The 144,179-nt window shown below is 34.2% G+C and overlaps 4 protein-coding genes across 4 annotated transcripts; 3 read left to right on the top strand and 1 right to left on the bottom strand.

Moving 5' to 3' along the window:
- The first annotated feature begins 37,020 nt into the window (after nt 1-37,020).
- Nucleotides 37,021-38,223, top strand: LOC129235212 (uncharacterized). Its single transcript, XM_054868917.1, has one exon. The coding sequence runs from the start codon at nt 37,021-37,023 to the stop codon at nt 38,221-38,223; it is 1,203 nt and encodes a 400-aa protein (XP_054724892.1).
- A 26,050-nt stretch (nt 38,224-64,273) lies between these two features.
- On the bottom strand, nt 64,274-109,652 carry LOC129216964 (thimet oligopeptidase-like). Its single transcript, XM_054851187.1, has 16 exons — nt 109,393-109,652; nt 109,128-109,267; nt 100,542-100,654; nt 98,866-99,038; nt 96,949-97,061; nt 91,831-91,885; nt 89,132-89,296; nt 83,667-83,828; nt 82,929-82,994; nt 81,804-81,908; nt 78,741-78,848; nt 78,563-78,636; nt 74,574-74,799; nt 70,256-70,387; nt 65,390-65,506; nt 64,274-64,619 (listed from the first exon to the last, which is right to left on the bottom strand). The coding sequence occupies exons 1-16, from the start codon at nt 109,546-109,548 to the stop codon at nt 64,524-64,526; spliced, it is 2,001 nt and encodes a 666-aa protein (XP_054707162.1). The 5' UTR covers nt 109,549-109,652; the 3' UTR covers nt 64,274-64,523.
- Nucleotides 109,653-109,892: 240 nt separating this feature from the next.
- Nucleotides 109,893-130,688, top strand: LOC129216963 (kxDL motif-containing protein CG10681-like). Its single transcript, XM_054851186.1, has 4 exons — nt 109,893-110,149; nt 122,264-122,416; nt 125,906-125,952; nt 130,321-130,688. Exons 1-4 carry the CDS (start codon nt 110,007-110,009, stop codon nt 130,494-130,496), a joined length of 519 nt encoding a protein of 172 aa, XP_054707161.1. The 5' UTR covers nt 109,893-110,006; the 3' UTR covers nt 130,497-130,688.
- LOC129216962 (probable proline--tRNA ligase, mitochondrial) lies at nt 125,961-127,649 on the top strand. The gene has a single exon (XM_054851185.1). It carries the CDS (start codon nt 126,213-126,215, stop codon nt 127,551-127,553), a length of 1,341 nt encoding a protein of 446 aa, XP_054707160.1. The 5' UTR covers nt 125,961-126,212; the 3' UTR covers nt 127,554-127,649.
- Nucleotides 130,689-144,179: the final 13,491 nt, after the last annotated feature.

Raw genomic sequence — 144,179 nt, 5'->3', positions numbered from 1 at the left:
TGAAAGCCTATTTGTGGTTTGCACGCGTTTTCTCTCCTCAATTAAAAAATGTCTTCTCACATGAATGGAAGCAGAGATCTACGTCAGTGGTTTAAGAGGTATTCCAACTCACATCACCATCACACACTTCTAGGGTGCCTTCTGCCGGTAAAACTACTGCAAAAGGGTGTCGTTAGGGCCCGATAAAGCCAAAGTGATAACCAAGTTCTGGTAAAATTTGGTAACCCTGTCACAGCGCTCATCTTCAAAATTATAGTTTCCAAAAAATGAAAGAAATTTACCCTATTTTGGTGTCCCTAAAATTGTGGTGCTCAGGTCCATGACCTGCAGGACCATGCGATAATCCAGGGGTGCCCCCCCCCCTAAATATCGCGAAGCCCCTCCCCCAAAACAAGAGCACGAGCCCCCAAAAAAGTAAAAAATACCCCTTAAAACACCCCTCCCTAAAAATTTCATTGGCGCAGTCTGCGCAATGCCCCCCCCCCCAGGTGGGCACCCCTGGATAATCAGACACTGGGCGTCGTACTTCGTTTATTTGAGAATCAGCACTTGAAGAATCATAAATTACAGAATATTCTGAAAATAGATTCCAGTCCCTAGAAGTTCAAGAAATTGGCCTTGGCGAAAGTTTCGGGAAATCCAAATCTTTCTAAATGGAGCATATTAAAAGTCTTGCGGCTATCCGAAGTTCTCTCCCGCCATTCTTTGCGCTACATGTCACTGCATATTCTCTCTCTCTCCTCCTCCCCCGATTTTCTTTCTTCGTGTTTTGTTTTAACAATAATTATTTTAAGATAACGAACTAGTTTCTAGCAACGCAAAGCTAGTGTAGAAAGGAAAAGAAAAGAGCTTTTAAATGAAACCAATTTACTCTGTTCTTTTTTAAGTGGTTAAAAAACATACGAAAACATTTCGTAAGTTCAGTTGTTTTGGCTTTTTATCTTTTCTGGTAAACTGGTTTTCAAAGAACGCTTGAGTTGAAATCTTTTCAAATGGATGGAAATGACTTTTAATCGACGTAAATGAAGTCTATTTCAGCATTTTTATCTTTGAGCAGTACAAATCTGCAATTAGAGTTGAAATGTAACTCGGTTTACTTTGAAGGAGAAGATATTTAGCACTCCACTTAACATTGAGTAGATAGGATTGTCCTTCAGGTTGACGACTTATTTGTGAAAGGGACTGTGAATGTCCATAAAATATGGCAATTTTTTTTTCAACAAATTTACCCTCTACCCCCTTTTATTACAAAGTGTCGCACTCTCGCACTTCACCTTTCCCCCTCCCCTCCTTTTGTCACATTCCACACTGTTTCTCATAAGCATGAGCTATGTTTTTTAGAAGTGTGATGTCACATTTCTTGTTATCTCCTCCCCCAGGGGCAGATACCATTTTAGGGGGGGTCATGCTGAAGAATCCCCCCTCCCGAAAGAATCTACGGTTTTGGGTATGAAAAATTTCTTTAAATGCTTGGGTGTCAACAAAAAGCACGAAATTGGCATGAATAGGACTCCTAATCACGGGCGGATAAAGAAAACCATCATTTTAGGGGGGGATTATGCTAGAGAATGACCCCTCCCCCTCCATAAACGAACCTACGGTTTTGAATACAAAAATTTTTGAAACTGCTTGAGGGTCAAGAAAAAGCACCAAATCGACCAGGAATAAGGCACCTAATAGGGATGAAAGTTGCAAATTAATTTCATAAGCAGTTAAACGAAGTTGTAGTTCAAATATTTACTTGAAAAATAATGAATTGAAAATATACTGTAGTTGTTTACATTTTATGCATAAAGTGTTTGAACACTGTGTGTTCAGATACTGTTGTCGACGGTTTAGTTGGTTTAATGATCCCCAGTGGCGTACCAAGACAGATGGGGGCCTGGGGCGCTACTCGAAATGGCGGCCTACCTGGTATTAAAACTGAAGTTTCTCAAACTATGTGTACGTACCATACATTACAGTAATTATTTTAAGTGGTACATTTTTACATATTTCAGTAGTGTTGGTTTGATTTCGGACATTATTGTAAATACCACAGTAAAACACATGGTTTTAAGTAAAATTAAGTAAATACTATATTTTTAATAAAATTGTGCTTTGTCAGAAAATATCAAAAACAGAAAAAAGTCCTAAAATTATATTGTATCTTAAAAATTTATTGCATCTGAACATCCAAGTACAGTGAACAGAAACGTTTAGGCATTCCAGATTTAATTAATTTTAGGATAAAAATTGGCTTTTACAGAAAAAAAAAACCCCTTTACTATTCCTTTGAGCAAGACACACCTGGGAACTATTTACCTGATAACATCACCTAATCTCAGAGAAAAATATTTTTAAAACATGCTTACCTAAATAAGGATGAAATCCACACGTTCACAGTCTAAATAAAACTTTTCTGCTAGGTCTCACTCACAAAAAAAAACCTCTCTTTATGTTCTTCAGACAAAAAAACTCTAGTGTGTGACCCTATACTTGCCTGGCGCGTTCGATTGAAGTGGAGAAAACGCTCCGCGCGGCTTCGCTGGTAGAATTGAAAATATTTAATGTTCGACAGAAATTAAGAAAAAAAAATTTGCGTATGCGTGGGTTTAACTAACTAATCCGATTTCTAAAGCTAAGAGCGTAATTTCCCCCGATTATCGGACAAAGGGCTAGGAACTATTTCTTTTGCTTCGACGCAGCTCATTTTAGTACAGTAAAAATAGGGGTCGGACCCAAACATCCAAAAAAAAAAAAAGCTAAACCTGGTGCAAATTGTTTATTACCCTCCCAATAAGAACAGGTAAAAAGTCCCACCCCATTGTGCGTCGGGTTTTGGAATGGGGTGCATCTAAAAATTGCTGTTTTGGGTATTTTTCCAGAATTTTTAGAGTGAATTTAAAGTGAGAATATTATGTTATACTAAATTTAAAAGCATGAAATTAAAGGTGTTTGACCCCCAAGAGGGATGACATAACCCACCAATGCTACAGAGCCCCCCCCTATCCCCGTAAAACGAAGCAGTACCCCCGAACCCCCCCTCCATACATTTCATATGGAAACATTATTTTATGCTAAGTTAAAGTTAGAAATCGAGTGTGTCCATCCTCCAAGATCGATGGTGCACCTCCTCTCAAAGCTACAGGTCCCGCCCCCCACCACCAAATAAAATAAATCCTCACTCCCCCCCTTTATTTCAAGTAGAAGTATTATTTCATGCAAATCTAAAATGCATTAAATCAGGACTGTCCACCCCATAAGAACAGTAGCTCACCTCCCAAAACGAAATTAGGTACTAAAATATTATCCTTCCCCCCACCCCCTCTGATGGTGCACATTTGATTAAATGGCCAGAAAAATTACGCTGAACTGTTTTTGCTTTCAAATGATTTCTCCTAAGCTTGTAACAAAAAGTCTTCGTTATCAAGATGTTTTTTGGAATCTATATCCTCAGCAAAATCGTTATTGTTGCAGCTATGTCTAACACAGTTTGAGCATATAACTGAGCACTTCAGTCCACTTTCAGACTTTTCAAACATTCACTATATCAATGAACCCCTCAGAGCAAGCACAAGATTTGAGACGCAGAAAGTCATCTAGAGCAGAAGGCTTGGCTGTTGTAATAGGACGCAGATTATATTTCTGTTGTGCTTTCTTTGCACCCATCAAAAATGACACTAGCTTTAACATACTTACAAGTTACCTATATACTGCATTGCTGGCATATTTCCTTGAAGCTTACAGATCATTACCAAAAATATGATCAAGCAGGTATCTTCCATCTATTGCATATGAGGCAGTGAGAAGCAAAGGGATGTAAGTGGGAAAATTAAAAATTTGGAGATAACCAGTACAAATGGTTGGTGAACCTCTCCTCTATCTTGAGCCAAGAGATGGTACTAGTAGACCTGGTAGTTGCTTCTATACAGCATGATTTAGAAAAGAAAATCAGTGAAAGCCTACCTAGGATCTTATCTTTAAACGCGTTTTATTCAAAATTTGAAAATGTCCACTTACATCCCTTTGCTTCTCACTGCCTCATATATGACACCAACTGTTCGTTTTGTGATGGTGGATGAACCTTTTGCTTCAAATAATAGCACTTTAATGATACAAGATTTCTTTCCTTCTGAAACCAGATTAATCGAATACTGATGGAGGATCAGCGCATAACTCGTACCAGAAGTTTTTAACAATTTGTTATTCCATCTTTACTGTTCATACCATTCGGTGTAAAATATGGTTTGGGCTTACACATCTTTACAGATAGTAACTACTCTCGTAACAGAAGCTAAAGACGTAACTGTTTACCTCCTTTGCAAAGAAATGCCACAAAATTGTTTGCCTTCAATATCCTTTGATGTTACTACGCGAACGTTAAAGGTCTCATCGCAACTCATCTTATCATCAGCGAGCAATACCACTACCAATTTGAGAGGGAAGAAACTTCTGGGGGCTTTAGAAACGGATTGTGATTTGCAAAGTGAGAGGCAAAAAGGTGTAAATATTTAGCATTCTATTGTTGTATTGCTCGTTGCTCTCATCAAGACTTGTTCTATCGTTGAATCACTACAGGTTCTAGACCACCAGAATTTGTCACTGCGTTAGATCGTTGGATAGCTGATGTTTTAGCTGATGTTTGATGTGATCAAATTTTTTTTATCGCATAATGTACTCAAAAGTTTGAGATAGTGTTGCAAGAATATGTCTGCACATTTAGCATAATTTACATAACCAGCTGTGTAAGAGAGAGGTAGCTCGGTGTTTGCCAATGAGAACCCCACCGACTTGGAGGGTGCAGAATTGAAGCATTGCCCGTCTCACTATTGGCAATTTCGGTTTGTCCCCCCTTACGGTGATGGCAAAAGATTGTAGAAAAGTTGTGAGTAAGTTAAGCCAGAAGAAGTAGGGAAACTTTGGTCAATTTGGACCTTTTTTTATGCTGTACAGGAATTTTGTTTTCCAGCGCTTTAAACAGTTTAATAACTCTAATCACAAATAATTTGGTTACTGAGCTCGCTTAGATCTTTTAGAATTATCATTCTGACATTACCATATCATTGTGTGGCATTTTGTACTTCAGAAAAGTTTAAATCAGGGAAATTTTTTCGTGAACTTCACTGCAATAGTTGATTTTAGAATGTAAATTCAGGGTCCCCCCCCCCCAAGCGATGGCGCATCCCTTAAGTGTGACGGAGTATCCATCCAGAATAAAAGCCCTCAAAGAAGAAATACCCCTTGAAAAAAACTGCCTTAAAAATTTCGATGACGCAAAGCTACTCCATGAACCCCTCCCCCCATTCCCCCCCACCTGTGCACCCCTGTTAATTAGAATTTTTTCTGTGAGAGTTTATTATTTTACTATTATAGAGTGGTTTCTGCGAGGTTTGAGAATTTTTTTTAAATAATAGAAATTATTTTTATTTAAATAGAGGATTATTTCGTCGCCCCCCCCCCTTCCCCCCAAAACCCGACGCGCAAAGTGCTGGGACTTTTTACCCCTTCTTGCTGGAAGGGTAAGAAGTAATTTGCAACAGGTTTCACCTTTTTTTTTTTGGATGTTTGGGTTTGACCATTTTTTGGCCTAATTTTGCTGTACAATTTCTCCATAGTCAAGTAAACTTGCAATCGAGTATAGAATGGATGGGAGAAGGTATTATGGAGTCAAGGTCAAAAGTCCCGAAGGATTGACCAATTAAACAGTTTTACGCTGTCGAAAGGGGCGTAGCAAAAAGGAAGTCCCCTTTGCTTGAGTCAAAAGGGGTCCGATTTGTTCTTAGAAGTTACACAGCTTCGGACAGGAGACGAAACTTAAAACCACAGAAGTGCAGCTGGTAAAAAGAAAAATTTATCTGACTGATTTTTTCAACGCCACAAAGGATAGACAACTTCTCATTTAGGAATGGATTTTCTTGGTTATATGTTTGAATTTGGTTTCAAAAATAATGTATGACTTAAGACTAGACCATCGTAGTCTTAATACACAAAACAAAACATAAAACAGATATTTTAGCTGTATACTGTAATGATCAAAAATTATAAACGTGCATCTGTTATGCATTAGTTTTTTTTTTATATAAATTGTTTGAAAAAAAAAATGCATAAAACTTTGCTGAAAGCACTTAACAAAATAAAAGCAAATGATTTTTATAGGTTTAGTTAATTTAAAAATTTGGGGCCCCCATTAAATTCGTGGCCCAAGCGCTCATGTGCCTTTGTACACTAGGACGGGTCACTATGAAAAAAAGTCATATTTAACAAAATTTATGATATACACTCGCATATATAGGTAACTGATTAATATTTCTAATCATGATGTATATGACAGATCTACTGGAAAAAATAAGATACATTTTCGGGGCTTATGTCAAAGCGGGGCCTGTGAGACATAATTTGCCCTCTCTTTGTTTAGGCAAGAGTCACTGAGAAAATATTCATTCAACATAAAAAGTCAACTTTTTATTTATCTAAACCATGACATAAGGCACATCTGGCGAAAAAGAAAACGAATTAAAATTTTGGGGCCTATGTCAAAGCGGGGCCTGGGTATCATAAATTCTCCATTGATCCCGAAGAGGTATTGATTGTATCTCTGAACAAATATTTGGTCTTTAAAAAAATTATGATTTATTAAGCCAACTTGTTTAAGCATTCAAACTAAGATATGCGACAATATTGGTGAAAACCAAAAATTGAAATTTGGGGGCCTATGTCAAAGCGGGGCCCGGGGCGGACCGCCCCCCCCCCTTCGGTACGCCACTGATGATCCCCATGACTAGGCTTGCCAGACGTCCCGGGTTGACCGGGACAATCCCGGTTTTCAGACAAAATCCTGGTGTCCCGACCGGTTTACTTCATGTCCCGGAAAAAGATAAATTTGATCACAGATGGCCAAACCAATCTAATAACTGGGAAGGATTATCTAGGATGATTACTTAGTCTTTTGTAACATTGACTTGAAAAATTAATATCGGATTACTTTGTGAGGTTTTTTACAACAAGATTAAAACCAAAAAAAAAAGACTTTGTAAGAAGAGTCCTTGCCAATAAAAAGTTAAGGTTAAATAATGTTCAATTTTTTACTCCTCATTCAAGGCGTTTCTTCTTACTAGAATAATTTGTAAATATTAACATGCAATGCAAGAAGTAAAATTTTTAAATTTATCAGCTTGTTACCCTCGTTTTAGGTTCCCATTTACTCGTAGCATTAAGAACGAACGGCCCTATAAAGTATTCTAAAAACCAGCCAGGGGTGTGTATCCTTTCCTTTTGATACTCACGACACTTGGGGAGGAGGGCGTCCCGGTAGAACATTTCAGAAATCTGGCAAGCCTACCCATGATCCTCCCTTTGTATCCGCCACTGCTCCTAATAGGCATAAACGTTGCAAATTAATTTCATAAGAAATGACAGAAGAAATTTGAAAATTATAATTTCAAAACTAATTAACGAATTGAAAATACAACTCAAATCGTTTACATTTTATTCATAGTGTTTGAACACAACGTGGATGAATACTATTGTCGACGGTTTGGGGGGGGGGGGGTTCATGACCCCCATGGCTCTCCCCTTGTATTCACCACTGCCCTCTCCTCCTCTTGCCAAATGCCACGCTGTTTTTCATAAGCGTACTAATTACGTACCGTATTAATTACGTAAGGGTCCCGAGGAGGAAGGGGGTTGGAAAAATCTCTACATACCTTTACTTGGGGGGAGGGGAGGGATCAGACCCATTCTTACGTAATATTTTCCAAGTCGATATTTTATATTAGAAATAGCGCGGCCAAGTGGCTTAGTAGGGATCATATTTCATTTGCTTCTGGAAGGTAAAAAACGTATTAGGATGAGCTGTTTCTTACTTGTTTTTTAAGGGATGAATTGTGTATAATATAATAAAAGAATCGCACTGTGTATGGCGCGTCTTATTTTTAAAAAGTATCGCATTATTTTCAAAAAGTATTTGTCATTCAGTCTAGATTCCTTTTGGTAAATATTTCTTTACACCAAACAGGTTTTTAAGAAATACTATATTAAAAAAAGTGAATTTAATAACGATTCTCGTGATATAAGAATCGTTATTTATTAATTTGAAAAACGAAATGGAGTCTTACGTAAGATAAGAGGTTGAGGGGGTAAAAATCTTACGTACACTTACATGGGGGGAGGGGTGTCAAGAATGGCCAAAATTACCCTTACGTAATTAATGAATGGCCCCTTACCCTTCCCACTTGTCCCAAACTCCGTACGTCAAATTCCCCTACACCTTCTCCTTTCCTACTTGAAACAGTTAGTCAAAATTTTCGTTCTTTGTATGGCTTAATAAACACTCTACTAAACCATGTTTTCAAATCATTTTGCTTCTATCTCGCCTCTTGTCGACAAATGAAAGTTTTTGAAGGCATTTCACGACACATTCTTAACACATAAAGTCAACCTTCATGACAGACAAATATTCGCAGAAAAAATAAAAATATTTTTAAATAACTCTTGAAATGGCAAAGGATAGTTAAACAGTAACGTCACTACGGGAGGGGGTCCTTCCCGGGAGACACCCATTTGGAGGTGAAACTCAAAAGTGGATTTGCGATTTTATAAAAAATACTAGTGGTACCCGCACGGCTTTGCCCGTAATAGAAAATTAAAAGGTCTTTTGATCGCCTGTATATTTACAAATAATGTATGGTGAATTTTCTCGCCAATTGGTTGTGCCCATGTTACGGTTCAACGTTATGATAATTTCGTAATTTACTCGTCCATCTATGATAATTTTGTTCTTAAAATTGGAATAGAAAAAGAACCACATCGAATTTTCGAAAAATCGCATCGAGGTGCACACCATGCTACAAACTATGTGCGAAATTTCATGAAAACCGGCCGAACGGTCTGGGCGCTATGCGCGTCACAGAGATTTTGACAGACAGAGATCCGGACAGAGAGACTTTCAGCTTTATTATTAGTAAAGATAAACACTTTAATTCTAAAAATTTCCCTCAATGCTCCTTAAATTATATTTAATTATCCCATTGCAACAAAAATAGAGTACAGTAGTTTTCAGGAAGGAGACGTTGGCATACAGTGGCGGATACAAGAGGAGAATCATGGTTGTCATGACCCCTCCACCCCTCAAACCTATCCATCCAAATTGTGTTTAAATATTTTATGAGTCAAATATAAACGATTACAGTAATCGTTTTAATTCATAAATCATTTTTACTTCCTATTACAAAAAAGGAAGTATTGTATTCGCGAAAAAATTTTCACTCAAAAATCGGCCTTATTTCCATTTTTCTCACTCCCGAATGAATGTTGAGCTTTTTTTTTTTTTTTTTTCGACCCGACCACACGTGGATATATGCCTAGGAACCTACAGATACCCGAAATATCCATTTTGACAACCCCCGAGTTAATTACAACGAAATTTCTCGTGACGTCCGTATGTACGTATGTATGTGCGTATGTGTGTATGTATCTCGCATAACTCAAAACCGGTATGCCCTAGAAAGTTGAAATTTGGTACGTAGAATCCTAGTGGGACCTAGTTGTGCACCTTCTCCTTTGGTTGCATTCGGATGTTCCTAAGGGGGTCTTTTGCCCCTTTTTGGGGGGAAATCATTGTTAATTTCGATGTAAACTCAAGTGGTGTTATAATTTGTCGGACAATTGGCGATATATCGCCTTTCTTTTTGGGCGCCAAGATTTGTCGCCAACTTGGCAACAAATTTGGCGATTTTTTTTTTTTTAATTTGGTTTTAATTTGCCTACTGTTGGTGAAATTTAGAGAATAAACAATTGAATCACATTAAAATTGCCAATAATGCTTAAATGACATTAAATTGGAGCAAAAGGAAGTCATATGATGCACACATCAGCTCGTTTAAAGTTATTATTCGAAATATTATTTACTCATGATATAAATCAGTAACGTTTATGCCTTACTAACTGCCTCATTCCTGGCTGTTTTGTAGCTTCTTATTGACCCCTAGGTAGTTTCAGAAAAACTCGTTCGTGATACCCTATCTTCTTCATCATGACCTCACCCGCCCCCCTACAATGGTAGTCTGTATTCACCCCTGGTTGCATGTGCATTTGGACAGTATCCTAACAAGTTCCAGGTTCCATACTTGGGACAGTACTCTAACTTGGGACATTTTGCCAAATTTAGTTTTGAGGGCTGGTACACCTGTCGGTATTTCCCCAATAAGAAATAAATCGTGTTACAGAATAAATGAGTAGTTAGTTATCTTATGAGGCTGTGTGAGTTGAACTTTGACGTATCAGTTTTATGGGTTAATTTTCATGATTTTGAAAGTTTCGAAAAAATGTGCGATTTTTAAGCATGGAAATAATTTTGGTTGGCTACGCTAACTGAGCAGCAACAGTTTGAATTTGTTTCATAAGTCATCTCAGCTATGTACTTGTAACTTATTTGAGAAAATTCATTTCCACCCAAATAATTTAGTTGAACTTATTTATTTATAAATTAAAAAATTGCAAATACGCTCCAAACTTGGGACACTATTCTAAGTTATGATACTAAGGCATAAAAAGTGTCAATAAGGAAAATTGAGGAAATAATGTGTATAATTTTATTAAGAAAAACATATAGATACAAAATTTTATAAATTGAGGGCATATTCTGATGACAATAAATGTGTCATACCATAACAGGACAGACACTTGTCATTATTAAAAAAATTGAATCTATTGATGAGCAAAAGACGTTCTGCTAAAATATTACATATATTAGATCCATAAATGAAAATGGGTCTTAAAGTGTAGATAAGGTTAATTTATTCGCAATGAATTTCACGCATTATGAAGGGATGAAAATGAATAAGAAAAGATGTGAAATAAGGAACATGGAGAGCTAAAAAATTAGCTGACTGCTGCGTTAATAATTATTTGGGTTCACCAATTGCATTTATGCTTCAAAATATAGAAGAGAAAACCGAAATATTACATTCAAAAGATTTAAAAAGGCTGCGGAGACATTCAATGTTTTCAGGGGCAAATGTACATTCTGAAATCATTGAAAGATTTCAAGATTATTTTATTTCTTTGTAATGCAATTTCTTTCTTAATTGGTTTGTAAAATAAACTTGTTTAAAATGATAGTTGGTGTCCTTAACTATTGCGGAATACATGAAAGAAAGATCAAAACAATAACTGTCCCACGTTGGGGGGAGGGGGGGGACAATGAACGTTTATATGTTTTATTTTTTAAAGAGACAAATCTACATATCAATTCTATACGTCTTGAGGTGAAGTACTAAGGCACATCCAAAAAAATAGAATATTCGTTCGAGTGGAAAACATATTGTTACAAATTCTGTAAATAGTAATTATTGTAGGAACGTAACCTGTAAATAGTTTCCCGTAATGAATATACAACCCCTTTTTCATTCGGCTAAAGTATACGACCCCTATTTTCTTTCTTAACGGTCTACGCATTTCGCGAAGAGGTAAGAATGTTGTGGAAAATTCTTTTCGGTGTATAAAAGCCGTTAGCGATGGATAAACAGTGAGTTTCGATTCAGATTTCGAACTGAGTGCATTTTTGCTCTGTTTATGGCGAGGCATTTCGCTGTGTTGTTTTCGTATTTGGAAGTAAATACGTGTGTAAACGTTGAGTTTACGGTGTTGTGTGATAATTGCTTAATTGCTGATGAATAATTTAGCAGTTGGTGAAGATCTTTCCTGTACATAGTGTAAATAAATTTCCTGTGTTTTATCAAGAACTGTGTCTTCATTTCAAGAAAGTGGAAGTCGCACCGAATCCGTAATATGCTACTAAAGGTAAAAGTTCATAACTGTCCAAGTATGAGCACTGTACTGTACAATATATTCGTTGATTTAAACGCCTTTACCGTCAAAAATAACGAGCTGATGTGTGCATCGCATGACTTCCTTTTACTCCAATTTAATGTCATTTTCTCATTATTGGCAGTTTTGATATGATTCAACTGTTTACTCCCTTAATATCACCAAGAAAGACCAAATTAAAACCAGATTTTTTAAAAAAAATCGCCAAATTTGTCGCGAAGTTTCGCGACTGGCGATATATCGCCAAATGTCCGCCAAATTATAACACCACTTGAGTTTACATCGAAATTAACAATGATTTCCCCACAAAAAGGGGTAAAAGACCCCCTTTTAGCATACGAATGCAACCAAAAAGGAAGGTGCACAACTAGACCCCATTAGGAGTCTATGTAGCAAATTTCAACTTTCTAGGACATTCCGTTCTTGAGTTATGCGACATACATATACACATACGCACATACATACGTACATACAGACGTCACGAGAAAACTCGTAGTAATTAACTCGGGGATCGTCAAAATGGATATTTTGGGTGTCTGTACGTTCCTAGGCACACATATCCACGTATGGTCGGGTTGAAAAAAAAACGCAACACTCATTTCGGGGTGAGCAAAATGGAGATTAAGGCTGATTTTTGGGTGACATTTTTTTCGTGAATACAATACTTCCTTTTTTGTAAAAGGAAGTAAAAATGAGTAGTCTTTAAACATTGAAACAAACTTCATACTTTCGTGCTTACACGGGACATTAAAAAAAGATTTTGCGCTTGTGCAGTAAACAATAGATGAAGAAAATTAAAAGAAAATGAAAATTTTGCAGTGACCCCTTTACCTGCAGGTAACGACGGCAGTATAGTTTCATGCATGAATTTTAATAATGACGGTTATTTTAAATTAGAAATTGAACTCTTTTGTTGTTGAAATCACAAGTATTTGCTGGTGTTTCACAAAATTTCACAAAAAATTTCATTTTCAGCCATTTTTTTTATAAACTGTCTCATAAAACTTTACATGTAGTGCATAAATTAATGTAATTATACCTGATGATTGAAAAACAAGTGGAAAATCAAAGTTAACGATTGTGCCGCATTGAGCAATTTGAAATTCGTGGATTTTTGCTTGAATTATTTAAAATTTTAAAGTTCTAAAAAGTATTCTTTTTTTTTTTTTTTTTGCATTATTATTTTTTTTATTCTTTCAGATGTAATAAATATACAAGCACACAAAGGTTTAGGCAAAAGCCAATTTAAAGCATTTTTAAAATCTGGAATTCCAAATAAATTAGCTAAATACAGCTGAGATTCCATTTTCGCCCCATTCGACTGATTTCTTCTACTCTCCTCAAGGTCAACGACCGAGGAGGAGAGCAGAACAAGTCAGAATTGCGAAATCCCCGCCTGGGCAGCTGATATCTATTTTTAGAAACAGTCCGAGAGAAACTGGTCGCTGCATTATCTGAAAATTTTTCTTGCAGTCATCACATTTTTGCTATTAATTTTACTTTGTTTTTTTTTTTGTTTTTTTTCCCCCCACAAAAGTTTTTTTTTTTTTTTTTTGTTATTGCTATTAGTATTGATCTATTACAAAAAAAAAAAAAAAAAATAACTTCTTTCAAAAGGCCCATCATTTAAACTTTCTTCGGGGAGGAGGGGAAAGGGCAAAGGGTCAAATTATACCAAAAAAACAGCAAAACCACGCCACGGACCAGGGCCTGATTATAGCACAGGCCAACTAGGCCTGAGCTTGGGGCCCCATCTTCCTAAGGGGCCTCAAATTTCCTAAAGAATTATGCATAATAATGAAAAAATAATAACTTATTAATCACCAAAACCTTCCTTAAAGGAGAATTTTTATTCATTCTGCTATTAGCAAATTTACCATGTCACAACTATGAGGGGCCCTGAAGGGATTCATAAATGCCAGTGGCGCACACAAGGGAGGGGTCCAGGGGGCCCGGACCCTTCCCATAGGTTTTGCTTTTTTTCCCCAATTTATTGCAATTCTATGTGTTTTGTACGTGCAATAATTTCAAACAAAGGTAAAACAATTTCAGTTTGTTAAAAGGTTTTTTAAAATATTGTGCAATTTTCCTATAAGAAGCAAAATGGTGATTACAAATGAATACACTGTAATAACCATGTTTTTAGCTTTGTAATTATAGATTAAAATGAGATTCTAGGAACTTGAATCCATTTATTAATTATTAGAAAAGTAAAAGCGTAAATTATTTTACTTTCTGGTTATTTATTTAAGTATATTCATTAAATAATGCAAAATATTTATTCAATAGTTTATTTTTTACTGTTTTTCGCTCTCGGGAATCAATAAATCAAGTCAATGTTATTTGACGGCGTTTTGAAGTATGTTATGAAGATGAAACTTTCGACCTTGGACCCTCCCCTTGCAAAATTCCTGTGTGCGCCACTGATAAATGCACATGGTTAATGATTTACGTGCTTCTGAGATAGACAAAGAGGCCACAAAAATGAATTCCGACGAGGACCAAACCTGTAACCACCGTATCCCGCTATAGAGTCTTCAGGGGGCCTCCAAATTATTGTGGGCCTAGGGCCTCACTTTGAGTTAGTTGGGTCCAGCCACGGATCACGGACATGAAAAATATATTAATTTTCAAAAACCCTGGGGACAATTCGTCCCTCTTAAATGACGGGCCCGGAGGGAACGATTGAGAATTTTTTCAACACATGGTAAAGATGCAAAATCGTAAAGTAAACGTCGAGAAAATCGAGTGAGAAAAATCCACTCGCTACACAACTGATATGGACTGCAAAAATATTTTTCGAACAATTTGTTCATTCGGCAAAAAAAAAAAAAAAAAAAAAAAAGCCGTAAAATTTGGAAATGGAGTTAGGTCATAATGGTTAGGTCATTTTTCTTGACATAGTTACATATTAAATTTTACGACTTTAAATGTTGGGACCAAAGACTTATGATTTAGTGATTCATTATTCATAGATTAATTATTATTAAAACAATCTAACGAGAAAAGCATCACATGACATGTTAATGTGTTCAAAACACTACTTTAGTTTCAAAAATCAATTAACAAAGTTTTGAAAACAATTACCTATAATTTTTCTTTGTAGTATTGTGAGAATTTAAGCGGTCTATTATTTCACAAAAAGCATTTCTATATCAGTGGAAAGCTTTTTATTCATTGTAAAGCTTGACCACGGAGAGATGGCGGATGACCTTGAAGCAGAAACATCATTTGTAACATTTGTAACAGGTTATTTGTTGTTATTTCGTAATAGATAGGACCAGTGAGAACGCCTCTTATTACTATAGGCGCTTTCTTACTGATTATACCTATTACAAATGATACAAAACGACGCTACAAGATCATCCGCCATCTCTTCGTGGTCAAGTTTAAATGCTCTTTCATGGAAGCAAAAATTTTCATGTGTGCAAAATGAGTTGAATTTTTGTATCTTCTTTCAGTGACGTGTGTACCATGTCGCAATTGCGAGGGGTTCGCACGACCCTATGAACTCCGAAGGGGATTCAAAAATGAATCGATTATTTCAGAAAGGGCATTAGTCAAACTAATGCAACTTTTCAGGAATCAATAAAAAGTGATCATTCCATTCAGAAATGAACGAAATATTACGAAATGTTTTATGACTAAACTAGCCACAAGTAGGATCATTGTCTCACCTTAAATTACGTTTCATTTCGTCACTGAAATTATTTGTAAAAAATTTTTTAATTTGAACTTATGCCCTTTCTGCACTAAATATCCTGAAAGACTAGTTTAGAGTGATGGAAATGTAAATCAAGTGAAACAGATTTGTTTCAAACTGATTTATGACAATAAAAAATAATAATAGCAAAATGAGAAAAATATTTAGTGAAGTCCATATTCATAAATTCATTATCTTAAGAAAATACATCGTGTATTTTCCTCTTTTTCTCGTCTTGTTTAAGTGAAATAATCAAGTCTGGTGTAAAAAAAATCAGAGAGAAAAAAAAAAAAAAAAAAAAAAACTAACAAACTGAGATAAAAAGTAAAAGTTATACGTGTGTATAAAACTATATTCATATTCATCAAATATATCCTCCATGGAAATCTTTTTTTCTATCCTTCTCTTGTATAGTTTTGTGTACGAAGTTCGATGTACATATTAGTATGACTGTGTTCAAAATTGCACTGAATAACCAGCTTGATATTTGTTATTTCTTCCAACAATATGAATTTTTTTCCTTTTTACTCAATATTGGCAAAAGTAGCTCAGACTACAAGCGTTTCTTTGCCATATTCTCTTGAAAACCGTCTATGAAATGCTTGCTTGAAGCCCTTCCTTTGATGTTCTATCGAATATTTAAACATTATGAATGTTGGTAATTGAAAACATTTGTCGCCCAATAGAATAATTCTCCAAAATCTCAATTTGAGAGATAAGTCCTCTTAAAAAATGAAAGGCACCTGTTTTAGCAGTTACAAATTTCATTGTTTTCAACAGATTTGACGGTGAATATTGATGTAATTTCAGGATTTCGCTTATAAGAGATTGGCTTTCACATGGTTATAATCTGTCATATCTGTTTAACATTCTTTTTACTGTGCCAAAATCCAGGTCGCAAAGGACAAACAAATGTCCTCTCAGAGGAAAGTCATCAGCAATCTTGTTAAATTTCTTCAGTGTTATTTCTACAAAAAGTCTCCTGCAGTTTGTTCTTATTTTGACCAACGTATATCTCACTGAAAGCGTACAGTTTTTTCGCTGTTAATAGAGTGATGTTAATAAAGCCTCTCAGAAATTAGCGAATTTAATTTCGATTTCGCGTGACTTTGAATCTCCCCCTAGCCCCCCGAACTGACAAACCTACCATTATCGAAATTATGCTAGATTAAACCAGCTGACTTCGTGGTAGCTGTTCATAACCTTCCACCACTACCTTCAGGGCCGGATTTGGAAGTGTGGAGGCCCCGGGGCAACGAAGGAGTGGAGGTCCCTAATCAGAGTTTGAAAAGATCATCATATTTTCGAAAATATTCGATAATTTGATATATATCCGAATATTTTGATATATATGTATGTATCCGATATTTTCGACCTGTGAAAGTTAGGATATTTTGTAAAATTTTATTGCGGGGGCCCCTTTGTTGTGGAGGCCCCGGGGCAGTTGCCCCGCCTGCCCTCCCCTAAATCCGGCCCTGACTACCTTATAAATAAAAACGGGATCATAAAATTCACTCTAAGAACACTAGATGATTGAACCATATTCAGGGCCGCATTTAGACTTAACGGGGTCCTAAGGTGCTTCAAGAATGGGGCCCCCTTTCGTAGTTTGAACCAGGGGCGGATACACGATTTCCTTTTAGGAGGGGGGGGGGGTCATGCTCAAGAACGTAGTTTTACGTACAAAAAATTTTCTTCTACGAACAACAACACCCCACGGCCGTATGCAAAGGGAGGGTTCTAAGGGTTCAAACCCCCCTCCGAAACTTTTCAAAAGCATCCCAAAAAATGTTTTTCATCACACTTTTTTTACTGAAAAAATTATAATTACCACTTCATTTTTTTTCAATTGCTTTTGAAAAATGAAATTTTTATTGAGAAGTTGTACAACTCTTAATGTTCCATCACAGCATTTTTAAAAAATTTCTTTACACTATTTTATTTGTAGTTATTGCAAACATCATTTCTTACAAAAAAAAAAAAAAAAAAAAAAAAAAAAAAAAAATCGAACTTTGTTAAATATGAGAGGTTCATGTTCTGTATCTAACCTATTTAATTAATGTGCAAACATATTTGAGAACCATTGCTTTGAATGTGCTTATACAGTAGGCGCCGTTTAATGTGATCACGGTTAATGTTTTCATTCGCTTAATGTTATCAGAATCACGGAACACTTGTATATTAACACACGTTAAAAAGTCGGATATTGTAATCATAGTCTTCGTTTATTGTTATCACTTTTTCATAAACGTTCTATTTTTTCCCCGTTTTTGTTCCTCAATTAACAGAAATGCATAGGAAAACCCTGATGAGAGTAACTTTCTGTGTAGCATTTTGTGGTTTTCAATAGCAGTTCAAAATTTTTCTAGGAATGAAGCTACAGTAAGTTCGCTCCCAGTGACCACAGATTCCCCCTAAGAAAACAGGGGTACAAAAGAGTTATGTACTGCACATATTAGATTTTTTTTCATCATTAAATAAATACATCATCTTTTTCATTTACTTAAAATTGCAAAAACCATATACAATAAAATCAGATTTAATTGATTACAATTGATATATAGATTTTACGAAAAATATGTTAGGTAAAAACCCTCTCCGAAACAAAAGTCTGGTTGCGGCCCTGCAACTCCCCCCCCCCCCTAAAAACTCTTCAAATATACAAACAAAAATTATTGAAATCATAAAAGCTCTTCAAATATGCTTACAAAAATCATCGAAATCATTAAAAAAGTTTTCTTGGAAATAATTTTTCAGTTTTAGAATGTAAGCCGAAAAGTTTCGGAAATGACAACTCAGTTTTCGGAAATTTCGGATCACAAAACACCTGGCTGATTCAATATTTGCGTAATACTCGACACATATCCATCTTAGATTATAAATTTGCATGATACTCGACACATCCGTCTTGTATGCAGAAAAATAACATCATTTAAAATAATATTAAAAAAAGAAAATAATTTGAATTCTGAAATTTTGAATTCAAATTATGTTTTTCGCAATCACGAATTGAGACAGGACCCTACTCATTGGAGTTATTGTTTCTAGAAACAGCTCCTGTCCCCCCCCCCCCAAGCCTGCTTCTCCTCCTGGGCGGTTACGTGTGCATAGTTGCGTGTGTAAGTGTGTAGGCTTGTGTGTGTGCGTAGACCTGTGCGTATGCACGTAGGCGTGTGTGTGTGTGTAGGACATGGACGCTTCCGACAAGGAGAAGCGGATAGCTCAGGACCGGAGCAGCCGCGCCGCGCCGCCTGCAGAGGACGGAGGGTGGTGGTGCTGCAAAGGCTTCTGGTCCAAGCTGAAAAGGGACGGATCTCAAAACGTTCAAATGAGAACAATAAACAATCGTGATTGCTCAAAAATGCGGCGAAAATCTAATTAAAAATTAAATGTTCCATAAATATAATGCGTACTTGATAAATTACTCAGCGAGTGATTAATTCCAATTGTAGAAAATTGGAAATTGACGAAGGCGTCACAGTCCCAGAGTTCTGATACAAGAACTACAGATATGTTTCCATCGGTTTTGGGTTCATCAATTTTTTCAACAGTCCAAAAAAAAAAAAAAGAGTTCACACTGCTTTGTCGCCCGAACGCTTCATTGTTTTTCTTATAGGTCAGGGGTTCCCAAAGTTTGAGCTGCAGCACCCTGGGCAAGGACGGATACAAGGGAGGGGCGATGGGGGCGATCGCCCCCTCCTTGGGCCGAGATGCAGGAACTTTTTTGAGGTATATTTTCGATATTAAAGTTCTGAAAACGCAATTTTACATAATATTCGGCGGTGTTAGAAGAAAGGGAGCTCTTCCCGGAATTTTCCAGAATTGAAGTCTTGAAAACGAAATCGTAGCCCTTCTCTTATTACTTTGGAGATAGGTACAAGAACATTCTATATGATTTTTTGTTCCAAAATCTCGATTTCAGACGATCTTAGATGATATTAGAGACAGGTTCAAAGGATCACTCTGAATATTTTTCGAAAAAAAACAAAAAAAAAAAAAAAAAAACACAGCTGTAGAACACTTTTGAATGCATTAGGGTAAGCGATGGAGTTCAGTACACTCCTTCGAAAGTTTTTAGAAATTGAAGTTCCACGGAGTAAAAAACAACCGCCCCCTCCTTGAACATTTTCTGGATCCACCCTTGACCCTGGGTTGCTGCAAGGAGGGGCGAAGGGTGCCGCGAGTTGTCCATATTTTCAATATGCGTGTATAATTGGGGTACCGTGAAAAAATTGTAATTCGTCAAGGGTGCCGTGAGTCGGAAAAAATTGGGAACCCCTGTTATATGCAGTTCTTTTCTAACAAACGCGGCTTTTTTGAACAAGGTTTCCATCTAATATGGTGGGCTAGTTTAAAACAATGATATAAATTAATAAACTATTTACAGCACATTTAAAAATAAACTCAGCACGACTTAAAACGAAACTATCTACAAATTACAATAGAAAGAAATTATAATCCACACAAACTTTACATAAAGAAAACATATTTACACACTGAAATGTTTTATCGATTGAAGCAATGCCTGTAGCTTTGGATAATGTTTTATAATAGCTCTCTGGTCCTGACGATTTTCCCCCGGAATCCGGTGGCGTGCATGTCCTATAGACACACGCACGCTCATACACTCTCACGCACACGCGCGCGCCTTTACCCACATACACTCACGCCTTTGAGCATTCACGCAGATTTACGCACAAACACAAGCCTGGCCTACACATTCACGCACGCACACCTACAGACAGACACAAGCCTAGTCTATACATGCACACATGCACGCCTACACACACACAACTATACATACGCAACCACCCAAGAGGAGGGGCAGGCTTGACAGGACAGAAGCCGGTTCTAGAAACAATAACTCCAATGAGTAGGGTCCTTCCAAAACTCGTGATTGCGAAAAACATAATTTGAATTAAAAATTTCAGAATTCAAATTAGTTTTTTTTTTTTTTTTAGGTTACGTCAGGAGCGTTACTCGATCATTCGCTATCATATATATGAGGGTACGTAAATAAATACACAAAATCAAACAAAAACAAATTTGTACTAATATTTTTAAAATATGGGAGAAAATAAAAGTTGTGAAATACCAATTGCAAAGATTAATATTTTTTTACAATAAATAAAAAAATATAATAATAAAAAACTTACGTTTAATGTGTTCAAATCAGTGTAAAAATAAAGACAGGGATGCAGAACTTCATCGAAGCTTGACTGAACAATGAACTTAACTGAATAACCGAATAAAAGATTTGAGTTTTTGTCATTTATTCTTTTTTTATTTTAGAGTGCACGTTGCACCAGCGGGATTGATCCAAGAATTTTTTTTAAATTGTATCCCCCCCCCCCCCCCATGGACATCAATTATAGAAGCCAAGAAATGAATCTGTTGAATTGAACTGCAGAAGAAAAGGTTTTAAAAAAAAGTGAAATATTTTTTTTCTTTCAAGGTTTCCGAAGGATGCCCAGACGTTCTATCTTGTAAAAAGATCTTGATTGCGAAAGAGCAATGAATTACACCTGTCAAGTAAGTCCTAAATTAACAAGCGAAGAAGAAATATATATAATTTTAGAAATAACATTTCTTGTGGATCCCAGGATTGTTTTCTAAAATCGGTGTTTTAAATAAGTATTAAATGAAGTGACCTTCGAACGTTTTCGCATGAGCAAGAAAAACAAAATACATGAGATAAAAATCTAGCATATTAATGTGAAAAAAAAAAAAAAAAAATCTTCGAATGAATTAGCGAGGGTAAATTTCATGAAAGGCGAGTTGTTTTGTCCGTAATTGGACTAAAAGGTGGAAAAAAGAAAGAAAAGAAAATGGTTAGGGTTAAAAAAAAGCAATTTTCTGTCAAAAATTTGGAGGTTGTGTTTCTTTTGGAAATGATTTCCCTCTTTAATCGTATTTTCTGTTTCCTAATGTTGATTAGTGGTGGTGGTGGGTGCCTGGCACCCGCTTTTTTTTTGGGGGGGGGGGGGGAGGGGGGTGCTCGAGAACCGCAGAAACCCCCGAGTTGGCTCCCCTGTTTATATACACTGTTCAAAAAAACTAGATGAAACAAAATTGTCCAATTTGATCGCTTTCAAGTTCAATAGCATAAGTTAGAATTATTTAAAATGTTTTAAGAATTTATTAGTATGCGTGAGAAAAAAAATTAAAAATAAGAATGATAGAAAACCACGGATAGTTCGGTTTTTGTAGGACTTGCTACTATCGGTGACTTTCAAGTGATATTGTTTGTTTACTTAAAAAAAAAAGAAAATACACATTTTACGCCCGGTCACACAGCGTCCCCACCCTAATAACTTTTGAGTGGACAGTCCAGTTTGAGCAAAAGTTTTTGTTATTTTTGGCTACGGGAAAATAAAAGGAAATTTGAAGTGATCTATTTTTAAACAAAAAAAAAGAAAGAAAAAAGAAATTAATTTGAATTTTGACATCATGAATTCAAATTATGTTTTTCGCAATCACAAGTGTGTGTATGTGTGTATAGGCGTGTGTGTTTGTGTCTGTGTGCAGGCATGGTGTGTGTGGGTATGTATGTCTGTGTGAGTGTGTGTGTGTGTGTAGGCATGCGTATGTGTATGTATACGTGTGTGTGTAGGGTATGGATGCAACCTTGAGACGGTTTTCGCTAGGGAAGCAGCATCGGGAGGGGCCGGTCGACGGCGGTGCTGCTGAGGACGGCGGGATGAAAATAGCATCATAAGACATCAAAACCGTCAAATGAGAACAATAAGCAATGTGATTGCTCAAAAAATGATAACAACAACTAAGCCAACTTTGATAAAACGAGATTTCGGTTATAAGAATTTCGGACAAACGAGGTTCTACTGTAATTAAACTGTTAGGACTGTATTTCATTTCAAAGTTTAACATGTTAGCTCTCCGCACTCCAAGGTCCCTGGTTCCTACACTGTTAAAAAAATTCCTGAAAATTTACGGTAAAAGTTACTGGCATCCATGTTGCCAGTAACTATTACCGTAAAATCCTATTTTACTGTAAAATTTTACGGTAGAATAAACGAGAGTTAAAAATTCTAAATTCGAACTGCAGGTTCGATCTCGGGACCTTCGAATGGCAGGTGGCTTTGCTGCCCACCATAGGAGTTGGGACGCATCAAGTAAGGGAAATACGGTGTTATATGCTTTGCACTGTAAGTCACGTGGTGTATCAGTTGGCGCTGCAATCGTTTATTTTCTTCGGTACAACTTGCTGTACATTTTTTCTGTACTGTAAACACCACATTTTACAGTAATATTTACCATAACAGTTTCCTGAATTTTTAACAGTGAACCACATTTGAGGCAGTGATCGGCAAAGGGATGCAAGTGGCAAAATTAAGAATTTGGAGATGACCAGTACACATGGTGGGTGAACCTCTCCTCTGTCTTGGGGTAAGAGATGGTACTAGTAGTCCTGGTAGTTGCTGCTATACAGCATGATTCAGAAAAAAAATTCAGTTAAAGCCTACCTGGGATGTTACATCCCTTTGCTTCACACTGCCTCAAATGTGGTTTTACCGGTACCCTTGGAAAAGTGAAGCTGCAGCACTCTCTCCAAATTTCTAGCCTGGCTGGCACACGACAACAAGAACCGGTTGGATGGGGATGGGGCCTGAAAACAGCTTTTTTGAGCAATCACGATTGCTTTTTGCTTTCATTTGACTGTTTTTGATGTCCTATCATTTTATTTTCTCACCGCCACCCTCTGCACTATCACCGTGGACAGGCGGGCTCCTCACGATGCTGCACCTATAGCGAAAGCCGTCTCCAGGTTGCATCCATGTCCTACACACACAAACACATACACACACAAACACACACACACACACGCACATACACACACACAAACACATGCACCTACACACACAAACACATACACACACAAACACATACACACACAAACACATACACACAAACACATACACACACAAACACATACACACACAAACACACACGCATACATACACACACATACACACAACTACCCACGCATTCATGCCTGCACACAGACACAAACACATATGCCGACATACACATACGCATACATACACACACATACACACAACTACCCACACATTCCTGCCTGCACACAGACACAAACACATATGCCTACACACACATACACATACCCCCCCCCCCACACACATACACATATCCCCCCACACTTATGTCAGCACACAGACACAAACACACATACCCCGTACACACAAACACCCCCCCCCCACACACAAACACACATGCCTACATACACACACTCGTGATTGCGAAAAACATGATTTGAATTCAAGACGTCAAAATTCAGATTAATTTTTCTTTTTCTTTTTATTATTATTATTTTTTTTTTTTTTAAATCTAGACTAGAAGTCGAGCAATCCCTGATTCAGCAACCCCACAGGTATTGAAAAAAACCTTGGAGGACATTGCGAACAGGACATATTTAACGCGCCCCAGTCACCATTAACGAACACGGAGAATCTTCGACCGGCTGGCTTCGAATCCGGGACCCTTCGGTTTCGAGTCCAAATCCTTCCCGATCAGGCCACACACCTGCAATACAACCATAAAATCGAAAATCAAAACTTTGCACTCATGGAAGTTCGAAACTGGATGCACGAATTGGTATTTTAACCAGCAATGGCTAGTGACCAGGGTTGCCATTGGGTTTTTTTTAAACCCAAGATTGAGCTCATAAAACTTCCAAAATCAGAAAAGAAAATCAAAGATATTGCAAATAAAAAATCTTATTCCGTTTTTTGTAATAGCTACTCTTGTAGTTAGTAAATTATATCCCACCAAAAACATTCTGTAAAAAACTAGCCAAGTCTCGATGGAGCTGCTTGTTTATCTCTAAAAAGTAATGAAATCTAGACAAAGTCATGACAAGTCGAAGGTTCCTTACTGCGATTTCTTTATTGTTATAGTTAATGTTGTGTGACTTGGCCGTTAAACATTCTTTATACGTTCGTGGGTACAAGTCAATTTTGTTTACACGTTTTCCAAGTGGCAATTTTCCATCGTCAATGGGTAGCGGTTCTGGCGACAGATTGGTGCAATCGTGTCATGAAGCACCTGGTTTTGTACCCTTGTGTACCCTTTAACGGCCAAGTCACACAACATTAACTATAACAATAAAGAAATCGCAATAAGGAACCTTCGACTTGTCATGACTGTCTAGATTTCATTACTTTTTAGAGATAAACAAGCAGCTCCATCGAGACTTGGCTAGTTTTTTACAGAATGTTTTTGGAGGGATTTCACTTCTTTTTGTAGAAACATTTAATTTGTGTAATATTCGAGTAGACTAAAGTTAGGCTAAATTAAATTAGAAGATGTGTCCCACTAGGCTGAACTTTTGCAATGACAGTCGATTTTTTATGTACCAATAGTAGAAGGGGGCATTACCATATCTCTAATACAGCTGAGACCAGCTGAGGGTTCTTCATTAGATACTTCAGACTTTTGATTTTTGACATCAAATGAAGCGGCCCACCAAGTTGAATATTTTTTGTAAAGGCGGTAGGTCGATCTCTAATAGTTTGGTTGGGCTCTTGTGTTTTCTAATCAGGGTCACTCCAGATTTTCGATTAGCCTAGTTTTTATAGTTTTCCCTTTATGTGGCCAATAAACCCTAACTCTGTACCAAACTTCACCTCTCTGAGTTTATGGGAAGTACTAGTTCTATTTTGATGATCATGAGTGAGTGAGTGAGTGAGTGAGTGAGTGTCATAAATGCGAAACTTTGCTTTCGCTTAACTTCGGAACTAAATGACCTACAGACTTGAAATTTCGGATTTTAAGTATGTGATTATAGCTTACTGGATGACGAAAATTTCTGCGTTCTGGTCTCATCAGAAGGTTCTCAAATAGGGGCCTGAAAATGCGGCGAAATGGTTCCAGTAAAGGATGGTACGGCAGTGTTTGCTTCGCGCTCGACTTGGCGGGGGCACTGCCGTGCCCCCCGATTAATCTTAAAAATGATAAAGTGACAATTTGTGATTATAAATACAATAATTAATCTTTCAATAATTATTTCTTCGGAACAGCTGCTTAAAAAACAGTGTAAAAAACGTCTCCTGCAAAAGAAAAGAAAAGTTTTGCTTATGTCTTCCCTTAATACAATTATACAGATAGTACAAGGTAGGCAGGAAAGCAAAAACATCACCCTCATAAAAAAGAATAGCTAATGATCGAGTAACGCACCTGACGTCATCAACAACGAAACTCGCGCCACGGCATGATAATTTGATAATATGTTTTGGTAATGTTTGACATGCAGGGAAAGACTTTATCATGACAAGGCTGAACTGGATCCGATAACTTAACTGTTTTACTGGTAAGACTGTGTCATTTCAGGGGAATGAACAAACGAAAAAAATGGTCAACAATGAACGCTACCTACTGGAGTTAAGGGTTAATCTACTGGAGTTACGGTTAAAATTTCAACTATCAAAATATCACCGAACAGGCAATGGCTTCGTTCAAATGTAGAAGCAATTTTCACCCGTCATATCTCGACGGGCGATTTTCTAGTAAAGAGAGAAACATTCATCCAGCAAGGATGCGCATATAGGGGGGCAAGGGGGGCTAAAGCCCTTCCCCCTTTGAAATGAGAACTTCCTTGCTTTTAGTGCATTTTTCATTGCAAAAATGTATAAAAATCTCTTTTCCACCCATTAATGAATAAGTTATTAAAAATATCAAATTTTAATATCTCTAATCTGTACTGAAATCCGTTTCCATGGGGAAAATATTCTGCTAAACCATGGGGAAAATTTTTGAGCCCCACCCCCCTTAAAATTTTGCTTATGGGCGCCCTTGTCATCCAGGCTGGAGCGGAAAAGTTTTTTTTTTTGTACCTACGCAACCCTTAAAAAAATAATAATAATAAATAAATAAATAAATAAATAAAATAAAAAATTAAAAAGTAATTTGAATTTTGACATCTGGAATTCAAATTAGGTTTTTCGCAATCATGACTGTGTGCGTGTATGTAGGCGTGTGTGTTTGTGTCTGTGTGCAGGCATGACCGTGTGTATTTGTGTGTGTGTAGGTGTGTATGTAGGAGTGTGTGTATGTGTGTGTAGGTATGCATGTGTGTGTAGGTATGTGTGTGTGTAGGTATGCGTGTGTGTATGTGTGTGTGCGCATGATGTGTGTATGTAGGAGTGTGTGTGTATGTATGTATGTGTGTGTGTAGGTGTGTGAATGTATGCGTGTGTGTGTGTAGGATATGGATGCAACCTGGAGACTGTTTTCGCTAGAGGAGCAGTATCGTGAGGCCTGTCGACGGTGGTGCTGCAGAGGGAGGCGGAAGGAAAATAAAATCAGCGTAACATCAAGGACAGTCAAATAAGAACAATACGCAATCATGATTGCTCAAAAAAATAAACCTGTGCGTTCTAAATTGCTTAGTCAAAAAACTATATTTTAATGAAAATATTACTTTTTCGGTAAAATATTTAATGAATAACATTTTCACGAATAAAATCAAAACCCAAGAATTTCAAACAAAATCCCAAGAACTCGAATTCTCTGTTGAAAACTCAAAACCTGGAGGGAGAACCGAAGCTTTAGCAGCCATGCTTCTAACCCTCTTTTCTCCACTGAACTCAGAAAAAATCTCATTTAATTCGCAGAAAGTGTATGAGTGCCGCTGTATAATTTAACATTTCTAGGAAAAGAAGCAGAGAGGAGAATTGAATTCGTGATGAGAGCGTACCCACCCTATCATTTGAACAAGAAAATAAGAGAATCGTTTTTCTGGCAGAAGAAGCTGAAGTCAAATGTAAACTGTTATTAAATATGATTGATTACCAAAATTTTTGCAACCGATGCCGAGACGTAATGCACAGAGCAGAGTGGAGCCAGTTTGGTTTTGTTGGGGCTCATCAGCATGAGCACATCAAGATGAAGGGGGAGGGGGGGGGGCTCATTAGTATTGTTCAGGTACCAACAGTTGGCCTAGAACTCCTTTCTTTGCAATTCCTCGAAATTCCAAATGCCGAAATTACATATGAGGTAACATCCGCTACCCGCCCCCTGGATCCGGCTTTGCTATGTAAAGGTGTCCTTGTGCATATCTCTGTCATTTACTATGCCGCATTGCGATTATTGCTTTTATATTTAAACTTTTTTTGGGGGGGAATTAAAGGAAGGAAAGAGATTCAGGGCAAATTAGTATGCAGAAAAACCCTATCGTCCAACGTCTGGTAATTATATATAATCTTTAAAGGAAATAAGAACGCAGCGCAGGAGCGTTTCGCAAATCTGGCGCCACGGAAATATTTCTCTAATTTGAGTGTAATAGATAAAGAAAATTGAAGTTTTTGTGGGGCCTTTGCGCAGTTTTTCTTCTTCTTCTTCTTTCGGTGCTTAATTGCACAGGTTTATTTTGATGAGGACTACAATCTGAGTGCATTGCCCTTTGCGCAGTTTAACGAAAGAACAGAGCCACTGTAATTTAAACAGCCTATTCTTCCTTCAGCACAACAAGCATTTCATTTCGTGGAAAAAAATATTTTTATGGCTTCAAAATTAATCCATATAAACGTGCTGTAAAAAGCATAAATAAACTTTTTAAATGTACTAGCTGCGTCGCCCGGCTTTGCACGGTCTACCTCAAAAATAAAAGCTATATCAAGTGCCACGTGTTCAACAATCAGGCTTGAACAAAAAAAAAAAAAAAAAAAAAAAAAAATCAGAAAAATTTTGCGGCAGATTGCGGAAAAATAAAAAATAACCAAAAAGGAGAAATTTTAAACCCTCCGATTATAGGAAAAGCCTCAAAACAAAAGCCAGAATTTGTTTATATTCGAGGGGAAAAAATGTTAATAGATATTTCTTCTCAATGATTTTCTTCACGCTACCAGTGGCGGCTCGTGGGAGGGGCCAGAGGAGGCCCAGACCCCCCCACTTTTTTCAGAAGGCAATTATTTGAAACTTTTTATTTATTTTCCTTTTTTTGTGTGTTTGAAATTTTAAAAAAATGGATTGTACCGTAATATCCTGCTTATAATCCACAGATTTATTAATGAGGTGCGGAATATGCGTTGTCGCGGATTATCTGTGCGCGGTGTGTGTGTTTTCCCCCTCAGTACTAACGCATTGAACGATTGAACCTCAATATTTATAGCAGGATTCGCAGAGACCATTACCCCACCTGTGTGCTGTTTCTTTTACAGTCGAGTCCCGACTTACGCGAGGGATGCGTTCCGTCAAGACACCTCGCGTAAGTCGGAATTTCGCGTTGTGGAATAAGGTATGTTTAGTAATTTTTTATAAGCATACCCAATTGTTTCAGACGTTTGTAAACACCTCTCATATTGTTTCAAACCATTTATTAACTACATATTGCAGTATCTTTTACAAAGAACCGACTTTTTCTGTATTTTAGAAAAAGCGTTATTATTTGACATAAAATTCTGTAATTCAGCACAAAATCAATTATTACTGGGGGAGAGAAACTTAAAATAAAGCAGTATGGGGTACTTACAGTATGTACACTACAGCATTATTATAGCACTTAACAGTATAGATATAGTTAATATATTTATAATTTAAAAAAATGAAGAAGGTTTATGCAGCGCGATCAGAATGTTATCAGAATGTATTTTATCAACGTTCATATGTAAAATGAAAAAAAAAAAAAAAAAGTTAAGAATCGGAGCGGTTATTTGTATAAACTAAAGCAAAGCGTTAGACTAATACAGTGGGTGAACTTCCGCTTTCAGTGATGCTAAAGGGATGAAAGTCCATTCACAAAACCAATATTTAGTGTCAACGAAGCCCATTCTAACTCTCCGCCGTTCTTTTCCGAAAAATTTCATCTTTCAGGCAAGTAATTTGTGTCCGCACTAAAAAGTTCATTACTCATGAAAAACTCGCGTTATAGCCATTTCGCGTAAGTCGGATCGCGTTGTAGCGGGAACCGATTGTACATAGCTTGAATGTTCTTACGTGATTCAGGCTATGGAAAATAAAAAAAAAAACATACAGTAAAGGAAGAAGCCTTCATTTGCACCATATTAGACCATTTGCTCCTTTCTTGACTCTTTGTCTACAGGTAATTAGCGTACTATAACGACGATTTTGAGAAGCAACGATTATTTTATAGATTATTTTTATATAGTTTTGAATATACTTTAAAAGTTATTACCATGGGTGCAAGTTTGGTGATGTGTTCAACACGGAAAACATTTTGAGCCCCCCCCCCTCCCCCCACATGCGTGCTTAAGAAAAAATTTATGAGCATAAATGCTGTAGATTTTGACTATGGCAGTTTTCGAATCTGTGTTTACTTTGAATTTTTCGCTTTTGACTTTTCTAACAACATATATGGACCTAGTTTAAATTGTAATATATAAGCGTTTTGATATCGTAGTTGCAAAAACCTAAAAACCACCTATAACGGGGGGTCTGGCGGCTCTCCCCAGAATGTTTTATAAAATTGAAGTCCAAAAAACGCAATGATAGGCCATTTTGGTAAAGTTCAGGGAAAAGAGGGTGTTAGCGAGAATCTTGAAGAGAACGAGGGTCTTTAAGGGGAAAGAGGGCGTGGCTACAGGCCAGCTGCTTAATCATCTAACTTTTATATAGTTCTGTGTTCGTCCGTGTCTGTATGTAGTTGTAGTGAATAAAACGATGTGAAAGGCAGTGGAGTTGTGTTCTTTGTGCTCTTGTATTAATATGGTATCAACGAATTTAGCGGATTCATTTTTTTGTGAACATTTTTGGTGTCAGGAGTGGGGTGGGATGCCATAGAGTATTTGTTGTTGAGTTGAGAATGGTGTTGAGTGTAGTATGGTATTGAATTGTGCAAGAGGTGTCGATTCCCATCTTTGTTAAGAGGTTTGGTGATTTTAGATTTTTGTGGAAGGTTATATTGCAATACTAGTTAGTAATTTAGAAAAGGTTAAATTTGAATAATGATGCTTTAATTGTGTTACTTATGTGATTTACTGTTATTTTTATAAGTTATTATTGTGTGTAGCTTATTAAGGCTATTTTATTGTTATTATTCATAATGAGTATTAGAACATTAAAAAAGAGCGAGCTATTACTCGTTGCTGAGGAATTAGATTTAAAGATCCCCCCTAATGCAAAAGTAATTCAGTTGAAAGAATTAATTGAAAATTCGGAAATTTTTAAGAGTTATATAGAATTCGTGCAAAGTGTTGTTCATAATATTTTAGAGGAGAATAAGCTCGCATTGGAAAGAGAACTGTCAGATAGTGAAGCTAAATTAGAGTTAGAGAGAATAAAACTATCGCAGTTAGAAAGAGAATTAGAATTAGCAAGCATCAAAAAGGATTTACCACAAGTTCCAAATTCTAAATTAGAAACAGGGGCGTAGCTAAGGGGGGGGGGGGTTTGGGGACAACCCCCCCCCCCCGAAAAGCTAGTCTCAAAAAAAAGAGAAAAAGAAGAGAGAAGTGAAAGAAAAAAAAAAGAAAAGGAAAAAATTCCAAGCGATTATATATATATATATATATATATATATATATATATATATATATATATTATATCCTTATATATTATTTCAGTTGCCTGTTTTTGGTTTCTACGCCAGATTTTCCTCAATTCTTGATCGATTTCTTTGATTTACGCCTCATTTTAAAGCTTATGGTGCTGGCTACTGACGAAAAATAGACCCACGGTCTAAAAATTGTTTTTTTCAGCCGAAAAACCTCTTTTAAAGAACCAGAATGAGGTTTTCGGTTAAACTTATAACTTTAATTTGCGCTATGACCGACAGAGCTGAATAGCTTGATCGGCAGAGCGTTCTCTTCGTAACCAGGAGAATGCGTGTTCGGGCCTACGTCCGGACAATCTGCAACAAAAAATTAGAGAAATATTGCGCATTACATGAACACTTAATTCAGTGAATAACAACTATAAAGGAATAGAATAAATGAGGAGGAAACGATCCTTGCTGATAAGAAAACTTGTGCTAAATTACTTTAGAACTGTACGTGTTTTTTTTTTTTTTTTTTTTAAGCTTTGGCTCTGGTAAGAAAATTAGAGCATAATATAAGCGAAAATATAAGTAACAGGTTTAAGATTTCAGACTACAATAGAATTGTTTTTTGTTCAGAAAAAAATAATAAATCCTATATTAAAATACATATTCTTCTAATGAGTTTTTGACTCTTTGTACAAATAAAAAAAATACTACCTCAATTTGAAGGGTAAAATATATATTTTTTCTTCTTTTTGCAAAAAAACAAATAGTTTATCACATTTTTATTACATTCGAAAAGCTACGCTTAAAAAAGAGCATAGTTCAATTTATTTTGTATTTTAACCGTGCTGCTAACTGATGAACACGTGCTGCCATCTATGTCATAACGGTTCAAGCAGCCTGCGGTAACAAATTGTAAAAATTTTCAAGAATAAAAAAATGTTTCTTCAATATCCTTATATATTATTTCTTTAGCCTGTTTTTTGTTTCTACGCGAGACCTTCCTCAATTCTCGATCGATTTCTTTGATTTACCCCTCATTTTAAAGCTTATCGAACTGTCTAATGACAAAAATCAGACCTACGGTCGAAAAATCAATTTTTTCGGAAACGCCCCTTGCTCTTGCATAACCTTGATGTGGCCTGTAGTTCTTATGCAGATTTTCTTTTCTTTTTTCTTTTCAAAATTCTAATAAAATTTCCAATTTTTTGCACCGCCTTCGGCAAAAAAAAAAAAAAAAAAAAAAAAAAAAAAAAAAAAATCATAATTAAACCTTTTTTTTTTTTTTAACAAAGCTTAAAAGCACTGGGCTTAGTTGTTCGGTTTCATTGATGAATTTCTTTTTTTCTTTTTTTTGGTAGAGCGTTCGGCTATAAATTAGCTGAACTTCGGGTCCGCCATAGCTAATTTAGATTAGTATTACGCATTACAGATTAAAATTACGCATTATATGTAGAGTGCAGCTCTGGTTAGTTGAGCTGTCACCTTGACTATGTTGACCTGTTTTAGGGGAGTTTAGTGAAAAATAGACGTGTTATTGGCTCGGATTTTAGTTAGAATATTTTTGAAAACTACTAAGAAAGTTTCTCAACTCAATTTAGCACCAATTACCGCTCCCTATTTAGCGAAACAGAGGTAAACATTGTCAGAGTCGGAGCTCAACTTTTCAGAGCCTCACAAAACTCATTACAAGAGATATCACACTTAGGGCAATAACATAAATGCGACGGGAATGCTCCTTGGCATTTAAACTCTTTTATGCAGGCTACAGTTATTATTCAGATGAATTGACTATTAATCAAATGGTGTTCTTTCTTTTTTTTTAAAGCTTTAACTCCGTTCAGATTACTGAATATAATGTAAGCATAAAAAAATATTAGATTAAAAAATTCAGACCTCAAGGGAATCCTTTTTGCGCAGAAAAACTCTTCATTGTATGCTGAAATGTAGTTTTTGCTCTTAGCAGTGTTCGACCTTTTGTATAAATAAAACACTACTATACCAAATTGAAATTACAAGTCTCACCCAGTAAACCTTTAACTATTTATTCGAATACGATGAAAAAACATTAAATTTGTTATCAACTTCAAAAATAAGAAATCCTTTTCTTATCCTCTGCTTTCGGCGGGAAAAAAAATTGCAATTTTTCTACGTTCGAAAAATTACACATAAAAAACGCATTCAGTTAAACTGGTTTCGGTTTTGAATTTTAAGTGTTCGATTACAAGAAAAACATTTGCTGGCCTTCAAGCCGTAGCGGTTAAAGCAGCCTGTTTTACAAATAATTTTAAAGCGTATCAGCTGGCTAATGACAAAACATAGACGCACGGTCTTTTTTTTTTGGCAAAAAGCTTTTTGGCTGTTTTTTATTACACATTGCTTCAATGAATAGCACTCGAAAACGAAAACGAAATTGCTCGGTTGGTTGGAGTGTCATGCTGACAATCAGAATGGCGCCAGTTCGAACCCGTGCCAATACATATATCTTTTATGCCTCTTTTTTTCCGTTACAGGCTCACATAGGCAGGATTGTATTTGCCACAACCCGTTTTCTCACATGCACAGCTACTGATTTTCACGAGTCATTCAGTCACACTTTTAATGATATTTATGTTTGTATTGAAAATACGTACAACCAAAAAGTGAGCGATCATTACATCATCACATCGTTGTATTTAACGAGGTTTTGTCGCTGATGTCTTTAAATTACATTCCTTCTTTTGTGCCTTTATTTTTTTCCGTTTACTTAAATCCGTGTACTTTTTTCAATTCTTCTTCATAATGTTCTTCTTTGAAATTTTTAAAGAGAGAAATGCCGCATGAAACAATTCGAAGCAGAGTGCGGAGTTCCGCACGGGTCGTCTAGTATATATATTATATATATATATATATATATATATATATATATATATATATATATATATATATATATATATATATATATATATATATATATATATATATATAAAAGAAGTAACCCCCCCCCCCGAAAGTCGGGTCTAGCTACGCCACTGATTAGAAATATCTAATTGTAGTACTGAAAGTTTAATTAAAAGCGTTAAAACATTGACAATTTCAGTACCTACTAGGTCAGAATCGTTTAATCTCTTTTTTCAGTCTATTGAAAAAGCATTCAAAACAAAAAATGTGCCGGAACAATTGAAAGCGGAAATTCTATTAAATATTCTAGGAGAAAAATTAGCAAATTTAATGGTTCACATGAGTGAGGAAGATGTAAATGATTATGATAAACTCAAAGCAACGATTTTAAAAGAATTTCAGCCAACGCCTCAAGTGTGCTTAAATCAATTTCGATATGCTCAAAAATTACCTAACGAAAATTACGTGCAATTCGCGTCCAGATTAAGTGCTAATTTTGAATATTATTGTCGGCTAAGAGATGTGAGTGATTTTAAATCATTGTGTGAATTAATGGTTTCAGATAAACTCTTTAGTGAAATCGATCGGGATTTGAAAACTCATATAGCTATAAAACAGGGTGAGAAATGGTTTAAACCGCAAGAATTAGGCCGAGAGGTAAACCAAAATCCGAGTCGTTTCCTCCTAATTCCTTTTCAGGAAGTGAAAATAAGAAGAGCGAAGGAAATAATTCGCGCAGATATTCTTCCAATACTGAGGGAAATAATTATCGTAAACGGGGTTCATATGAAATTCACCATGTAAATAAATTCCGCAGTAATAATTCTAGAGATGTTTCAAATGTATATTTATCAGGAGCGAAAAATATTCATTGTATTTCGTGTAAAACAAGCGAAACTCATGCGATAAGCGAATGTCCAAAATTTAAAGAAACTTCGGTAAGCGAGAAAATGGATATAGTAAAAAGGAATAATTTGTGCTTCAAATGTCTCTCTTCTGAGTGCAGTGCAAAATTCTGTAAGGCAAGAAACTGTTTCTGTGGAAAACCGCATCATCAAATGATTCATTTTCCGAAAGAGGCCAGGGAGGGCAAAAATCCCCCTGAAGAGGAGAGCGCAGTTTCAACAAGTAATAATTCCTCCGTCTCTCGGTCAAGAGTGTCTAACGTTTTACTTCTAACTTGCAGCGCATATGCTAGCAATTCTAAGGATGGGAGAGGAATAAACAAATTTACGCGGATTTTATGCGATAACGGATCAGACCGGAGTTGGATTCGAAGATCCTTAGCAGATTGTTTAAAACTAAATTCCATCAGAAAGGAAAGACTGTCGGTTTTTTCTTTTGGTTCTGTGAGGCCCGTTGAGAAAATTTATGATGTAGCCGAGATAAAGTTAACAAATAGATATGATCCTAATAACATCGTTCAATTTGAAGTTTTAATTACAGATACGATAACTGCAGCCCCTAACTCTGTTCCAAATGCAGATATTTTGAACATTATGCGTTCGCGAGGATTGATTTTGGCCGATTGTTTTGAGAGCGATATACAAATAGAAGTATTAATTGGCGCAGATGTATTTTGGCAGGTTGTTGATTCTACGAGATTTGAGAAAATAAACAAAACAATTACTTGTATTCCAACGGTATTCGGTTTCGCGCTACAGGGAACTCAGTTAAGGGGGTCCGGGACACAAAAATCCTCAAATTTTGCAATTTTTTTTTATAATTTGAAAAATTGCTCCGTTTTTTTCTGCTTAAGAGGATGTTTGAATCTTGTTTCTACCTTAAATAGAACGAAAGTTATAGTTATTTTTGTTGCATGCATCTAACGAATGTGTACATAATTTTGAAACTTTAAACGCGTTTTTCTCCATGATGCAATTTTTCCCGATTTCTTGCATTCAAACTCGTATAAGTCAGGAACCGATAAAGATAAAGTAATGAAACTTGGAGCATATCTTTTTCAAGCAATTTACTTTAATTTTTATTCGGCGAATTTGAAAAAAAACGTTTACTGCAAAAATTATGATTTTTTTAAATAAAAGGTATTTTCGAATTTTTCGAAATTTTTCTTCAAATATTTTTTATTTTTTATTGAATCAATATTTTTAAAATCGCCGAATAAAAATTAAAGCTTAGATATTTGTGCGTAATTCATTGAAAAAAAATTGAAAATTGTTTAAGAATATTTAGAGTTATAGCAATTTAAAGCAACCCCATGTTTTTGAAAAGAACTAATTAAATTTAAATAAAAAAATAATTTTTTTTCATATTTATGTTATGATTTTGCTTATTAAATAAATGATGAATCAGTTCAAAGAATTTCAAAACTCTAAAGTACATAATAAAAAAATTTTCAAAATGTGTCCCGGACCCCCTTAAGTGATTCACAGTGCTTAAAAAATGAAGTGTCGTCAAATCTCTGTGTTGCGGCTACAGACGTTCAAATTTTGTCGGAACTGAAGCATTGGGAATAAAAGAAAAGGAGGAATTAAATTCGGTGGATAAGGCTTTCGTTGAAGAATTTGAGAAAGGATTAAAATTCGTAGATGGGAGATACGAAACAAATCTAATGTGGAAAACAGATTCTAATGAGTTAGCGAACAATTTTACGTTAGCTAAAAAGCGGTTTGAAGAGTTAAAAAGGGTTTTAAATGAAAATGAATGGGTTGCAAATGAATATAAGGAAATTGTGAATGAGCAAATTAAAATGGGAATTATTGAAGAGTGTGATAGGGATAATAAGGAATATTTTATGCCCCATAGAGCTGTCGCCAGGGCAGATAAAGAGACAACCAAAGTTCGTATTGTGTACAATTGTAGTTCTAAATCAAAGGGTAATTTATCTCTTAATGATTGTTTAGAAACTGGCCCGAATTTAAATCCAAATATACTTGATATCATTTGAAATTTTCGTAAATTCAAGATAGCCTTAAATGCAGACATTGAGAAAGCATTTTTAATGATAGGTATTTCCGAAAGAGATAGAAAGTTTTTAAAATTTCTTTGGTATTCAGATAGTCCTAGTGAGGAATTTAAATACATGCAAATGAAAAGAGTAACATTCGGTTGCAAACCGTCTCCTTTTATTCTAAGTGCTACAATTAAACATCACATTCAGAAGTTTGAGAATACACACTTTAAATCAGTTGAGATGTTAAAATCTTCGCTGTATGTTGATGACTTGTATTTTGGTGGAAATAGTGTGAACGAAGTTTTAAATTTGTCATCTGATGCTGTAACTATTCTGAAGGAAGGAGGTTTTAACTTGAGGAAATTGAGGTCTAACAATAAAGAGTTAGAAGAACTATGGGTGCAGACGGGACTAAAGGAACGGGAGTCGGTTGATGTTAGCCAAGTGAAAGTGTTGGGGTTGAACTGGAATCAAGAGCAAGATGAGTTGTCGTTGGATCTAAAAGGGATATTTAAAGGATTGAAATCATTGAAGAACAGTAAGAGGTGCGTTTTACAGACTGCAGCTAGTATTTTTGATCCGGTTGGGTTGATTGCTCCGTTTGTTGTACGTATTAAGTTATTGTTTCAGGAAATTTGGGAGAGAGCAATTGATTGGGATGAAGAGTTGCCAGAAGACTTGGGAGAAAAATGGGTGAAGTGGTGTGGAGAAACTGACAAAATGAGTGAAATAAAAATCCCTAGGCATTGTTTAGAAAGCTGTGTTGGTGAGAAGGCTGAAGTACACGTGTTTTGTGATGCGTCATTGAGGGCGTATGGAGCTGTTGTATATTTCAAGTTTCGTAATAAATATGGGAAGTATAAGGTGCCTTTTGTGTTGTCAAAGAGTAGAGTAGCACCGCTAAAGAAATTAACGTTACCTCGCTTAGAGTTGATGGCCCTTGTGATAGGTTCTAGATTGGGAAGTTATCTCAAGACAGTTTTCGTAGACATGATTCAAAATATTATGTATTGGACTGACTCTTTGATTGTGTTGTACTGGGTAAAGGGTTGTGCCAAGCGTTGGAAAATGTTTGTAGCAAATCGTGTTTTGGAGATTCAGGAGAAGTCGAATCCCAGCGACTGGAAATTTTGCCCCTCGGAAAAAAATCCAGCAGATTTACTAACTAGAGGAATTTCAATGGAAGATCTGTTGTTGAATAAATTGTGGAGGTTAGGACCAGATTGGCTTCAGGAGAGTTGTGAAGGATGGCCGGAGCAGGTGTTCAAATCTGCGAGTGGTGACAATGTAGAGGTTTTACGGGAGAAAAGAAGTGAAGTAACTAATGTTATGGTTGTTCAGGTGGAACTGGTCGAAATTTGTACAATAGAATTTTGGTTTGGAGTAAATTGCAAAGAATTGTTGCATGGTGTCTTAGATTTATTGGAAATGCTCGAGGAATGAAAGTTAATTCTTCATTTCTTCAAGTTGATGAGTTGCGAGAGGCGCATGACCAAGTAATTAAAGCAGTACAGAGAACTGTGTTTAGTACTGAGATTGCAACTTTAGAGAAAGTGAAAGTTTTGAAGTCTGGAAATTCGTCACAGTTAAATCCCTTCATTGACAGTGAAGGCCTACTTAGAGTTGGCGGACGTTTGAAAAATGCAAATTTGGCAGAGAGTGTAAAGCATCCTCTTATACTGCCAAAGAAACATCCTGTGACTGAAATGATCATAAGATACTACCATATAACGTACTTACATGCAGGTATACAATTACTTAGTGCATCAATTCGACAGAAGTATTGGATCGTGTGTGCAAGATCTGCAATTCGTAAAGTAGTGAGAAACTGTGTAACTTGTTGTAGATTTCGTTCGGAATTTTCGCAACAAATAATGGCAAATTTACCGTCAGCTAGAGTGAATCCTGGAAGAGCCTTTTTGAAATGTGGTACAGATTTCGCTGGACCGTTTCTTGTTACCCCTCGTCGTGGAAGAGGAGTTAAAGCGTTAAAAATGTACGTGTGCATAATTGTGTGTTTTATTGTTAAGGCCGTGCATCTTGAAATAGTAAGCGACCTGAAGCGTGTATGTCAACTTTGAAGAGATTCATCGCTCGCAGAGGAAAACCTCTGGAAATATACAGTGACTGTGAAACCAACTACATCGGTGCGAAAAATTATTGGAAAGCGTGTTCAAGAGATCTTGGTCAATATCTAGCCGATAAAGGTGTGTCGTGGAAGCAGAACATTCCATCAGCTCCCCCCCTTACGAAAATGGTTGATAGAGCTTAATAGAATTCTATAGAAAATTATATAGAAGTCTATAAGAAAGTTCCTATAGAAATTATTTCTATATAATTCTATAGATATCCATATAGAACTTGAGAATGAAGTTTCTATAGAGAATTTCTTCTATAAAGTTCTATAGAAACTGCTATAGAATTTGAGCATAAGGTTTCTATACATAATAAATTCTATAAAATTCTATAGAATTTGTTCAGAAAACTTCCCTTACTGTAGAATTTTGTAAAAAGTTGAGAATTCGTTCATTTTGTTTACAATTATAGTTTTTATTAGTGTTTATATAATACTTCTAGTTTAGGAAGCCTAAAAAGCCCTAATTAATTAGGAAGTTTAATCCCTAAAATGAAATGGTTTAATTCCTAATTAATCTATTTAATTTTAAGAATAATTGTTTTAACAATTAATTATTTGTTAAGGTCATATTTTTTATTACAAGGGCGGATTGTAGTATGGTCTTTAATAATAATACTGTTGCATTTTGTCATAGTTCGATGAAAAAAATCAAACTTAATTAAATAAAAAAAATATACTCATAAAAGATTAAAAATTATTTATTATTTACAATGTTTAAGTTATTTTATAGTAATAATAAAACTTCTAAACAATGAAATTAATTCTAAAAATGTGAGAATTCGTAAAAATTCTTGTCAAGGTTTAGTAAATAAAATAATCAAAGTTCCAAGATGCAACTCCGTATTTTGTCGCGAGAGTTTGCCAGAAGTATTTCTCTCAATCTCTTTGCGCATGCGCCAGTCTGTTTTCCCTTTTCTGCCCCGAACGGCGCCGGCGATAGCGTCCATCTTGCACGTGCTATCCTCTAAGCGTTTTGCGATGAAAATGGCTGAACCTTGCCGAATTCGTTAAAAGTATGTATTATTTTTGTGTTGTTTTGTTATATTTGTATTTTTATTGTTATATTAAACAAATTGGGAATGAAAAAACTTATAAATAGTAGTTATAAAACAAGACTTGAATTTTAAATCCAGAATGAACTTCATTATGCATCGGAAATAGCATTTGATTTTACTAAATAAAGGAGTAATGACATTAATTTATTAGTGATTTTTGCGTTATAAATTTATATGTAAGTAACAATAACCGAAAGTTTGGACGTGTTAACATTGTTTTTTTTTTTTTTATAGTGATAGGGGTTTTAATATTTAATTAGCACTCCCAAATAGTACCACTGTCCAGTGTTATGAAGTGTCTTTATCTAACAATAATGTGTAATCGTTGTAATAAATTGCTGCACCTCATATTTTTAGGCATAATTTAGTTTTGTCAAACGTATATTAAATATGTAAAGCATTGTCATTGTGTTTTATGAGACTCTTAATAGGATCTAGAGGCTGTATAGGAAGATCTATATAGGCTCTATAAGAAGATCTACAGATACTCTATAAGAAATACCTGTATAGAGTTTTATAGAATTATGGCCCAATTTTCTATAGGGCAGCTCTATAGAATTCTATAAAAATAACTCTATAGAATTCTATAAGAAGTATGTAGAATTCTATAGAACTAATTTTATAGAAACCTATAGAATTTTTCTCTATAGAATTCTATAGAAAACGGCCTATAGAAAATTGGGCCATAATTCTATAAGACTCTATATAGGTATTTCTAAAGAATTTTTTTATAGAATTCTATAGACCATTTTCATAAGGGCCATTATGGTGACCTCTGGGAAGTCGCAGTAAAAGCGATGAAATTTCACTTGCGAAGAGTAATGAAATCACAGATATTAACTGTTGAGGAGTTTTCTACTGTCTTAGCTGAAGTGGAAGCAGCGCTGAATTCCAGACCACTTGTTTCCGCATCAGATTGTGCTGTTGACTATTGTGTTCTGACAACTGGTTATTTTCTCATTGGCTCGGAGTTAAAGAGAGTACCTGAGCCTGATGTTACCAATGAGAAAATTAGCATTGGTGAAAGATGCTAACATCACAAATTTCACAATCCTTCTGGAAAGCATGGTCGAAGCGGTCTAGGAAGATTGGGCGCCGGGAACTTTGGGCGCCGAGCATTTTGGGCGCCGGGAACTTTGGGCGCCGAGCATTTTGGGCGACAGGAACTTTGGGCGCCGAGCAGTTTGGGCGCCGGGAACTTTGGGCGTCGAGCATTTTGGGCGCCGGGAACTTTGGGCGCCAAGCATATTGTGCCCAGTATTCACGGGGCCTAAAATGCTCGGCGCCCAATGTTCCCGGCGGCGAATTTTGAAACGCTCTCAATGCTTACGTTACGGTAGCTACCGGTTAGTTAACCACGTGACAGCTAATGATCACGTGCTCCAATCAACTGCTTAGAATAGTAACCGGTTGATCATAGAACGCTGGGGTTAGTAACCGGTTGACCGGTGAGGTTCGTCGAACGCAAGGAATGCTTGCGTTCGCTGAGCTCAACTGGTAGCTACCGGTTAATCGATCACGTGACACCTAATGATCACGTGCTTCTTATTAATACGGTAACCGGTTGATGATAGAACGCAGCGGTTAGCAACCGGTTACTTAGTGGTCGACCGGTTAGGATCGCCGAACAAAACCAATTACAGTACATTGGCGAAATGAGAAATAAAAACGAGCGCGTTCTATTAAACAGCATGGTAACCTGGATACATTAAACCAACCCCGAGTAAAATGTAAACAGAGCCGACCCTTTAAATTGTGAGGTAGAAATTGCAATGCGAAATATTGCTGTTTAAAGTTTTAGTTCGTTTTAATTTCACGATTTACTGTTTTTTGTGTTGTGAAATATTTCCGTTTTCGTAGGGTTTCTTCTGAATCTTAATTTACGTCTGTATTGTTGTTATGTCTGGAAAATTCTGCTTGCTGTAAACATTCGCAATAAATTCACATTGAAAGAGACGCAGAACAGATTTTAACATGGTAGATAATACATGCTGTTTCAAAATGAGTTTCTTTGATTGTTGATTTTTTTTTATATTCTTGAGAATAGTAACTGAAATACAATCTGAGTGCGCTTCTCTTATGTTGTTGATGTTTTAATTTATTGGTTTTCTCTGAACAATATGTTGAAGATTTTGGTTATTTCATAAAGTTTTTTAACAATAAAAATGTCGTGAGAAAATCTGTAAAAAATACTACCATTTAATGATCTAAGAAATACATTTTATCTCAGGAAATAATATAATCCTTTTCATTTAATTTAATTTCACCTTCATCTGTCTCAGTTTTTAGTTTTATAAAAAAAAAATAAAAAGGGGGAAAGGATGGGTGGGAAGATGTTGAGTAACTGCTCCTATGCTCTGTGGGGCTCGTGAGAATTTGAGCGACCAGTGTCAGCCTTTGCACACTCCCATCCCCCCGTTTCCTAGAAAAAATTAAAATGACACGTTTGGCTACCACCAACTACTCGCAATCAGTAGTCATTGGCCCCAGGAACTGTAAGTAGCTTTTCCATTTCGATTGTTTTATGCTCCGAGCTTGTGTCACTCCTTAACTGTACTAAATCATTATAGTCTAATAGGTGTGAGTTCATTTGTATGCTAATGATAATAATATATTCAGAGCTCTAAAAAAATTTTTTTTTTTTTTTGGCCTTGTTAATTTTGCCTGAATGAACTGATAATTGATAACAATTTGCAGATTGCACCAAAATCTTAATTATATTAAAATGTTCCCTATCAAAGAAGTTTACAGCAAATATTGTATAATTGACTTTGAATTCATAGCACCTGTGATAGCTAAGTTAGAGGGGGGAAGGGAGCCAAAGTGAGTGCCCTTGGCTAGTGCATTCTTGCACCCTTTGAACTTGTTTGTTTCCGTTTTTTTCCCTTACATTCATGGCATGCGAAAAATCCGGAAAACTTGCAGAAGGGGCTGCTATTCATATTGTATTGTAATTAACTCTGAATTTGGAGCACTTCAGAAGTGATTGGTAGTTGGGGGAAAGGGTTCCAAACATAACAATAATACAGACGTAAATTAAGATTCAGAAGAAACCCTACGAAAACGGAAATATTTCACAACACAAAAAACAGTAAATCGTGAAATTAAAACGAACTAAAAGTTTAAACAGTATTTCGCATTGCAATTTCTACCTCACAATTTAAAGGAGCGGCTCTGTTTACATTTTACTCGGGGTTGCTTTAATGTATCCAGGTCACCATGCTGTTTAATAGAACGCGCTCGTTTTTATTTCTCATTTCGCCAAAGTACTGTAATTGGTTTTGTTCGGCGATCCTAACCGGTCGACCACTGAGTAACCGGTTGCTAACCACTGCGTGATCATTAGATGTCACGTGATCGATTAACCGGTAGCTACCAGTTGAGCTCGGCGAACGCAAGCATCCCTTGCGTTTGACGAACCTCACCGGTCGACCGGTTACTAACCGCAGCGTTCTATGATCAACCGGTTACCGTTCTAAGCAGTTGATTGGAGCACGTGATCATTAGCTGTCACGTGGTTAACTAACTGGTAGCTACCGTAACGTAAGCACTGAGAGCGTTTCAAAATTCGCCGCCGGGAACATTGGGCGCCGAGCATTTTGGACGCCGGAAACATTGGGCGCCGAGCATTTTAGGCCCCGTGAATACTGGGCACAATATGCTTGGCGCCCAAAGTTCCCGGCGCCCAAAATGCTCGGCGCCCAAAGTGCTCGGCGCCCAAGGTTCCCGGCGCCCAATCTTCCCATTTCGTGTTCGAAGGACTATTTAACGCAGTTGCAAGTGCGCAACAAATGGAAAACCCCATGCGTGGATTTGTGCTGCAATGACATAGTGTTAACCAAGGACGAGAATTTGCCACCCCTCAAATGGAGGATGGCAAGAGTAACTCAAACGATTGACAGCAGTGACAGCAGAGTACGTGCTGTAACTTTAAAAACATAAACAGGTGAATTGAGAAGACCAATTCCCAATTTGTTTAAACTTCCTATTGAACATAAATGATTCAATGTGCATTTCATTTTATAATTTTTATTTTCCATGTCAAACGTGTACTTTAAATTCTACATTTTTAAGGTGAATTAGTGTTATTATGTTTTTATGTTCAATCAAGTGTTATTTTGTATCATTGTAATGTTAATGTGTATAAGCTTGGATGACATGGTCATCGGGCCCCAGTGTGTTAGCGAGAATCTTGAAGAGAACGAGGGACTTTAAGGGGAAAGAGGGCGTGGCTACAGGCCAGCTGCTTAATATCATCTAACTTGTATATAGTTCTGTGTTCGTCCGTGTCTGTATGTAGTTGTAGTGAATAAAACGATGTGAAAGGCAGTGGAGTTGTGTTCTTTGTGCTCTTATATTAATATGGTATCAACGAATTTAGCGGATTCATTTTTTTGTGAACAGAGGGGTTCAGCGACTACACCATTTTTTTTCAAACTGATAGTCCTAAAATCACAATATTGGGCGATCTTCAAAAATACACTGCTCAAAACAATTAGGGGAGCAAGCAAAAACGTGAAGAAAACCGGGCGAGACAGCTATGTATTGGCATACAATGGATAGTACACGCGTAACAATGCGCAATACAGAAAAAAAGACGTAAAAAAAATTGGAATTAAGTTTTAATGCTTTGAAAGTATGGAAAAAACGTAAAAAGATGATTTAGGGCAAGAATTTGGTTACATGTAAATGATGAAAAAAGATACTGTTTAGATATGATTCATAAGTTTTAATAGGGCGTGTGGGCTCCTCGAACACCTAAGGCTGCTGCACACCTGTTTGCCATGAATGCGATGAGGTTATCTATCTGACTTTGGGGAATACTGTTCCACTCCCCAAGAAGTGCAATTTCCAAGTCTCGAACAGTAACAGGCGACCTTGATCGCGCAGCAATGCGTCGTCCGAGCATGTCCCAAACATGCTCGACTAGATTCAGGTCAGGAGCCATTCCGAATGATATGCAGGTCCGTACGTCCGCCTATGCTGATTCCACCCCATACCATCCAACCAACTCATCTGTATTGTGACTTTTTACGAATGAATGCGAGGTTATTTCGAGTGCCCCTGTCCCTCCATGCCAGAAAGCGTCGGATGTCACACTCTAGGCTGATTTGGGACTCATCTGTAAACAACACTTGGCTCCAGTCATGTTGCTCCCAATCTCGATGTTCAATATCCCATCATCTTCGGGTAGCACGGTGGCGTGGGGTCAACGGAATGAGGACCATTGGCCTACGTGCATAGAGCTCTCCCTCATGAAGCCGATTACGTACTGTTTGGCTGGACATCCTTCGTCCTGTTGCCAAGAGTAATTGTCTTTGCAGCTGCGTAGCATTCTTTGTTCTGTTTCGACGGGCTATTAACAGTATATACTGGTTATCAGTTGCTTCAGTGGCATGTGGCCGACCTTGCCCTGGTCGACGTCTAACATTTCCTGTCTCTTGGAATTGATTCCAAAGCCTTGCAACAACACTTCTGGAGACTCCAACAGCGTCCGCGGCACTACGTTATGTTTGCGCGGATTCCAGTCTGTCTATCAGATGTCATGTCATGGATTCCGGTAAATCACTCTGTTGAGACATTCTCAAGTAACCTTGTCTCAAGAAAAAATACTGTGCAATCGAATTCCACAGTTACGGAAATAAAACGGACGTTTCTGCAACATCTCGATTTCTGCTCTTATCTCCTTTTACTGGTTTTTGACGTCATGAACACTGATTGGCATATAAAGTTTTCTTCTTCCGTTTCCTGGTAGGCTTAAAATTATGGATGTTTATATGTACATACATTTTATGTTACTTATTAGTATGCATCTTTGCGTAATTTTGTTAAAACCATGTGCTCCCCTAATTGTTTTGAGCAGTGTATTATAGAAAGAGGGGGAGGGGGTGCTGGCTATCCCCGAAATTGAAGCTTTGAAGAATTTGAAATTGAAGCTTTAAAAACGAAATTGTACTCCATCTTTCATAACATTTATACGCTTTTTGAATGCATTATTGAAGGGATGGAGTTCAAGAACTCTCCTTCGGCAATATTTCGAAATTGAAGTTCCAAAAACGCAATTTTAGACGATGTTGGATGATGTTAGGGCTAAAAGCGTTCGGGGCTCCAAGACATTAGTTTTTTGCCAATCGTAAACCTTTTTATTGCAGCAATAAAATCGCTTGGGACATAAGATTTTCCCTTTTGCAACATAAATCAGTTCTGATCGAAAGTCTACCCAAGATAGCACTAACAAACCAGAAAAGAAGGAAAGGTGGGGGAAGTGGTATGGGCAATTGATGAACTGGCACCCCCTCTCACAGTCTTCATTTGTAAAATAATTCTCTTATATGATAGCAGGTGGTAAAATTAGCAATAAAAAAACAGCTTCAGTGAAGCAGATATATTTTTTAAACGAGAAACAGTATCCAATATTCATTAATTAAAAAAAGCAATAGGGGAACTGAATTCTCACCCAAGGGAGGACCCCCGAATCGTGTCCCTCAAAAGGCACTCAAATACAGCCTAAAGTGGCGTTTTAAATATTTCATCATTGAAAAATTTTCGGAAGAGAACTCCCGAACCCCTTCCTCTAAGTTCACCACAAATGTCCTTAATTTGAGTTTTTAAGGCTTCAGTTTCTAAATTTTTTTTCAATTAACAGTATCCCCTTTACCTATATACACGACTTAAAACCACCTAAAAGTTTTAATACTTTAATTTCGGAACATTTTTGACAGAAGCTTCCGACTCCCTTCCCACTTAAGTCATTTAAAGATAGCCCAAAACAGAGTTCTTAAAACTTCAGAAACGAAAATTTTTCGGGCTGGGCGGCGGAATACGCATCTCTTCTTGTGTGAAGCAGGCATACTAAAGGCAGTGTAAATTTGTGTTTAAGATTTATTTTTCTATTGAAAGAGCCACTCCCTTCCCCACATCGCCAGAGACAGCCCAAAGTTTTAAGACTTCAATTTCGAAAATGTTTCGAGAAAGACCCCCGAATTCCTTAACTCTTAACTCACTCAAAAATAGCCAAAATAGCATTTCAATACTTCAGCATAGAGAAATTTTCGGGGGAGAGAGACACATCCCCCCTGAACTCTTTCCCCTAAGTTCACTAAATTTGACTTAAATTTGTGGTTCCCCCTTTTAATCACCGAAGTTTTTAGAATTTAATTTCTAAAATATATCAGAGGAAGCCTTCGAATTCCCTCTTCTTAAGTCCCCTACAGATTACCTAAAGCACAGTTCTGAATACTTCTGCTTTGAAGAGGGAGCGGAGCCCCGAACCCCACCCTCTATGTTCATTAAAGAAGGTTTAAAGTTGTGCTTTTAAGACTCCAGTTTCGGAATTTCACCTAAAGAGAGCCCCCTCCCCCATCTTGCAGGGCCCGACTAACTGAAAGTGAGACCCTAGGCCCTTTAATTCTGAGGCCCCCTGAATACTCTATAACTGGTCCGAATGCATTTTTTTGGGGCGCCTTTGTCAATCACAGAACTATGTAAATCATTTATCATGTGCATTCATAAGTCCCCTTCGGAGCACCTCATGATTGTGACATAGTAAACTCGCTGCTGGCAGAATTAATAAAAATTCTCCTTTAAGAAAGTTCTCTTCTAGCTAAAAAGTCATTATTTTTTAATTATTACTTTAAGAATGCATTTATTTTTTGCATAGTTATAATGCTATGCATAATTCTTTGAGTAATTTGAAGCCCCTTAGGAGTATGGGGCCCCAGGCCCAGGCCTAATTGGCCTGTGCGGTAATCAGGCCCTGCCCTCTTGACATTGCCAAAGACAGCCTAAAAGTTTTAAGACCAATTACAAACATTTTTCGGGAGAGGGTGCCAAATACCCTTTCTCTTAAGTCATTTAAGTATAGCCTCAAATAGTTTTAATATATCAGCTACAAAATATTTTCAGGTTAGAACACTGAAACCAACTCATAAATTCACCAAAGATTGCCTAGATTAGTGTTTTTAAGACTCCAGTTTCCGATTTTTTCTTAAACCTCACCCTTTCCACTTTTACATCATTAAAGATAGCCTTGACCTTCGCCAAAAATGCACGAACTTAAGTCAACCACATCACAGCTATATGCTATATAAACAGCCTGTATAACTCATGATGACGCGAAATCGGAAATGTCGTCAGTCAAATCTTTCTCGCAAAACTAAAAAAGCCTCTCAAGAAAGTGCACTTCGCGAAATTCAGTTCCTAGAATCAAGGCAAAACAAATGCAACATGTTAGAGATGAAAATAGAATTAGTAGACTTTCTTTCCTTTTTTCAAGGGTTTATTTTGATGAGGACTACAATCTGAATGTCTTGCCTTCGTTACGCATGATATATTTTTATTACAGTACAGAATACGTATAAAGAACAAATGAAAGAATTTACATCACAAAGACGGGAAAGTACATCCGGAGCGAGGGTGTCTTGACCCACCGCCTAAAGTGGGAGAAGCAATTGCTTAGACCACTCGGCCATTGAGACCCCAATTAGTAGACTTAGTAAACAAAAAACTTCAGGCACCGAAAACTACCTGCATTTGTCGCACGCAGGTAGCGACACAGTGTGCAACACCCAACGTCGGGTAAAAATAAATCAATAAAAAATGGTGATTTGATTAGAGTGGTGTGGAAGTGTTGCGTGGTGGTAGAGTTCTTCAATTTTCGGGGATTTCGTTAGTTTGTTCGTCTTTCTGCTTGTTCCTGCTTTTATTTTTGTTATTTTGCTGCTGTGCGTTGTAATGCATAGCATCTCTCTTTGGTTTCCTTCTGGGGAGGAGTAAGTATGGCTACAAAACGAAAAAGTGGCCCAGATAGGGTCATGGAGGAAAATGTGAAAGATAAGGTCACTAAAAGAAACGAATATGTTTACGAGGCAAGTTTATCTCGAACTGATAAAATTCAAGCAGCGCTGGGAAATGGAGCAACTAAAAGTAAAATTGTCATTTTTGGAATAAATAAAGAATTACCGAAGAACAAGGGAATGAACTTCCATAATGAAATTGGCAAAATAGTTAAAAAAGAAGATGACGTTTATTTCACCAGAAATGGAAACATTATTGTTACAACAAGCAGTACTGATACCATTAAGAAGGTTAGTGAAACAAATTTATTCTTAGGTATAGAAGTCGGTACAAGGTTAATAGAGGATGCAATAAGTACGAAATATGTGATTAGGAACATAGATGAAGACCTTTCAGTGGGTTTCATTGCTAAAGAACTTTCTGAAAGAGGTATGAAAGTCACTCAAGTCATCCGGTTCAAAAAAAAAAGGGGGCTGAAACGCCTACACCTGTGGTCCTAGTAAAAGAGTTGGGCATCACAAATAGAGCTGAAATTAAAATAGGTTGAGTCAATTATAAAATCAGTAAATTCACAAAAAAGCCTCTCATTTGTAAAATTGTAAAAAAATAGGGCATCCTGCCAAATATTGTAAAGGAACGGTAAGGTGTGCTGACTGTGGGTTAGAACACGAAAATTGCGGCAATTTAACTACTTGCTTTCGATGCCATGGCAACCACAATGCAGAAAATAAGAATTGCCCTGTGTTAATAAGATTTTCAGAAAATAAAGGGAATGAACGAGAAAAAAACACAACGTATGCAAACATGGTTAAAGAAGGTAAAAAGGAGGAGGAAAATAAAGGTGCAATAATTAATAATTTAAAAAAAGAGCTGAAGGATAGAGAAAAAGAAATCGCGTATCTAAAACTTGAAATAAAAAATATTAAAGAGGAACTATAAATTGTTAAATATAGCTCAAAATGCAATATCACATTAGAGAATGAAAAGTTGAATACTTCTGAAATTGCTATGATAATGCAGTACAGAGATATTATGGGAAGTAGTAGTAGTTGTGATAAAATTCTTCCTAATGCGGGATCTATTCTGTCGGACTCTGAGAATATGGAGGGTTTTCCCTTTGATGGTGATCCTATGGATGCTGAGGGTGTGGTCAACAATCCTGTTTAGGGGGTTGTGTCCTTTTTTTTTTTTGGTCGTTTTCATGGATTGTTTTTTGTTATCATGGAACTGCCGCAGTTTGGCTAGGAATTTTATTTATTTGAAAAACCTTATTTCTTGGTTATCTCCCACTATTATTTGCCTCCAAGAGACTTGGAGCGAAAATTGTAACATCCCTGTAATCAACGGGTATTATAGTTTTTCAAAAGAACGTTCTTTCCTCAGTAAAGGGGGAGGACTTTGTATATATGTTAGAAGCAATATCTCAGCCAGCGAAGTCAAGGTTAACATTTTAAATTCTAATTTTGAAATTACTAGCATAAAAATTTTACATAACAAAAAATATTATCAAATCATCAATTGTTACAGACCGCCAGGAACCTTCACAGATGCTGATTTAAATAATTTAAAAAAAATACAAAAGGGAAGAAATCAGATTTTCACAGGGGACTTTAATGCTAGAAATACTATAACGGGTGACAGGAAATCTTTTCCCAGCTCTACTAAATTCTATGACTGGATTCAAGATAACAACATTTGTATAATTAATAAAAACATTCCCACTCGCATAAAAAAAAAAAAAAAAAGACGATGGAATTCTTGATTTAATCGTAGTAAGTGCAGAACTGGTCAGAGAGTTATTTTGGTTTAGAATCGAAGAACACGGGGAAAGTGATCATTATCCTATCATAGTTAGAAATACAGAAAAGAAAAATTGCACCAAAACCAAAAGATACGTTAGTTGGAACAATGTTAAAGATAATATGAGTAAAATTATGAATAATATTGATTTCAATGGGTTAACTGTAATATTTATATTCAATTCACTCACCTTATTGATTCTAATGTTGAAAATGTTACTAAAGTGATTAAATATAACAATAATAATTCAAATGACAATTGGTGGAACAGGGAGTGTGCAAAAAATAAAAACAGAAGAATCAAGCAAAAAACAGAGCCTATAGATCACAACTTGTTGCTGATTGGATTGAATATAAAAAAAAATTAGCGATCTTCAGAAAATGTATAATTGAAGCCAAAAGAAAATACTGGGAACTGGGAACACATAAATTACAAAATAAAACAACCTAAAGATATCTATAAGTCTGTTAAATCTCAAAAACATTATGAATAGAACAGCCATCAATAACCTTGTTTTAATGAAAGACAATATTGAATATTTTGAAGAAGACAAACAAGTGGAACTTTTTGCTAAACATTTTGAAAAGAAAATAGACACAACTAAAAACACTTATACAATGGAAAGGAAAATCAAAGGCAATACCCACATTTTTACAATAGAAGAATTACAAAAAGAGATTAAGGAACTTAAAAACACATCAGCTGGATCAGATAAAATTTCGAATAAAATTATTAGAAATTTACCAGAAAAAACAATTGAGATTTGTCTAAATATTTTCAACTATAGCCTTAAAGAAGGAAAGATACCAGATAATTGGAAAACATCAATGATAATACCTATATGCAAACCTGGGAGAAACCCACAAGATATAGATAGTTACCGACCTATTGCCTTAACCCAATGTTTTTGCAGATTGATGGAAAAGCTCATCTTGAAAAGGCTAACATGGTGGGAAGAAGAAAATAAAATATTCCCAAATTACATGCACGGATTCAGGAAAGGAAAAAGTGCCGAAGATTGTGTAGGGCAAATAATTAATTCATTAAAGTTTTTAAGAAAAGAAAAGAACACAGTTTTTCTTGTATCTATGGATATAAAAGAAGCATACGATAACATAAACAGTGAAATCCTAGTAGAAAAACTTAGGACATTGAAAATAGAACAGGACCTTATAAACTGGATTAAAGAGTGGCTGCTGAATAGGAATCTGGTAGTTAAATGGAGAAGTAAGATATCAACAGAAAGAAATGTCGATTTTGGACTGCCACAGGGGTTTATTTTATCGCCTTTTTTGTTCAATTGTTTTATGACTGATTTTTACTGTTGTAATGATACTTGCAAAGTATATATATATATATGCGGATGATATCTCCTGTATAATCTTCAACAAAGACAAAGACATTGCGACAACGGCCCTCAAAAATTTTATAACCGATATTGAGAAATGATCAGAAATCAACAAGTTAACATTCTCAGCGGAAAAGAGCAGCATCCAAAACATGACAGCCACGAGAAATAAATATACAGATATCATAAAGATAAATGGAAAAACCATTCCTTGGAAAGTTCAACATAAATTACTGGGTGTCCATACTGATCACAACCTGTCATGGAGGAAACATACTAATGAAGTTGAAAGGAAAATCAATAAGAGTAGTAATGTCACTAAATATTTGGGAAGCAGAACAGGCTTGAATAATGATAACCTTCTTAAGATTATCAAACAAGTAGTACTGCCGCAAATTGATTATGGAAATATATGTAGAATTAAGGACACTAAATATAACAGAAATAAACTAGATACTATCACAAATAAAGTTATCAGGAACGCACTAAAACTTAACAACTTCGCACCAAATGATGTTATTAGATATTTCACTAATATTGATATGTACGAGAATAGGTTGAAATGGAAAATCATAAAGTGGAAGCTGAAAATAATGTATAAGGAAGATAAACATATCAACACTTAAACACACAATCAGATAAGTTCAACAGAGGTGGAAGAAGATGTTATGAACTTCTGTAAAAGCTTTATGAACTTATATAACACCAATCACTGGAAAGATAAAAAGCTGGAAAACAACCCACCATGGTACAACAAAAAACTTAAAATAATCACGGATGAAAAGATTTCAACCAACACAAGTTAAAGAAGAAATAAAACAGGACTTTCTAGAATTTTTAAATGAAAATAAAGGTAAAGTCTGGGCTACAGATGGTTCCAAAAACCGGAATTATGTCGGTTTTGGGATCGTGAATCAAAACAAAGATGTTAAGAGAAAAATTCAGATTCCTAGCTTTTGCTCTATTTTCACAGCTGAGCTTGCTGCCATTTACTATGCCACCAAATACTTAATTAATGCTGAGTCTCCCACTATTATTCTTACAAACAGCCTTAGTGTGATTAATACTATTAGTAATGAAAAAAAGAATCAAGACCCCTATATGATAGTTAGCATGGAATATAGATCTTAAGGAGCTGGCACTGCCTATAAAAATGTTAAAAATGATGACTTACCCGCAGAGCGTAGTTGGAAGGCTGGAAGGGTAATGAATAATGAATTGGATACATCAAAAATAGGAAACATGAATTGGTTTAATGGATTTTGTTTATTGATGGAATTAAAGAATGAGTTGGAGCGTATACATGTGCGTCCGAAGAGGCGGACGATCCTATCCTGTCTCCCCGTTATTCCGAGGAGACAGAAGTTTGTTTCTTTTAGTCGGGGGGAGGTGGTGCCCTCTTCCGTGGGTGGGACAGAACTGAACATCCTCCGCCCCCGAAAGTCAGGAGTCAATTATTTAGGTAGAACTGATTTGCATGATTTGTAAAGATGTTGCTTCGTTAATTTGATCGATGCTTCCCAAAGTCCCCCGAAGTTTGGGGAATAGGGTGGAATAAAATGCCATTTGATGAATTTTTGGCAGAAAAATGTACTGACGGGTTCGGACTTGCAAAGACTGAATAAGGATTTTAGATATTTTGCAGAACCTTTAAAGTTGGTGCCATTGTCGGAGTGAATGTCGGATGGAATTCCTCGTCTTGCAAAAAACGACGAAGGGAAGCAATTAGAGCGTCAGTAGTTAAGTCTGACACGAGTTCAATATGAACGGCCTTTGTTGCCATGCAGACTATTAGGCAGATGTAAGACTTGATCTTGATTTTGGAGCGCTTCAAGTTAGGTTTTGTGAGGATGGGGCCAGCAAAATCGATTCCAACTTGTTGAAATGCTCGAGAAGGTGTTATTCTCGAAAGTGGCAAGTCCCCCATTATTTGCCGATTCGCCTTGGATTTGAATTTGAAGCAAGTCAGGCATTTTCTTGTTTCCTCTCTCACTACGGATCTTCCATCAGGTATCCAAAATTTCTGACGGAGTACTGCAAGAAGCAATTGAGGGCCTGCATGAAAATATGTAAGATGGTAATGCCGAACTATAAGTTTTGTAATTACGTGGTTCTTTGGCAGCAGCATCGGATGTTTTTGATCGTAGGAGAGAGTCTGACTCTTGGACAGTCGGCCACCAACTCGCAAGATACTTCCTTGATCTAAGAACGCATTTAGAGAATTTAGTTTACTTGAGCTTGGGATTACTTTATTACATTTTAAAGAGCTTATTTCATTGTGGAAAACACTTCCTTGAACAGTTCGTATTACAGTAAGAGTAGCATGATGTAGTTCATCAGCAGATAGGAAACCTAAATGCTTTGAATTTGGATGTTTCAGGTTGAAAATAAATCGTTGAATCCATGTTGTCACTTGTATGAGTTTAGTGTATGAGGAATAATGAAGATAAAAATCAGGAATTTGTTGAATTTCAGCATGTGCGGTTATAGAGTTTTCGGGATCACATGGTTCATGGGTTACAGGTTTTTCTTTGTTCTCTGGTGAGGATGATTCTTCAGATAGTTAAGAGGGACCTGACCACCAAAGTTCATGATTTTGTAATTTTCTCGGTAATATACCACGTGAGGCACAGTCCGCAGGATTGTCTTCACTACATACATGCTTCCATGTAACGTCATTAGTCAGGTTTCGAATTTTCGCAATTCTATTTTTGACGAAACTATCAAGTTTTGCACTAGGATTTTTCAACCAGCTTAGAATAATTTCAGAGTCGGTATATAAGAATCTTTTTGAAATTGAGATATTCAAAGCTGAACAAACCGCCCGATAAAGGTTGGACAGTAGGACGGCAGCGCAAAGTTCCAATCGTGGTATAGTCACTGGTTTCACAGGAGCAACTTTAGCTTTTGAAGTAATTAGGTTGGTCTTTATTTCTCCTGTTGGTCTAATTACTTTGGTATAGATCACTGCAGAATATGCCTTTCCAGAGGCATCACAGAATCCATGCATCTCAATAATTAAGTGTGAAGAGCTATAACAACTGATATATCTGGGAATCGTTATGTCATTTAAAATGTGACGCTCTTCCCTGAATTTGTTCCAAACATTTAGCACATTGACTGGAATGGGATCGTCCCAAGAAAGTTTATCCTTCCAAAGTTGCTGGAGAAGAATTTTTAAAAGAATAGTGGAGGGGGATAAAAACCTTAAGGGGTCGAAAATATGTGCTATAGCCGAAAGTAGCTGACGTTTAGAAATAACCTCTAGATTTAAATTTACATTAATTTTAAAAGAATCAATTTTAGTTGTCCAAATGATTCCAAGAATTTTTAGAGTCATCGTGAATCATCACAGAATGAGAATTAGATTTTACATTATCGGGAAGATCATTAAGAATTTCAGGATAATTTGATGACCACTTTCTCAAAGTAAATCCACCACTCTGCAGTAGGTTATTAATTTCAGAAATTATAGCCGAAGCTTCATTCTTAGAATTGGCTCCTGTCAATAAATCGTCAACATAGAAATCATTTAAAGTGATTTCAGAGGCTAATGGGTAATTCAGTTTTTCGTCATGCGCCAATTGTTTCAGTATCCGAATTGCCAAAAAGCTGGCACTTGCGGTGCCATAGGTAACAGTTTTGAGTCTATAATCTTCTATAGGGTCATCAGGAGAAAATCTCCATAAAATGCGCTGATAATCTGAGTGTTCCTCTGACATATTGATTTGGCGAAACATTTTCTCAATGTCTGCAGAGAATGCGATTTTATGAGTTCGAAACTTAATTAAATGGCTAAATAAATCAGTTTGTAATTTAGGATTAATTAATAATTCATCATTTAACGAATTTCCAAGAGAAGATTTTGCAGAAGCGTCAAAAACAACGCGCAGTTTAGTTGAGATGCTGTTTTCTTTAAAAACCCCATGGTGAGGTAAATAAAAACAATTTTCAAAAGTTAATGAGTTGGAAGAATTTTCTCCATGTGATTTAATTCTAAATATTCCTTCATAAACGAAACGTATTGATTTTTAAACGATTCATTCTTATTCAACTTTTTCTCTAAGCATTCAAAACGTTTTAAAGCCTGTGAGCAAGTGTCACCAAATAACGGATTAGATTTAAATGGTAGGTTTACTGAATATCTACCAGAAGAATTCCTAATTACTGTAGATTTATAAGTTTCTTCACAAATTTGATCTTCATTCGAAAGTAAATGATCATTTGGAATCGATTCAAGCTCACAAAATTTTTGAAATAATTCTCTCTCATCAAGCAATAAATTACAATTGGAAACATTGTCTTTCCTTTCAATTTGAGTGGAAACTCTACCTGTTAACAAAAACCCCAATTTTGAATTTATAGCTGAAGGCTCTCCCTTTGAACCCATAATGACTCCATCTAGAATTAATTCCGCAAACAAGTCAGCTCCTATAACAATTTCAACAGGCGCAGGTTTAAAAAATAACGGATCTGCCAAAGTAAGCCCTGAAATATGAGGCCAGTTAGCTACCGGAATTTCAAAATTAGGCAAATTTGACGTAACTTTATTTACTACTAATGCCTTAGTTGTAAAGATTTCTCCTGGAACATACGGAGTAAATGTTAACTCCGTTTCAAAGAGCGAAGTTTCCGCTTTCACGCCATTGATTCCGCTAATGCAATGCACCGATTTTGTCAAAGTCAGCCCTAGGCGATCACTGCACTCTCTAGAAATGAGAGAATTTTGACTACCTCCGTCCACTAAGATTCTGCAATCGACATAGGCTCCTGTTCTATTTTTAAATTTGCAGACCTTGCACCTAGCAGATAGAAAACAAGACTCCTTTGAGTGGTTTGGACGTAAACAATTTGAACATAGTTTATTTGATTTTACAAATTCCCATCTGGAATTTATCGGCAATTTTGTAAATTGAGGACACTGAAACAATTTATGCCCTTGCTTGCAAAACACACATTCAATTATTTCTTCCTTCGCAATAGCATTATTAATGACTGCTTTCTTGGCAGTGGGTTTATTCTCGCTTTTAGAATAATTATCAGTTTTTGAATTGTCTTTTAAGGCATGCAAACTTCTCGCTTGCCTTTCTAAAAATTTTACAAATAAGTCATAAGTTGGGAGAGTTTTATCATCTAGAGATAACTGCCAATTTTGGCGTAATGAATCATCGAGTTTTAATTCTAATATGTAAATCAAAATAATGTCGACAAATGAGTTGATTTCGAAACCAAGAGTTTTCAAATTTCTAATAGATTCATTGCATACATCTAATATTTCGTGCAATGATTTTGCAGTCACGACTTTGACTTTCTTTATATCAAAAACCTTTGAAATTAGACTGAATGCTAATTCACGTTTATTATCATATCTGTTTGTAAGTGTTTCCCAAGCTTGGGAGAAATTAGCATCAGAAATACTGAATACCTTTATCAGCCTAGAAGCTTCACCTCTAACAGAAGCATGTAAATATTGCAATTTATGAATTTTGGATAACTCAAAATTATTAATAATAGATGTCGTAAATATTTCTTTAAACGACAACCATTCTTGAATATTCCCATAAAATAATGGAAGATCGAATTTCGGTAAATTGATGTTTATTTGAGACTTGATTTCTTTAGGCTTCTCATGAAATTCATTGATTTTAGAAATTTGACGATTATTTATTGCTGAGCGAATAGTCAGAATTATATCTTTATGCTCTGCATAATCATCATAGAGTTCAGTGTCTGAGTCTGCTTCAAAAAGGGCATTAAAACAATCATTTAACTCAATGTCAAGATTAAGAATTTCATCTTTAAGGACCTCTAATAGGCATAAATCATCTGAAATCTAGCAATTTCACAAATGATTAAATTAAATTTATTTTCCGTTGGTTTTGCCTTGGGTAGCATTTTAGAAAATGAAAACTTTTGATACAGACTCAGAAAAATGAATTAAAAAAGGCAGGCTCAGGGTATCGACGAACCAAAAAAAAAAAATATGTATGATAGTTAGCATGGATTAGAGATCTTAAGGAGCTGGCACTGCCTATAAAAAATAGTTAAAAAATGATGACTTACCCGCAGAGCGTAATTGGAAGGCTGGAAAGGTAATGAATAATGAATTGGATACATTAATAATAGGAAACATGAATTGGTTTAATGGATTTTGTTTATTACTTGATGCAATTAAAGAATAAGTTGGAGCGTATACATGTGCGTCCAAAGAGGCGGACGATCCTATCCAGTCTCCCCGTTATTCCGAGGAGACAGAACAGAAGATTGTTTCTTTTAGTCGGGGGGAGGTGGTACCCTCTTCCGTGGGTGGGACAGAACTGAAAAACCCCCTTGTTAGAATTACAAGAATTTATCTAGAGAAATTAACCAATAAAAATGATATTACTTTAGTGTGGACTCCTAGCCACTCAGACATTGATTTAAATGAAGAAGCAGATGCACTTGCAAAAGAGGCAACAAATAATTCGATCATCCCGAGCTTAAACATCACAACTTGGAAAGATGCATGTAGATTTTTAACAAGTAGGCAAAATGATGAACATCAGGAACAATGGAAGAAATCTAAATACTTTGAAAAGTTTAAAAATAGAAAAATTCCTTCCGTTAAAGCAAATCATACAGTTAAAAATAGAAAGATGGAAATCTTCTTAAATAGATTAATTTGTGATAGTATTATCACTAAAAACAAGCTTTTTAAACTTAAGTCCTCTAATTCCCCAAATTGCGATAAATGTGGTGCGATGGAAACTGTGGATCATATTCTGCATTTTTGCAGTAATACAAATAGCCATAGAGAAAAGTTATTGGACTATATTTTCAAGAACAATATAAGTTATAACGGCAATTTTTTGGCTCATGATACGATCTTCTCCCCTGGAGTGGCTCAGGCTTTATGCTCTTTCTTTTTTTGACTGCTCTTTTGGTGTTGCATGCATTCTTTCTTTTTTTCCCTTTGTGTATGTTGGTTGTACTGCTCTCTCTTCGTCTTTTCATTGCTTTTGTCATGCATGTTGTTTCAATTTTTTCTCTCTCATTTGGTTATCTACTTGTTTGTCAATGCTTGTATCTGAATTTTTAAGAACATCGTTTTAATAAACTCCTTGGCGGTTGGACCTGGTTCTGGCTACTTCTGAGGAACTTTTTGAGAGACACATCACATATTAGTAGCAGAGGCAAGGCGTGAAATAATCGCAGTCCTCTATAATTTGTAGAAGTCGGAAGACTCGTATTCAAGTTCAAGTTCAAATAAAAAATGACGGAGTTTGAGTTGGAGATTTCAAAATCCAGGAGTCGGAGTCGGTCATTTTCCTTCCGACTCTGAAGCCCTGGTATGCATGCTTAGTACATCAACTTGCTCGCAAGTTTATAAAAAAAGATATTTTTTGTTACTGAAGGATGAGACTAAATAATGTGTTCTACTCCAGTAGCGCACCCACGGAGGTCTTAAGGCACAAGAGCCTTAAGCCCCTCCCAGAGATCAGAAGCAATTCAGAAATGGCCATAACCCTCTTAACCAGACCAAAGGAAAGGCCTAAAATTGCGTTTTTCGGTCTTTAATTTTGGAAATTTTCGGAAATGGTTAAAAATATCACTTCTTAAAATACAACTGCTGTAAAAATATTTTCCCAAAGAATTCTCTCCATAGGTATCATCTTTTTTCTTTTCTTTTTTTTTTAAAAATAATATTTGTTGCATATTTCTTGATTCAATGTTTTTTCTTAACTTGAGCATAATGGGATTGTTTTCGAAATTTTAAAAGTATTTTTTTCTGAAAGCTTAAAAAACTAGGGTCTGACCAGTTTCTAAATAATTTGACAAAGTTTAATAATAATAAAAAAATATTTTAATCGGTGCACTTTCATTTTTTATGCTTTTGCACATGACATCACAAATGATGAAATACCCTTATGCCATTAGCGAAGAGCGCAATATTTAATTCACTTTTTTACTCATATGTAGTGGCAACGATATGGTTGATAGCAAGCACAGTGTGCAATATTTAATTCGCTTCTGAATTATCGTAACCTGGAAACACGGTAGACAGCAAACGTAAACATTCAGCGCGCCAGTGGAGATGCGCCTTAGTGCATCATTTGTGACGTCATAAGGACAGCGTCTTGTTTGAAAAATCGGACATTTGAAAAAATTAATTAAAAATTAAACGTTTTGAAAATAAAAGATTTTCCTCGCTCCATGTTTTTTTTTTGCTCATTCTATCAACCTTAGTGACTAAAAGTTGTACTTTTGACCGAAGGAAATAACCTCATTAGATTGGTGTGTATCTTTTATGATTTGAAAATTTAAACTGAAAGTTCGATAGATGGAGAGAAAGATAGCATTGAGAACAGAGGAGAAAAAATCTAATCTTCGCTGAAATTTTATTAAGTCAGTTTATAATTAAAATAAAAACTGTATAGAACTTTACTTTTTCGAAATAAAAAAAAAAAACTACATGAATCTGGGAAAATTGGGAAAATGCTGATTTTGCCCCTCTTTTCTTATCCGAAAAATGCTAGCCCCTTCCGGAAAAAACACTGGAGTGTGCAACTGTTCTACTCTCATATTTTAATTTTCTCTTCAATTGCATATTATGTTTACAAATTTACCATAGTTCAAAAATTTCTTCCTCCTCTTTTTTGCCTTTAATATGCACACACATCGCGCAAAAGCAGCAGCTACTTCGTGGACCATTTTGTGAACAAACGAAGCGGAGTTGACATTGAAAGTTGAAAAAGTGCGGAAATGCTCGTGACGTCAGCAGCTTCTTTGAGCGCAGAACACTCGCCCGAGAGTGTGAGACTCGAATGAGGCTCTCTCGTTCAGCGCTCCCCTAGCCAATCCTTTGGCCATAAAAAACCTTTCGAGCTCAACGAAGAATATGGAGCAGGCGTTAAAGCTTTACCGACTAAAATAATATTTTGGGAAAAACTGGTGGTAGAACCGCTGGATGATCTACCAATACAAAGCATTAAAATTGCTTATTGTAAGAAGGTAATGATGATTTTGGCATATGTCGCATCTATGAAGATGTATCAGTGATTATGTTTTGTTTAGTAACGTTATTTTTCTTGTACAATAAGCTAGTTCTTGTTTAGTTTACGAGTAATTACGTATTAAGCATTATTTCAGAACATAAAATGTGATATACATTCTACATTGTAAAAGAATTTGTGGAGAATTTTTAATACTTGTTGCAATAAACCGCATAGTAAACAGATTTAATCAAAAAGGAACAAACAAGGTTTGATTAAAGTGAACCTGTAAAATGAAGGAATACTTTGGTCACTTGTGCAGCCAGATTATCCTTCGAGGGGAAGTGGGAGGAGGGGTACAGCAGTAGTTACAGGTGCATAGATGCTATACTGGGATCGACAATTTGTCTTAAAACTAACGGTTGTAAGGGGTTGAATTCCCCCCCCCCCCCACAGGTAAGATTAAAATCCCTCCTTTTATGAAAATCTGGACACGGGCCTGTACCCACCATTTCATATTTCATCATCATGTGCATAGAACTGTGTAAATAAAGCTATGCTTTGCGAATTCTCCTGAATTACCTCCACACACCATTCTCACAAACAATTACAACGGCACTTACTCGGCCAGCTCCGACACTATTTCCTATCAATCTTTAATGGTGAAAATTAGTAATTTATAAGTTTTGCATTCAGATAAAGTTTTGCTATCTACGTTGATGTTTTTCCTGAAAAAAAAAAAAAAAATGCCCTCCCCCCAAACACTTCTGAAAGTAAAATGTGCTTAAGTTAAGCTTTGAATAGGCTTGCCAGATTTCTGAAATGTGCAACCGGGACACCGAAAGAGAATCCTCCCCCCCCCCACCTCAGTGTCGCAAGTATTCAAAAGGGTTCACACCCTTGGCTAGTTTTTAGAGTATGTTAGACGGTAGTTCATTTTCCATGCTATGAATAAATGGTCACTAAATTGTGAATCAAAATCATGAGCTATAATACATGATTCGAGCAGATAAATTTTCTTTCCTACATGTTAATATTTTCAAGTTACTTAAGGACTTTGAATAAGGAAAAAAATGAACAATATTTACATAAATGTTTCATTAGCTCTTTTGGTTTCAATATTGTTGTAAATACCTTCACAAGCTAATTCAATAATTATTTTACGTTTTTATGTTACAAATGGCAAAATAATTATCTGAAAAATAATTCTTCGTAGTTAGTTATTTTTCGACTTTTTTGTTCATCTGAAGTCAAACTTATCATTTTCCGGGACATGAAGTAAACCGGCTGGGGCACCGGAATTTTATTTGAAAACCGGGACGTCTGGCAAGCCTAGCTTTGAATGAAAGCAAACCAAATCATTGGGATGAAAATTTGTCCTCTTAAGAAGTATTAAAATAACGAGTTTGCTTATTCACATCGTCCTGGCAATCTGAAAAATCAGAGCAACATCAACTTTGGTCAAGTGAGGATAATAGGCAATTCGTGATCGCTTAAAAACGAGAAATAAAATAAAAAAAAGAAGGCAACTTGCTGAAAAAAGGAGAAAAAAAGTTTAATTAACAAAAGAAAAAGAGCCAGTTGGTATGATAGAGAAAAAACTTTCGAATCAGAGCTAAAACCACCAATAACTCTCATCATAATTAACTTAGAAGCTCCTAACAGATTCCATACTTCGCAGGGAATTACATTCTTCCAATTGGTATTAAAATGTTTAAATGTGTGAGTATTTATTTCTTTTCCATGAAGTTTGTGAATTTTTTTTTTTTTTTTTTCAAACTCGTAGCACAATTTGTAAGTCAGAGCCATTCTCGAAGAGATAGCATGTAAACATACACTGAAAAAAAAAGGTGGTTTTGGTTTTTGTTTTGTGTAAATTACATTGCAATGGTTAAAATTGAATAATGATGCTTTTTTGTGTTATTTACTTGATTTAGTGTTTTTACTGAGCAATACTATAAATTTCTGTTCTCGTGTCTGTAACCCTATCTCCTTGGAACTAGTAATGTCTACAAGGTCAATACTGTTACTGTTGGATGCAGGACATCTAGGGGAAACTATTCCTTCCTGTCTCACCCCTGCAAGCTTTAAGGGTCCGGAAATCCAAGGCTAAAAACATGAAATCATCAATAGGAAAGTTGCAACCTATTAAATGTTCATATTTTGACTATTGGATATTGTTAATCGACACTCAAAACTAAAAAATTCACCATCGCCGAATTTTAAAACACCGTGATTGGTTTTTAATGAATTTTTAAAAATCCACGCGCAAAACGTCACGAGCTTACGTCACAGGGCACTAATGGGCAGCCTTCCACGAAGATCCCTTGTTTTCACTACGGACATTTTGAGCGCGCTGATATTTTTATTTTTTAGAAATTCAATAATCCTTTTGAACACACTATGAAGGCCGGATTCGTTATAGCACAATCTAATAATCTTCCTCGAGTAACATCAATGATGGTATTCGAATATTTCCGAGAGGGATGAGAGGTTTAATGTTCTAGAAATGCGAGAGGAGTTAAATGCGAGGAGGTAAGCCTTACGTTTCGTCTTCGAAGGCAGCTGCACGTCCTTTGGCTTCTCCCGCAGCGGAAGAGCGCATGACGTCACTTCCTGTGCCATTTGACGTCACAATAGCTTGAACTTTAAAAATTAATTTGAAAAAAACTACCTATCGTATCTCAAAACTTTTTTCACCTATGATGTTCATACATGTTACTCTATCATATAAAAATAAAATTGAAAAATCGAAAACTTCCCTATTGTCACCCTCCACTAGCGGCATGGAGCTAGGAGCCACCGCAGATAGTGAAACGAGCAGGGGGTTGAGCCCTCCAGTAAGTTTATTAAGTTTGTGTATCTTATTAAGTTCTATTTTATTGTGATTTTTCACAAGGAGTGTTAAAACTTCAAAAAAGAACGAGTTATTACTTGTTGCCAGGGAATTAGATTTAAAAATCCCACCCTAAAGCAGAAGTACGTAATTCAGTTGTAAGAAAAATTAATCGGTAATTGATTGGTATCTTGTTGGACTCTCGATTCTCGGCAATTCTCGAGAAGATCGATATTCAGATGGACAGACAGACGGACGCGAACACATTTTTAATAGTATGGATGAAAACTTATCTGCAGCCCACTCATGAGCCAAATATTTGTGAGAGACGATAAATAAATGAGAAAATCCTCAGGTCCTCTTTAAGAGGACCTGAGGAATTTTAATCATTTCTAGTTAATATCAACAGTGACCCTTGTCGTTCTAAAAAAATTAGTCACTACCCCGGGAGGTCACTAAGTTAAAGATATTGTATATTTTATTGGACAAATCTAAAAGTACTTTTCTATGAGAAGAAAAATCTTTGATGTCTTTATTTAAGTTTTAGAGCATTTATTTTTATCATAAGTTTTATTTCAAAATTTTTCATACAATTTGCACAAACAAATATTGAATTTGGTAAAATAAAAAGAACAGATATTGATCATTAGGGAGGCTACCAAGTAACACTTTTTGATGAAGAAATCTGCTTTCACCTAAACAAATATTCAATTTTGTTCAACAAAATTTTAGAACAGATCCTGCTCAGTAGGGAGGCCGCCAATTAATACTTTTTGATGACTAAATTATATTCAAATCTTTAGTTTGACTCTTTTTTAGTAAGACCTTTGCTTCTTAGGAATGCATCTCTACTAGGCTCACGTCCAAGAAAATCTACTAGCATGTCATAAGCATCCTATGAAATAAACAATATAAAAATTAAACCAAATAAGTACTCAATCAATGTACAGTAAACTCCCGATTATCCGCGGAATTGGGTGGCACAAGTGCCGCGGATAATAAAAATCGTGGATAACCGCAAAAAGACTGAAATGGGGGACAAATCAGGTAAAAATTGTCCTATCTCAAATTCTTAATGATGCATAACACTTTCTGCAAACAGCGAAAATATATATAGAGTACAGTGTTTTGTATTTTTGCACAACCGAACTTAACGTCATAACAAACAAGTGTATGTACAATGAAGAACGCACAAAAATAATAATAATAAAATTAAATTAAATCAATCAATCAATCAAGCAAAACAACTGAGAGTAAATTTACAATTTTTCAAAAAAAAAAAAAAAAAAAAACAGCCAATGGTATTCGCTTTTTACTGCAAAAATACATGTTCGTGATTGAGTCGCGGATAATCGGGAGTCTTATGTATCAGGGTACAAAAGAAATATAATTAAATGCACAAAGTTGAGCCATACTATCACAGCACAACACAATCATTGCAACACAGAAAAACATGTAAATTCATTACTTAAACTTAAAGGACTAAAAGGTTCAATGCATATAAGTGACATTAGTTGTAACAATGACTGTGTCTGCTTATTTTTACCCTAATAACCATTTTGAAAACATTTCTAAATGATTACAGAATAACGTTCTTAGTCTACAAAGATATTTTTCGCAAGAAAAACCAGGCATTTCAATAGGCCAAATAGTTTCAATATCTACCTTAGTTCCTCCAGGTTTTAAAATTGAATTTCTGTATTTCATGCCAGCTTCTGCATTAAACAAATTTCCATTTTTAAAGACAGTGTCGAACATATCCATAGAATACACCTCGCTCCACTGTAATAGAAATCAACATTACTAAATTGTTTAAAAGTAGTATTGCTTTTTAATTCAATTCTTGTTTCAAAAAATGCACCATCAATCACAAATTGATACTCAAATACATGAAAAATTTAACTTCAGTACACTAATTATTTCTGCAAGACTTACAAAAAGTATTCTTTAAGATCCTTGCCAAATGCATTTTAAATTCTCTTTCTGCTTGTATTCTACCATTCTTAAGTAGATTTACCTTTATGCCCAAATACCAACTGGACTGATGCCAAATACAAATACAGTAAAACTTCTTTTAAAGGCCACTCTTATTTAAGGGCCATCTCTATCAAGGGCCTATATTTTTATGAGCGAAAATGATCCCAAGATATTGTTAATTTTACTCCCATTAGAGGCTTCATGACATCTGCTTCCTTTCTTATTAGGGTCCTTTTTTTTTTTGAAAAAAAAAAAAAAAGTTTTTCAAAAGCTGACTTTGTAAAGGAAGGCCCTAATTGTTCACAAAAACAACTGTAAATGAAGCAAAGATAAACATTAAAATTTGAATTCTAATAATTTTACATTATGCATCACATATTGATAATTACATATGATCCTTAAGTTGATTATTATATTCAAATAACAGTTTTTAATTTTGATTTTTTTTCCTGCCCAAACACCTTAGTATGATATTCTTCCTTTATTTATCAGTACTTGTTCTCTACTCAATTTCAACAACCAATCATGCATTTATTTAAAATTTAGAAATTTAAGTTACACATATCTTCTGTACATGTCATACATACTAACTGCTGCTGTAGGAAAAACTATGCAGCACAAAATTAAATTTGCAATATTATATAGGGTGGCTACACAAAAAAAAAAAAAAAAAAACAATTTCTTTTTAAATCTATATTTATGCAGAAGTATTATACTTACAAATATAATTGATGTATGCAAATAACTACAGACTATTTAATTTTTATGTTTGCTGTACAAATGCTCACTATGTGCCTCTTATTGACACACATCCAGGTGGTATTTCTTATTTATTCCACATATTTTGTACCATGATTGCATCAATGTCCCCAGTCGTAAGATTTAACACTGTGTGATTTTTTTCCTTTGGGCACATATTAAAGACATTATTTATGAACCTCATCTACCAAAAGTGATAGAAGAGCTGAAGAAACGGATCAGTGATGCAGTGTTGTACATTGACGCGATCAAGCTGCAAAATATGTGGAATAACCTGTCATGTTACCAAGGGGGCACACATAGAACATTTGTAGAGTGAGCATAAAACTTGCAAAGTTTGGTTGTTTCTTTGTAAGTATAACACTTTGAATAAATTTGGTTTGGAAAATGAATGATTCTTTTGCAGTAACTTTATTCAGTTTTTTTTTTAAACTGACATCATTAAATAAAACATTTATCCAATTTTTCAAACATTTTTTTCAATGAAAAATAAATAAATGCAAACAATTCAACATTATTTAGCAGGGTTGAGTGAGTTAAATCAACCAGCTTTAAATCGTGATTTAAATCAGTTGATTGTTTTAAAAAAATCATTGAGTAAAATCATGATTTTTAAAGATTAAAATTTTAGAAGTTCAGAAGAATGAATTTGATGGACATGAAATTCAGAGTATTTAGTTTAGAAAATACCATAAACAAACAGCTATTAATTATAAACGGCCCTACCAAAAGAAAAAAGAGTGATTGATATTGTTGTTGAATGAAGTGAATTGAAACTGAAGAAGAAAAAAAAATATAGCAATAAAATTAAAAAGAAAATAACTTGCAAAAGATAAATGAAACAAGAAGTTTCTTTTCAATGCAATTAAGCAGAAGAGATTAGATTGGGTATTTATCTGTTAGGAATAAAGCTATTAATTTTTTTATTTAAAAATCAACACTTATCATACAATCCTTTCCAACTTCCATTTAATCAAAACAGTGAAAGAAATATGCATATATCAATAAGACAAGAATTCTAAAAAAAAAAAAAAAAAAATGTGCTTTTCAGTCCTTGATCAATTTTATTAGATTTAAAAGTCAAGAAGCAGGTTTTTTCTTTTTTTTTTATTTTAATCATGCATTTTGTTTTCAGGTTTTTTTTTTTTAAATTTCATTATTTGGGGAAAATAATACAATGCTCTATGTTATTTTTATTCTGTATTTCCCCAGTTAACATAATTCTTACTCTGCATTATTTTAAAACTTATTATTATTATTTTTTTTTTTTTTAGAAAAGGGGAAGATGTTTTGATTGTTAAGAAATGTATGAGAAATAGACCCATCTGCATAAGGGTCTTTATATTGTAGCAAGTTTTTGTCAAATTCAGATATGCACACGCAGTTCATGGTTGCCAGATGTCAAGGGCGCTGATATAGGAGGGCAAATGGGGGCTTAATCCCCCCCCTAGAAATTAGAACTTCCTTGCTTTCAGTACTTTTTTCTTTGCAAAAATGTAAAAATATTTCTTCTCCAGCCGTTAAAGAATAATTTATTAAAAATGCCAAACTTTATAAACTCTAATCTGTACTGAAAGCGGTTTCTATGGGGAAAATATCCAGCTAAACCACGGGGAAAATATCTGAGGCCCCCCCCCCCACCCTTAAAATTTTGCATATGGGCGCCCACGCCAGATGTGGCTAAAGTTATTTTTCCAGGTGCATTTTTAAAGGTTAGTTTAGCTATTTTCGCTATTTTTTTCATGGTTGATTGTGCTTATGGGACATTATATACACATTACGTTTATATCACTGTTTAAAGTAATTCCATGTGACAAAATTAAAACATTTTTCACAAATGTGAATAGGTTTTGATAATTTTTATTGTCTTTAGGCAGAGTAGAAAATATCTAATCTTGCAGACTCACATTTAAAATCAGACACTTCCTTTTTAATCTGTCGGCATTCAACAAATTTAGAAAATTCTGATTTTACTTTATTAGCACGCAGGGTTCACTGATATATATCAGTCGATATCTATCATGATATATATCCGATTTTTATTTTGAAAATGTCATGATATTTTGATATTTACGATATTTATTTTTCCACTATAGTATTTTCAATATAAAAAGTATAGAAATCATAGTAAAATTGTTCCTTTGTTATTAAAAGTAACCAAAAAGTTATGTACTATATTTTTATGATGCATAATACATCATTAATATAACCAAGTAATATAGTATTTCTTTTTTACTTGTATTTTATATTCATAAAATTATTAGCAATGTAACAATTTTAATTCATTTTAAAAGTGCCTAATTAAATTTTAAACATTGTTGGGAAAAAAAGAAAATGTCTCATGACTGTGCACCGACTAATGCATGTTATTTATTTCTGAATCATATAACTGTAAAAGTAGTTGACAAAAGAAAAAAATGAGTAAAACAGCTAATGCTAAATTAACTCCAATTGATAGAAATGTAAAATGAAATATTAGATATAAACAATGAAAGAATCATTAATTGTAAGTCTACATATTACAATAACAATATAAGAACTTAAAGAGTGATTTGAGGACACATTTACTATTTTGAAGACTTGAGATTGTTTACTTGAAAATATCGGAGAGATATCAAAATATCCGATATATATCAAAATGTCGGATATTTTCGAACCCTGAAGAAGTGGTGGCTGTCATTTAATTATAATCAACAAAGCTATATAAAGCAATTTCTGTCTTCTTATTAATACTGGATGAATGAGAAGTAGATATGATGGTTGGGGATAGGCTGCTTATGCTTCTAACTAACTTAAAACATAGGGATTTCTTTCCATCAATTTTTGCGTATTTTTTTGTAAAATTGAGAGACATTCTTTTCTAAAATTAGATCTAACAGTATCTGATTCTTTACTTTCTTTAAGACTACATCTTGCTGAAAAACCAATGTCCACATCTGTAAATGGTAATTGATTACATTTCTGGTGGAGATCAATTTTCACTAACTTCATTGCAGAATTCATCTTCTCTATAACAGAACTTTGAAGAAAGGGCTTCATTAAATTGTTAAGCATCAAATACATCTCTTCAGACAGGAAAAGGGCCATTGGTTTACCAGCCTGGAATCTTATTAAAAAACCTGGCAATTCTGATGCCACCAAAATCAAGAAACCCAACTTTGCTTCCAAAAGTTAACAGCATATCGATTTCACTGTGCCATAAGTATTTGTATTGATTCGGTTCAACATTTGCAACCTCTGCCTTTTGAACAAAGATTTTTAAGTGTGGCAAAATGGCTAAAGCCCTTTGTGCAACAGCTGGGCTCTATATCTATCAAATCAAGCAAATTTTCAGTAGAAAAACTTATTTAGGTCCCAGGATTTAAATGCTGCTTTAAAAGCATCATGGACAGTATGGAGAACACAGGGTAGAATATCCAAAAGAGATTTAGAGTCAAAATTCTCTTGTAATGCATTAAGGTTAAGGAAAGAAATATTTTCTTTTAGAAATTTCCAGTTGCATAAACTTCTGACCAAATTAATTTTGCGAAATTGCAAAAAAAAAAAAAAAAAAAAAAAAAAAAAAAAAAAAAAATCTTTTGAAACTGGTTATAATTTAAAAATAATTCCAGGTTTTTTGCACACAAAAGTAAAGACAACCTGTTATATATTAAAAAAGAATTATCTGATTAAGACAGCTAACTTGAACAGTTTAATTTATTAGCATCAAATACTACATAAATGCATTTGAATTTCAAAAATTCTATTCAAATCAAAAAATAGTGATTTTTATCAACCCTGTTATTTAGTACTTACTAAGTATCCATAGTACCGTGCATCATAACCACCAGCAAGATGTCCAAAAGCAGAAGGCATAAAAGTTTCAGAAGGAACTTCAATATTTAGCACATCACGATTGATAGCATAAAACATTTGCCTCAAGTCACTCTAATTAGAAAGCAAAAGATAAGTAACAATTTTCCACTAAATGTTCATAACTACAATTAATTAAAAATTTTCCTTTTACACAAAAATTTGACACAATGAAATTAGTATGTATACACCATAAAGAAGTTAAAACATTTCTTCTTTTTCGTCAATTTTATAACTTTCACTCAATCTGGTTGCATAATAAAGTTAGTAAGTTGTGGCCACAACGAAACTTAGTTCAATATATTTTATGTGAATACTTAGTACAGTCGGACCTTGATATAAGGTCACCCCTCAGGATATCCCAAAACAGATCTTACAGGTGGGATGACCTTTTAACTGATTGATTTATATTTGTTAATAAATAAGCATGTATATACATTGATTCTTCATAAAATTTAATGCATTCAAATAATTCAGTTAAATAGGTTATAATAGTTTAATCTACACTTAAATCAAAAATAATTTCGGAATCAATAAGAAATTTTGAGAGGAAAAATTTTCATTTCGAACAAAGTTGCATACAGATATGCCCAAGCAATGTATTGATGCATAACTAACCTAACTAAAAATTATCAATAATGCAGGACTGCTGCGATTTTTCTTTAATTTAAGCAAAATGGTTTTTAGTATTTTCCTGAATATTTCCTTTAGCTCTCTCATAGCTAGTCAAAAAATGTCTCAAGACGTGCATACTTGTGTTACTGCTTCATTTTTTAGTATCACTGTTGTTATACTCACTTTCTACTGCTTTATCTACACTTCATGCTACATTAGTAGGAAAAATGACTTTTCACTTTTTTAGGATTGCATAATGTGGAAAATTCTTTGGAAGTGAATCTGTTAGGCACTGAAATCATTCAGAGAAAGTCAAACTAAAGTGACCTTTTGAGTGATTACTGTATTAAAACCTGACCATATATCCCAGGGATGTCCACCTGCCCTCTAAGAGTAAGGGTGCCCCCTCCCAATACTTTAAAGAGCTCCTTCCCCCCCAAAACAGGAAGATATCCCTTTAAACAACCCTCCCCAAAAATGTCAACGGCGCAATCTGCGCCATCCCGTCAGGCAACCCTGTATATCCAATAATACATAACAGATAATTCCTATTTAGTGAGCCAGGACTTCAGAAAAGTGACCTGATACAGTCAAACCTGTCTATAACAATACTCTGGGGGCCGAGAAAAAATATTGTTATAGACAGATCGTTGTAAACAGTTTGAATAAAAAAGTTTCAAATTCAAAAAATATAGTTTTAAACCCTTAGATAGAACTTAAAATGAAAGTTCTGCATAGTAGAAGGTATAAAACTGTGTATCATAGATATTATGAACATCAGTTTATTTCGTAAGAAATTTACAGAAAATTTTGTTTTTCAAAAAAACATGTTAATTTTTTTACCTACTTTTTTTATGCAAATTACATCAAAAACGAATTTTGCTTAAAACATCGTCTTTCTAAATCAAGTGGAATCTGTCCTCTAGAAATGAAAAATGGTTCGAAACTGACGGCCAAAAGATTTCAAACAGCTGTACACATTTCAATCCTCGCTTCATCCCCCTCTTTTGACTCCTCAGCTACAAAATGATAGACTAACATTAGAAATAATCCATTCTTTTCTTATCTCACATTCCAGACATTATGGAGTCGTTTTCTGAGAAAGAAGAAAAAAAATCAGGTTCTTCAACCAGCTTACTTGAGAGGAAAAAATATCGTTGTAGACAGGTTTTGTTAGAAAATGATTACTGTTGTACCCAGTTTAAAATGCGTCGAGTAAATATGGAAATATCGTTGTAGGCAGGTTTATCTTTATCATAAAAATTCCTTTTGTGTTGAATAGTCCATTCATTGAGGATGGCTATAGGCTATATAACATCATGCTATGACTAATAGGAGTGGAGCAGCAATAAAAAATACAGTATACCCCCGATTATCCGTGTGCGGATTATCCGGTTTGTGGATTATCCGTGCATCATTTCGGAATCGCACTTTTCTAAAGCTTCGATGATGTTATCGATAATATCGGTAACAGCATTCAGGAAGTTAAAGAAATCAAAGGTTTCGAATCAGTTGACGCTGAAAATGTTGAAGAGTGGTTTAAAAGCGACGAATGTGAATCAGGATTTCAATGTCTAACTGACGAAAACATCATTGAACTTGTTACTGAATCAAACACAAGTGATGATACCGACAACGAAGAACATGAAGAAAATACAATTTCACATTCTACTGTTCTACAATCTGTGGAACATTTATTGGATTACATGAGTGAAAGAAGTTACGATTACGGAGAAATAATTGCAGTAAGAAAAATTCGTACGGACATACACAACAATTTAAACAAACAAAGAAAACAAAAATGTATCACCGATTTTTTTTTAAGCAATACATTTCGAAGAAAAGTTCCTGGTTTGTGTGAGTATATATATTATTTAGTTTTTTCTGATTTCCCCTTAAATAGTTACCCTGCATATTCCTTAAACGATTTTTCGGATTATCCGTGTTTTTTGATTATCCATGCTACGCTGCCCGGTGATTAGCACGGATAATCGGGAGTATACTGTATTATGAAAACGGGAAAATTTATATTATAATATAAAATGCTTGGAATGCAAAACATGCGTATCCACAGTGGCTCGACCTGAAAGTGCAGCCTTTGTGATCCAGTGAGCGTAGGTTCGAGTCAGTCTTGAAGCAATCTCAAGGGTACTTTTTAGAGAACATCCGAAAAAATGCTAAAAATGATTTGTAAAAAAATTTATATGACGTATCATTGTCTTATTTTTCTTATTAATTATTTAGTTTAAAACTTTCGGTGTTGTGTTATTGATGTAGGTATCCTCCTTGATTTTGTTCTCTTTGGTCACTTCTAAAAACTCTTTTTCCAGTGAGCTCTGCATCGTGTGAGTTTAATAACTTTACTTCTGGAAAGAGCTGTGGCATCAATCGCAAAAAATGTCTCTGGTGTCGCAAAAAATGTGCCAAGCTCACTTATTAGCACTCCAAAATACAGTTTATTACATGTTATCTGCAATCTTGGGAGTTTTGATTTTGAAAATTTAATCTGTTTGCAATGCTGTATCTGCGTAAAATAAAATAAAGGTGTCAAATTTTAAACCGTGAAAAATCAAATCAGCTTAAAATAAACCCGCGCAAAACTAAGGTCTACTGTATAAAGAATTATTTTCCACCATCTTTCACTCATTTTTGGCTTTCAATACAATTTCACCTCTTTGGCTTTGTTTCAATAACAAAAAATAAATCAAACTACTATTTATTTCCTTGTACTAAACTCTTTTGGGTGGTAAAATCGTATTTTTGACACAGTTTGGCGCAAAAGTCACGAATTTTGCCTTTTTGTATCGGGATAAATCAGAAATTGAAACTGATGCAGATTCTCCCCCTCCCTGTAATATGCTTTTGTACCTAACCCAATTGAGACTTAAATCAAAACAGACAGTTGAGACTAAATTGTGTTTTTCATTAATATTTAGGTTGATGATTAAAGAAATTTAAAATATTGCTTGAACAAAGCTCGAAGAAGGTTAGAAATAGATAACATCAAAAACACAAAACAAGTTTGACATAGAGAATTTAATTGAATATGAATTAGCTTGAAATATTTTATGTATAAGGGATATAAGTGACAAAATTAAGAATTTGGAGATAACCAGTACAAATAGTAGGTGAACCTCTCCTCTCTATTGGGGCAAGAGTATTGAATTGTACTAGTAGCTGGTAGGTGTTTCTATACAGCATGATTTTGGAAAAAATTTCAATGAAAGCCTACCTAGGAACTTATCTTTACACGCCTTTTATTCAAACCTTGAATACATCCACTTACATTTCTTCGCTTCTCACTGCCTCAATTAATCAAATGAAAAGACAACACTATTTCATATTAAACATACTAACAAGTGCAGTCCATTAGAACCTTATGTAAGTACCATACCTTAAATGAAAGTTATTGCTTGCTGAATAGCTCAAGCAAAGAGTAAACTATATGCTAGCTTCGCGGAGGGAAATGTGCCTATGCACAATCATTATTTTGGGAACCCCAAAATGTTTTCATTTTAATTTTGTTTCATTTTTTGACATTCTGAAAGTGGTTAAGTCAATCAGCAGTTCAGATAAATGAGTGGAGTTCTACTGCAGCAAAATAGGCACCTATAAAATATTATAAGAGGATAACAGTGAAACATACCTCAGGTTCAGAATGAATCTTGAGATCATACATTGCAAGGACTACTTGTCTTAAATTGAGATAGCCTACATTAGCTAGTTTTGAGTTGACTAACAAATGTATTATATCATGAGGTATTTCGCTTTTATCAGAGTAGTGAGCTGACATCCTTTTTAATGATTCTACTTCCCAACACCAATTTTCTAGCATTTGTGACGGAGCTTCTATAAAATCTCTTTCAACTCTTCTAAAAGAAAAAAAGAATTTCAACATATAGCAAAATCAATATATGTAAATTAAATATTTTCAATAAAATAAGCAATTGTTTATGGAAATTACAACATCAAGTCGTTTCTCTTACTCGAGTTTCGATTGGAACATGTTAAAATTAGACACAGTTTCTACAAACTGAAGAAGAAGAAGCTCTAACACATTCTGAAACAATTTCCTAATAACAATATTGGTCAACAATGCATTTGAATGAAATCAAAGTGGTGGCTTGAAGTTTTTGTTTCAGCTCTTTTTTATATGGCAAATTTGCGTTTATACATTGTTCTTGGTATATATTTTTTTCTATTAAACGTTGAAGTTTGATTTTGGCATTAGGCTTAAAAGTGAAATTTGCTCGGGGCAGGTTATGACAATTTACAGACAGGAAAATAAGGAAGCAATTTAACAAATAGAGAAATGAAGAAAAGAATAAATTAGAAAATATTTTTTGCTAATTTATTCATAGTGGTTTCATTTATTGGACAATATGCATTGTTTATGGGATTTCTTGGAAATTTATTACTTAAGCTTTTATCTGATGGAATTATGTAATTAATTTTGGCTCTAGGTGTTATTTTGTCTAGTTTGTTTTGTTAATTTACATTTTTTGCTATTGCTTTCCTCGGATGACTTTTCATCCAAGAGTTCACTCTTCTTTGCATTGAAAAAGGGGTTCTTTGTAACTCTGAAACACGTGTCTGTAGCAATCAATTTTGGTGCATTAAAATGTTAGTAAATCATTCACTTAATTTTCAAGCATACAGGTATTTATTTGTTATTCTAGAATTAGTAAATTTGAATAAAAATGACGATTATTTTAAATGTTATTACTTCAAAAAGTACTATTAAAAATTCAAATGAAATTTCTTAAAATAAATTTTTGCAACATTATCAAACAAATTGTAATGCTTGAATTTAAATAGGATGTATGATCCCTCAGAATAAGTTCCTGGATTCATCAGTGAAACCACTGCCTATCCATTACACACATATGTTCGTCTACATAATTTTATTATTTTATGGAGGGTGACTTATCCCCCCTTGGCTTGGCTACTGTGCCACTTTCAAACAAACAGCTCTAATAGAACAAACACATTGTCATTGAAGTTTTATTATTTTAATTTATGGAAACTTAAAATCACTTCAAGGTCAGCAACCCAATCAAAAAAATGAAATCAGCATAACATTTTTTATAGACTTTCTATAGTTCTTATTTACATGCAATTTTCTCTTTAGTTAGAACTCAGGCTAGACAAAATGAGAAGTGCAATGAAATTATATAATTTTTCAAACTTTGATTTCTGCATGCAAACTAAATGCTGCCCTGATTTCTTTCATCGGCTAAGGGTGCCACAGGCAGAGGAGGCAAGAGGATATGTCCCCTTGTTCCTCTATGCCAGCATGGGCCTGCATAAGGCTGAGACTAGACCCCATTTTGCACACTGGTGAAAGGCAGAATTGCCAAAGCAGCCTTCAATGACAATTGAAAATATTCATATCTCAAACTACACTAAAATTTCATTTAATGGCACTGATCTAAAGATTTTTCTATGCAGAAACTATCAAAAGATTCTTCTAGTGCAAAAAGACTGGAAAAGGATGTCTGTGACTTGCTCAAATTTCATTTATTGTGTGCTCTTCATCATATTTCCCTCTGCAGTCACATAGTGAAAACCTAGTCTATAACAGTAAATGAAGTAAGAGGTGGTTTTTATCCTTTTTTTATCCATATTTCAAAAGTATTTCCTTTTTATAATGTTTTAGTGAATATTGTGAGCGCTATGCAGTCTTGCCAGATTGGGGGAAATTTCCCCATTTTGGGGAAATCTGGTGCTCTCTGGGGAAATTTTGGGGAAATGGGTTTTGAGGGGAATTCCTTGGGGAAAAATTTTTTCTTGGGGAAAACTGGGGGAAAAAACCTCAAGGAAAAAAGAATTTTTTTCGTATTTAGATTCGCGTCAAGACGTAGTAGTTATATTGTTTGTATCAAACAGCGTAGGTTTAGCTTTGCTCAACTTTATGGAATTCGCATTTCGCATTATATGGAATATTATGCTACGGAATTTGCATTAATGTTCTGTGTGAGTAACTATTTGATACGTGAAAAATAACGTTGAACGGGTAAAAATAAGTGTGATGAAGAATGTTCTTGGATAAGTTTAAATGTACATACAGAAGCAGAGTAGTAAATGCATGTAGAAAAAAAACAACATTTGGCTATTTCTTATCTTTCGGTCAGGCGCTTGTATTTATGACTAGTGGCACCTGCATGGCTTTGCCTGTAGTAGAAAATTAAAAGGTCTTTTGGTTCCCCTGTATATTTAAACAATGCGTGATAAATTTCTCTCCAATTGGCTTGCCCACGTTACGGTTCCACGTTATGATAGCTTGGTAATTTACTCATCCATCTTATGATAATTTTGCTGGGGAAAATGTTCTTAAAATTGGAATATAAAAGAACAAAATCAAATTTTCGAAAAATCGCTTTAAGGTGCACACCCCTATGCTACAAACTAATATTTTTCCAAATTTCATGAAAATCGGCCGGAACGGTCTAGGCGCTATGCGCATCACAGAGATCCTGATCGACAGAGAGATATCCAGACAGAGAAACTTTCTGCTTTATTATTAGTACAGATAAAGAAAGATAAAGATAAAGAAGAAAAAAAAAAGGGAAAAAAAAAAAAAAGTTGGGGAATTTTATAAGAAAATTTGGCTATTTGGGGGGAAAATTTTTTTTCAAGAGACAAAAATATTAGAGGAAGTCGATTCATTTTCTGAAAATATTAGTAGAAAAATAATTTTTGAATTTGGGGAATTTTGGTAGAAAACATCGCTTTTTGGGGAAAAATTGGAAGGGAATTGGGGAAATATGGATTTGACCATCTGGCAACATTGACGCTATGTATGCAAGGTAAGAATGCAAGCTTCACATAACCATTGAGTTAGGCGGTAAACAATTAAAAAAACGCTGCTTCAGATTATGGTGATCAAACTAACGTGTTTCAGTTTTATTTGATTGCTAATTTTTCGTCTCAAGCGTTAGACACATTTTATGTTCAACTGATTGAATTTTGTCTAAGAATTAACATTACTACAATTATCTTCAAGTTTAGAAGTTAATTTTTTTATGTTTTTATGAAGAAGAAGACCAAATGTAAGATACAAAAGTTTTTGTTTGACTTAGGTCAGAAGTTAACAAGATTTTGTTCCAATGAGGCATAAAGCTGTTCTATAAAACTTGTAAACATGAAAATACTGTGTTCCCCCCCCCCCCAAATTAAGCAAAAAACTGATTGTTCTGAATAAAAAGTTTTAGATTCAGTTCGTTTTTTACTGTCACAACTTGCCTCCAGTGGTGAAAAACCACCCCCTGGCAACTGTAGTGCCTACAGAATCCATTTGTTCCCAGTCAGTCCCAGTTCTCCTACTATGCTTTAATGCTTTTCAAGAGTACAAAAGAATTTAAGAATTTATAAAAAAACTAAAAGCTAATTAAAAAATTATACATTTAAGTAGTAACGCTTTTAACATGAGTACTAGAGCACATTCCATTTCTGTTTAGTTATTAAAAAGGATTGATTATTTAAGAATCACAGAAGAGAGTCATGTTGTGTCTACATCACATTTTTGTCTTAAACAAACCAAGCATAATAGTGGAAATGTTTTTTAATGATTTAACAATTAGAATTCAGTCAGAGTCTAATTTCAGTACAGACAAATAATCTAAACAAACTCACGAGAAATAAGCAAATTCTTGTCTCTTGCAAATATTATGCATTACATGGCCAAATTCATGAAAGAATGTCACAACCTATGATTAAAAAAATATATATACAATGAAAGTTTTTGCAAATTATTATTAAAGTATCTATCAAAAAGTGAAAGTTATGGTTATTTTTAAATAAAGTTACTTACTTCTTGATGATCTAATAAGGATGGTTTATCAGCAAGAGGTTTTGTAAAATTAGCAACCATTGCACAAATAGAAATCTGCCTCGAACCATCTGCTAAAAGACAAGTTGGCTAAAGGAGAATAAAGACAGGGTTACTATTTACATTAGGGTTGGTGATGTAGGAATTTCTACATCGTGATGCATTGCCAACCATACTGCAACGTTGTGATGTACTTCAAGCATTTTAAATGCAAAAAATATTACACTCCACATTCCTGCTATAATTACATCTAAAAGTAGTGACTGTACAAATTTAACAAATTTTAATAGACTGCATATTAGAGTCAAATTTTTAAATCTGGGGGAAAAAAATCAAATAAATTTTTTAAAAAGTAAAAAAATAAAAATTAATAAATATATAAGAAAAAATATCAACAAATAAAATAAGTCAGAATAAATAAATAAAGAGCCTAGAATTTCGAATGGTGAGTCTTACTATTCCAAAGCAGCTTTGAGAAAGCCCACAAATATGTCATGTAACAAGTCCAACTGAATTCAGATGCTTCTCTACATGGATGATGGAGTAGGGGGATGTGGGGCAAAGTGAAATGGTTAAGATGACCAAGTTTTTTTAAATTGAACAAATCAGAAATTTGTTTTGAAAATTACAGAACACAAAGAAAGAATATTGCATTTTCTTGTGTTGAAACAGTATTCTTCATTTTTGGCAGTAAATTTAAGTCATAAAAAAAAAAAAAGGAAAATTTTCACTTTTTTTTCATGTGATTAAGTGAAAAATAAGATATTTTTCAAATGAAATATTTTCTATTTGATTATAAAACATATTTTTGATCAAAAGAATCGGTAAATAAAAGACGAATTATTAAATGAATAAATCAATTGATATATGAAGAAAAATAAATGAGTGAGTAAAAGAATGAATGAATAAGAAAATAAGTGAATGAATAAATAAGTTAATTACTAAATGAAGGAATGTAAATGAATTAATTAATAAAGAAAATGTAACTGATTTAGATTAAATGACTGAGCGAGTAAATGAAACAAACTATTTCACTTTGCCTCATTGACTTTGCGCCTTATGTATTGGGTGAGTGCAAAAGTTCGTGCGGAGTTGCAATAGATGGCGTTAGAACGGGCGTAACGTGTTGTCATTAATACCACTATCTACGTAAGTCAGATCGTTGGAAAGGTGACATGTGCAGCTTTCATTCCAATCAAAATAATTTGTGCAGATACAAACTGCTTCGAGAAAGATTACTTTTAAAATGAGTGTTGATAAAGTGCATTTACGGCATGTTATGCTTTACGAGTTTCGGAAGGGAATAAACGTTGCAGCAGCCGTAAAAAACATTCAAAACGTTTATCAAGATCAAGCACCAGCTAAACGAACTGTGGAAAAATGGTTCGCAAAATTTCGTTGCGGAGATTTTAAGCTGGAAGACGAGCCACGCTCAGGTCGACCTTCCGACATTGATGACGACGTTTTGCGTTCTTTAGTTCAGAATACTCCGCGAATTTCAACAGAGGAAGTTGCTACAGCACTTAACGTTGACCGATCAACCGCTTTTCGGCGTTTAAAAAAAATTGGATTTGATTTAAAGCTCGATATATGGGTGCCCCATTTGTCGACCGAGAGCAACAAAATCCAGCGAATTTCTGCTGCCATATCTTCACTCGGGCGGCTCAAAAACGAGCCGTTTTTGGATCGATTAGTGAGGGGCGATGAAAAATGGGTCCTGTACAACAACGTTCAGCACAAACGCACATGGAAACAGGCAGGTGAACATGGTGACGCAATGGCAAAGGCCAGTTTGCACCCGATGAAGGTGATGCTCTGTGTTTGGTGGGATTGCAAGGGTATAATTTATTTTGAGTTTCTCCCCGCCGGCCAAACGATTGATTCGGACAAGTACTGTCGTCAATTAACTAATCTGAACCGAGAAATCAAACAGAAACGTCCGAGTTTGTCAAATCGCAAAGGCGTAGTCTTTCATTAAGATAACGCTAGACCACACGTTTCAAGACAGACGCTACGCAAACTGAACAGCCTGAAATGGGACGTCCTAACTCATCCACCGTATTCTCCTGATATCGCACCATCGAATTATCACTTATTCCGGTCATTGCAAAATCATTTAAATGGAAAAAAACTTGACTCTTTGAATGCCTTACAAAACGTCGTGTCTTCGTTCTTCGAATCTAAACTACGCAGTTTTTATGATCGGGGCATCCGTATGCTGCCAGAACGTTGGAAGAAGATTATAGACAACGATGGAGAATATATCATTGATTGAATAAAGAGTTTTGCTTGCCTAATCACTGTATGACTTTCTTTCACAAACTCCGCACGAACTTTTGCACTCACCCAATACTTGACTAATTGCACAATTTATTTAAAGTACAAACAAGCTCAATATTAACTAAATTTTTGCTGCATTGAATATTAGGAGGTCTTAGTTAATATTTCAAATGCTAATAACAAGAACTTTATCATTTTATAGTAACAAAAATAATTTTTGACTTACAACAAAATGTTGCAATATGAGTACCAATTTTTTAAAATTACCTGTATTACCAAATGCTTTAATCTTCGGTGGTATTTTTTTCCTGACTGGAATAGATTAAATATGGTACTATATAGTTAAAATAATACCAGATAGGTGGAGCTAAAAGCAGAGTAAATATTTTACCTTTTCACTTTGCCCCATGTTCCCCTAATTTCCATTTTTATCGGATTAAAGTTACTTTGGTTGAAAACTATCTCAATGCATCTCAGAAGCATTATTGGCTAATAAAAATGATTAGAATGTAGCAGCAATTGCATTGAGAAAAAACACAAAAACAATACTGATCAGAATGTAGCAGCAACTGCCTTCAGAAAAAACACAAAAACAATGATGATCAGAATGTAGCAGAAATTGAATTGAGAAAAAATCCAAAAATAATGTTGCAAAAGTACTAGTCAGACCAAGAAATTAAGGTAGTTAAATAAAATGGTATTAAAGAGAAAACAAATTGTAATTGCTGAAAAAACAAAACAGCAAGCATATTTTCTTAAACTTACCTGTATACTACAGACTGCTGCATGACCATATTTTCCTGGTCGAGGAAAAAGATCCAAGTAGAAATAACCGAGAAGTGTTTGATGCTCAGAATCATGGACACTGTACTGAAATAGAGATGGATGCAAATTAAGCATAAATATATATTTTTGCTCAACATATTTTCAATTAGGGATGACCTGAAAAACATACTTTGCAAAAAAATAAATATTTGGTTAAATTTCTAACCGAATATTTTACTGAATACCAAATACTCAATTATAATTTCTTTACTGTAATATTTGTATCTTACTTTTATGCTGATTTAAAACAGAAACTGCTTATCTGTTTTGTGAAAGGTAAATACAATTCCATTTAACATTATAAATTTATATTAATCCTAAATCCCTTGTCTGCATTAAGTACAACTGAGCAAATCCATGTCATATCAATGAAAAAAAGTAAGATTTGACCTTATCATTTCTGATTTTAATAAAATTCGGCATGAAAGACAAGACAAGGTAAGTAATCCTATTAATTTTTAGATTGCTACTTGAAAAACTGTTTAAAACAAAAGCTTGTAAAAAAATTCAAAATGTGCAAAAAGAAAAAAGAAAAGTGTGTTCTTACAAATGACTTACTTTTCTGCTAACAATAGAGAAAGAAAATTTAAAAACCATCATTAAGTTAAGAAATATCATTTTTTATTGATATAATTACATGACTTTCTTATGATAGATTTAAGTTTTAAGGTCATTCACCTTGACTTTTGATGTGGAATATCACAAAACATGCCCTCTCAGAAAAAAAAAAAAAAACATATTTTCTGCAGTTACATTATTTCTGCAAAAAATTATTATTTTAATTTTTTGGGAGCATTATCATGATATGTACATATTTTGGCGAAGCAATGAGGAAACAAAAATTCATCAATTACTTAGGTATACTTTCGATATACTTGAAAAGAGGAATTGATCTCTTCTCTAAATAGAGACAGGCATCTGATCCTTGCTAACAGAATGGTGCTTAAGAATTTTTTTTTTATAGCATGCTTCAAGAAGAAATAAATGTTTCTTCAACATCAAAATGAACAGTCCACAACAAAGAAAACATTATAATAAAATAAAGGAAGTATATTCAATACATACTAATTTTACATCTTCATGCCAAACTTCAGCATTTTCTATTTCTTTAAATTTCAAACTCAGCAACTCCTAGAGTAATTTATACACATTATTAGTGTTTCAAAAAATAATTCTTTGATACATTTTACAACTCATTAGAATGAAGAAATCAAAATTTTGGAATAACAAAACAAAATGTATCAAAGGTTCTGACCAGTTATAGTAAATAACTACAAACAAAGTTACACATAAAATTGAAAGATATGATTAATAAAACTTTTGAAAAGCTCAAAGTTACTTCATTGGAGCAGAATGAAACAAAAGTAACCAGTTCTAGCACTTTCATTAAAAATTCACAGCAGCATTATAAAATATCTTTCACCTGAGAACAAATAGTTAAGATAAAATAAATAATATTGCAGTTCTGAAATTGATATTCCATCTTTAAATGTAAAAGTTTATTATTGCTCATTATTTTATACATTTTGAGGTTGTAAAGGCAAGTAACTGCATTAAATTTATCATACATCTTAACATGACTATTCTATATTCATGTGGAGTCTGGTACTTTATAACTGGATATAACATCTGACCTGATATAATGTGACCACAGAATTGGATCTGATAGTGGCATTATATTGGAATTTGTATATGTTTTTGAATCAAAACCCAGAAGCCTGCTTCCTTTCACATTAGCATTTAAAGTTTAAAGACATGTTTTATATCTAAGAATACATGTCTAAGAATACATGAATTATATACTTGATAGATATTCAGCAGTCCTTCAGTAACAACTGGAAGTGGAAAATATTCCTTTAATTTTTCATTGTCAACAGCATACTTTTTCTCCTCCACTTTGGTAATGTAGTACTTAACATCCCATTCATTTAGCTTGCCATCAAATATTTTATTCATTTCCTTGCACTGAAATTAAGCAAGAGAAATAGCATTAACATTTTGCACTAGATTGGACTAAATAATTTTTGCACAGAATAATTTTAATTACAGTGGAACCACGCCGTTCATCCATTTCTCTACTTTTACTACTCGGTATTTGTCCAACTTGTTCCAGAAAAACTGAACTTGATATTCATACGATTCTCGCAATTCTGACAGTGAAACTTAAAGGAGTTGGTCGAAGGTCACAGAAATGAGCCGACAACTGAAGAACTCCAAGAACCACACAGGGGGAGCAAATAGAAGTGGTTGATAAACTTCCTTCTGTTGAAGGGCATGTACATGAAACTAGGGACATCACAGTAAAAAAAATCATTGTATCAGTATTTTTTTTCGTTCATATGAGGTAAAAAAGATTGTATTTTTATAAAACCATGCAAAAAAAGTTATAAACACATTTTTTGTAAGTTTTATAGGCGAATTTTGACAACACTACTCAGTGTCCCTGTGTCGTTGCATGCGGTTCTAAAAGTTAATCTTTTTTATCACTTAGGAAATTAGTTGTTATGTCTATAATTTTATTTTTTATTGAAAATCAGTTTACATAGGAACAGATTAGACCAACAAAGAAACTTTAAACTGTTATCATTGTCTTGTAACAACTGTTTGTAAACTAGGCCTCATACTAATGTAACATCAGTCACAAAATTGCATAAAAGTTTGCATTGCTCAAACAAAAACAAACCCAAGTTTAAAAAAACTCATATTTTTTGCATTTATGATAACATCTTCAATATTAATCTCTTAAATGTTTAAAAATAGTTGAATTTATTTATTTAAAACTTATTTAAAATATGTAACATCAGTCACATTTCTCTTTTCGTTAATAAACCTCAAACAAATCGCACAAATGGCATCGACTACTGCAGAAAGGCAAAAGAGGACGCAAGATAAATTAAGTAGTAAAGGTAAACATGAAAATTAGAGAAAGTAAAACAAAGTAGAATCTAAAAAGAGCAGATGATAAAAATAAATAAAATAATTTAAAAAAACCTAGTATGATTACCAAAGTTAGTTCAGAATAAAATTAAAAAGAAAAATTAGGTGAAAAAGTAGAGCAAGAGTAGAAAAAACTGAAAGTTTTGAAGTCCCAGGTTTAAATCAGCAGCTGCATTATCCCTCTTTAAAATAATGAAACCGTGGTAAAATCTGTTAGTCATTCAAAGCGCTCTTTGTTATATTTTCACAAAAGAAAACTGCAACTGTAAACATTTTCCAGTGTGAAATTTCAAACAGATATTCGTAGTTCTTCATATATTACATTTGAATAAAAATGCTACACATCGATACAGAAATATTTCTAAATGTCACAGCTTCATGCAAATTTCAGAGCTATCACCTTTCGACTTGCAGTCATGTTATAAAGAGTTTTATTTAAGTAATATTATTGTTTTAATTCAGAAGCTGTAGCAGGTGTTTAGCAACAACCTTTTTTTTTTTTTTTTTTTTTAAAGTAAAGGAGGGAATCACTACCAGCAGAACATGCTCCAAAATTGTTGACTGCAACTGGAGAATGGGTTCTTGAAGAATATGACAAACAATTGTATCACGAGAAATTAGATGCTATGAAATCAAAAACTAGGAGTATTTAGTAACTGAAGATTCAAGCAGTAAAACATTGTAAATAGCCTGTCAATGTGGATGAAATTTATTATTCACACGAGAAAGGAATAGAATATTTAGCACACTAGATCTAGTAAATGTAAGAGGACTCTTTATTTTATGAAATGCATCAAAAATATAACTTTTAAAACTTTATAAATGTACTTGTTTTGTAATTTAAATACAATTTTAAACAAAACATGCGCTCATTTTATTTTCAAGGAGAAATAATTTATAACTGCAACAATTTATTGTAAATGTAACGTCAGTCAAAAAATCTTTGTATCATCAATCATGGGTGTTAAATAATTTTTATATTTTCAATTTTTTAAGTTTTTTCAATAAAACAAAGTGTTTTCATCAAGTCTAAAATCTCTATTTTAAGGGGAAAAAATCTGTTTAGATTTTACATTATTAGTTTGAAGAGAATTTCAAATTATATATAAGTAAATTTTTTTAATGTCTCTTCTGCTTAACATCAGTCACGTTTTTTTATCCCCCTTAATTTCATACAAAAAAAAAAACCTCAAGTCTGAAAACGAATGTGGGGGCAGTGATGTACCATATCATGATATTTTAGATCAATTTCAGAAGAAATAAAATTTAATTTCAAAACAGTGCTGAATTTATAAGTTAAAAATTGAGTCAAATTGTAATGTCAGTCACCGTGGACTGACCCTGAAGAGAAAAGTAGTAAGAGAAGCAGGCCCGGATCTATAAGTTCTGGGCTCCCCTGCAAAAAATCAGCAGGACCCCTAACCGCCCACTGTATTGCTCCCCCCCCCCAAACCACATTTTTTTAAACGAGTGATTGTTGTATGTTTTTAACTGCTACAATATTTTTACTCAAATTATGAATTTATTTGTTTAAATGTTTTATTTATTAATTATTATTATTGTTTTAAAATGCTTCTGGGTAGCTGTGTGGTTTTTTTCTAATCCTATATTTTGGAAACTCATTTTAGTTATAGGTTATGTCAGCAAGAAAATGTCTCCCATTACTTTACAATGTTCCCCCCTCTCTCTTATGAGTTTAAGTAATATGAGTTGAGCTTGAATTTTTCCTCACAATTTTCACCAAAACATAATAAACATATTTTCAACAGCTTAAAATTTATCCTCATATACATAATAGCCGATGGACGAGTAACCCGCGTGTTTCAACAATGAAATTCGCACCAGGGCACAATAATTTGATAATATGTTTTGGTAATGTTTAACATGCAGGGAAATGCTTTATCGTGACAAGGCTGAACTCAATCCGATAACTTGACTGTTTTACTGGTAAGACTGTGTCATTTCAGGGGAATGAAGAAATGGTCAACAATGAACGCTACCTACTGGAGTTTAGGGTTAATTCACTGGAGTTAAGCTTACAATTTCAATTATCAAAATGTCACCAAATAGGCAATGGCTTCATTCAAATGTAGAAGCAATTTTCACCCGTCATAACTCGACGGGCAATTTTCTAGTTTGAAAAAATAATAATCACAAGCTTTTTACTTTACATATCCTTCAGTGTCCAAAATACTTAGGAAATTTAATATTCTAGGTGTGATCAAAAAGTACGATGAATGATGCTGTAATTTGTTCAGTAAGGTGATCAGAGGAGGCAGCGATTATTATTATGGACATTAAGTTTTGCTTTAAGTTGCAAAAGAATGCCAAAGAAATTCACAAAATGTTAAAATTAGTGTATGGTAATAATGTGGTAACTCTGAAGACTGTTCAAGTGGTAGGACAGATTTAAAAGTGGAAATGAGATTGTTGAGGATGAGCATCATGTGGGACGTCCAGTAGCCTCAAAAACAAAAGAAAATGTGCAAAAAAAGGAAACCGATTCATTCAAACTGATGAATGACTGTTTGAAAACTAGTGGGTGACTGTAACATCCTATACAGTTCTGTTCAAAACATTTTAACTGATGGGTTGGAGATGAGACGAGCGATGGCAAAATTTTTTCCCAGACTTTTGAGTGATGAACCGAATGAAAATCGTGTTTCGCAAGTTTATGGGCGGAAAAAGTGTTCATGTCTGCCTACATCCATCACACTCACCGAATGAATTTAGCATCATGTGACTTCTGGCTCTCCCCCCCCCCCAAAAAAAACTGTGCTTAGAGGAAAACATTTTCCCACCATCGTTGACATTGAGAGGGCCATGACAGAGCAGCTAAAAGCCCTTCTGAAAGATGCTTTCCAGAAATGCTTCCAGTCATTGAGTCAACATTTGGCTAAGTGCATTGCTTGCCAAGCACAGTTCTTTGAAGATTAAATCAAATTATATGAAACCATATTACTTTTTTAATAAAAAATTATTCACTGCATTTTTTGATCACACCTCGTATTTGCATTTGTTTAGATTGCACAAAAACATATACACAAATAAATAAATAAATCGAAAAGCTTAAAAAAAAAGAATTGGAAAAAAAAAGATAAAAAATACAACTAAATTTTACGTATAAAAAATAAAACAACTTTTCAATGCAGGGTTGTTGACCTTACAGAAATAATTTGACGCGATATCTGTGAAGATTTTGAGGAGAATTTTTGCAACTTTGTAGCGTAGTAGCGTAATTCAATATTGTGTATGAAAGTCTTATAAAAAAATAAAAACTAAAACCACTTACCTGAGTATGTGCTAGCAGTTTGGTAATCGACTAAAACACAAGCATAAAAATAACCATTTTTTATTGATTTGCTGTATTACCCCGCATTATCTGGTAAGCCGGAAAAAAGCGAGATTGACCAGCATGCCAGGAATTTTGAATTTTATGGCATGCCAGATAATTTGAGGTTTATTTTGCAAAAAAAAAAAAAAAAAGAGTAAATTTCCCCATTCAGTTCCAATCAGAAAGCAAACCAATGTTACTGTGATTTGTTCGTAATTTTTTCAAATAAATTATTTTTGGTTCCTTTTAGAGAGGTAAGTTTTTAATTTCTGTTTATTGAATAGCAATGGTAAACTCTTTAGCACTGGCTTAGGTTCAGTAACCTACTGCTTAAATGTTTGCTTAGTTTTAATTTTTAAAAATTATTCATTATTTAATAATATTTTCTTGTTAAAATAATAAATAACATTGTTAGTTAATATTTCTACAAAATTAAACTGTTGATTAATACTAATAAGATATGTTTAGAACTTATATCATTTTTTAAGCTGAACATATATTTTTATAGACTCATTATTTTTTTCCTAATCTCGATTGTTCCAGCATGCTTGGAAGATCAGGCAAGTGTTATTGAAATTGTGGTGACCCCCGAATTTTGCGGCATGCAGGCTAATGCGGGGTAATACAGTATGAAAATTAGATCAAACTTTGAATACACACAACTTTAATTTCCCATACCCACATGTCTTGGATCACAGCATTAAAATAAAATACATAGCAAATATAGAAAATATTCGAATATTTTTAAAAGTTTTGAAGTTAAAAGTTTTAAGATTAGGTATGTTATTTAAAGTTTTACAGTTAGTTAGAGTTTTAAAACTTCAAATGCTGTTAAAAATTAGTCTTGCTACCTAAATTACTTCTGTAGTTAGTTAGATTTTACTTAACTAGGCCAGAAATCCTGTCCCAAGGAGCACCACTGTAATGTGTGTATGTGTATGTGGGGGGTGGGATATTAAAAAAATAATAATAATGATGCAATTGTATAAATTCTTACTTCAGCCTCTTTCAATTCCAACATATATGCTCTTTCTTTCTCCCATAAAGGTGTTAGATCGTGCCAGAGTTCTGTTAAAAAACTATGAACAGTTTCAGGTGTTTTGGCCATTAGGATATCCATAATGTAAGCTGGATGAGAAGGAAAACCAAGCAGCAAAGCATGCTAATATAACAAAAGAATCCAAAAAAATTAATACAATATACACTGTTCCTAATAACACAGAGTACATCACTACTAATATGAAAAACTTGTAGCAGGTACAGTGAACTCTGACGATTCAGTATCACACAAGGGCGCCCATATGGGGGGGGGGGGGGGGGCTCAACCCCCCTAGAAATTAGAACGTCCTTGCTTTTAGTACTTCTTTCTTTGCAAAAATGTAAAAACATTTCTTCTTAAGCAGTTAATGAAGAAGTTGTTAAAAACATCACATTTTAATAACTCTAATCGGCACTAAAATCAGTTTCCATGGGGAAAATATCCTGCTAAACCATGGGGAAAATATCTCAGCCCCCCCTACAATTTTGCATATGGGCGCCCTTGTATCACGTAGTATTGCAGGGTCTAAAATCAGGGTTGGCAAGTGTTTGACAGTTAGTGGTTTTATCTAGTACAGTGAAACCTCCATAACTCGACACCCCAAGGGAACATGAAAACATTTCGACTTAAGGGGATGTCAACTTACTGTGGTTCCTTTATTTCCTAAAGAGCTTCTGCATCACCTATTTACTAATGTAGACATTCACATTATGAAAATTAATCCCAGTAAATAAATTTTCTTTTTTCGAAAAGTATATAATGAAATCCCTAACATTATTTGAAAACCTCGTGAGAAATAAATTCATTATTTTTGAAAAGAAGTGAAAAAGCTTCTTGTCAGTCAGGTCTGTTAAAGATAAAAAAGTTCTGCTCACAACATGTGAGCAGCATGTGCAAAACATGTCATGGCTCCTTGTTTCTCTAGAGGAAATCCATTAATACATTTAGCCTTTCCGAGCCCTTTAGAATTGCACTAACAGCAGAAAGTGGTGGCTGACTCTGATGGATAAAGGATAAAATTCTCTAAAAGAGCTTTCCAGAAAAGGAGTGACTGACCAAGAAACCGCATCATAAAATTCTGAAAAGAGATGAATATGAAAAAATGTTTTAGAAAAACATAGGCGAGAATAGCAATTGGATGTCGACTTTTAAAGGTTTCTGCAAATGTGTGCCAAGTTAGAGAGGTTTTCGCCCATTGAAACTAGCATTGGGCCAACCATAAGAAAAATAACTGTTGAGTTACAGGCATAGTCGAGTTATCCGTATGTCGAGTTATAGAAGTATCTCCACCATGGGCACCCATATGCAAAATTGTAAGGGGGGGGGGGGGGCTCAGAAATTTTAACCATGGTTTAGCAGGATATTTTGCCCATGGAGGCAGATTTCAGGACTGATTAGAGTCATTAAAATTTGACAGTTTTAATTATTTATTCATTAATGGCTGGAGAAGAAATATTTTTATATTTTTGCAAAGAAAAAAGTATTAAGAGGAAGTTCTAATTTCCAAGGGGGGAGCTCGAGCTCCCCTTGCCCCCCTATATGGGCGCCCTTGATCTCCACGGTTTTTACCGTCATGTCAAAACCCCCTTGCTCAGTGTTTTGGGAACTTTTTTGTATCTCCTTTCAGGGGCGTAGCTAAGGGGGGGGGGGGGGTTGGGGACAAACCCCCCCCCCCGAAAAGTTAGTCTCAAAAAAAAAAGAGATAAAGAAGAGAGAAGAGAAAGAAAAAAAAAAGAAGAAAAGGAAAAAATTCCAAGCGATTACACACACACACACACATATATATATATATATATATATATATATATAGAGAGAGAGAGAGAGAGAGAGAGACAGATATAAAAGAAGTAACCCCCCCCCCCCCGAAAGTCGGGTCTAGCTACGCCACTGTCTCCTTTTCCAAATCATTTGGATTTTCAGAGTGCCTATTATTATCTGCTAAAAGGTATATATTTTGGCTCTTGAGTTTGCTCAGAGAAATATCACTTACACATCCCAAAATTTTACCAAACATTACTTTTTGTGCTCCAAACATTGTTCATAAAAATTAATTAAAAATAAAAAAACTTTCTGTTTTGTCTTTTCATGTTTAAATTCCTACTTAATTTATTTGAAATTTTTCTTAAGAAACATATTCACAAAAGTAGACCTATTATTTGGATTATCCAGGAAAATTACTCAGTTAAACTGAGATCTTTAATACGCTCCTATGGGGAAATTTTGTATTCCGGAAAGTTTTACTCTTATAACATTTGTTTATCTCTTAAACCACTAAGCAGGGCTGACGTACATATAATTCATACATACTAGAGGTACAATACCAATACAGATGTTTCCAAAATATTTATGCTTCTGTTCAATCACATATATCATTAATTATCTTTATGCAAATATGAAACATTGACATCAAAAGAAACATCAACCACACTGATGATAAAAATGTTGATGTTTTAACAAAAACGTCAATGTTTCCAAAACATTAACATCAACCTCATACCAAGAGTAGATATTATTATGATTGAAAAGCTCATAAATACTATAAAAGAGCAAAACATCAGAGTTCATAATTTTTTACATCCTATACTTCTTCTGTCATATGTTATGATGTAAAATACCCAATTAAAATTTTATTTTGATAAGAATAAAGATAATAATACCTGTTTTCTTAATTTCACAAGTTCTTCTAAAATATGCTTATTTTCATTCATGCATCTATATAAAATAAAATAGAGAAAATATTATAAGAATTCATGTTCATTACAAAAATTCAAAAAAAAAAAAAAAAATCAGAAGAAGAATTTACAAAGAGCATAGTAAAAAATACAAAACCCTTAAGCTAACATGCAAATTAAGGAAGAGCAAACTTGAGTGCTAGGCGCATAAAAAAGTGAAAAAGATTTAATTTTGTTGAAATTTTACTAAAATTTGCTATGGGTCTGAAAGAGCAATTAAAGTCTAATAAACTGAGATGAAAATTTGCACTTATTATTAAGCCAATTTTCCACAATAGCGCAACAGTTAAACCAATTTCAGTAAAAGTATCTTTAATAAATACACTGTATAGCTAACAAAGCTTGGAATATGTTTGCTGTGTAACTTATAGACAGGTATTTCTAGAGGAACCTCGTCTTTCCTTTGGCGTATAAAACAAAAAGTTATAGACACACAAAATAGAGAATCATTGCAACATACCTGCTAACATCTACTGGGGAAAAATCCAGTAGCTCATTAAAAAATACAGTAAATGTTTACGACGGATTTTTCGTTCTTAGTTAGGAAATAAAAGAATTTTTTATTATCCTTCTAAGTACAACCAAATGTTCTTTACATCTTATACACAATCAAGAGAAATGATCAAAATCCAGGAATCTCCCGGAAAAACCAGTAGAGTTGGCAGGAATGTTGCAATGATTCTCTATTTTCTCCTAGGGCACGAAAATATTCCTCTGTCTCAGTCTCCAAAACATTAGTTTCTATTGTAACATTAAAACAGATGCAATTTCTGAGAATATAACTGTTTAGAATTAAGCAAAAAGCACTTCTCCTATGCTTAGTTCCCACCAAATTTCTTTGAATTCTGGCCCTTCGTACACTGCGTACAGTGACGTGACCAGAAAAAAAGTTTTAGGGGGCACATTGAAGGAACAAAAAAAAATTTTTTTTTGATGATAGAAAAAAAGAGGAAAGGGGGGGGGGGGGTTCCAGTCAATACTTTGGAACTTTTAGTTTTATAAACGCAATTTCAGACTTTCTTCGCATATGCTATGGGGAAAAAGGTACGAATGGTCTCAGCGGAAATCTGTAGAAATTGAAATCTTTAAAACGCAATTGTAAGCCACGTTTATTGACGCTATGGTAAGGGGGTTTTGGGGATGTTATATTAGAAACAGATTTATTGCCTATGTTTTAATTTATACTAGCAAAAATACCCGGCATTGACTGTGTTAGTAATCATTATGAGAAAAAATCGCTACTTTCATTTGTTTTCTGCTTTAACTGAAAGAACTCAAAAAAAAAAAAAAAAAAAAAAAAACAATTTGACGTGATTAAAAATCAATCTTCTTCCTTACCCATAAAAATAAAATAGCAATAAGTATGAAGAACAAAATAGTATTTATTTAGAAACCAAAAAACGACATTTAAGCAAATACAAATTTGAGGAATTTTCAAAATATGAAATTATGAAATTAAACTTCATAAAATTTACTTATTCATTAAACTTTTGAGTATAATCTGAAACCTTCTCTCTATGACTATTGAAGTACAAACTGTTTAAAAAAAATGCAGCAGCATTTTTAAATGTGCTTTGTACGTAATAAAGAATAAAACTAGATATCTGTTTTTTTCTTCATAAATAGCCATGTACATATTCTGGTAGTATATGGTGGATAAACTAAAGTTAGGGACGTCTTGGATTTTTTTCAAGCGCGTGAAGTATCGGAACTCTCAAGTTTAAAAGAGGCAAAATTGTTGGAGAGTGTCTAACTGTAAACTGTAAGTGTGCAAGTGTAACTGAAACATCTCAACTTTTTAGTGTTTCTAGAGGTACAGTATCTAAAGTCATGACAGCATACAGGCAGCACAGTAAGACAAGCTCGGCAAAGCAAAAACGTGGACTCAAAGAGAAGCTTAGTGAAAGAAATTGACGGCATTGATGAGGATTGTAATGTCTAAAAAGTGAACAATATCAGCAAAAATGACCAGAGAACTCAATCACCATCTGGATTCACCAGTGTGAGAGATTAGAGTCAGAAAGCGCCTTTATCAGCAGAACATTTATGGCAGAGAAGCGATTCCCAGCACACTTGTCACAGAGTGTTTCCATTATTTTGATAACTACCTGTGTATATATATATATATATATATATATATATATATATATATATATATATATATATATATATATATATATATATATATATATTCTAATGGATCCGGTGCGACTTTCAACTTTCTTGAAAGAACGACACAGTTCTGGAGAGAAACACAGGGGATTTATTTACACTATGTACAGGAAAGATCGTTGACAACTGCTAACGATCATTAGCAATTAAGCAAATAACAATCAACACCGTAAACTCAACGGTTACACACGTATTTACATCCAAATAAGCAAAAATACAGCTCAAAAGGCTTCACAAAACAGAGCAATAAATGCTCTCCAGCGTACCGCTGCAACGATTCACAAGCAAAAACTACCTCGAAAACTGACTTTTTATCAAGCGTGCCGCTATTTATACACATCGAAAAGTTTCCACAATATTCCAAAAGATTCTCGAAAATCGTAGACCGTTATTTTATTTCTTTCATTCACAAATTTTATCATTCAGAAATGAGGGGACCGTATACTTCAGCCAAATATACGGGGGCTGTACATTCATTAAAGGGAACTATTGACAGGTTATGTTACTACAATAATTTTAGGTGACAGATAATTTACTAAACGCCAAATTTAGCTAGATTACGACAAATTAATCACAAAAATAACTTATATTTACAGAATTTGAAACAATATATATATATATATATATATATATAATAATCCTATACTTGCTTTAATTATTTTGGGAAATTTCAATTATTATGTGTTCTTATTGTGATTTAAAATGTTACCAAATTTGCAGAGTAATCATTTTGGGATACCTTGGATAAGGCTCCTCCTCCCTACTTTGTAAAACTATGTGTTACAAATCTTCATCGAAGAGCTTCGTTGTTTAGCTTAAAAAACAGTGACAGTTGAAAAAATTGCCAGATGCTGTAGCTATTGAAATCTTTCAGCAAAAAAAGTTAGGTGAGATTCCTGCTGGTTGATTAGATAATGAGTAAATGTCCAGTCAACGCAAATAAGTAATAATAATAAAAAAAACACCATTAATTGCATCAAAATGGCATTAAAATGGAAAAAAATCAGCAAAATTCATTTATTTGCCAATCTTGTGCAAAAATGTTACTTTAAGATTTGACTTGAGAAAAGCCTAGAACAGTTTGACAAAAAGCAAAAAAAGTCAACAATACAACAATTGTCGCTATCAACAGGGAGTTGAGATGATACACTAAACACTCTATAGGGCTGAGGAAAGCCTTCGAACATGGAACTAAAAAGCTTATAACTCATTCTTACTCTACTTAGAAATTTCAAACAGGTGCCTCAGCAGAAAAATCAGAGTTTTTGATGGATATATGATGTTAATATGTGCAAGTATTTTTTCACCCTCATATTAGAGAATTTATATGAAAATTGTGTTTTATTGCCCCTCAATGGGGGGTTTTGCTCCCCATAACGGGACGAAAGCTACCCTATGTGTTATACTGATGCATAACCTATATTATTTTAAAGTTTCATTAAAATCCATTCAGTAGTTTTTGCGTGAAAGAGTAGCAAACATTCATCTATCCATCCAACTGTACAAACTTTCGCATACATAATACAGCAAAACCTGTCTACAACAATACTGCTGGGACCTAGAAAAAATATCGTAATAGACAGGTTACCATTATAGGCAGTTTGATTATTCATGCTGACATTTTGCTGGGGCCAAAAAAAAAAAAAAAGCTATAGATAGGTTATCGCTATAGACAGTATCGTTATACACAGGTTTCACCGTAGTAGTAAGATTATCTGTAGCAGTTTGATTATTCTGTTCATTAATATCTAGAAAATGCAAGTACGTGTTGACCTGTACTACAACTAACTTGATTTTTCTGTGTGTATAGGGGGGAGGGGGTGCCAGGAAACTGTTGCCCCGGGCGCTGTCAGCTCTTCGGACAGCCCTGAGAGTAAAAGAGAGGGAGAAAGGATCCTTCAAATTACTGACAATCGTAGCAATTTATTTCCTGTTGATTTTTTTTTTTTTTTGCCATCGGCATCGGCCATTGTCTATTTGGAGAAAAACAATCGGCCATCGGCCATCTTTGAACAATCGGCATCGACCAAAAAATGCCATCGGTCTAGCCCTAACCATAACCAGTAATTGCCCTCAACCACAAAAATATCCCCCCCCCCTTTTCACCCTTAGAAACCTGTCCCATATTTACTGTTCTTAAATCTGGCAACCCTGGTGTGTGTGGATCACATCTCCCCATTGTTCAAAAATATATTTGCGTATAACCCCTACTTCTATTTCTACTTAGATTATTTCTTCACTTCTTAATTCCACACAAATTCATCAAAAACTGTGATGTACTAAATTATTTGGGCAATAATGAAAGTAATTTTATCAGCCCTGCTTTTACAGTAATTGGTACACTTAAAACTGTGACGGCAGTTGAATTGAAATGTCTATTATTTTGTTTCATATACACACTAAATCTACTTCGTGAAAATATTTTAGTTTTCTATAAATTTACATAAAATAATGTACAGATGTAACTTCTTTATTTAAACTTTATTCTTTAAGATTAGAATTTTGATTTAACTACAATATTTCTTGTAAAACTAAAATTAGAACTTTTCTATCAAGTGCTGACATAATATTTTAAGAAATCACTACTTTGAAGTAAGAAAAGATTAGTTATAAATAACAGCAATTTTTAAATAACCATTGTAGTGTCAGCATTGGTGAATAATAATTACTTCTTTACTATGACTATTTAATACTGCTGTTAAATTAAAATAAAGATACATATTAAATGACTTGCTTTTTCAAATTTTATAGAATTTCATTCTAGGGGAGAGGAGACACTCTCTCCACTAAAGACTTGGTCATCCTCTAACTTTTTGTTCACCCACTTTTATCACTGATTAAAAAAACCTTAAAATAAAACAAAAAACTTACCGTGAATTAAAAGCTACATGCATCCGATGTCTTGTATTTTCATTTCTACATTTTCGCAAAACAGGAAAAGCATGAGGGTATTTTAAAGTGACTTCAAATTTACCAGATTTTTCCTAAATGAAAAATTTTATATATTTGGTAAAAAGGATATCAAAATTTTTCTTTTCCATAATGCTCCATAATTAGCAAGTAGTAAAACCATTAGTAACAGGAAATGCAATGCTAAAAAATGTTTGCCAGTTTGTGGTTACCAAAACTTTTACATAAATGCAAATAAATACAGTATAATTTCAAAAATCCAGCCTTGTTGGGAATTCGAATAGTCCGATTTTGAGGCTGTCATAAATGATGTTACACTTTTTTGCAATATTTTTGACCCTCTTCCTCCCTTGTGTCACAAACACCCCATCTTTGGTTTTGAAAAAAAAAAAAAAAAATAAAAAAATAAATAATCAGGATACAATTTTACAAAAAAATTAGGATACTTTTAACATTCTTTAATGTGTATGCATGTATTATCTCCATATGTTAGTGAAAGGTCTTAAAAATATGAATTATTCCTTGGGGGAAAAAAACATATTGGAAATAATGCACCTTAATTTACGTAAGTAAAGAGAAAAATAGCTATAGGAATCCATCAGGCAGTATTAGTTAATCAACAAAATACAATTTTTTTTAAGGTCTAATCTAACTTATATATATAAGAAAATGTTAACAACATTTTAAAGAGAAAACAGTTTAAAATTTCTTCACCCTAAACTTTCCCGAAAACTTGATAGGAATTGATTGTACCTAGACGTATAAAATTCTCTTCTAAAGTGATTTGTAACATCATCTCTCAGTTCTATGAGATTTCTTATTCGGTCAAAAAATAAATAGGAGGGTAAAGAAAGGAATTTGGAGAACACTTTTGTTGACAGCTACTATACAAGCTCCAATTTCAATAAAATACAAAATAGCGTGTTAACTGCTGCAAACTAGTTCAGGAGTAGGAAAGTTTTCAGTGCTTCATTTAAAAAGCCCTAAACAATCATAATCCTAAATCAATGGAAGCAATTAGAAAAATTCTAGCAAATGCCAAACATATATCGATAGCGTTTTTTTAAAGCTTAATAGCTTTGATGAAACATGTATTCTTTTTCCCAATACAGGTTAAGAGCTTTTGGCTATGTATGGCTTTGTACTGCGTCATAACATGTTGAAACCAAGCTGGCTTTTCTTTTCTTTTTTTTTGAAAGGAAAAAATTGAGTCACAATAAAAAAGATATCAATGCAGCTTATCAAATACCCAAAACAGGTAGGTTTTAATCCATTCAGCCAAATTACCAATATAATGACTAAAAAAAAAGGAGATGCAACTGAGACAAGAATATGGGATTTTTTTAAATCAAAATGTATTACAAACATTTCAGTGTGAGAAATGCTCCTCTCAGTTTTGTATGACATATCATCAAAATAAAGTTAAAACACAGTGAAAAAAACCTTTTGCAATAATATATTATTTTAAACATAAGTGAAAAATGAAACAATTAGTTTTGCTAATTTCTTTTTCAGTTTACTATTTTATTAAGAAACTGTTAACTGTCAATAATTTGATAGTTGTTCAAATTTCAGAAAAAATAGAAATGAATTATCAAAATAACAAATCCAATAAGCATATTTAGCATAGCATACATAACAATAACGAGTGAGAAAGAATATTAAGAGTTGACTGTATAAATATATTCAAATTAAACATTACAAAGAATTTTGTCTTGTTTGATTTGAACAGATAATTTCTATTAAAGAAATAAAGAGTTGAAAATAAGAGTTGAGAGTTAGAAAGAATGTTAAGAGTTGACTGTATAAATATATACAAATTAAACATTACAAAGAATTTTGTCTTGTTTGATTTGAACAGATAATTTCTAAACTTACATTCTTTTGTAAACCGCTCAAAAAATCTTGAGTTAAACCATCTAATTCTTCTTCTGTAAATTCTAAAACAGTAGTTTCCTCATTGAGATTTTTTTGAAACTGGATGCCTAACTCTGTTAATCTAGTTTTTAGATCCTTTACCTGCTTCTGAGTTTCTTCAGGCAGGTGCAACCCTGTTAAAATACCCATCATTAAAAAAAAGTATAAATATGATTAAAAAAATTAGTTTTACTGTGTGTTGCAGAAAATTATCAGAGCCCATGCCGCATGATTATGCGACATTTAAAAGATCCCTTGGGTATTCGTTTGGCTTTGAATTCCCTTGGCAAAATTAAATCCCTTGTGCAGGTTTGCATCAAAGAGAGCCCAGGTGCCTCCATCTGGTGGAAACTGGGCATCAAAATTATCCGTGCCATTGACATCTGCGCCTTAATGGTGGCACATTAAAGACTGGATGCTGTATCAGGGGATCGCACTTGGTCTGCTAAAGGCTAAATAGCCTGACGCAGCCCCATTAGAAAGCAAGAAAAAAAAGTTTTACTGTGTCACATTTTAATAATGAATTTAAAATTTACAACATTTTTTTTCTTTACTTTTGATAAAAAATTAAAATATAATATTTTTCTAAAAATAAAAAAAAAAAAAAAAAAAGTTTAGGAGAGAAACATATTGTTACTTGAAATTTTTTCCTGAAATATTATAAATTTTACATAATTTAATAGTTAACAAATACTGTAAAAAATTACAAATTTGAAAACAAATTTCTTATGTATTAAAAGACAAAAACTAGAAATTCATAAGAGTTTAAATGAGAGCTTCAAAACTATTTAGAAATTCAGTCTTTGTCAAGGCCAGCAAATGGGGAATGTCTTATGCATGTCAAGCAGAGGAGCATACCAGCTGAAAAGTAGGCAGCAAGAACAAGAGTGCAAATTCACCCCTCAGCTCTTCTTGAATGCTGCCGTTATGATGCATGCACGTCATCACACATTCACTTCCACTATATCTGCATACAGTTGGAAAAGCAGAGAAAACTTCTTGGCATAAAATAATTTATTTTGTCCTTGTCACTCATACACTCAAAAGTAGAACAGAATGACAAGAATTGTGGCCTTTGGCAACAGCTGTTGTTCAAAAACTTTCCTGAGTAAAATTACCTCAAGAGCCCCAGCCCATAGGAACTATGAGGAATAATTTGTATTCTAAATAAACCATCATCTGGGAGCCAAAAACAAAGGCTTTTACTCAAAGGTGTTACTTAAGACTGTTTTGCGGCAAGTGAATTTTATACACATCTACAAGTTGAAACATTAGTTTGGTCACAAACAGGAGAAAACAGGAAATTTAGAGAAAAACAGGAGAATACAACTACTGCAACTCTTATTAACACATTTAAATAAATATTCTGACTACAAAATGTGATCACAACAGATTAGGAAGTGATTGACACTATTTAGTGGCCTTTGAAAGATTGATTGAAAGAGTGGAATTTTCAATAATGATCCAGACTCGCAAAAAATTTGGGGACAAAAAAAAACAGACAATTGGTTGCTCTGGAATTGCAATACTGGTTCCAGCACCTCTCATTGATAGTAAATCAGCCTTACTAAAATAATTTTAAGTCTAGAGTTGGCAGATTTTATTAATGAAACCTTAAGTAAGGATGTTCTACATACCACCTCTTTCTCCCCTTTGAATGAGTTTTTCAAGATACCGTTTAGCTTCTGGTTTCATGTCTTCTTGTTTCTTTTGGAGAATAAGCAATTTATTAAAAATGTCTTGCCTCATTCTGGAAAAAAAGATAAAGTAATGTAACACATGTAAAGTTCGAATCAGATAATCAAATAAAATTACTTTAATTAATTTTTTAGCTTCAATCAATTAACAAGCCAATGTCTTTCTTAGAATGTTTTGCCAGGGTTTAATAAGAGTGAATTTTTAAATGAATTTGTGGCAACGTACAGGGTGAGCACAAATGGTGGACATGATTTTTAAAAATCATATTTTCAAAACTAATGCACATCGAGAAATATAACAATTTTTTTCAGTTACAAATGTTGGATGTGTAACCCTTTGCTGCACAATAAAACTGTAAATCATTTTGTTCTACATGCCATGTGATTTCTTTTCATGGGGTTCACTAAAGACGGCTTATTAATTCCCAATGCTGACAACTTCAAGAATGCAATTTTGCATCATTACAGACCATTTGCAGAATGCTACTCTAAAATATGTTGAATGACCTGGATTATAGAACAGATGCTGTTGTGTAACAAAAGGCTACAATATTGAGCATTTGAAATTTAACATTTTGCACAATTTCACACATTACATACATGTATACAAATATATATATATATTTGTATACATGTATGTAATGTGTGAAATACAAATATATATATATATTTGTATATGCCAATGCTAACTTCATGGAGCTTGTCCCTCCCCCCTTCCCCCAATAATTTGTATGTGTGTGTTACTCTTTTTTTTGGGACCAGTGCTTTACTCAAAGATGAGTTTCTTTTTGCTTGAGGAGTGTCACTGACAATATTCTAAAGTATTTAGGAATTTGTAGACCTTTATGAAATTTTGAATATCAAGGCCTCATTTAATTTTCAAACAATGTCCTTGTACACCTAGACTTGCTTTTCAGGATTTATGACAACTGTTATGACGGTGCGTCAAATATGAGGGAAGTTTGGTGGACTTGTTGGTTTTACACTGACAACCACTAGCAATATATGTTCACTGCATGGCTAGCTAAAAAATATAACTGTAAAAATGTCCTTTAAGACAAGTAACATGGTCTAATTGAACATTTGTATATCAATTTTTAGATCCTTACACCATGAAAAATGCTATGTTGTATATTCAGTAAGTTACCGCCCTTTAGCCAGGTCTAAGGCAGAAATATATGAAATACACCGCCAGCTCAGTCAATTCCAGCCGAGGACTGCAGTTTCGTGCTTATTAGCACCACGGAGTAGGAAGAAGGAGAGAAATGTCCTACGGGATTGCTAGTGTAAAAGTGGCAACGTTTGTTCACTATTTCTAGAGGGCGCTGTATGTGCACCGCTCCCGACAATCGCAGCAGATCAATGTAAATGATGCTAAGTTTCTCATTTTTTTAGAGGCAGCTATTAAAGCAAAAAAAGAAAAAACTACTGGAAATTGGTTGTAATAAAGGGACAATATAGTGGACGATGTACGGATTTCGTCCACAGGAAGTTAGCGCAGTATTTTGATGGAAAAATTTATTTTATTTTTCATCACCAACTTGCCGAATTCGTCTGCTATGTTTTATTTTTTACGAGTTGGAATGTTTCTATTCCTGTAAATAATTGACGAAATGAGAATGTAGTAGAATTAATAATGTAAATCCTTTTTATAATTAGTTGTAAATTTCGTGACATGTTTCGAGAACTAATTAAAGCGAAATAATTTTTTGCTTTCACAACCTTCAACAGATAAAAATAAATGTTAATGTTCTATTCACTTAACTTCAAGCTGATATTAATTATAATAATTTTATTCACGTGTTTACTCACTGCTTAAACAGATTGCATTTTTTTCGACAACCAAATGGAAAAAAAATCGAGAAACCTTATTCATTCAAAAAAATTATACCTTGGAATGCTTTTTTGAGATAGTTTGTGGGGTTTTCTGTTGAAAATAATCATGTGTATTTTTTAAATGAAAAAGGTTTCCCGATTTTTTTTCGATTTGGTTAAAAAAAATGCAATGATAATAAAAAAATAATGATAACAATTCTATTTAAGCAGTGAGTAAACACGTGAATAAAATTATTACAATCAATATCAGCTTGAAGTTAAATGAATAGAACATTAACATTTATTTTTTTCTGTTAAAGGTCGTGAAAGCAAAAAATTGTTTCGCTTTAATTAGTTTTCGAAGCATGTCACGAAATTTACAACTAATTAAAAAAAGTATTTACGTAATTAATTCTACTACATTCTCATTTCGTCAATTATTTTCAGGAATAGAAACATTCACACTCGTAAAAAAAAAACATCGCACAGCGCAATATTAATAGCAGACGAATTCGGCAAGTTGGTGATGAAAAATAAAATAAATTTTTCCATCAAAATACTGCGCTAACTTTCTGTAGACGAAAGCCGTACATCGTCCAATATATTGGCACCTTATTACAACCAATTTCCAGCAGTTTTTTCTTTATTTTGCTTTAATAGCTGCCTCTAAAAAAATGAGAAACTTAGCATCATTTACATTGATCTGCTGCGATTGACGGGAGCGGTGCACATACAGCGCCCTCGGGAAAAAGTGAACAAACGTTGCCACTTCTGCATAGTAAAGATTTATCTCCTTCCCTTTAATCTCCCTGATTAGCAATCATCAGCCAGGCATAGGAGTGACTGAGCTGGAGGTGGAAAACCTCTTAAGGAAGCCAAGAGAGCCAAACAAACTGGTAGCTAATACAGAATTAGCTCTGACCAGACGAGTGACCAAAGCAATGGTTCGGGTTACACTCGAATATTGAAGGCAAGGCAGGTAACTTATATTCAGTAAGTTACCGCCCTTTAGCCAGGGCTAAGGCAGAAATACATGAAATATAATGGCTGTGTTTGGCTCTCTTGGCTTCCTTAAGAGGTTTTCCACCTCCAGCTCAGTCACTCCTATGCCAGGCTGATGAGTGCTAATAAGCACGAAACTGCAGTCCTCGGCTGGAATTGACTGAGCTGGCGGTGTATTTCATGTATTTCTGCCTTAGCCCTGGCTAAAGGGTGGTAACTTACTGAATATACCTGCCTTGCCTTCAATATTCGACTTGAACCGAACCATTGCTTCGGTCACTCGTCTGATCTGAGCTAATTCTGTATTAGCTACCAGTTTGTTTGTCTCTCTTGGCTTCCTTAAGAGGTTTTCCACCTCCAGCTCAGTCACTCCTGTGCCGGGCTTATGTGTGCTAATAAGCACGAAACTGCAGTCCTCGGCTGGAATTGACTGAGCTGGCGGTGTATTTCATGTATGTTGTATATTGCTGATTCTTGCAAATTACGCATCAGAAAGTATGAAAAAGGCATTTTTGAGGCACAGAAATCTGACATTTTTCTGGGGGAGGACCTCTTCACCCGAGGGGATTCCATATCCCCCAAGACATTCGGCTCTTTCAATAATTTTGCAAGTTAGTGCCCCTGTTTGAACAGTGTACTCGCAGCACAATATGATCTAACTTATGCGAAATGGCTATGATGAGAGCTTTTCACTAGTTAAGAATTTTAGAGTTAATGCAAATTCCTTTTCCACAACATGAAAATTTTCGTAAGGAAGAAGCAGCGCATAAGTAAAATTGGCTTTTTGTTTCAGCAAAGTTCCCAAACCATTAAACATTGCTTTGTTAGTGTATACAAATAACAACTTAGGATTTTTTATCAAATTTTAATTTCAAATATGAGAGTTGATGAAATATGTCACCTTAGCACGTTGATTCATCTAAAGTTTGAAGATTTAAAGAAAAAGAGAGTCTGACAATTAAAGAAAAGGAAAAACTTTCAATATGAAATGAATAAGAAATAAACACCTTTAACTCAATTTAAATTCTGGTTATGTTTGAAGTAATAAAAGTGTTTCGATGGTAGCACAACAATTAGGTATAAATGAATCTTCCGTTGGTATACAATTAAAAGTCAAGAAGAGGAAATCCTTAAAGTTTAGGATTTAATTATGCCTAAGCTCGCCAGATTTCTGAAAAGTTCAACCGAAATACAGGAATGTTCTCTCCCCCCCCCCCGCAGCGTCGCTAGTATTCAAAAGGGTACCCACCTGTGACTGATTTTTGGAGTGTTTTATAGGGCAGTTTATTCTCAATGCTATGAATTAATGGTTACTAATTATGAACCTAAAACATGAGTAATAAAAATTCACATAAGGAGACAAATCTTGAACATTTCACTTCTTCAATATAAATATTTACAATTTATTTTTTAAGAAAAAAAATTTTGAATGCGGAATAAGAAAGTGAACAATATTTGGAAAACTTTTCATTTTATAGGACTATTTTGGTTTTAATCTTGTTGTAAAAATCCTCACAAGCTTATCTGGTATTAATTTTACAAGTCAATGTTACAAATGATAAAGTAATTATCCTAAATAACCCTTCACAGAATTGTTTTTGAACCTCTTTGCTCATTTGTATTCAAATTTATCTTTTTCCGGGATGTGAAGCAAACTGGCTCGGACAACGGGATTTTGTCTGAAAAGCGGGGGACTGTCCCGTTCAAACCGGGACGTCTGGCAAGCCTAGTTATGCCTTGCTTTACAATAATGGAGCCTATCTGCACAGAATCTAGTTTCTTTAAACCAATGAAAAGCTGCACGCTTATAATTTAGAACTTCTCCAATCTCCATGAAGAACCACATGGGCCAAATTTTAGCATTAACACCTTGTGTCCTAAAAAGGAACAAATTCCCTAGTCTTTTTGCTACTTTTTCCTTAACACTTCTGCTGCCGATCACTCACCAGTGCGTGATGCTAAGCAGCTTCCCCTCTTCAATAGGTGAGAGTATTGACAATGGGGCAATTTATTAACAGCGAATGTGTCAAACTTCCACTGCAAATCTACATTTTAACTGTCTAATCCTGATGAAAAAACTACTTTCAAGCTCTGCCTAAGTGCAACAAAATCAGTATTTATGAAATTGGGCACAAATCTGAAATTTTGATCTTTGTACATATCAAATTCAATCCAGAACCAAAAACTGTTGTTGTCCATCTCCAATATTATCCTCTGCACAGAAACCCTGAACAGAACATTTCTCAACACTGAAAATTAGATCCATAATCCATGGGCGGATTTATGGGGGGTCAGAGGGGGGCAATGCCCCCCCCCCCAGTTTTGGGAGGACTTTATGTAGTAACAACACATCTTCCAAAAAAAAAAATCATTATTTTTTCGTTTTTGAATAGTTCAGAAGAGCATGGGTGGATTTATGGGGGGGGGGGGGGGAGGGCAAAGGGGACAATGCCCCCTAATTTTGCGAGGAGTTTATATAGTAACAACTTATCTTCCAAAACCTTATAACAAAAAAAAAATCATGATTCTTTCTTTTTTGAATAGGAAATTAAAGTTTATTTTTTCTTTTAAACTTAAAATAGCCGTTTCTTGCAAAATTTGAACAATACTGTACAACTGTATAATCTACTACTCAATTTCAGAGACTGGAAAGTGCAAATTATTAATAGGTTCTAAAATCCCTGAAAAGAATTCGCGCAGTATAGCCTACAAGGGCTCTTGAACCAAAAACCCAATCTAACCAACGAAACCTTGAAAATAATTAGACAAGTCTTTGAAACTCCTAAGCAAAGTGCGCTTCAATTTTATTTCTTATCAAGTGTATAAATTAAGAATTGTTCAAATAGGTAGTATGTTACTCTCTTGATACCTATTCTCTAAATCTGTGCACCATTTCTTTTAAAGTATTAACTTGCATCACAAAGCACTTTTAAAGCGTAAAACTTAAAAAAAAATTATTTGCCTATTATTTCCAATTAACCCTTATAAGACTTCAAAATGCAAAATTTTATCTCCATTTTAGATAATTTCCTCCTGGGGAGTAACCCCCGGGCCCTGCTAAAACTGGAAATATTCTATATCCCACTTAAAAGGAGCACTGCGTCACTCTCTTAATACCAGCCTCCTCTCTTTTAAGGTCAATTTAAAAAGGACAGCTTGATTACACACAGTAATGAAAACGACACATAAAAAAGTAAAGAATGGCCTTACGCATCACAAAAATCAGGCAAAAACATCGGAGGGGGGACGGCAATTAAAAATGTTGCTCAAAAAAAAAAAAAAAAAATCCTGCCCCCCAGGACCTCAGTCCTAAATCCGCCTATGCCATAATCACATCCTGCCATGTTCCCTGAGTTACAACTTCATCTGAGAAATGGTTACCAATTTAAATAAATATTGAAAGGGGGGTACCGCTTGAGAAGGGACTCGAATCCAGGACCATTGCTGTTCAAGCTTAATGCTCTATCCCAGCGGTTCCCAACCTTTTCCCCCTTGCGAACCCCGAAAGAAGTTGGCGAACCCCTTGGGTACTAAGTAATAAGTAACAAGCAAAAAAAAAAAAAAATTGCGCGGGCACACAACTACGCATAGACAATAAAATTTGTGAGATTTAGTTTGATGCTGCTGCATAGTTTATAACAAGAACAAAAACATAATTGTAAAATATTGAATTGCAAATATTACTACGAACTAAAATGATCGCTAAAAAATGAATGAACAACAAATTCAACAAAAAATAAACACAGTGATTATTTTGTGTTGAGCTTCAATCAACTTCAAAATTATGAAAATAGGATATTTGGAACAAAGAGGCTCTAAAAGATTGGCTGAAATTTTTCTGATCCTAGGGTACATTTATCTCTATTATCACTAAATCAGAAGTGAATTAAATATTCATCTTTAAAATACCTTTCAGAGAACTCTCAGATTAACTAAATGAAATTTTTTTCTTACTGTAAAATGAGAAAGATCTCTCTAAGTCTTCTTGAAAAACACTACGAGCCTAGCTGTTTGATAAAGATTTACTGCTTACATCAATTGTTTGATTGCCGAAAAATTTTCCTGTAATTATGCTATAAATGCGGTGTAAACTGCGTATATTGAAAAATAATAGAAGCGTATATTTTCAATATACGCATTTACACTAATTTTTACTCAAAAGGTAATTTTAACAAAACAAATATTGTTAAGCTCACTCACTACAAGAAAAATTTTCTGCACAAATCTCATAAATTCCTTATTTACATACAGCGCAAACTAAGTTGCATGGTTAAAATCCGTTGATTTTTTTTTTTTTTTTACTGCGTAAACCTAACACTGCCAAACTTTCACATTCGAAAATTTTCTATAATAATGAATTTTTCATACTTCCTGTGGTATTTTTGGTTGCTAACCGTTCTTTCCCTTTTCCAACAATAAAGCTCGAAGTAAATTATAGTGTAATGTAGGGTGAACATTATAACAACAAGCAAGCGCGTGATCACACTTCTATGCATTTTTGACTCAATACAAGAAAAAAGCGATAGACCTTCGTCAGACTCAAATGGTAAAGAAACTAAGCATGAAAATATTTTAGACGCTCGTATATGCTCCATACTCCATGTAATGTTTCCATCAAGTTTAATCAATCCTTCCGATCAAAAGCTTCCAAAATCTTTCATCTGAAGACATTGCATTCATAAGTAAAGGACGTTAAATATGCTCGTGGTCCCTAAGTCCTCAGGGTGAAACGATACCACTGGGGGTGCTGAACCAGGGATTGCTCAGTTTCTGGTCTGGTTCAAAAAATCAGAGCTGTCTTTAGGGTCCCATCCAAATGGTTAAGCCACAAAAAGTGGTAGGTACGGGGGATTCTGGAGTGAAGAGTAGAGCTTTTTTAGCATGTCTTAAGGGCTATCACGTATAATTGTCAATCGAAGCACTAAAACCGGCACTTCGTAATGACGGACTAAATCATTTAAATGTAAAATATGTCAGGAAGCAGGCAAATATTTTCAAGCTGAGAGTATCAAATGTGTGAGAGACAAATGAATAGAAAAGGAGCAAAATTTGGTTGAAACCGCTTGAGCATTAAACTTCATCAGAAACAGGCATGTTAAAACTCCGCCATTACAATATTTTTTTTTTGTGAACCCACTGAAAACCTATCGCGAACCCCCAGGGGTTCGCGAACCACCGGTTGGGAAACGCTGCTCTATCCTATCAACTGACCACTAGGGAGGGTTATGGCACAGACTGCGCCATTGAATTTTTTAGAAGGGATTATTTTGAGGGGCATTTTTCTCATTTAGGGGTGAGGGGTTCTTGATTTGGGGGGGGGGGGTTGCTTCTATTTGCACAATATATGGTGCATGTTTAATTTATGTGTTTTATTTGAAGTGCAAAATAAAGTGTAAGAAAACTCAAGATTAAAAACAAAGAAGTCAATATGAAGAGAGAACATTTTCGGGCTTTTTGGTCTAAATGAAAAAGAAGAAAAACCAAACGTTTCGTCGAGCTCTGCGACTGACATCATCGGTGGACGGATTCAAAGTAACAGTTACTGCGAATCCATCCACTGATGATGGAAGATGTCAGCTGCAGAGCTCGACGAAACATTTTGTTTTTCTTCTTTTTCATTTAGACCACCGCCAAAAAGCCGGGAAATGTTCTCTCTTCATATTAACACCGGCCGTGAAAATCTTAAGCAGTTTTTAAAGAAGTCAATACTCTATTTCAATATCAAAGGCTTCAAATTTAGCTTCTGCCTCCGTGCTTGCATCCCGCACAGCTTGATCAGTAGAAACATGCCTTAGAAGCGTTAAAAGACCTATATTCGAGTTATATTCGCAATCAAAGTCAGCCAATTCCTAAAACAAAAGAAATAAAAAGTTTTAAACATTATAATAAGGAATACTTTATGAATTGCATTGGTAGGTATTTTAAGAAAAAACATTTCATGTGCATTGGTATACATAAAACTAGATTTTCGGACCTTTAACAGTGTATGATAGCTGACACTTTCGTCAGAGACAGATCCTATTTTATCAAGAATTTCCCTAGAGTTATTAATAAGTTTATCGGCTTCAATCAAGATATCATTTGCGCTAATTTTCAGATTCCAATTATGTCTGAAACCAGGAGGCAGCATTTTAAATATTATGAGCAAGTTTAATCAGTTAATTTTTTTTTGATACAGTTGTTCAGTATGACTAAACAGATTTTACAACTTTCACACCGACATCAGACAAAAATGTAAACAGATAACACGTGACAATTTCGAAAAAGAAATCTACCTTACTTCAGTTCAGTTGATAAAGACAAAGGTTTTTTTTTTGGTTACGACAGCGACAAAAGCAATCCTTTAGCGGAATTTTTAAATTGACCATCATTACTTTTGATGAAAAATAATACTTTTATTTGACACTTTTTCCATTCTCGATTTTTCTCATAACGGGTTTGAAGTTATGTAAATCAATCAATCATGTACGAAGAATGAAATTGAAACAAACAAAAATCGTCTTTGCTTGATGAATGAATTTAATTTTAGTTAAATTTTTCTGTTAATAAGAAAACACATTTGTAATGCGAACTATAGGAACGTAAATTATGAGTCAATTTAGTGATAATATTGGCATAGGAAGTACGTCAAGTTTGAATAATTTATCAGCACCTGTAGCATTTGTGCAGTCACTACAACATCAAGTAAACGAACATGATATTCATGCTATAATTCAATCTCAAAAGCACATGTAAGTAAATGTAACAAAAATGAAATAATCTATATTCAAAGTACAGTGATGATGCAGCTTAGTGATCGTAAACCGACTTTAACCCGTAACAGGGGAGGTGAAAAAGTAGGACATAACAGGGGACGTGAGTTCTCAGAGACCGCTCTACTTTCAGATTTTTTAAAAATCGTGTAATTAAGATACATTCCTGCAACTTCCCTTAAGTGCTCTTTGTACTTTTATTAGCACAGGAAAAAAATATTTTTGAATTCTGAATTAAAATATACCTTTTCCGAGGAAATTTTACTAGAGTCTTAAGATGTTTCAAGAAAATTCATATTTTTCAGTAAATAATTTACTACTCGTAATAAAATTAATCTATTATTTATTAATGATTTTGTTTTAAGTGTTTAATATATACAAAACATTTTAATACCCTAAAATCTATTATATCACGGTACAAGAAAATTTTGACAGTCCTTTAGCTATAGGTATTTCGCGTCGTATTTCCAGGAATAAATCTGCCCTTATTGTCCCTAAAACATCATTCCTTTTTTTTTTTTTGTGAACAAATCAAACAACTCTCAACTTCAGTTAGAATACTTTGCATTTTTTCTGCATAAAGGCCTGGTTTCCTAGAAGCGAAATCACCGAGCTTTGACGCCGCTGCTTGGTGTGACGCTGAAATCAAAGTCGATTAATTCCGGCGTGCCACTCACAACGTTGGTTTTGGTTGGGGCGCGCATGCGCAGAAGAATCAAGTTTTCCTCTTGGCAAGAAGCAACGCCGAAGATCGGTGATTCCCTCCTAGGAAATCAATGCTTAACGCGGGTAAGATAAAGGAACCCCTATTTAAACAGCACGCCATGTCTGCTACTGCCAAAAATTGTAACACTGAAGGTGAGGTGCGATCTCACAGACCGCTTCTAAAGAATCCAATGAAATTTAAACCAGATGCACTCGCCAAAAGATGCTGATAAGCAAAAGGGGTGTTCAAGGTCACGAAACAAACAGCTATTAGGAAAAACCATTCAATCGGACTGAAAATAAAATAGGGGTGATCGGATGAACTTTTGAGCAGTCCGTGAGGCTGCTCAAAAGTTTAGCCAGCTCCCGTGTTACGGGTTAAAATATATTTTGAAAATCGTTTTTAAACTATTCATAACCCGAGGTTCCTCACGAGTCGAACTCTGTTGTTAGTATGCATTTGTAACTTTCCCTTGCTCAGGTCTTCATTTTTAAACTTTTTTCTGTATCCGACTTCTAAAGGAGAATATTGAATTCGTGGATGCATTTGTAAGTGAGATTTGATTGTTATTCTCAAATTTTTAGTTATAATTTGAGTTAGTTTTGCCAACATCAGCGGGTTTGTGACTTTGTCTTTGGTTTCAAAAACAAAAGAGCCAATAATAAAAAATTAAAGTTGCCCCTTGTTATACTGCTCATTTGAATATATCGCTCTTTTCTTCTGTCTCCCGAAATATTAAAATCTAAAAAAAAAGAAAATACCTTGCTTCAGGTTGGAAATCATTCACGAAAACATATGGTATTTTAACAACTTAGTAATGGTCTCTTTCTTCTTTATTTTGTCAATAAACAAAACAAAGATGCTTCTATCTTTCTGAATTCGTTGTAAAAGTATTGGTAATTCCTGTTATCCAAATATACATACCAGCAGAATGTTTTAGTTTAAGATATAGTTTGGAAACTACTTTACATTTTCTTTTGTATTGTTGCCATGGCCCTTACAATGAGTGAGAACTTCAAATTTGAAAAAAATCCAGAAGAGAGTACCAGAATCCTATTCCCCTTACATCATTGAAAATTGTTTAAAATAATGTTTCTGCAACTGAATTTTTTTAAAAAAAAACACCAGGTAGAAAGTGCCTAAACCACATTTCTTCATCTCAAGTTACCAAAGATTTGAAACCGTATTTTTAAGACTTCAATTCTGAAAAATTTGGCAGAGAAGTCCCAAACCTCCAATTTTGAAATATTTTGGGTAGAGAGTTCCAAGTTTCATCCGTTTTCTGTACATTACCAAAGATAGTCTTAATTTGCACTTTTAAGACTTTAATTTCAAAATATTTCCATTTAGGAACTCCTTTAAATTCATCAAAGATAGCCATAAAAATATTTTTGGAACTTCAATGTCGGAATGTGGGACTCTTCTGTCTAAGGGCCTCCTTCTTGAAGGACTCAGCCAGCTATTCACACATAGCCCTGTTCGTCTGTGTGTGTAAAAGATACGTTATATGGCAATTCTATGATCTTATATGACCAGGGGTCTGGCCAGAGGATATTTGGGTCCGTTAACGGACCCTTCACAAAAATCCAATCCACCAAAACGGACCTTTCACAAAATCCCGATCAACCAAAACGGACCTTTCACAAAATTCTGACCAACCAAAACACACCCTTCACAAAATTCTGATAAACAAGATCGGATCTTTCACAAATTGTTTATTGAAAGAGCAAATCTGAAAGCAAAATAACGCATATTTCTGTGTATAAACCGATAATTTTTTGGAACCTTTTCTGAAGTCAAATTAGAGGGATCAGCTTATACAAAATCGGCTAATTTTAAAAAGAAAAAAAAAATCGACACTCTCGTGATGCTCCTGCAAGCGATAAATAATTACTACTGCCAAATAAATATAACGCTGGTTGTTTGTTTTATCACAGCTAATTAGCAGTGGTGTTGTTGTAAACTTTTCTGAAAAGGCGTTGATGAGCACTTTTCTCCCCACTCATGATTTAATAAACAATAATAATATATATCTGCGAAATGAACTTAGAACTTCAAAGGGATAGTAAGGGTGGGGAAAAAATATGATCGTTTCAGATAGGGTTAATAACTTCAAAATTATCATCACTTCGAGTCTGGCGTTGAACCTTTATAATGACTTGATTAGATAATATTCTCATCACTTTACCAGCTTGTAAATATTTGCGTTTTTAAGGTACGGTGCAGTGCGATGTTTAACTGTTATTTTAGGAAAAAATTATATGGGCTTTAATTTTTCGATGCTAACAAGGATGATTAACTTTAAATAAACTCTTTTAATTACTGTTTTTTTTTCTTTAGATGTCTACATTTTGAAAAATGCAATCTTATAACATCCGAAATGAGAATCATATTTTGTTCTTTTTTCAAGCTAACTTCGCTTTATTAGGATGCAAATAAATGAAAAGTATCTTTATTTTTGTTAGAACTCGCATTTCAAGTTTTTAAAGTAAAATTCCATTTTCTTTTATGAGTCAAAAATTAAAATGCTGAATAGATGGTTTAATTTTTTTTTTTTTTTTGCTTCAACTGTGTCCACAGATATTAATGAAATGTTTATCATAGGACTCTAAAAATGCAGTTTTAAAATAATTTTATAAAAAATATTTCTTTTACAAGCGTTTTTATACTTTTGATGCCTTCACTTTGAGAATTGCGATCTCTTTGCATCCGCTATGGGAATTCGATTTTTCGAATTTTTGATGTTTATTACACTTTGTTAAGAGGTAAACAATTGAAATATCTTTTTATTTTTGTTAAAATCGTGGACTTTATAAGTTTTAAACGAAATTCTGTGCTTTTTAAGAGTGTCTTGGGTCAAAAGTTAAATGCTGAACCCCCTTGTCTGAATTTCATTTTATTTATTTATTTATTTTGTTACAATTATTTTAAATTGTTGAAAGGTTGTGTAAAGCAGAGATTCAGACAGCTGAACATAAACAAATACGTTTAATACTAAACATGGGGACACATATACAGCAAGACATAGAGAAAGTAGTGAAGACTCTGATAAACAGACTGCGGCTCTTTAAATAGAATAGAGGGCAGATTTTCAGCATCCAATGATGTTTCTTAAATAGCAATAAGCTTTCTCCAAAGTCCGATGGTGGATTAAAGAAGAGATTTTGCGAACTCCGTGGAAAGCTGCAAATGTCTCTTCCAATAAGAAATAAGCACAGTTCTTTCTTTTAAACCAATGGAGAAAGCGATTACATTCAACACCTGCCCTTAATCGCTTATTACTAAACAACACAATGACATAAGTTCATGCAATTTAAATTTTGGAAGAGCCTTTGTAAACATATCAGCAATTTGTTTATCAGTAGAAACATATTCAATATATATATTTTCAACATTTAAAATATTTCTAATAAACTTTAACTTAACATCAATATGTTTCAATCTACCAGAACTATTTTCATTAGTTATACATTTGATTGCAGACTGATTATCTTCATATATGACAATGTTATTTACAGTAAGAAATTCACATGCAATATTTTTATAATACACTAGATCTGTTGAAGACTTACCAACTGCAAGTACCTCAGCTTCAGTAGAAGAAACAGCTATTGAACTTTGTTTCTTCACGCTCCATAAAATTGGACACTTTTTATAAAAAATAACGTAACCTGAAACTGATTTGCGATCACGCGGATCTGATGCCCAATCTGAATCAACATACATAGATAAATCAACGTTAGAGTCACAACACTTACTATACACAATTTTATAATCCGATGTACCTTTTAAATAGCGCAGAATTCTTTTAAGTCCATTCCAAGCCGATTCTGTTGGATTATCCTGCAATTGACTGAGACAGTTCACAGCGAACAGTATGTCGGGTCGTGTTGTCATCGCAAGATACAATAAAGATCCAATTAGTTCACGGTAAGGTCCTTTGAAGATAGTTCCTTCCTCAAAGTCAGCTGGAGTTGACTTTGCTTCTAAAGGTGTTGCACTCGGCTTGCACTCACTCATGTTAAATCTCTTTAATATTTTAAGAATATACTCCTTTTGATCTAGCACTAATTTAGTAGAAGTAAATTCCATACGAATTCCTAAAAACTCAGAAGCTGGTTCGAGTTTGGACATCTGAAATTCATTTTGAAGAAGTTTAATCACAATCATTATTTCTGAAACATGTGATCCAGCGATAAGAATATCATCAACATATAAACAAATTATTATTTTTCTTCCATTCACAATTCTGATGAAAATACACGGTTCCGAGTTTAACTGCTTAAAATTAATTTTCAACATAAATTGCGAAAATCTGAAGAACCATTGTCTAGGAGCTTGTTTTAATCCGTATAAACTTTTATTTAATTTGCATACTCTGCCAGATGAATCGTTGAATCCTTGCGGTTGTTCCATAAAAACAATTTCTTGCAACTCACCATTCAGAAAAGCTGTTTTCACATCCATCACATAAGCCTTTAAATCCTCTTGAAGAATCGAAACAAGAACTAATCGTAAACAAGGCATCCCAATGACTGGCGAATAAGTTTCTACGTATTCCTTCTGCTGGTCTCCCCTTGCGGCTTTGAGAGTTTCGTCTCTTTTCTTCCTAAACACCCACTTACACTTTATGGGGGTCGCGTTATCAAGGAGGTCTACCAGTTCCCAAGTTTTGTTTATCTGGATAGAGCGCAATTCTTCCCCCATCGCGACTTTCCACTGGGCTTGTTGTTCTTCCGGTAGTTTTGAGATGTCATAAAAGGTCAACGTCTCTTCTGACGTGTACATTGCTTCAAATCGTTCTGTCTTTTTACTTTTTCTTTTTGATATCGCGACTTTCCACTGGGCTTGTTGTTCTTCCGGTAGTTTTGAGATGTCATAAAAGGTCAACGTCTCTTCTGACGTGTACATTGCTTCAAATCGTTCTGTCTTTTAACTTTTTCTTTTTGATCGTCGGGGTGTATCTGCCGGAACTTCTTGCTTTACATTGGTTTCGTTTTCTCCTAACTCTTTATTTACTTCGGTGCTGTGTTTTTAATCGTCTTTTTCTTCTCTTTTCGGGAGTTCGTCTGGTGAATTACTTCTATCTTGCACATATACTTTATTTTCATTGAAGCGAACATTACGAGACACAATAACTCTGTGCGTATCAGGATCCATTAATCGATATCCGATGCTAGAATATCCAATGAAGATCATTCGTTTAGATTTCGGATCTAATTTTTGTCTGCGAGTATCAGGAATTTTGGCATAAGCATCACAACCAAATAATTTTATTTGATTTAAATCCGGTTTCTGGGAATATTTTAGTTCAAAGGGTGACATTTCATTTATGCTTGAACTAGGGATTCTGTTATGAATATATGCTGCAACTTGAATAGCATATCCCCAACAGTTCTTAGGTAAATTTGCATCATATAAAAGTGCACGGGCTTTATCAAAAAGTGATCTGTTCATCCGCTCTGAAATTCCGTTCAATTCGTGAGTATAAGGGGGGCAGGGATCTATTGTAACTCCAAGTTTATTTGCTATCACTTTAAGTTCACCTGAAACATATTCCTGGGCATTATCACAACGAATTTTTCGAACGCTCTCATTCAATTTGAGAAACTTTTTGATTTCCACTGGAAAATCACTTTTCTTTTTAAGAAGACGAACTTCACAAAAACGAGAATAATCATCAACTAATGTTAAAACATACCTTTCACCCGCTTGAGTTGGTGGGTTGACCGGACCGCATAGGTCAGAATGGATTGTCATCATGGGAGCTTTTTCTCTTCTTCGGTTTCCAATTCCTATAGGGTTCGCGGACTGCTTCGCTAACACACAGTTTTCACAAAATTTTTCACTTGTTGGTAATCCTAGTTTGCTCAGAACATGGTTTCCGGAGTGTCCTAACCTGCGATGCCACAGTTCACCTCCATCTTTTTCTGCAACAAAGGAATTTGAAATGAAGGGAACAAAATCACTTGCATATTGACCTTTTGAATTCAGCTTGCACAAAACGAAATTTGTACTTCCCTTTTCAATGACTGCTTCGTCATTTTTGAAGCTCACAGTGTATCCAGCTTTTTGTATCTGTTTCACTGAAATGAGATTTCCATTTAGTTCTGGAACATATAACACATCTTTCAGTAGGATCTCTTGCACACCGTCACCTAATACACCGCGAACAGTTCCTATTCCTTTTACTTCCAGTTTACTGGCTTTTGCAGCGCATGACACAGTTCCTGGGGATGGTTTTAACTCCTCAAACCATTCCCGATGTGCACACATATGAGCTGTAGATCCGCTATCTGCTATAAATGACCGATGTTCTACTTCGCCAACAACGAAAGTCACTGCAACTGCTCCATCCTTTGATGATGTATTTTTTTCCGTCTGGACTGTGCAATTCCTCTTAAAATGTCCTTTTCTTCCGCACTGGTAGCAAATTATGTTACTTCTACAAAATTTCGCAATGTGCCCTGTTTTGCGACACTTGTTACACACTACCCAATGATTTGTAGAAAAGGCTGCACCATTCGATGACTCTGTTTTCCAAGATTTGGGCTCCGAGACTCGACGATCTCTCATCAGCGCTTCAGCATCCAGAAGACGACCGCAAACAAACTCTAAAGTCAAGTTCTCCGAAGGCTGATTTTCTATTGCAGATTTCGATGCGTCATACTCTGCTGGAAGAGACATCAAAAGATAGACAATACTGTCCATGTCACTCACTTTCACGCCACACGATTTAAGTTGGGTTATGAGCCTGTTCACTTCATCAATATGCTCCTGCATGGATGAGTCCTTTTTCATTTTCAAAGTTGAAAGTCTCTTTCTAACCAATATCTGACTGACCGCTCCTTCACGAACATAGATCGATTTCAATTTTGCAATTACTTCAGCACAAGTCATTTCTTCCGAAAGCGAAACTAAAACTTTATCACTAAGAAATGATAACATCAAGGCATAGGCCTTCTTACTCGCTAAAAGTTCATGAGCTTTCGAAGAATCCGCTTCACGTTCCAAAAACATCTCTAAATTCTTTGCTGCGAAAACCGCTTCCATTCTCCTGCACCACAGAGAGAAATTCCTTCCGTCAAAAGGCTCAACGGAATATTTTATCTCGTCCCCCATGTTACTCTGCTACTGCAGTGATTTAGTAGCTGGGAAAAACTTAGAACTAACCACGCTCTGCTGTTGAAAGGTTGTGTAAAGCAGAGATTCAGACAGCTGAACATAAACAAATACGTTTCATACGAAACATGGGGACACATATACAGCAAGACATAGAGAAAGTAGTGAAGACTCTGATAAACAGACTGCGGCTCTTTAAATAGAATAGAGGGCAGATTTTCAGCATCCAATGATGTTTCTTAAATAGCAATAAGCTTTCTCCAAAGTCCGATGGTGGATTAAAGAAGAGATTTTGCGAACTCCGTGGAAAGCTGCAAATGTCTCTTCCAATAAGAAATAAGCACAGTTCTTTCTTTTAAACCAATGGAGAAAGCGATTACATTCAACATAAATACTGTACAGAAATATTTCTAGTATAATTTAACATAATGCAGAATGGTAGATAAATATTGATACTTGAGAGAGAAATGCCCCCCCCCCCCCGCGCCAAATATCAGAAAAATACTCCAGAATGATATTCCCGACATATAAAAGGAAAACACTCAACTTAAAGTTTAATTGATGCAGTTTGTGCCATCGCTAAATTCTAAAATTTTGTTTTAACAATTTAAAGAAAAAAAAATGCGAATTAATTTGATTTTTCACAAAATTAATTCATTTTTCACAAAATTAATTCATTTTTCACAAAATTATTTGATTTTTCACAAAAAACGGACCCTGTGAAAAATCCTGGACAGACCCCTGATGACTATACTCATAGTTCTATTGGTACTGCATAAAATAGAATGAGATGTGCTACACCATATGAGAGAAACCACCCTATATGAATTTGTGCTAATAGATAAGTTTTTGCCATCAGTTGATCCAGTGGGGAAAGGACAATCTAACATTTTGTCCCTTAAGTATTTCTGCCGTACCTCTAGATTTAATGCACGGATTTACTTAAAAATTCGTCTTTAAGCATGCACCACAAAGGGTGAAGTGTGTGTTGATTCCATTCTGACCAATAGCTCTAAATAGATGAAGCAATCAAAGGTTTTTTTGTTATTTGTGACTGAAATAATTTGAAGAGTCAAAAGAAATTTATTATGCAGGTAGACTTCTAAAGGGATTTGTGCTTATTGATTTTTACCTTTGTATTTAAGATGGATAGTAATAAAACAAAGAAATTATTATAATTTAAAGGTCATTAAAGGATAACTGTATTTTGTTACTTGTTCTCTATTTTGAAGATTCGAAACTACTGCTAGCTTTTTATCTCTATATATCAAAAAAAAAAAAAAAAAAAACGGTAAAGAAATTGTGAAAGGAAGTCTGTGGCGGGCCTGTGGCCAGTAGACCTCACAGCACCTACAGTCTTGAAATTTTGTACAAAATTACTTCGAGCCCTGGTGGTTTGCACCTGAGGTTTTGTTTTTGAAATTTTGAATTTATTTTTTTGTAATTAATTTTTTAAGTTAAAATTTAGTGTAAATTACCCATTAAAGGGATGAAAAAAGTTTTGCACCTCTTAATATCCACTATAATATTAAAATCTGTTCGCGTCCGTCTGTCTGTCTGTCTGAAGATCGATCTTCTTGAGAACCGCTGCGAATCGAGAGTCAAACGAGATACCGATCAATTCGAAATTTTCCAAAGAAAACAATAGGATCAATCTCGTAATTGTGCGACTTTAATTAGTGGAGATATTAAATAAAACGTTAATTAACATAACGTTATTCAGGAATTTTTATTTCTTTCCTGTTGCCATTTTGCATATGCGTGAGCAAGTAAAATTCTAATAACTGTTTTAAAAGAGATTTTTTTGGCTGCTGTCCAAATTGCAAAACAACGTTTCCATCTAGAATTTCATTTTAAATTAGTTTAAAATTGGTTGCACTATTCGGACATAGCCTTTAATTTATCGTCTGTCCTTTTTTTATTTTTTACATTCAACGTTCTTAACTCTTTCCAGCTTATGAAAGTTGTTTCTTTAGCTATGTTTATTGATTGTAGTGTAAGTTTATCATTCACCGGCCTCATATTTTGGTACACTTAGGATGTGCGACTAATTATGTTTATTTTGTTGTACTTTTTCCCCGTCACATGGTGAGTTTTCGAATTGCAATAACTCTCTTTTTCCTTCCTGTTTCTATTTTTAAAATATAGTTTATATCGTTAAAAGAACATGTTAAATTAAGATTGTTTGGATTTCTTTGTGAAACAGAGTTGAACAAAAAAGATTGTTTTTAAGCATTTTAACTAAAGCTAAATTGGAATCTGATGACTTGGTATTAAATTAACGCTTATTTGTAGTTATTTAATCTTAGTGTTTTAGTTTCACGTAATGTACCAAAAAGTATGTGTCATTCTATGTAAAAAGCTGATTGTAATTGTACATAAATACAAATACAAATACAAAAATGACGACCAGCAACAGGCTCTGGGCCCAGCTAGACTGGTCCTAGTCAATTTACAATCCCCAGTGAAGATCAATGGCCCTCTTAAAACTGTCTACTCCTTTGCTCATTACCACCTCTTCCGGTAAGCTGTTCCAAGGTTCCGCTACCCTGCTAAAATAATAATTTTTCCTAATATCCATGTTAGCCTGAGATTTAAATAGCTTAAAACAATGACCCCTTGTCCTGTTTTCAGTGCTAAACTTTAGCCCCGTAACATCTTTCGTTTTAATAAATTTAAACAGCTGAATCATGTCCCCTCGGTCTCTTTTTTGCTCAAGACTGTACATTTTTAGCCTTCTAAGCCTGGAATCATAATCTAAGTGGGAAATAGTTCAGATATAGTCTATCAGATGTAATTCATTTTAAAGTAAGCACAGATTATAGTTGATAATGCATATATTTTCATCTTTTGTGCTAATTGAAAATACTCATAACATGTATCATTGATAACTATGATTAACATTAAAGAGATTTTTGACAAAAATATGCTCTACTGGTGTTTTGCAAACCTTGCATTACGCATATTTATTTACTCCTTAGCGCTTTAACAACTGATGTCAGAGTAATGTAAAAACATCAATTGGACATCTCTTTCATTTTTTAAGTAGCCCGTGCAACGCCGGGCATGCAGCTAGTTCTTCAAATAAAGCTTGTTCCAATTTTGTCAATTAGTTATTACAGCAGATATAAGGTGTTTATATTTTAGCGAAATGACCTGGGCTGAACTCAATTCAAGCCTGTAGATAAAATTTATTAATAGAAACCACAAATTTAAAAGCAACTTTTGAAATATACAAAACGGCGTTTCGCATGCAATTCCTGCATGTTTTGGAAGAAGTGAAGGTCCTTGTTCGCTTATGGTACTTAGTTAGTTCGAAAATTTTCCTGGTAACAAATTCTTCACAACGTTGTTATTTAGCCAGATTGGTTTGACACACTACTAATTCAATATTGTTGTGAAAAATTAGAAATTAAAACGGAAACCATCAAAAATCTTTGTCTGTACATTGATGTTTGGGTTTGTAGTCGGTGCGGTGTTGATGTTTCGGTTTGGTGAAGAGTTCTGAACTGATTTAATGATGTGGCAGGCATCTACATGATTTTTTGCCAATGCATCACCCAACCCTAATCAACACACAATGATAATTCATATTTTGGAATATAATGATGATTTAACAATGAGGGAGAGAGAGAAAAGAACCAAAATAGAAAATAGAGAAAATTTGTAAAAATATCAGATATGTTTCAGGGTTTCAAGGAATCTCTTTCAATACAGAAAAGTTTAAGCTTTTGGATGTTAAGGTGATCCAACAAAAGGGAGCTTAACGCCTAAACTATCTCTACAATTTGTTACAAATTTGCATTTAATATATTGTTGTTCTTATCAATCGTTACTTTGTAGTACAAAAGTATTTATTCATTTCTTAATTGATTAAAGTATTTATTCATTTCTTAAATTCTTTGTAAAATCTTAAGTCATTTCAATATGAATTACCTATCTAAAATAATTAATGAACAACAAATAAAACTGAAATATTTCGGTAATTGCAGGAACTTAGCTGAGTTTTTGCAATCAGTGTATATGCTTTTTTGTGTATCTTTCTTTTTTTCCTCTTAAAAAATAAATTAATAAATAAATCAAAAAAAAAGTCTTTGTTTTCATGTTCAATTGACAAATTTGCCGCTTAATGGGAAATTTTTATTAAGATTATAAGATTGGAAAAGTTGTTCATGTTTTATGTTTCTGGTCTGCTACATTTTAAAACAATTTTCCTTTTTTATGTTTGATGCATCATTTTAAAAATCTTTTCTTTTTTCATCTAGGCTTGTTCGATTTGAAAAGACTAATGAAATGCTAGTGAATTGCAATGCTCTCTTAGCTTCTCGTTATACTGGTGCAAGCAAGGAGTTGAAAAAACATATTTCATTTCTTACAGATCTGAAGAAAGACCTTGACTCAGTATTCAGACGAATCAGGTATGTATCTTCTTTCTTTCCATATGATGTATTGTTCTTTTTGCATTGTTTTAATTATGTGGGCCGTTCTCACAGATGTTTAGCATTATTAGTGACATTTCAAGCAAGGGGTCAGTCATCATAATGGGAGATTTTAATTTTCCAGGAATTGATTGGAATAATTTTTACCATAGTAATAGCAGAGAAGAGGAATTTTTGAAAGTAATTGGGGTAACTGTTTCTTTGATCAAATTGCAACTCAGGGTACTCGACAGGACATGATTTTGGATCTAGTTTTCTATGATATAGAAGGTTCTGTTCCGAGTCTACGTGTAGGGGAACACATTGGAGATAGTGACCACAACAGTATTAGGTTTGGGATTAAATTTGATATGCACAAAATAGAGAATTTTAGGTTTGTGCCCAATTTCAGAAACACTGATTTTGTTGCACTTAGGCAGAGCTTGAAAGCAGTTTTTTCTTCTGGATTGGACAATAGCAATGTGAATCTTCAGTGGGCAGAGTTTAAGGAAAATCTAGTGAAAATGGTTGGGGATCATGTTCCCTTTAGGAGAAAGGGTGTCAACACTAAAATGTGGCCAATGTGGTTCTCCAGGGAAACTAAAGACGTTCTAAATTACAAGCAAGCTGTTTTTCATAGGTTTAGAGAAACTGGTCACAGTGCAGATAGGCTCCAATATTATAAGGCAAGGCGTAAATTTAAGTATTTGGTACAGATTCAGAAAAGAGAGTTGGAGCAAAGACTGGCAGATAACATAAACAGGAATCCCAAGAGGTTTTTTGCATACGCTAATTTGGGGAAAGTTCGAAATAGTCATATTGGGCCACCGGTTGATGAGTATGTAATTTCAATTCAGGACGATAGTGATATTGCCAATGTTCTTAATAACTTTTTTCGAGTGTTTTTAACGGTAACTGTATCTCAACAGTTGACACCAACAAGACACAAGCTATTGTAGGACTTTGTATTTTCCAGGGATGACGTTTTACTTCATTTGAAAAAAATTAAAGAGACTAAGGCACCGGGTCCAGATAATATTTGTCCAAAAAATTTAGTTGAATGTGCGGAGGAATTAGCAGATGTAATCGTAAATATTTTCAATGCTTCTTATAACTCGGGGACAGTGCCAGAGGACTGGAAGCTGGCTAACATTACACCGCTCTTCAAGAAAGGGTCTAAAGGGAGTGCAGGAAATTATAGAACTGTGAGTCTAACTTCGGTGATTTGCAAAATTTTTGAAACATTGATAAAAATTAAGATAGTAAATTTTTAGAGACTAATAATCTATTGACTAGTTTTCAGTACGGTTTCAGGAAAGGTAAATCTTGTGCAACTAATTTATTACATTTCTATGACAAAGTTACCATGGCTTTGGACAATAAGAAGCCTGTAGATGTTGTTTACATTGATTTTCAAAAAGCTTTCGATAAGGTACCACATGTTGCTCTACTTAGCAAATTAGCTGATATAGGAATAGGAGGAAAAACTTTCATTTGAGTAAAAAACTGGCTGACCTGGAGGAAATAAAGGGTAGTTGTAAGGGGAAATTATTCTAATTGGAGTGAGGTTTTAAGTGGGGTTCCTCAAGGATCAGTGTTAGGACCTGTTTTGTTCATTGTTTTTATGAACGATATTCACAAAAATATTTCTGGGAACATGAATTGTTTTGCTGATGATATCAAAGTCATGGGGACTAGGAAATGAAGAACAAGCAAATTAGCTGCAAGAGGATCTAGATCATTTTACGGAGTGGGCTGATAAATGGGGTATGGCTGTTAATGTTGGGAAATGTCAAGTGCTACATTAGGGCATGGAAATAAGTGTACAAGTTATTATTTGCAAGGTTCAGTCATTAGTCAGGCAGACAAAGTTACTGATCTGGGGGTCTTAATAAGTCAGGATTTTTTCACTTTGGCTATGACTTACCAAGATTAGGATTTTCAAATCCTGAAATTCGTCATTGAATTACTTATACTTCTCCAATTATGACATTGAAAAGAAAGATTTTTTGGTTCACACGAAATGTTTCTTTAATAATTTCATCAAAAAAATAAAAAATATTATAAAAATTATGATATATACAATAAAATTATAAATATATATAATAAAAAATATTATAAACTGTGTAATACATATGTATGTATCAGTTTTACCAATTATTTCATATTTAGATTTAGGGAAAAAAAATTCTCATTCACTTTTTGCATTTTTTTGTAAAATACCCAGTCTTTGGGTATTTACTCAGGCCTTGTATGAATAACCGGGTAAATACCCAAAAAAATATTTACCTACCCGCTGGGTATTTACCTGATCCACATCACTAGAACAAATATGTTATAGTCAAGAAAAGTAATTGTTCAACATATTATTTTACATTAAAAATGTAAATGATGATGGAAACCTTATCTTTTAGCAAAGCCTAAAAACAAAATCACATCTTATCTAAACATTGTAACATATTGATAAATTTTTATAAAATATTGAATATTTAAAGTACTTTTATTTGGGAATAGATGCTGAATGGATTCATTAGTTCAGATTGCTTTCTAGGTTTTTTTTTGTCTTCTTCATCCCAATTGAACAATTGAATCAATTTCAGAACTTTTGTTGACTCTAAGCTGATAAACATAGAAAACTGCAAAATTTTAAGAATCTTTTTTTCTAAAATGTATGAAAATTATAATTCGAGGAAATAGTGGTATTACTGTTTCCTAGAATTATAGTTGAAGAATTGGTGGTTGTAGCTGGGGGGGGGGGGGGTAAACATAAAATTGAATTTGAATCATGTATTTGTGTTAAAATGTCTACTCAAACTATCATTAAAAAACAGCTTCTGCCATGATGCCATGAAATGAAAATGCTAAAAAGTTGCTTTTTCGTCTATAGTATGAAATATATTATGTAAATACAAATACAAAAGTGACGATCAGCAACAGGCTCTGGGCCCAACTAGACTGGTCCTAGTCAATTTACAATCCCCAATGAAGATCAATGGCCCTCTTAAAACTATCTACTCCCTTGCTCATTACCACCTCTTCTGGTAAGCTGTTCCAAGGTTCCACTACCCTGCTATAATAATAATTTTTCCTAATATCCATGTTAGCCTGAGATTTAAATAGCTTAAAACAATGACCCTTTGTCCTGTTTTCAGTGCTAAACTTCAGCCCCGTAACATCTTTCATTTTAATAAATTTAAACAACTGAATCATGTCCCCTCGGTCTCTTCTTTGCTCAAGACTACATTTTTAACCTTCTATGCCTGGAATCATAGTCTAAATGAGAAAGTCCATTTATTAGCCTTGTAGCCCGCCTTTGAACCCTTTCCAATAGGTTGTAAATTAATTAAAACCCACAAATTTTTGAAGATTAAAAAAAATCAGATTTAAATAAAAAAAACCTACTTTTTTTTAATTAAAAAAACCACGAACCCTGAATCAATTTAGCAATTATATGAAAGGGATGCTAATTTTTTTTTTGTGATGTTTCAGATTTTTGAAAATGAAGGTCTCTCAACAGTACCCAGATTCTTTTGCAGGTGAAATTCCATTTTTTCACTAAGATTTACATTGATTTGAATGTTACTTGATTTTTATGTGTTTTTGAGTTTAAGCTCTGTTTATCACAAACTAACTTTCTCCCTTGAAATATTTGAAAGTACTCTGTAGAACTTTTTGTGGACAGAAAATTGTAATCTATCACAAAATTAATAAGCTGAAAACATTACCTATCTTTTCAGTAACAATTATTTGTTATCTTAAATAATCAGCAAAATTGTTATTGAACCTTGTGAACAAGATGGTGTTCAATCAAGTTTTAAAAAACTCAAGGCATCCTAAATTGATGTCTCAAATTTTGCGTTTCAGAGAGCCAGTTCCCAAAGAGAAGGGAAGTAATGCATCAACCAGCAAGAGTCTGAAACTGATGTTGAATGAAGGCTTTATTAAGCCTGTTAGTCCTGGCTTGTTAAGTCTCATGCCTCTTGCTGTTAGATCTTTGGAAAAATTGATTTGTTTAGTTGATGCTTTCATGGCAAACGTTAATGGCCAAAAGGTTTTATTTCCATCATTAGTTCAACGGTCGCTGATGAAAGCATCCGGTCGTTGGGACAACAATTCTAATTTGTTTAAGTTAACAGATCGAAGTCAAAATGCATACTGTCTTGGTGCCACCCATGAGGAAATTGCCACTAGTTTACTATCTCATTTGAACATTTCATATAAGATTCTGCCGCTTCGTTTGTATCAAATATCATCCAAGTTCAGAGATGAATTGAACCCGAAATTGGGTCTCTTGCGAGGTCGAGAATTTATCATGAAGGATATGTATACATATGATGCCAATGAAGAGAATTCTGAAAAGACGTATGTAGAAATTTGTGACGCTTATGAAAAACTTTTCAATTCTTTAGAAATTGAATTTGTGAAAGTGGTTGGATCAAGTGGAGATATAGGTGGGCATAGTTCTCATGAGTTCCATGTACCATCCCATATTGGGGAAGATGAAATTTTAGTTTGTCCTAAGTGCAAAACGGGATATAACATTGAAGTATTAAGTAGTGATAAAAATCCAAAATGCATCTCTTGTGGTTTAGAATTTGACAGAAAGAATGCCATAGAGATTGGACATGCTTTCTTGCTAGGTACAACATATTCAAAACCATTTGATGCGAACTATAATTCCTCAAATCATTCTTACGAATTGTTGCAAATGGGTTGTTATGGACTGGGTTTGAGTAGAATACTTGCTGCATCTATTGAAAGTTTGTCAACAGTAGATAACATTCGATGGCCATTGCCCCTTGCACCTTTTCAACTTTGCATAATTGTTCCAAAGAAGGGAAGTAAAGAAGAACCTGTCACTCCTTTTGCTGTTCATCTTGCAGAGTGTTTGAATAAAATTGACTGGTTGAATAACAATATAGTGATTGATGAAAGAACAAATTTGACGATTGGGAAACGTTTGCAAGATGCATCTGCAATAGGAATACCATTTGTGATTGTTGTAGCAGGTTCTGCTCTGGAAGAAGTGCCGAAAGTTGAAGTTGTTGATGTGTATAATTCTCAAACAATGTTTTTAACTCACAAGGAAATATTGTACTATTTTAGGTCAAAAAGCTTGTTGAATTTTCAATTTTAAAAGCTCTAGGAAAATGTTAATTTTATTAATTATCAAATTAGCACTTCTTGTATTTTGAAGAAAAAAAAAGAATAAATGTTTCAAAAAGAAATGTATGCATTTGAAGAAAAATAAATTGAAACTTGAAATTGAAAATCTTTTTTTATTTGTCTGTAAAAACATTAAAAAATAAAAATTATACAGCAAAACTTGTATTGACATGAGTTAAAAATAGCACCTTTTTATCATGTGTAGATGTGTATCTATTACAAACTGCGATTAAAGTTTCAGTTACTTGCTTAAAAGATAGCTGTGTTTAGTAATTGAATAATTGTGAATCATTATTTTCATTTAAAAATGGTTTATTATTTTTTATTTATTTGTTTTTTTAAACCTATATCTGCTTCATAGGCTTCTCTATAATATCTTATTTTCTAGGCACAGAATGTTCAATTTGCTTAAAATTAACATTCACCCTGCAAATTTACCAGCAAAATATGAATCTTTCACAAAACTTTTACACCTCATAAAAATGAAAAAAAAAAAAAAAATTAAATTTTGGTTTCTATGAATAGTTACCAAACTAGATAACCATTTAAAAAAAAAAAAAAAAAAACTGATTAGGGGAGTGGAGTAAGGAAACCATAAATTAAAATGAACTCAAATGCATATGTGCTTAATTTTCTTGATTGGTTACATTGAAAGAGTACATTTAAACATTCATATTCTTTTGACATAGTAATCAGTAATTTATAAGCTTTGCTACCTACTTTGAAGTTATATTTTTAATACAGCTTCAAAGTTATAAGGTAAAACACACCAGTAATGGCCACTTCAAGGTTGCTCATATACGTTGAAGAAAGAAATGAGCAATAATAATGTGATTAATATATTGGCACTTAATGTAACTATCATATTGAATCAATTTTATTCATCAGTTATTTGAATTTAAAGTAAGTGAAAATTCTTCAAGTTGGAGAATGTCAGATGGCCACTTCTGAAATTTTAAGATTTTGGAGTGGCCACAATGAATTAATTTGAGGTTTGCAAAAAAATGGATAAAAAATTGAACAAATTGAAATTCTGGGACTTTTAGAAAATGGGACGATTAAGGAAGAGTTGTATTCAGTAAATTACCACTGAGCTGGTGGTGTATTTCATGTAAGGAAGAGTTGGTCTATAATACACTCATTGAGTTTCAAGAGAGGTAATTAACAATTAATATTGTAGACCCACAGTTTAAAAATATTCTTCACTTTGACCACTACTTGTGCCTTTTTGAATCTTGAAGTGGCCACTATTGGTGCATTTACCTTATGTGCTTAATTTTCTTGATTAGTACAATAAAAAAAAAGAAATTAAATATCTTTTCAGATAATAAGTAATTTATAAACTTGAACACATCCCCTCATAAGTTCCAATGATAACATTTATTTCAAATTATTAATTTCAGAAATAGTTTCAATGGTATACAATCACACTAGGACAGTTCTTGAAGTTAAAGCGTTACTTTATAATGTTGTTTCTGCTGAAGCTATTTGAGTCTGTTATGTCAATGAAAAAATATACATCTATGCAGAGCCGTGTCCAAGGGGAGGGTTTTAGGGGTTAAACCCCTCTCATTGAAAGAAAGAAAAAATTCATTAAACGATTTTCCAAAACATATTTTAAGCTTTAATTAATTTTAGAGTTAAACTCTGATACAGTATTCACCCTCTTTAATATTTCCCCATGTTTAAAATTAGTATTTTCCTCAACTGTAGGATTCCCAAGCCCCTTCGCTTCTAAGTACTTGAAAAAATTAACAACGGAGGAACGGCTGAAGAGTCCGGCAATGCTGTAAGCATGCAGGGGAAAATTATTGAAAAGAATATTGGACAATGACGTAGCCCCCCCCCCAAAAAAAAAACTTAGGGGCAGGGAAAATGGTTACTTTGATTACTGTTAGGTTTTTTTATGGTACGCCTTTAGTGTTGGATGAATTAGTCGTTTCACACATTAGAAAAATGTTTCTATGCGAAACAGCATTTTTTTAAAAATAAAATTTTATTTTCATTAAATTCCTGTTCAAATGTTATTTGTTGGAAAAACAAAAGGAAAAAAAAAGAAGAAAGAAACTAGCATTAGGTGGCATAAAAGAAATATGTGTGCTTTTACAAAATGTTCAACTGTACAAATAAGATTTCATTAAAAAAAAAAAAAAAACCACAAAACGTATTCAAAAAAAAAAAAAAAAAAAAAAAAAAAGGCCTAGCTATCGAACTAAAATGAGAACTATTCAACATGCGTAGTTAGTTTTTCTTTGAAAACGTAAGTTACAAAGGTAAAAAGTTTCAACCCCTCCCTTTATGAAATCCTGGACACGGGCCTGCATCTATGCATCATTTGTGCATAAAAATGTGATTTCATATTTTCTAATAGGTCATTAAATTTTATTTATTTTTTAATTAGAAAATGTATACTCATTTAAATTCTATTTTTTTTAAAAATCAAACTTAGTATTGGTAGTTTGTACAAGCACTTTTCTTTAAATCAAAGCTGTGCTAGGAAATTTCTGAATGTTTTTGCAAATGAACAATATCCCAAATTTGTGAATTATGATTTTTTTTTGAAAATAAATATAATTTTAGGAATATACCTTTTTTGTGGCAATGATGTTTCGTTGCGTCGTTGACCTAAATGAAACAATTATTAATATTTAGAGAACTGCTCCACTAAAATACTTTAGCTAGATTTTATGAAAGAAAATGTATCTCTCGGTAAATAAAAAAGTGTCTACATTTTTCAGCATGCAACAATAAATTCAATGTTCTTGATGAAGAAGAAGAACAGGATGAAAAGGAGAATTCACTCCCAAAGGTGGCTAATACCCCTGACATAAACACTACAGCTGCTAGTAGTTCTGGAAGCAGAGGAAGTTCTCCTTGCTCAGTTACTTCGCCATCTACTTCAGACAGTGCATAGACTTGAAATTTTCATTGTTTATGGCACCTCGCCTTAAGCAATATAATGATCAATGCTAAAAGCTTTGAAATATTGCATCTGTGCATCTTTTGAGGACTAACAAAAATCATTTTCGAGTTCTTTCATAATTTTTGTGATAATAGTCATTTATATTTTTTTCTCTGGTATGAGATGTCAATAAATTTATACCTAATCATGATTTTGATATATTCTCTTAAAGTCACTTAAAATCTTTTGTGTAAGTTTATTAGTATTAAGTACAATTAAGTAATTTTAGGAGTCCATAAATTCTTTATATATTAATAGGCAAGCCGTTTTCTTTCAGTACTGATTCCTCCCCTGCTTGAGAACCGATTTCCTTCATTCTTTTTTTGTTCAGTAGCTATTGCCAAATTTTAGTGTCATCAATTAAAATTTTTGAAATCGAATGCTAATTACAGGAGATATTAATTAAAAATGCATTTTCGTCCTAATTGGCTCTTTCTACACGAACGGATGGTCGAATCCTCTCGAATTTGATATGGCTCGAAAGGTCTTTAAAAAATACTACTAACGAAGAAATTGTCAAGGCGCCTAAGGTTCAATAACCTAAATCCATTAGAAAAAATGTTATAAGCGTTTTTTAGTTAGTGAAACTCAAAAATTTTAATTTTATCTCTTTTCCATTGTTGAAATTCATTGTTGGAAGCATGAAACATTAGTTTTAATTCATTTTTTAAACTGCTTTTTCTATAAGAAAAATACATTTTAGTGCTTCAAGCTTGGTATGGTTGGAAAGCTCGTGAAAAATACTTCAAACAACGTTTACCCTTCGTTTTACGGCAAAAAAAAAAAAAAAAAAACGGAAACCCGCTAAGATGACTAGAAAAGGAGCTAGAAGCAATTATAAGTTAGTGAAAATTCATTTTTATTGGCTTTTTCATGCAACATAGTTGGCGTGAAGAAATTGCTGGATAATATGTGTTGCCATTTCTCGCTTGAGCATAAAGAAATGAAATTCTTGTATTTGTTTTTATTATTGAGGCTTTTTGGGGACAGTTAAAATATTTTTATTTTGATTATGTTTTTGCGATTTTAATATTTAAATAAATCATTTTCCGGAGTGAGGGAGGACTTTCAGTTTCCATAAAACCACCTTCTTTTAAAAAAAAAAAAAAAAAAAAAAAAAAAAAACACAGCTTTTGAATCTGCAAAGGGAAGAGGGGGTATGGTGAAGTGTGAAACTTTGACAAAGAGGAGAGGGATCAAAAATTTTGAAAAGTGCATTAGTCAATTAGCCCCTAAACCGTAAACAAATCACAAACACGATTGTTTTTATAAAATTTCACTATTATTGCTACGTCCAGTGTTTTTAAATGAACAATTTTTAACGTAGCAAGTAGAATTCGTTCATTTGACTGTTTGAAATTTTATATTTCTAATGGCAGAGTTCAAGGCAGGTTACTCAATAATATTAAACTTTTGAAAAGAAATATTGTTCATGCAGAAGTTTTCTGTGAGTTCTGAGTTATGCAGCATCATTTCCTTGGGGAAGATTTCGACAATTGGGAAATTGGCTCTCTTCATCTATTGGCGTCAAATTTTTTATGCCAAATTTTGTCGAGAGAAATGTTTTCTCTTTGCATGCGTAAACAAAGAGTAGGGAAATGTATATTTGCATACGGTTACCACAAAACAGGGGCTGTCCACGAATGAAGTCCCGCTGTAAGGTAAGGTTCACGAAATAGTAACAATTTCTCACAAGAGAGAGGAAAGAAATGATAAGAGGGACGTACAATTGGGAAAATGTGACAAGCCTTTTTTTACTAGGAACGTTTATGAAAAACAGCGTGACATGACACAAAGCGAAGAGGGGGTGTGGTGAAGTGCAAAACTTTGTGACAAATGGGGAAGAGGGTCAAAAATGTTTAAATGTGTGACATCATTTATGCACCGGCCTTAACCATAAACAAATCATAAAGACAACCTTTATTTTAAAATTGTACTATTATTACGACATCCAGTGTTTTCGAATGGACAGTTATGTGTTGCCACGAGTAGAGTTGGTTCATTTGACACTTGGAAGTTTATATTTGTAATGACCAAGAATCAATTTACTCAATAACAGTAGATGTTTTATAAGTAATATTGTTCATACAGAAGTTTTATGTGCAAACTGAGTTTTGATGCTTCATTTCATGCGGGAAGATTTTGAAAATTGGATAATTGGAGATTTTTATCCATTGGCATCAAATTTTTGGTTTCCAATGCCAGCGCGAAAAATGTTTTTCCATTCCATACGTAAACAAAGAGTAGGGAAATGTTTATTTAGGACAAAAGCAACATGGTATCCAAAATAAAATTATTCAAGCCAAGAATTTGACGACCACACCAATTTCTCAATGGGGTTGTTTCCATCAGGCAAAAGTACTACTTTTAGTCACTGAAACTGGTAGAATAAGCAAAAAAATAAAAATAAAATGGAGCCAGAAAAACTTTTATTTTCCCCAACAGTTATTTTTCATTAATTTTTTTAAGTGTCCTACTTTGGAAATGAGGCGTGGTCTTCATGACATTACAAGTGATGTACTTTGGCAAGCTACTCCATTGCTGCACTAAATGTTTACGCTTTGCTGTCAATCGTGTTTCCAGGTTATGAAAATTTGCGCTGTGCACTAACAGCATCAGTGAATGGCATTTCATCGCTTTTGATGCGATGTGCAGAAGCGTAAAAAATTAATTTCAATCTGTGCACCAAGTTAAATAATTGTTAAAAAAAAATTTAAATTTTTTAAAAGTATTTAAAAAATGGTTAAAACCTATGTTTTTAAGCATGCTCTTTCAGAAAAAAATACTTTTTAATACTTTGGAAACGACCCCATTACCGAAATATCCCCTTTCATTCATTTATTTTGAGAATAACAGACAAAAAGCAAAATTTGAAAAAAATATTACTGCTTGGTTATGTGTGTACATATAAAAATTGTATGTTTCCAGATATGCAGTAAACATGAAACTTTTCAAAAAATAAATAAATAAAAAGCATACATACTAGGGTGCCCTACAAAAAAAAAAAAAAATTAATAAAAGTCTATTTTTCAAGTTGCATTCCCTCTTATATTTTTCTTCTTATGTCAGAACAATTGTGAAATGAAGTTTCATATTTGAACAACAGGAACCGTGTGGATCTGCGTCTGAAAGTGTAAGCCAGTACTTGTATGCTAGGCCAAATCGAAAAAAAAAATCTTTTTTTAGAAACATGAAAAATTTGTACCAATAAAACAATCAGGTATAGTAATGATAACAACAGCTCTTGGTTTATAATTTTCTTTCCTTTTGTATGTTTTCTCCTGTTATTTTTAAAAAAATATTTAAATACATTTCAATTTTATTTGTGTTCTGGCCATTAAGATTCAGCTTAGTACAAGAAATGGCAAGAAATGGTCCTCAAGCAAAGAAAAAAAAAAAAAAAGGTTGGTTACCTCTGTGTGTGTGTGAATAAATTACAAAAATTGTTGTTATGAAATGAGATGAAATGATGGAGAAAGGGGCTCAGCAGAGCCAAGCACTGCGACCAGAGCTCTATTTTGTACAGAAACAGAACTCAAGCAGTAGTCCTAAAACAGACCAGTAGCTGAAGCAAATTTCAATAGGCATTTAATGGGAATATCATAAATATCCCTAGGTTCAGGTAAATGGCGGCCGAGGTGTTCAAACCTGTATTCAGAAAAGACATCGCAATCACACAAGATGTGTGCAACAGTTTTCTCATGAAAGCGACAACCTCTACAAATTGGATCATCAATAGATAATTAAAGGATCTATCCATATTTCTGAGGAGTTGAAGGTGGGAGGAGGTTCTAACGGAAGTAGGTGTGATGAAAGAGGAGAACAGGGAGGATGATAGTTTGGCACAGTTTCCGAAAAGTTCACACTGTCCTTAGAAAATTTTTCTTGAGTCCACTCTCACCCCTGGTTTGAACTGCCATCCTTTTTTATTTATGTAATAAATGTGTCATCTAAAGACCAAATTCTATGTACAGTTGTATGTTGTTACTATCTTTTCCTGAAAGTTGTTGCTATATTGAGCTCACTAAAATATCTCCTAAATAAAATAGAATTAAAAACTCGCGTTTGGTATCTTTATATAGTTAAGTATATTTAGGTATAAAAATTATACATCATGCCAGATACAAATTAACAGATTTCAGCACCAGAAAGAAATTCATTGTAATATAAAGCAGTGTTAAAAGCGCAAGTTAGTGAAAAATATGGAAGACAAGTTTTGAGATTACAATGAGCCTGTTTTCCATGCAAAAAGATCAATGGATGCGAAGTCATGCATTCATTCAAAAGCTCACATATTCTTGCGTTAAAAAAAGATTCCTTGTAATCAGTAGCGGGAGACCGCACCCGGTGACGCTTAAATAGGGTTTCATTGTTTATAAAAAATATAAATACTTTAATTCTGAAAATTTCCACCAATATCTTAAATTATATTTAATCTAACAAATTTTAAAACTATAGAGTGCCCAATATTGCAGGTAGAGGTTATACATAATAGGATTAATAGGATAAATTTTGCATAAAATGTATTCGTAGTTTATATTTGTTTTCCAAACTTTTGTTATGTCACAAAGATAAAACTCAGTTGTTTCTGAAAATTATAAATATTTTATATTCTATAAAATATTTATAAAGTTTTTTTTTTTTTTTTGGGGGGGGGGGGTGTCGGTGACACTACGAGTTACCGACCCCTGTGACATCTGGTAAGATTAAAATACATGTTGCATTTTTTCTTGTTAATTTGCTCTTCAATTTCTTCTTTTTTTTCTGGCAAGTGACTACACATATAATAAACTTACTAGTTCATCAACATATCTTTCGTCTATAACTAAGAATACATGTGCAATTCTTAAATGTTTTGGGAGAAATGAAGGTCTAACTTTTCGCACCTTCATTGTTGAACCAGGTTGGATTGACACACGGCTAATTAACATTAGTGTGAAAAAAAAATAGAGATTAAAGCGGCAGAAACCCTGGACCCAGGGCCGGATTAACATCTATTTACGCCCCTAGGCCAAACTTAAAGATTACGCCCCATCTCACATATCCGATCTCTATTGAAATCGTATCCCCCCCCCCCTCCCCCAGTTATTCCCAGAGGCTTAGGCTAGTGCCAAGTGAAGATTTCGGGCTCCCATGATTGTTGACAAAATGAGGGATGGATTTCTTTGTTTGTTTTCCTTTGCTGATATTCAAATGGATGGGGGGGGGGGGGGGTCTCCCGGGAATTTTTAGAAATTGAAGCGTTGGAAATGCAATTTTAGGCCATCTAAGGTGATTTAACGGAAAGTAATGGCAATCGGAATTTGCCTCGGAAAGTTTTCGAAACTGAAATACGTAACCTACGTAACTGTATCTTATGTTTGATGTTACAGAAAGGGATGAATTTGGGGACTTTCTCCTCTCCCCCCTCCCTCCCTCCTCACGTCGCAATTAGTCTTAAAGACAAATCTTATAAGATTTTCAAAAAGATGGAAGTAGGGCTGAAATCAGGGTCACGCCCCAGGAAAGTTTTTAAACTTAAATTCCTAAAAACGAAATTTTAGACGATCTGTTGTGATGTGAAAGTGTGGCGAAATCTTTCTCCTGGAAAAAAATCGAAATAAAAACTAAATGTGCATTTGTACTACCTTTAATGCAACTGATAGTGCTGGATGACGGGATAGATTTGGGGACTTTCCAGCGGAAAATTTTTGCAATTTTAGATGATCTTCAAAGTGTTGAGAAGAGAGTCGGGGATCGGCAAAAACGCTCTAAAAATAAAAAAGTTTAAATAATTTTTGAAAATAATATGGAAACGGGTTCATGGAATTTCCTCTGAAGTTTTTATGAAATTACAGTTATAAAAATGCAATTTTATAACTGTAATTTCATAACATTTTGGTGAAGTAAAAAGATGGGGTTTTGCTCAGAAAACGCCTCCCTCCCTTTATTTTGCTTTGGTCGCAATCTTTTTTTATTTTTAAAAATATGTTGTAAAACATCTTGCCCCACTTTTTCTTTTCCAAAAATATTTAACTGTTTTAGTTTTCCCATAATGTAATTTTCTCCCTCAAATTCTTGTCTGTTTGAAGCCGCAGAAAAAAAAAAAAACTTTTGGCGCTTTATACTGAAATGATCTTTAGCAGTGATATCTTATGCAATATTTTCCGTTTTATTTAAATTTAAATACAATGGCTCCTGAATTTCTTCATACATTTACGTGTTTCATTCATTTTTACCTTAGGAAGATTTAGAACTGCTGGTGTCTCTTTCTTTACTTTAAAGTTTTCTTCTATTTAAAACGTATTTCGGGGCATCCCATGCATTTTTATCCACTTTTTTGTGATCTTTGTGATGATGTTTTCACTAAAAATGTTCACAAAAATAATATGTTGAAAGCAAACCTCGATATCCGATATTATTATCAAAAAGTATATGTAAAATTGTGTATAGTAAAATATTTATTAGGAACTTGCATGCAATGCATGTGCATGTAGAGAAGTAAAGCAGTCTATGGTGCATATTTTGTGCAAAATAGGTGATATGATTGCCAGAGGAGCCTCAATTGGGGGTCACGGGAGGTCACTGTTACATCCAAACTTTCCTTATTTGGCAAAAAATATCCGACAGTTTGGAAAATTCGAAGACAACATGATAATATTTTGTTTGTACGGATGTCTAACCAGGGGTAGCAAATAGGGGGTCAAGAAGGGGCGGTCGCACCCCCAATTTTTTTTTTTTTTTTTGAATAGAATGATAGAAAATGGGAGAATTCAATTTATGTAAATCGAGAATCAATGTTCATTAAGAAAAATCTCGCTGGTTCTCAGTAACTATTTGATGAAACTCGACACATTCCCGGACTAGAAAAAGTGTTTTTCGTTATTTGGATGATGACTTAGAAATTCATGAAATATTTTCCGGCCTTTTCAGAACATAGAAAGCTGATAGGGAACCATGGGTTAATTTTAACTAAGAAGATATTTCTTCATATAGGCTAAATATTTCATACTTTTGTTCCCAATATGAGTCTGATAGTATGTCCAATATGAGAATCCAGTGCTAAGTGGTGTGGCTGCAAGGTTTTCACAAGAAAATTCCTTGATATTTTACTTTCACTTTTACGCTCATTTTTTAAGTGTATAATTATTTAACGAGTGTTCATCGCTTTCTTCTGCTAGAAACACGTTTCAGCTGCTCAGTGCATTATATGCTTTCATAGTAACTTCTTAAAAATGCATGTGATTATTGAATTTAAAAAAAAAACATATCAACAAATACCTTTTATGGGGCTCTATAATTATTCAATCTCGGAGTGACACAAGATGGTCTTCAAAAGTTAAAACCATAAAAACATTTCTCGATAACTTCAAAGCAGCGATTTGACGACTGGAAGATTTATTGCAAAACGATTCTTTCAATGGTAAAATAGCTCATGCCCTTTAGCATGTATGATTTCGTTTGAATTTGTATTCAATTTGTATTGAGGAAAGTTTTTGAAAAATGCTTTACTCTATCGAAACATCTTCACAATCCGTTACCCTTAATTTTCGGACTATTCAAGCCACAGTTCAATCTGCAATCGATCTGTGCACCATACTACCATAGTGCAATCTACAATTGAAATTGAAAATAGATTTTACATAGATGTATATTTCAATCAAGCGTGATTCCTCCGAGCCAATTTTTAAAAGACAAAAAAAAAAAAAAAAAGTGACAAAAATCTACATGATGATGTAAAGTCAAACACTGTTTTTTCTTTCTTTTTTATTTTTTTATTTTGTATGAAGTAATAGATTTAGTTTCGAATGAAATTAACACAAGATTTGATGATAATTGTTTTTCTGTATGGCTGGCTCTATATTATCTGGATTGGATTTTGAAAACGAAAAATAAAATGTTTCAATTATGAGTAAAAATTTTAGCATGAGGCAAGAAAAAATTACAAGCAATATACCGACAAGACCAGTTCTCACATCCAGAGACTGCAGATTCGCCCTTGTTATGGACTCATCAGTCTCGAATAGTGAATAACAGAGCTGGAGGCAGATGACATCTCATTGAAGCTGACAGCGCCTACGAGACTAGATTATTCAATGATGAAAAATTAAGCCCCTCACAAAGTTTGAAGTTTCCTGGGTGATTTTGAAGAGCAAGATATAAAAGGTGTTTTTATACATAACTTTGTTACTTCAACTATTTTTTTAACTATTCCAATCAGCTCAGCTAGTAGAGAAAGATTTTTTTTTTTTGTCTCAGGAGGTTAGAGAATTATTTTCGAAGCACAATGGGCAAAACATTCAAACGAAGTCATACATGCATAAGGGCATGAGCTTTTTCACCATCTTTTCTATTTAGCTGCACTGGCAAAACAGCACGATATTAGCACTGATAGATTAGTAACACGATTCCCCTGCGTTTCCGAATTCCAAAAATAACGCATTGAAACTTTTTCAAAAGGTATAAAAACTTTAGTATCGAGATGTTTTGTATGATAACTTATTAGAAAATGAATCAAAATTTTAATTGTTTCTAAACACTAATTTTTATTCATATTAAACTGATTTTATGACCACTTCCTGTTAGCTAATGTATGTTTGGGACCGCACTATGGTAATACTTACTTAAAAAACTCGACCCCCCAAATGAAATGCTGAAATGCCGCCCCTGTGTCTAACGTCTGATTTCTCTTTTCATTAGATGTTGGTATTCGACGTGCATGCTCGTATTTTGTCATTCGGCAACAAATTTTATAATTGAACATTTTCTAGGTCATGATTTTTACTAATTTTCCTGTGTGTGACTTCTAATAAGCTTTTTACTTTACAAAACCAGGGGCGAACTAGCCTACCGCCGGTCCAAGGTTCGGTGCGCCCTCGAACCTGTGCGCCTTCAGTTTTTTTTTTTTTTTTGACCCTCGAACTTCGCCTTTTTTGGGAGTCCCGGTTGGTGCTCTCTTGAAGGACTCCGTTGGCCTCTGGTCAAAGCTATATTTTAAAGAAATTATTATTCAAATCAAAGATATTGAAAATTACATGCTTTGATTGAAAAAGGACACCTCGACTCAAGCACCACGCCCCCCCCCCCCATTCCCCCCTCCAATTGCTGTTTTTATACCTTTCTTTTCTAGATACATTTTGCTTCTCCATAACGCGTCGCTTTTTCCCAGCAAGCTGTTTATTTCCCCCCCTCTGCAACGTGCGCCCTTTTCGGCATGCGCCCCTAGGCCAGGGCCTAGGTTGGCCTATTGGGTAATCCGGGCCTGCCTGGACCGGTGTCTGTACATCGAAGCAGTATCGATGCATCGGTTTAAAGAAAAAAATCAAAACTAACGCTGTAGGATGCACACCGGTTTTTGGCGATGCATCGATGCATCGCCCAGCCCTAGAAGCTCAGTGATTGAAACTAGAGTCCCTTTGAAACCACGGCTCACATTGATGAGTTTCAGCTGTCTGATGATACCGCTGAGACACATCAATGTGAGCTACTTTATTTTCAATCCAGTAGGATTTGTAGACAGAAATTTGCTGTTTTTGCGGAGAATCCGGGATAGATAACGAAACGTGATTTCGCTGGGCACAATATGTAGTTACTAGGTCTGGGCGATATCAGAATTTTAATACCGCGATATATCGCTCTCTTAATATCGATATTTTTGATATATAGATGTATTTAGGTTGTTAAATTCAACATTTTCTAGGGGGGGGGGGAGGTTGAAAAGCATTTAAATGCAATGCCTAGTGTCTGCAACAGAGAAAAGCCATCGGTAATCTTCGTGAATAAATATTTTAGCAACTTATTCTAATAATAACAGCTACAGAAAGGATGCTCATGTGTGTGCGTGGGGGGGGGGGGGGGACCATGAGGCAGCAGATTATACTATTGAAACTTTTAGAGGAATTACTTTAGAGGAATTTAAGTCTTTTTATTAGTGGGTCGTAATTCTTGGGGGAAAATGCGGGCTTGGTAAAATTGAGAGGGGGCCATCGCAGTTGGAGGGAATGGGTAACTCTAGTTACATCATCTGCATACAGGTTTGGATTTATGTACAAGCTGAGCAAGCTGTAGCTTAGGGCCCCCGCTTTGTTAGGGGCCCCGAACTGTCGGAAATTAGCATGAATCCTTCCAGAAAAAAAGGGGAAAGCACTTGAAAAAATTAATTTCATTTTCTAGTACTTAAAAACCTTGAAAATTTGGAAAAGTGTGACTATAAACCACAAATGGGAGGGGGTAGGGAGATGAAATGCCAATGTATGTTAAATTCAACTCCTTTCTACATCCTGCACCAAAAAATGTAAAAACCATGGTTCTCACATTCCTGGAGCATATTACAAATTTTTGTTACATGTTTCATAGCTTGCTATTTATGCAGGGTGTTCCGTTTTAACCTGCAAGACCTTTATTTTCGCAACCGTTAGTCCTAGATGTATACTTCCAATTGCAAAAATGTTCAAAATCAGATGCAGAGTTAAGATCTTGGAAGTTTAAAGCAAAAACAAAAATGAGTCAAAAAATACAAAATTTAACTTTTTATTCGGGCTTTAGGTCCCCTAATTTATATTTAGGGAAATAATAATCTTCATTGAAAGATATTACTAACACACACACACACACACACACAAAAAAAACATTTGTGTTACCAAAACTCAAGGAGATATTCGAGTTCCAAGTTTTAAGGGACTAGGTGGAAGATAATTTTGTATTTTATCGCCTTTTCAGAAGAATGACAGGTTATCGAAGTAAAAAAACGACATATTCAGATTTTTCATTGTTATTCAAAAATGTTATGCCTTGCCATGATACGCAAAAACACACTACAAAACCTCAATCAATTAAAAAAAACACACTATATGCACACATATGATTTTAAACCCTTGTTAACTGATATATTTCCCCCCAAAAGGTGTTATTGACGGGGAGTGTAAAATGGTGTATATGTCACAAAACGCTGCGTTACATATCTCGGTGAATAGAGGTCGCACTAATGTCAAACTTTTTGCGTTGAAATTATTTTTCAATGGGGATTATTTCCCTAAACATAAGTTAGGAGACCTAGGGCCCGTATAAAAAGTTAAATTTTGTATTTTTTAGACTCATTTTTATTTTTGCTTCAAACTTTCAATATCTTAACTCTGCATCTGATTTTGAACATTTTTGCAATTAAAAGTATGCAGCTAGGACTGCTGATCATGTTTTCCCTTAACTGAGCGGCATTCCCCGACTTTCTCCTAGTCGTGTCGTTATTTTTCGTTTCTTTTATTGGGAGAAAAAAAAATGGAAGCTTAGGTTAGTCTGATGTTTACAAAAGACCTTGTTGATGGTAGACGCACTTTTTTTAAACCAAATAAATAAAATGAATAGAAAAAATATTAACGCTTCAAAGGTTTAAATATATACCGTGTTACTTAACAAGCAGTTTGAAGAAAATCGATAAGCATATGGATCCTAATTGCGAGATTAACTGAAAAAAAAGCATTCGTTTTTGCTTATTTATAACAAAAGATAGTTGTAGAAAATTGGTTCTAAGTATCGGAAGAGGAATTAGCGAACTGAAAGGAATTGAATTTAAAAAGATATGTTCTATTCTGCTTCAAGAAACGAAAATGATAAGGTCCCTAGACAGTAATTAAGGTTATCTGAATTATTGATTTACTCATTTAAGTAGGAGAAGAACAAACAAAGGGAAGAAAAAGCAGTTTCGATTGGCGAAATAATTTCTTGAACTAATGACCATATGCAAGTTTCTTTTCTTGATTAGGAATTAGCCAATTCGGAATTTGTCAACCTTGAAAACATGAGAAATGAATAAAAACTTTAGCCACAAAGTACCAATGAGAAAAACAATGTTATAAATGCGCACATTTGCATCAAATTGCACATATGTATGTTTGATATTAGCATAATTTGTTGCAAATTTACAACGATGTTTTTCTTTCTGTTCTGCGGTATAAACAGAAGGTAAATTCCAATCTTGTAGCAAAGACTTCTGATTTGAATAAAAACGGAATTTTCTGAAATATAGAAACAAAACAATTTTTTGCTAAGTTTTAAAAAGCAAAAGAGAATTAGATAAAGCAATAATACTTTTTCTGCAGATGTGAGCTGCATTTTGCAAATATATTGTATTCTTGTTTATTACTAGAATTTCCTCAAAAGCCAAAAATTCTAATTTAAAGAATGTCAAGTAAGACTTTTGGGAGATACTTAAGAAAATGCAAGACAATTGCTTTATCCTGAAATCTTGCATCGTAGATCCTTAAATGAACGATAATCGATAATGCCTAATCTATTTTTCTTTTGGAGTAACGTTAGGTATATCGTGACTTTAATGCCATTATTTTAAATAAATTGTTTTTCGGAGTTGTTTGTATACTTCTACCTCCACGAACTTAATTCAGTAACTTCCATGAAATGCTATTTCTTTGAATGTTTTTTTATTCTGCATTTTGAATTTTCGTTTCCATTAAGATATGTAGAAAAATAGGAAGTTTCATTTATAACAATTTAGTATTTTTTAAAATTAAAAAAGATAATTATTCTTGGTGGATACCCTTCGTTTCCATGTGCATAGTTAATGTGTTTTTGCTTCCTATTCCAAATCAATGCCTCAGCATTCCAAATAAGGCTGAATGTTTTTCCCGGAGTTCATGAGCGATAGCGAACAGGAGGCCTTAGCCCTCTAGTATTTTCACTGCATTTCTATGACTTGACCACTGAAACATATATAATATTTGTATTTAAATGATAAAAAAAAAATTAAATAAAAACAAAAAACCCGCCTGCGTAAAAATAAATAAATAAATAAATAAATAAATAAATAAGTAAATAAATAAATATATAAATAAATATATATATATATATATATATATATATATATATATATATATATATATATATATATATATATATATATATATATATATATATATATATATATATATATGTGTGTAATACCAGTAGTTTAGAATGTTATTAAGTACTACTGAATAACTACACCATTCAAATAGTTTTATAATCGATATATATATACACACAAAAGACAACTCATAAATTCTAAAGCAGAATAGAAGGATCAACAGTCGAGGCCCATTCCTTTTTGACCAATCAAGGAACCTCGTAAAATTTAAATGGGCTCCGACTGTTGAGCCTTCTATTAACATTCTAAACTACTGCGCTTATATATTTTTCTTTTTAATTTTTTTGGTTTATATGTAGTCAGGTTCTTTGTATTTATTTAATCGTTATTTTTTATTTTACACTTTTTAGTTAATTTTCATTGACTTATTTAATATGATTATAAGACGGTAAATTTCGCAATCTTGTCATTTTATGGAGGGAGTTTATATCGTGAGGATTACTAAGTAACTTGAGATGGTCTAAAATACTGATTATTAGTCCCTCTAGGGACCTAACTCTGCTTAAAGCTACATATGCTTGACCTTTAGCAAAACTGCGCGAGCTTAAGTTAACCACAGCTATATAAACAGCCTGTATAACTCACGAAGATGCGAGCTCGGAAACGTCGTCAGTCAAATCTTTCTAGCAAAACTAAAAGAGCACGTCAGGAATGTACACGTCACAAAACCAAGTCCCCTGAATCACGAAAAAAAAAAAAAAAAAAGCAAATGTAACATGTTAGAGATGAAAATCGAAGAA

Source organism: Uloborus diversus, chromosome 2 (genome assembly GCF_026930045.1).
Source record: "Uloborus diversus isolate 005 chromosome 2, Udiv.v.3.1, whole genome shotgun sequence".
NCBI classification, from domain to species: domain Eukaryota; kingdom Metazoa; phylum Arthropoda; class Arachnida; order Araneae; family Uloboridae; genus Uloborus; species Uloborus diversus.
The sequence above is the reverse complement of the archived record's forward strand: the minus strand, read 5'-3'. Positions and strand labels throughout refer to the sequence as shown.

Excerpts from the sequence above, each read along its gene's own strand:
- LOC129216963 (XM_054851186.1), top strand. The coding sequence starts at position 110,007 with ATGAGTCAATTTAGTGATAATATTGGCATAGGAAGTACGTCAAGTTTG. Across the intron at positions 110,150-122,263 it reads ATTCAATCTCAAAAGCACAT|GCTTGTTCGATTTGAAAAGA; the intron begins GTAAGTAAATGT and ends TTTTTCATCTAG. Across the intron at positions 125,953-130,320 it reads GTACCCAGATTCTTTTGCAG|CATGCAACAATAAATTCAAT; the intron begins GTGAAATTCCAT and ends TACATTTTTCAG.
- LOC129216962 (XM_054851185.1), top strand. The coding sequence starts at position 126,213 with ATGGTGTTCAATCAAGTTTTAAAAAACTCAAGGCATCCTAAATTGATG.
- LOC129235212 (XM_054868917.1), top strand. The coding sequence starts at position 37,021 with ATGTTAAAATCTTCGCTGTATGTTGATGACTTGTATTTTGGTGGAAAT.
- LOC129216964 (XM_054851187.1), bottom strand. The coding sequence starts at position 109,548 with ATGCTGCCTCCTGGTTTCAGACATAATTGGAATCTGAAAATTAGCGCA. Across the intron at positions 97,062-98,865 it reads TGAGCGGTTTACAAAAGAAT|GAAAAATCTGGTAAATTTGA; the intron begins GTAAGTTTAGAA and ends TTTTTCATTTAG. Across the intron at positions 64,620-65,389 it reads TAAAACCTGGAGGAACTAAG|GATGCTTATGACATGCTAGT; the intron begins GTAGATATTGAA and ends TTTATTTCATAG.